This window comes from Vitis vinifera, chromosome 5 (genome assembly GCF_030704535.1).
Source record: "Vitis vinifera cultivar Pinot Noir 40024 chromosome 5, ASM3070453v1".
Lineage (NCBI taxonomy): Eukaryota > Viridiplantae > Streptophyta > Magnoliopsida > Vitales > Vitaceae > Vitis > Vitis vinifera.
In genome coordinates, this window is record NC_081809.1 from 1,899,947 (window position 1) to 2,044,125 (window position 144,179).

General features: G+C 34.7%; 8 protein-coding genes, 2 non-coding genes and 3 pseudogenes across 24 annotated transcripts; 9 read left to right on the forward strand and 4 right to left on the reverse strand.

Annotated features, from left to right (window-relative positions):
* The first annotated feature begins 1,749 nt into the window (after positions 1 to 1,749).
* LOC100853206 (uncharacterized) lies at positions 1,750 to 24,022 on the forward strand. Its single transcript, XR_009465621.1, has 20 exons — positions 1,750 to 1,990; positions 2,751 to 2,923; positions 3,019 to 3,189; positions 3,798 to 3,908; positions 4,013 to 4,090; positions 10,110 to 10,306; positions 10,389 to 10,449; positions 10,764 to 10,838; positions 11,010 to 11,087; positions 11,479 to 11,541; positions 11,621 to 11,703; positions 11,775 to 11,950; positions 12,276 to 12,315; positions 12,403 to 12,546; positions 12,774 to 12,893; positions 19,903 to 20,118; positions 20,783 to 20,959; positions 21,778 to 22,463; positions 23,018 to 23,226; positions 23,496 to 24,022. It is a non-coding gene; the product is annotated as an uncharacterized LOC100853206 (transcript).
* A 3,329-nt stretch (positions 24,023 to 27,351) lies between these two features.
* On the reverse strand, positions 27,352 to 35,462 carry LOC100854647 (signal recognition particle 19 kDa protein). 3 transcript variants are annotated; one of them, XR_009465622.1, is made up of 4 exons: positions 35,228 to 35,462; positions 32,907 to 33,099; positions 28,329 to 32,777; positions 27,352 to 27,810 (listed from the first exon to the last, which is right to left on the reverse strand). XR_009465622.1 is itself a non-coding variant. In XM_010651310.3 (4 exons), the coding sequence occupies exons 2-4, from the start codon at positions 33,081 to 33,083 to the stop codon at positions 27,680 to 27,682; spliced, it is 408 nt and encodes a 135-aa protein (XP_010649612.1). In that variant the 5' UTR covers positions 33,084 to 33,099; positions 35,228 to 35,438; the 3' UTR covers positions 27,352 to 27,679. The 3 variants fall into 3 exon arrangements, 1 of the variants encoding a protein (XP_010649612.1); XM_010651310.3 differs by having other exon boundaries at positions 32,678 to 32,777; positions 35,228 to 35,438; XR_009465623.1 differs by lacking the exon at positions 28,329 to 32,777 and having other exon boundaries at positions 35,228 to 35,442.
* An 877-nt stretch (positions 35,463 to 36,339) lies between these two features.
* Positions 36,340 to 48,165, reverse strand: LOC100853627 (protein GFS12). Of its 5 annotated transcripts, XM_010651311.3 has the most exons (16): positions 47,917 to 48,161; positions 47,736 to 47,824; positions 45,139 to 47,313; positions 44,619 to 44,946; positions 44,325 to 44,540; positions 44,082 to 44,154; positions 43,785 to 43,990; positions 43,634 to 43,696; positions 40,668 to 40,876; positions 40,438 to 40,549; positions 39,821 to 40,342; positions 38,193 to 38,503; positions 37,859 to 38,102; positions 37,712 to 37,785; positions 37,282 to 37,417; positions 36,340 to 36,670 (listed from the first exon to the last, which is right to left on the reverse strand). In XM_010651311.3, the coding sequence occupies exons 1-16, from the start codon at positions 48,040 to 48,042 to the stop codon at positions 36,521 to 36,523; spliced, it is 5,034 nt and encodes a 1,677-aa protein (XP_010649613.1). In that variant the 5' UTR covers positions 48,043 to 48,161; the 3' UTR covers positions 36,340 to 36,520. The 5 variants fall into 5 exon arrangements, with proteins under 5 accessions (XP_010649613.1, XP_019075597.1, XP_019075598.1 ...); XM_019220052.2 differs by lacking the exon at positions 43,634 to 43,696 and having other exon boundaries at positions 47,917 to 48,162; XM_019220053.2 differs by lacking the exons at positions 47,736 to 47,824; positions 47,917 to 48,161 and having other exon boundaries at positions 45,139 to 47,082; positions 47,223 to 47,313.
* A 184-nt stretch (positions 48,166 to 48,349) lies between these two features.
* LOC100853705 (uncharacterized) lies at positions 48,350 to 51,425 on the forward strand. 4 transcript variants are annotated; one of them, XM_003631956.4, is made up of 6 exons: positions 48,350 to 48,521; positions 48,849 to 48,985; positions 50,485 to 50,553; positions 50,819 to 50,894; positions 50,986 to 51,050; positions 51,143 to 51,425. In XM_003631956.4, exons 2-6 carry the CDS (start codon positions 48,860 to 48,862, stop codon positions 51,221 to 51,223), a joined length of 417 nt encoding a protein of 138 aa, XP_003632004.1. In that variant the 5' UTR covers positions 48,350 to 48,521; positions 48,849 to 48,859; the 3' UTR covers positions 51,224 to 51,425. The 4 variants fall into 4 exon arrangements, with proteins under 4 accessions (XP_003632004.1, XP_059592713.1, XP_059592714.1 ...); XM_059736730.1 differs by having other exon boundaries at positions 48,355 to 48,521; positions 48,842 to 48,985; XM_059736731.1 differs by lacking the exon at positions 50,986 to 51,050 and having other exon boundaries at positions 48,357 to 48,521; positions 48,842 to 48,985.
* Positions 51,426 to 54,669: 3,244 nt separating this feature from the next.
* On the forward strand, positions 54,670 to 59,919 carry LOC100242064 (uncharacterized protein At4g28440-like; annotated as a pseudogene).
* A 6,547-nt stretch (positions 59,920 to 66,466) lies between these two features.
* On the forward strand, positions 66,467 to 72,826 carry LOC104879223 (uncharacterized). Its single transcript, XM_010651315.3, has 5 exons — positions 66,467 to 66,709; positions 66,897 to 67,019; positions 67,159 to 67,294; positions 69,496 to 70,914; positions 71,136 to 72,826. Exons 4-5 carry the CDS (start codon positions 69,525 to 69,527, stop codon positions 71,795 to 71,797), a joined length of 2,052 nt encoding a protein of 683 aa, XP_010649617.1. The 5' UTR covers positions 66,467 to 66,709; positions 66,897 to 67,019; positions 67,159 to 67,294; positions 69,496 to 69,524; the 3' UTR covers positions 71,798 to 72,826.
* Positions 72,827 to 73,330: 504 nt separating this feature from the next.
* Positions 73,331 to 88,239, reverse strand: LOC100854284 (uncharacterized). Of its 5 annotated transcripts, none has more exons than XR_009465625.1 (11): positions 87,605 to 88,239; positions 87,384 to 87,454; positions 84,107 to 84,238; positions 83,642 to 83,726; positions 82,098 to 82,707; positions 81,252 to 81,373; positions 79,980 to 80,106; positions 74,951 to 75,040; positions 74,723 to 74,821; positions 74,462 to 74,643; positions 73,331 to 74,015 (listed from the first exon to the last, which is right to left on the reverse strand). It is a non-coding gene; the product is annotated as an uncharacterized LOC100854284 (transcript). The 5 variants fall into 5 exon arrangements; XR_009465624.1 differs by having other exon boundaries at positions 74,723 to 74,831; positions 74,943 to 75,040; XR_009465626.1 differs by lacking the exon at positions 84,107 to 84,238 and having other exon boundaries at positions 74,943 to 75,040; positions 79,980 to 80,047; positions 87,384 to 87,457.
* A 9,125-nt stretch (positions 88,240 to 97,364) lies between these two features.
* Positions 97,365 to 97,814, forward strand: LOC104879271 (pectinesterase inhibitor-like). Its single transcript, XM_010651724.1, has one exon. It carries the CDS (start codon positions 97,365 to 97,367, stop codon positions 97,812 to 97,814), a length of 450 nt encoding a protein of 149 aa, XP_010650026.1.
* A 9,314-nt stretch (positions 97,815 to 107,128) lies between these two features.
* Positions 107,129 to 115,995, forward strand: LOC104879267 (uncharacterized; annotated as a pseudogene).
* Positions 115,996 to 116,820: 825 nt separating this feature from the next.
* Positions 116,821 to 118,562, reverse strand: LOC100257958 (uncharacterized). 2 transcript variants are annotated; one of them, XM_002264329.5, is made up of 3 exons: positions 118,389 to 118,562; positions 117,524 to 117,562; positions 116,821 to 117,446 (listed from the first exon to the last, which is right to left on the reverse strand). In XM_002264329.5, the coding sequence occupies exons 2-3, from the start codon at positions 117,535 to 117,537 to the stop codon at positions 116,909 to 116,911; spliced, it is 552 nt and encodes a 183-aa protein (XP_002264365.1). In that variant the 5' UTR covers positions 117,538 to 117,562; positions 118,389 to 118,562; the 3' UTR covers positions 116,821 to 116,908. The 2 variants fall into 2 exon arrangements, with proteins under 2 accessions (XP_002264365.1, XP_010649620.1); XM_010651318.3 differs by having other exon boundaries at positions 117,524 to 117,576; positions 118,389 to 118,536.
* Positions 118,563 to 133,002: 14,440 nt separating this feature from the next.
* LOC109122584 (L10-interacting MYB domain-containing protein-like) lies at positions 133,003 to 134,266 on the forward strand. Its single transcript, XM_019219813.2, has 3 exons — positions 133,003 to 133,424; positions 133,527 to 133,974; positions 134,169 to 134,266. Exons 1-3 carry the CDS (start codon positions 133,101 to 133,103, stop codon positions 134,264 to 134,266), a joined length of 870 nt encoding a protein of 289 aa, XP_019075358.2. The 5' UTR covers positions 133,003 to 133,100.
* Positions 134,172 to 135,581, forward strand: LOC132253730 (uncharacterized). The gene is made up of 3 exons (XM_059736652.1): positions 134,172 to 134,709; positions 134,805 to 135,039; positions 135,121 to 135,581. The coding sequence occupies exons 1-3, from the start codon at positions 134,407 to 134,409 to the stop codon at positions 135,579 to 135,581; spliced, it is 999 nt and encodes a 332-aa protein (XP_059592635.1). The 5' UTR covers positions 134,172 to 134,406.
* Positions 135,582 to 136,905: 1,324 nt separating this feature from the next.
* LOC100853907 (uncharacterized) overlaps positions 136,906 to 144,179 on the forward strand; it is a 14,527-nt pseudogene continuing 7,253 nt past the window's right edge.

A 144,179-nucleotide genomic window follows, 5' to 3' on the forward strand; every position in this document is an offset into this window, starting at 1 on the left:
TTTGAAGTTCATTAAAAAGGTTTTAGATCTAAATGCACCAATAAATATCATCTTAGAGATTTTCCTATAACACTTTAAGTCTTCATGGTTTAAACTTTCTTCCATGGTTGCTTGGACTTTCTTTAGTTTTTTTTTTTTCATTTAAATTTCAAAAATTCACTTGATTTAAAATTATAAGTTAACTTAAACTTGTTTTGTAATTTTCAAATTTTGATTAAGAGAACCCTTAGGTTAACAAATATTATTGGATATACTAAATTTTCCTTTGGATAGGTTAACAAATACGTGAGTAATTGGGGAGAGAAATATCATTATTTGAATATGCCTCCTTATTAAAAAATATGTCATGAAATATACAAGAGACGACTTAGGTTCTGTTGGGATGGGAGGACTTCAATGGTGGAAGATTTACACTTCTCTTTGGTTGGAATGAGGTATTTATAGAGTTTTATTCACGAGTTTCTTGCGAAATCTCTTACATTTACAAGTCTTTTTATAGTTTATAGAGTTGACAACTTTATATGCTTTGGAAATACAATTTTTTTGCCATTCTTATACTTGCAACAACCTTTTTATGTTTTGTGCAAACCTTTTCAAGTTTGAGGTTTTCCTCGACTACTTAATGTTATGTTTGATTTTCGGAAAATTTAATGGAAAATGCAAAGGAAACAAAATAGAGAGGAAAAGTATAATAAAATAAAAAGTGAAGGAAAATAAAAAATAAAGTTAAAGCCGATAAATTATTTTTATTTGCTAACTTCAAATTCATTTTATTTATTTTAATTCATCAATATAAAAATTAAATATTTTAAAATTGCATAAATTTATAACTATTTTTAATTATATTTATTTTTATTTGAAAGTTTTTATAGGACAATCAAATATGAGAAAATCATTTTTCTTAACATTTTTGTTTTATTTTCTTTGTACTTTATGGGAGTGGGAGCCAAACATAACCTAAAGGTTGTTCAATTTGGAGGTACTTATTTTTTGCCAAGGTGAATTAAAACATTCAAAGAATGATCCTTTTCCTTATTTTGCTCACATTCTATTCTCTAAATAGCTGAGAAAAAGGATTTACCATAGTCAATTATGCTTTAAATAAAATGCATCTAAATATAAGTTCAATTATTAATAAAGAATTGCAATGAAATTTGACTAATGAAGTACTAATAAAAAGGTTGTTAGGAAGGAAAATGAAAAATATATGATCATGGAATAGGATAAAAGAGAAACATATGACAATTTTTTTTTTTTTTATCATAAAGCATGATGAAAGAAGTACAATGAAAATATATGTTATGGAATATGGTGAAAACTTAATACTTTTAGAGAAAAAACAAAATATCTGTAATTTTGGAGATAATAATAATTTGTTGCGTAAGAAAAAATGAAAATAATAAAGAATGCAAACGAAATTGAATAAATTCTAAAAATATTGCTAAATAAATACATAATATTTTATTTTAATTTTCCAAAATATTAAACCTTTTAATCTCTTTAATAATAAATATTGTTTTTTCAAGAAATTTACTTTGTAGGATTAGTGTAATTTTTCACTTAATAAAAAGTGAAACCAAGGGAATCTAGCTCACATGGTAGAGCGCTCGCTTTGCATGCGAGAGGTACGGGGTTCGATACCCCGCATCTCCAAGCTTGTTTAATCCGCGTGGATTTCGTTTTGATTTAATTTTTATGCCACGTGGATTGACAGCTAAGCATACATGCGGACACGACATGATGAAAGCGATTTTCTTTCCCGCCTGAGCAATTTTCCCTCTTTTTTTCCCATTTCCTCCTTCCTCTCCATCGTTCACATTTGGCTGAAACTAGGGTTTCAGTGTCAAGCCCATGGAGCTCCCTCAAATCCCCCAGCTGCTCAACGAAACTCTCAGCCCCGATGGAAGCGTTGTTCGTGCAGCCACGGAGTCTCTCGATCGTCTCTCTCTTCATCCAGATTTCCCTTTCTATCTACTCTCTATCACCACTGGTAGACAACTCATCTCTTCTCATTTGTCTGGGGTTTTATTGCTTTCTGCTCTTGATTTCGTAATTCCCAATCTGCTTATTGGGTAAAGGAAGGAAGAACGGGGAAATTGAGTAAATGAATGGAGATGAAAGAACGGAGAAGAAAATGAAACGAAATTGAGTTGTTTGATGGATTTCATTTAGTATCTCATGTGTGAGAAAGTGCATTTGATTGGGTCACGTTATGCCTGGGACTTGTTAACGAATTATTATGATTCTTCAGACATTTATATTGATGTGATCCCTGAAGAAATTGGAGCCTGCCCTTTTTACAAGGTTCTACTGAATGGTTTGTTTTTATCAGGGTTAAACTTATACTAGTCCATGATTTCGGAAGATCGTTTGTTTGTTTGTTTTTGTTTTTATTTATTTATTTATAAATCTCTAGTTAAAACATTTTTTTTGTCATTCTAAGTGGTCAGACAGAGTTGTTTCAGTTGAATTGTTGTTTTCACCGCATTATTTATTGTTTGGTTGCAATCAGATTCTTGGTGGTAAACTTTGATAACATTTTTAGGGCCTGAGAAGTCCAATGCCAAGAATTAATTAAATGGGGCAAAAATTTTAAGGGCAAAGATCTTCAATTTGATTGGCGGCGTTATTCGTATCTTTGTTTGATCATATTTTATGTAATGTCAAATGAAAGCTTACCTCATTTATATGGCTCAAAAATCAAGGCTGAAAATTTTTATTGATCATAATTAGATTAACCCCACTTGTAGGAGGACAAAACCCTGGTCAAAGAGTGGCTGCTGCCACATATCTCAAGAACTTCACTAGGCGAAATGTGGATGGGAGCAGTCCATTTTCAAAAATTAGTAAGGAATTCAAGAACCAGCTCATGCGTGCCTTGCTTCAAGTGGAACCAGCAGTCCTAAAAATTTTTGTTGAAGCGGTAAAACTATGCTATTTATTTTCCTGAACTCTTTCTGTACAAGTGTAAACTTCCACTGTCTTTGTTCACAGATTAGCCTTTTGATTTGTTGGCAGTTCTGGGTCATTGTTGCTTCTGTGTTTGTTAAGGAGAATTCATGGCCTGAACTCGTGCCTGAACTGGCTTCTGTCATTCAAAATAGTAGTCTTATTAGTGGTGCTGCAAATTGTGAATGGAACACAATCAATGCTCTGACAGTTCTTCATTCACTTATTAGACCCTTTCAGGTACTTCTTATATACAAATGCATTATTCAACATGCTAATTGATTAAGGACATTGGCCTTAATTATTAGAAAACTTCTATTTGAGTTTAGAAGATGGTGATTGTGTTTTTGGAAACTTATTTCTGACTAAGGGTAAAAGTTGGGATTTGACATTTGAACTTTCAGTAAACATGATGAACAATCAAAATGCTCATGGTATCATATATTGGTAAAAAATCGCTTCCCCATTGGTTCTTGCTTTCTCTTGGATCTGGGAATCATGCTAGCTTGAGATTCCCATGTTGAGACAAAATTTTAGAACGCCCTTCTCGTGTCAGTTTTTCTTATTGTTTCTCATATTGCTTCCCCTTTTGGTAATTATGTATAATTTCCCTTTTTGCCTTTCTTTTTCTCTCTGTGTCATTGCATAACTTAATCCTAAATTACCTGTCAAGACTCCTGAGGACAATGCCATCTTGGTCTTGGAAAAGAGTAAAGCTATAGTATTTTCTGAAGTTGTATGATTAAAAGTCTTTGCACTTGGTGGTTCTGATTAATATTCTGGAATTTTAAGATTCATCAGTCTCTCCATTGGTGGTTCTAAATTATTATTATTGTTAATTTTTGCAGTATTTCTTAAATCCAAAAGTTCCAAAGGAGCCTGTTCCACCACAACTAGAGCTAATCACAAAAGAAATTCTTGTGCCTTTACTGGCTGTATTTCATCATTTTGTTGAAAAGGTTGTTTCTTCTTTCTACATTCTTTCGCTACCACTTTCCCAACTCTTATTTGAACTGGATCTGAAGGGCCTCCATGGCACTGTATTTCATGGTCTATGAAATAGGCTTTAACTGTCCATGGGAGAACAGAAGCAGAAACTGAGAGGACCCTTCTCATTGTATGCAAGTGTACATATTTGGCTGTAAGTAATACTTCTGTATCCAATTCTCATGATGAATGGGTTTTAAAATTCATTCATAATTATTGTTTGACCAGATGCTTGATTATATAACCACTAGGAATTTGGTATATCACATATAAGAAAGGGCAAGCAATTTTGTTCTAGACTGAACATGGCTTTGAGATTGTAAACTTATGTTATGATCCTTGCATTAAATATTGTAATGACAAGTATTGACCATTGGGCTATTTTATCTTGATTTTTTTTTAATGTTTATTAAAATGGTGAAATAAATAATGTGTGATCTGGGACAATATTCTTAAGAAAGAATGGGCCTAATGGGAAAAAGGGAGGAGAATGCAGAGAATAGAGCAAGGTAACAGAGAGAAGTATGGTAAAATAATTGAAAAAAGGTAACTGCTGATACAAACAAAAATAACCGAAGAATGGTTATTGCTGTAGCCAGAGACACAATTGGCTTGATGTAATTTGTTTAGATGGAGTTGTTTTTTGATTTCTAGAATGATAAAAAGTGGTGGTTTATGGAACACTTGGTAATTGGGAATACTTACTGCGACTTATTTTCCTTGGAAGAGAAATAAAATGTACAAGCAATTGTCAATTTTATAGCAGTTCTGAAGCCATCACTTTAGGATGTTGAGTCTTCCATAAACCAATGAGAAACATTTATGAAGAAAATATTCTTCTTTTTTCTGTGTCAAAACTGAATACAAAGTGACCTCTATATATACAAGTGGGATTCCTAATCTAAGCCATATAATATGCACAATCATTATCTCTAAGGAAACAATAACTAATTAGGAGAGATTCTCTCATCCATAAAAATAGAAAATATCCTAACACAATCCCTTTAATCTTGGCACTTAATTACAAATCATAATCCCATATTTCCACACTCCCCCTCAAGTTGGGTAGTAGATGTCTAGCATTCCCAACTTGCTTTTCATGTTTTCGTTGGTGGCCTTTGGAAGTGCCTTTGTCAGAATGTCTGCTGTTTGACGACTTGAAGGAATATACACAAGTCTGATTGTTCCCCCTTCAAGTTTCTCCTTGATGAAGTGACGGTCTATCTCCACGTGCTTGGTTCTGTCATGTTGAACTGGATTCTTTGCAATACTTATGGTAGCCTTGTTATCACACAAAACTGTCATAGTGGAGTTTGATATAATTCCAAGCTCCTTGAGTATTCTTTGGAGCCACATTCCTTCACATATCCCATGAGCCATTGCACTGAATTCTGCCTCTGCACTGCTTCTCGCCACTACGGACTGCTTCTTGCTTCTCCAAGTCACCAAGTTTCCCCACACATAGGAACAATACCCAGTAGTCGACCTCCGATCTGTCAAGGATCCTGCCCAATCAGCATCTGTGAATACCTCAACTTCCCTACTTGAGGTTTTCTTGAAGTAGAGTCCTCTACCTGGGCTCTTTTTAAGGTACTGTAAAATTCTGTATACGGCTTTCATGTGTCTTTCAGTGGGATTGTTCATGTAGCGGCTTACCATGCTCACAGCGAAACCAATATCGGGCCTTGTGTGAGTTAAGTAGATCAACTTTCCTACTAACCTCTGGTACCTGTCTTTGTCAGTTGGATGACTGTCATTATCTTTATCAATCTTACCAATAGGATCCATAGGCGTGTCCACTGGCTTACAACCTAGCATCCTAGTCTCCTGAAGTAGATCAAGGACATACTTCCTTTGCGTGATCACAATTCCCTCTTTAGTTCTGCCAACTTCCATGCCAAGAAAGTATCTGAGTTGTCCAAGATCTTTGATTTCAAATTCTCTTGTTAGCAGCTTCTTGAGATTCTCTATCCCTTCTTCATCGTCTCCGGTAATTATAATATCATCAACATAGACAATGAACAGAGTCATTTCACCTTCCTTAGAGTGCTTCATAAACAGTGTGTGATCTGCTTGACATTGGATGAACCCATGTTTTTTCACAACTCTAGTCAGTCGATCAAACCAGGCCCTAGGTGACTGTTTTAGATAGTATAGGGACTTTCTCAGTTTACACACTTTTCCTGAATTTTCTGGAGTTTCCATACTAGGTGGAATCTTCATGTAGACTTCCTCTTCTAGTTCTCTGTTGAGAAATGCATTTTTGACATCAAGTTGGTGTAGATTCCAGTCCAAATTTACTGTAACTGACAATAACACTCTGATGGAGTTGAGCTTTGCTACTGGTGCAAATGTTTCTTCATAATCAATGCCATAGAATTGAGTAAATCCTTTAGCTACTAGTTGAGCCTTGAACCTGTTTATACTTCCATCCAGATTGTGCTTCATGGTAAATATCCACTTGCATCCAACAGGCCTTTTACCCTCTGGTAATTCTGAGATTTCCCATGTCCCATTTTTCTCCAAGGCTTGTATTTCTTCCTGAATAGTAGTCTTCCATTCAGGTTGTTGAAGTGCTTCTTGGATGTTGGATGGGATACGATCATCTTCAAGAGAAGTGATGAACGCTTGGAAATTCTGTGAAAGCTTTCCATAGGACACATGATTACTGATTGAATGCCGAGTGCAGAACCTTACACCTTTCCTTAAAGCAATGGGTTGATCAAGATCAAGGCCATTACTGGAATCTAGATCATAAATTGTGTTACTTGGTTGTGAGTTTGGGTTGCTTGGATCCTGGTTCAATTCTTGGTTCTGCTCAGGTGGAGTGCTGTCCTCGGGCTCCTTTTGAGGAGGTTTCTCGGGCTTTTCCTTTAAATTTTTTCTAGAATAAACTATTACCTCTTTACTGCCTTGTGTAGTTGACTCAGGTGTGACAGAAGGGACATCCAAGGAATTGTTTTCGGGGACAAAAAGAGTACTATCTGTTTGAGGAGGCAGTGATGAACTCAAAGGAGTAGTGCTGATTTCGGTTTCCCAAAATTGGAATTCATTTGTGGACCAATTCTCCCCCTGAATTGCAGTTTTGGGGTAGAAGGGTTGATTTTCGAAGAAAGTGACATCCATGGAAGTGTAGAATTGCTTGGTTGTTGGAGAGTAGCACTTGTATCCTTTTTGGTTTGGTGAGTACCCGAGAAAGATGCATTTAGTGGTTGTCGGATCAAGTTTACTACGTTGGGACTTATGGATGTGAACGAAAGCAGTACAACCAAATACTTTGACTGGGATAGACGAGATTATTCGAGCGGATGGATATGCAGCGAGGAGGATTTGACATGGGGTTTTAAATTGAAGAATCCTAGAAGGCATTCGGTTGATCAAGTAGGTTGCTGTGAGTATAGCTTCACCCCATAATTGTTTAGGCACGTTTGAAGCTATCATGAGGGATCATGCAACCTCCATCAAATGTCTATTTGTCCTTTCTGCAACTCCATTTTGCTGTGGAGTATCAATGCATGAGCTTTGATGTACGATGCCATTCTCCAGAAGATATGACCCAAGAATGTTGTGATAGTATTCTCGAGCATTATCTGTCCGAAGGACTTGAAATTGCGTCTGAACCATGTTGTTGAAGTTTTCAAATATTTCCCTCACTTCTGATTTCTTCTTCATAAGGAATACCCAAGTCACTCGAGTGTGGTCATCAACAAAGGTGACAAATCATCTAGAACCTGTAATGTTGTTGATTCTAGAGGCCCCCCAAACATCATTGTGAATCAAGGAAAAAGGATGAGATGGTTTGTATGGTTGAATGGAATAGGAGTTGCGAGTATGTTTGGACAATTGACATATTTCGCATTGAAAATTTTTGGAATTTTTATTGAATAATGATGGATATAGTTTTTCAAGATAGGAAAAATTTGGGTGACCTAATCGGTAGTGCCATAACACTATCCGTCTTGGTACTACGGTTGGAAACTACACAAGCAGTCTTCATTGGTAGCCTTCAAATTTCCTCAGCTCTCAGAAGGTAAAGTCCAGCACGCACCTCAGCATTGCCAATCCTCTTCCCAGAGTTCAAGGCCTGAAATTCACACATGTGAGGAAGGAATTTAGTAACACAATTAAGATCCTGTGTTAGTTTACTTATAGACAATAGGTTGCAATCCAATTTTGGAACATAGAGCATGGAGTGAAGAGTAATATCCTTGGAAATAATAACTGAACCTGTGCCGAATACCCTAGAAAGGGTTCCATCGGCAATTTGAACAGAGGAATTGTTATGGCAAGGAGTATATTCATGAAAAACCATGAGATTCCCAGTCATGTGGTCTGAAGCTCCTGAGTCCACTATCCATGTAGTGTGATTTTCCTGTCTAACATTTAGGGCATGGGAAAAAATACCTTTCTGGGCTACAGATGCGGTACCAATAGTTGTTCCAGTTGATTGAAGAGTCTGTTGGAACATTTTCTGTAGTGCCTCCAATTGCTCTTTGCTAAACGGACCAGGATTTGAGATAGTGCCAGATGTGTCTTCTTCGGCTGCAGCGATGTAACCCCGACCTTCTCTGTTTTGCTGTGGCCGAGAAGGTTTCCAATCAGCAGGTTTACCGTGTAGATGCCAACAAGTCTCTTTCGTGTGTCCAGGTTTTCTATAATGGTCGCACCATGGACGATTCTTCTTCGTTTGGTGGTTGTTGTTGTTGGATTGGGTTCCTTGTGCAACTAGGGCTGAGTTCTCAAGATTTTTGGAGGAATTTTGGGTTCCCAACATCACTTTTTGTCCGCTTTCCTCTCTGCGAATTTCAGAAAAAACTTCCCTAACACTAGGTAATGGCTTAATACTTAGAACTCTTCCACGTACCTCATCTAAATTCTTATTAAGGCCAAGTAAAAATTTGTAGATGCGTTCCTTTTCAATGACCTTCTTGTATAGGAGTCCATCTTCAAGACACTTCCAAACCAATTCTTCTTAAATATCGAGTTGTTGCCAATACCGTGTAAGGATATTAAAATATTCGGTAACAGTTGAATCTCCTCGTCGAAGATCTTGGAGAATACTCTTGATTTCGAAAATCGCTGAGGTATTATCGATGTTGGAGTAGGTCTCTCTAGCTGCATCCCATATCTCCTTTGCTGTGCCATAATACATGAAGTTTTCTCCTATGTCATTGGTCATAGAGTTAATTAACCAAGACATCACCATACTATTTTCCAACTTCTAGGTTCGGTATCCTGGATCATCTTCCTTTGGCTGAACAATGGCTCCCGTAAGGTATTCTTCCTTACCTTTCCCGCAGATGAAGATCCGAACAGACTGAGCCCATTGAATAAAATTCTGCCCATTGAGTTTATGACCTATTATGGGAAGAATGATGCCGTCTGTGGTGCTGGCACTGCCGGAGTGAACTGCTTCAAGTCTGGACGTCACTTCCGAGTTTGATCCTTCCGTTCTGCTCTCCATTGAAAAAGATGATTTTTTTTTTTTTTTTATATGTGGTTCAGATTTGAATGCTCTGATACCATGAATAAAATATTCTTCTTTTTTCCGTGTCAAAACTGAATACAAAGTGACCTATATATATACAAGTGGGATTCCTAATCTAAGCCATATAATATGCACAATCACTATCTCTAAGGAAACAATAACTAATTAGGAGAGATTCTCTCATCCATAAAAATAGAAAATATCCTAACACAATCCCTCTAATCTTGGCACTTAATTACAAATCATAATCCCATATTTCCACAATTTAAAAATATAATTTCAAGTGTCCATGCTGTTTCTTTGCTTTATCTAAATTTTACTTGAAGAGTGGTTCATGTACTTGCAGGCCCAGTCTCACAACTTTTAATCTTTTCCAGAAATTAGACCGACAATTGCAAACAAGGGAAAAGTACTGAACACTTTTTATTACCTTGTTTGTTACAAATGCTTCTCCTTACAGTAGAGATGGCATTCTTTCCGTGTAGACAGTTCTAATGACTTAGGTAACAGGGACCATTATGTATAACAATCCAAAAGCAGTTTTGACGTATCCAGGATGCATTATAGATATTGAGAATTGGTAGCTGGTAGATGTCCCAAATCTCTCTTGCACATTCATGTCTTGTTTCCTATGCTTTTGGTGTTGCTTTTCAGTACTCACAACATTAAGTTTTATGTTTTATAGGTGAGGTCTCATATGCCATCTGCTTTGGCTCCTCTTCTTCCTTCTTTCTGTTGCGATCTACTCAGGATTCTGGGTTCTTTGAGTTTTGATCATATGGACCCGCTGGGAGAAGGGTACTTGCTGAGGCTGAAAACTGGGAAGAGGAGTTTGCTCATTTTTTGTGCTCTGGTCACTCGGCATCGGAAGTTTTCGGATAAGTACTACTCTGAAATTTATAGCTAAGTTTGATTTATTTGCATGTTCAGTACCTTTCATGTTGTCTACCCCTTGCTTCTTCAGGTTGATGCCGGACATCATAAATTGTGTTTTAAAGATTGCTGCACATAGCATAAAAATCAGTGTAAGTTTCATAAAATATCCGCATCACTTTGGGTAGAGGAAGACACCATATATCCCAATAATGTTCTTAATTTCAGAACCTTTGTCATGTTACAGTTGGCCTGCACAGAGGTCAGGCTATGATGCATAATGTTGATGTTTGTATACCTTTTAGACCACATATAGGTGCTGCACTCTTTTCTGTTCAGGAGCCTGCTGATATATTCTTTGTTTCCATTTCCCCTTGCTTGAAGTTTAGTCATCCCTGTAATTTTTTCATTCTTCTGCCTCTTGGTTACATCATAATTTATACTGTATTTCTTTTTTCTCATGCAGAAGCTTGATTTCCTATCAGAGAGGGTTGTTTCATTAGCTTTTAATGTCATTTCACATGTTCTGGAGACCGGCCCAGTAAATCATCTAACCTTATTGGTTTACAATTCATTTTTTCTTTTCTAGTGATTTTAATTTCTCATTTTACCGACTTTTTTCAAATTATTCTCCTAGTAATTCAAAATTTTACTGATCCTAGTCTTTGACTTTCTGGTTAGGATATTGACCATCATTTTCATTTGGAAGCAGGGATGGAGGCTAGTTTCCCCCAATTTTTCCTCATTGTTGGAGTCTGCAATTTTTCCGGCATTAGTGATGAATGAAAAGGTGAGGTTTCTCATATCAATTGGTGTTACTTGGAAACTATTTGGCCTGATATTTTTCATTACCCAAATGTGGTCCAAGTATAAGTTCAACAAGATTTCATTTGATCAATGCTCAGATGTTTATGTCTCAATTAACACTATGGTGTCTATAGCTGCGTGATTTACATTCTTTCTTAACACCTTTGGCTGGTCTCAAGTCACTATTGTATGCTTAAGAACCATTCTCTGTTCTTATTTTACAAGATATAAGATCCATCAATTGATAGCCATCCCATGCATGTAAAGTTGTTTTTAGATTGAGGTTGAAGGTAGTATGCCTTGATTCCCATGTGAACTGTTTGCTATTGAGTTAACGAATTCCTAATTGGATTTTTGTGAATATTTGCAAGTAGGATATTTCAGAGTGGGAAGAAGACAAAGACGAGTACATACAGAAGAATCTTCCATCCGATCTTGTATGAAGATAAATTATTATATTTTTAAGTTGCTTCATTAGAAGCTCTTTTGGATTTTATTGTACCAATTTCAATGCAGGAAGAGATTTCTGGGTGGAGAGAGGACTTGTTCACAGCCAGAAAGGTGCAATAAATTTACTTGGTGTTATTTCAATGTCAAAGGTCAGTTTTCCGAACTTCTGTCTGCAGCCATATTTTATTTTCTAAATGTAGGTTGCTTTTAATGCTTGCAGGGACCTCCGGTGGCGGCAAGTAACTGTTCTTCAGCTTTATCTAAGCGTAAAAAAAGTGAAAAGAACAGGGGAAAAGATCAACGCTGCTTTATGGGGGAGTTGCTTGTGATTCCATTTCTGTCAAAGTTTCCCATTCCCTCAGAGGCTAATGTATCTGAAACAAAGATTATAAATGAGTGAGTTCACAAAAGCAATTTCTCAGAGAGATGAATTTTCTAGCTTGGATGGTGTATATCATGTAAAATGAAAGTTTTTTCTTTTCGGTTTTTTTTTTCCTTTTTTATGTTGGTGAACTTTCTTTTTATTTCTTTTTAAAGATAATTCTTTTTAATCTACAATATACATGTTACAACTATAAGGTGTACCTTTTCTTTTTCAAAAAAAATTAACTAGGTCAAATGTGGCAGTTATCATTCATTTTGGATCTATAATATGTGTTGTGATTACATGCTGCAAACCTTCCTTTTTAAAACGATAAACTTACAATCTCAACTGTGGCAGTTACTATGGTGTTTTAATGGCATATGGAGGTCTTCAAGATGTAAGGAGATTTCACCTCATTAATAGTGTGAATGTGATTTATCCATAACTTTGAACTGAGGTTATGATTCCTCTATTGCATATACAGTTTCTAAGGGAGCAGAAACCTGGATATATCTCAACTCTAATTTGTAATCGGGTGCTACCACTGTATAGAGTATCAGTTTCCCTACCTTACTTGGTTGCCACTGCAAATTGGGTTCTTGGAGAGCTTGTATCTTGTCTCCCTGAAGTGAGATTGTTTCTTTCCATGGAATCTCTTTTATAATGCATCTTTTATTTACAGAATATAGTCCATTTAGCATGTTGTGTGACTAAGTTTACTTTTTAAATTTTCTTTTGATATTTGCCTATATTAGCCTTTAAATTTTCTTGTAATATTCCACTATATATCCTTAGTGCTGGAGTATTTAACTTGAAAGATGCTTGCAATTACAAGGTCTAATTTTCTTTTTCCAGGAGATGAGTGCAGATGTATATTCTTCGCTTCTGAAGGCATTGGCCATGCCAGATATGGGGGACGTTTCTTGTTATCCTGTGTGAGTTTCTGCTGCTGGTGCAATTGCTGGACTACTTGAGGTATGGCCTCAATTAACATTTTGATTTACATAATTGTGGCATTTACAATATAACATTAGTTTATTATTTGGTTTTATGGTCATTTGATACCAATTGGTTTCATTGATTGGTTAGGCTCTCGTTGAGGGTGGGGAAGTGATGTAGAACAACCCTAGGATGGTTGCCTACACTCAAAGGTAGGTGTGTTAGGGTTTTTATTTTTCGGGTGTAAGGAGTGGAACAAGGAATAAAATTTATGGTAGAGAAAAATAAAATAAAAAATAGAGAGAAAAGAAACGATGAAGAAAAGATGGAAACTTTAGAGTCTCATTAAGGCCCTTTAGGAATCTTACCTAGAAGAAAATCAATGGAGTCTCACCATTGAATATTGCAATACTTGCAATGAAAAAAAATTAATATTATTAATATCAATCAATTTATTTCTTTGATTTACATCGATTAGCCTTATTTATAGGCTTCTATAAGAAATCCAAAGTTTACTAGATTTTTTTTTTTTTTGATGGATAAACACAGTAGAGAGTATATTAATTAGAAAAAGGAAGTTCGGAAAGCAACCCAAGGCATACAGGAAGTATACAATAGGTGCCAAGAGGCAAAAAAGAGCAAAATAGGAGGAAACATCTATATACAACCTTGTCCAAGACCATAAACTACACACAAAAGAATACTTCAATCTATGTACTGAAAACTCTTCATTATCAAACACTATCCTATTTCTTTCTTTCCACATTGCCCAAAAAAGACATAAAGAAGCTAGCTTTCAAGCTTTTTTGCACTTTTTGCCCACCAAACCAACCAAGGAGAGTCTCCCTTACCGAACAAGGGAGAACCTAAGTCACCCCAAAGAGAGCGAATAATAACTCCCACAAAACTCTAGTCTTCGTGCAATGAATTAAGATGTGATTAGTAGACTTTTCTTCGGCTAGACAAAAGAAACATCTATTGGCAAGGGACCAACCCCTTCTTTTGAGTTGATTCAAAGTTAAAACTTTCTCCCATGAGGCTTCCCAAGCAAAAAAACCCACTCTTGGAGGAACATAAGGGCTCTAAATTAATTTTCTTGGAAATCGGACTATACTTCCCGACTCCTCAGTACTATAAAGAGACTTAATTGTGAAAAACCCACTTTTAATCTTTCTAAATCACCCTATCCTCCATTTCTGTACTAACTCTAATTCCTTGAACTGTCAAGAGCAACCGTTCCACCAAGACTACCTCCTAATCATTGAAAGCGCTCAAAAAACGAGGACTCCAACTCCCCCCCTTAATCAAAGAGTCCCACACTTCTGACCCTCGTTCCTCTTTAAAAACCGCCAAAGTAAACAAAGAGGGGAAAGAGTTGCACAAAGCCTCACCACCACACCAAGAATCCAACCAAAATCTGGTTCTTCTTCTATTACCCACGGAAAACCCTATGTAGTTGTTCAACTGAGAACCTTCCTTTCTAATCTCTTTCCACAACCCCACACTAAAACCCTTTCTACCTTCCCAGGTATACCACCCCCTTTCTTCTACCCCATACTTCCTACTAATAACTCGATACCAAAGAACCTCATTTTCTATCATAAAGCGCCAACTCCATTTACCCAAAAGAGCTCTATTAAAAGTAGAGACACTTTTTACCCCCAAACCCCCTTTACTTTTATCCGAGCAAACAACCGGCCATTTAACAAGATGAATCTTCCTCTCCAAAGCTCTCTCACTCCAAAGGAAATCCCTTTGGATTTGCTCAAGTCTCAATCTAATTGATATAGGCATACACAAAATTGACATATAATAAATAGACATGTTAGACAAAGCGCTTCGAATGTGAGTGAGTCTCCCTCCTTTAGATATATATTGCCTCTTCCAAAATGCTAATCTCCTACGTAACCTCTCCTCCATTCCATCCCATACCGCTACTGATTTATGAGGTGCACCCAAAGGTAGCCCTAAATATATAGGTGGGAGCTTCCCCACCTTACGCTCAAGCTCAAGTGCCAGCACCTTCAAATTCTCCACCTTCCCCATTGGAATGATCTCACTTTTATCCAGATTAATTCTTAAACCAGAAATGACTTCAAACCACATTAACATGCAGCTTAGGTAAGCCAATTGGTCCTTGGAAGCGTCACAGAAAATCAGCGTGTCATCAGCGTACATCAGATGGGTGAGTTGAACTCCCTCACCACCCCTCCCTTTAACCCTATAGCTTGTCAAAAAGCCCCCACTAACTGCTCTCTTGATCAAACAGCTCAAGGCCTCCATACCTAATACAAAAAGATAAGGTGAAAGGGGGTCCCCTTGTCTCAAACCCTTGGAATTGTTAAAGAAGCCTGCCGGTGTGCCATTCACCAACACTGAGAAAGAAGTTGTAAAGATACACCACTTAGCCCACCCTACCCATTTTGCACAAAACCCCATTTTTCTCAACACCTAGAGCAAGAAATCCCATTTTAAATGATCGTAAGCCTTCTCTATATCAAGTTTACACATCACCCCACATTCATTACTTTTCAATAGAGAATCTACAGCCTCGTTAGCTATTAACACTGCATCCAAAATCTGCCTTCCCTCAACAAAAGCATTTTGAGACGAGGATACCACTTTGCCCACCACTTGCTTTAACCTATTGGCTAACACCTTTGCTAACAGTTTGTACAACCTTCCCACCAAATTGATAGGTTTGTAATCTCTCAGGTCCTCAACATCTCCTTTTTTTGGGACCAACACCAAAAAGGTAGAGTTCAGGCTTCTTACAAACCTCTCATGCTCGTGAAAATCTCGAAAAAAACCCATCACCTCTTCCTTCACCAAATCCCAACTGGACTACCAAAAAGCTAAGGAGTAACCATCTAGCCTCGGAGCTTTGTCCCCACTTAGCTCAAAAAGAGTTGATACAACCTCTTTAACAGAGAAAGGCTCCTCCAGCCTAGCTGCTTCTTCCCCTTCTAATCTGTTAAAGACTAGCCCATCCAAACTTGGACTCTAACCATCAGGGTTCGACAACAGGTGTTGAAAAGTTCTAACCACAGCTTCCTGGATCTCCCTCTCCTCAACTATCCAAGAACCATTAATTTTAATCTTGGTCAGATTACTCATTTTCTGACTATTCGCCATCCTGTGGAAAAAACCTGTATTTCTGTTACTTTCTTTTAGTCACACTTCTCTAAATTTTTGCTTCCAGGAGATTTCCTCCAAGAGAACCCATTTCTTATATTCATCCTTGGCCTCCTTTCTTGCCTCCCTCTCCTCCATCGATAAGGCTCTAGACCTCTCCTGAGTATCCCAGAAATTGATTTGTTGTAAAGCCAATCTCTTATTCACCTCCACCTTCCCAAACACTTCCTTGTTCCAAGTTTTCAAAATACCCTTAAGAGCCTTTAACTTTGTTGCCAAAATGCAATTGCTAGAACCCCTAAAATTGAGCCCTTGCCACCAATTTTTTAAAAGGTCCTTAAACCCCTCCTTCTTCAACCACATATTCTCAAAGCAAAAAGGCACAAGACCTCTCCTCACCCCTCTCTCGTCTAACAGAATAGGATAGTGATCAGACACTGGTCTGGGGAGAGTGCTTTGCACCACCCCACTGAACCGACTTTCCCAATCCTCAGACACCAAGAAACGATCCAATCTTGACATAGTTTGCCTATTAAGACCACCATTCCAAGTAAACGGACCCTCTTGCAATGGAAGGTCCCTTAGTGCCAAATCATTAATCACCTCTGAAAATCTTCTTATTGCAGCCGCCAACCTCCCTCATTTGCTGCGCTCGCTAGGAACCTTGACACATTAAAATCCCTTCCAATGCACCAGGGGTCATCCCACAGTCCACGGATAGCCCCAGCTTCTCCCAAAAAGATTCTCTATATTTTTTCGAAATGGGACCATAGACCCCCGTAGATTCCCACACAAAACCATTCTCACAATTTCTACAACGACAAGAGATCGAAAACTATTCCACCTCCATGTCAATCAACTCTAACACTATGTTATCCTAAAAAACCACCACCCCTACGACTGTCCTCCTCGCATTTATTGCACCCCACTCCAGAAACCTCCCCACTCCAAGACTACACACCACTCCAATGGATATTTCCTGAATCTTAGTCTCCTGGAGACAAACCAGGTCTACCTTCTGATCCCTTATTAAAGCTTTAATAACCTTCATCTTATTGCTGTCATTCCCCCTTCTGACATTCCAGGACAACAACTTTAACTTCATTTACAACCCAACACTCTACCCCCTCCTTCTTTGACCACCCCGTTCTCTTTGTCCCCTCCTTTATAATTGACTGACCATTTTAGCTTCTTCAGTTCTTGGTCGAACCTAGTGGTCGAACCGACACCCTTCTTCTTAGCCTGTTCCCTTATTTTTTTTTTTTATCATCTGAAGCAAACTTAAAAATTCTCCTTCAAATTCTTTTAAGGAGAAGCTAAAAAAATTGCCAAACTTAACCAAGCTGCTCTCATTCCACTGATCTCCAAAATCCCTGCTTCTTGAGTCAGTCCTGCATCCAACGTTGTAACTGCAGCATCCCTTCCTCTTCCTTCGTCCAAAACATTTTCCCTTTCCTCTACCTACTCCCACTCACTTCCGTCTGCCAGGACTATGGACAAAGGGTCCAGGGAGCTCTCATCTTCTACCGCCACCAGCCCACCCTGGCCAAAGGACCCCCTCACCACCAAGGCCCGACCAAAAATAAAAGGAGTAGAAGAGAGAAATGGGGTCTCTGCCCTACCGCGAGAAAGAGTGTCGTACTTGGAGGCCTCTTCCATCAATGCCTCATTTATAAACTTTGCCCTAGCAACCTCCGAAGGAGACAAAGGAGCCACCGCGAGCAACGGGTCCCCCTTAAAGATGCTAGAGGTTGACCTTCTACCACCATCGGCTTCTATTTGGGACTCATCTTGAGCCTTAGCTTTGATGTCAACAACGGGAAGAGCTGAGGCTTTAACAAGTCCATCGAACCCCAATCCACCTTTACTGGGCCTAGCCCTCATCTCCCAATCCTCTTCATGGCCCACTCAAGAGCTTTTTAAAGAAGTGGGCCTTAAACCCATTGCCTTTACACCCTCCTTCTGCCAAAGCTAAGGCCCAAAAACAGATTGGGCCTCCATTGAGCCCAATCTCGCTTTCCCTTTTCTTCCTCTTTCCAACCCACCATTGCACCCACCCAGCGACTTCAAAAAAATGTTGTCCTCCCTTACTCTTCCACCCTTACACTTAGGTATCAAATCAGAATCCCACTTTTCAGTCTTGCCTATAGACCCCAATGCAGAGAAAGCAGCAGTAGTAGGATTAGCACCAACTCCTTATTGCCTTATCTCCTACAACGACATGTTTTGTACTCCCCTTTGAATCTCAGTCAACACTACCCTTTCTCTAACAACACCATAGAAGTTAGTGTGTGACCTCACCTCACCTGCTTCCTTAGAGCTTCCAGCCAAACAGATCGTACTCGCCAACACCACCTGGACAAAACAGGGATGGGTTTCCCACCATAACTAAACAGAAAAACAACCTGATCCTACCACTATCTCCAACGAACTGGGAAGCTCCTTGCCTTCCAACTTCATTAAAATCCTCGCCCATTGTAACTTCGTGAAGAAAGCTATATCCTTATCCACTACAATAAAACCTCCACAACCATCACCAATCTTTTTGAACACCTCTCTACTCCACATGTGAAGAGGAAGACCCACCACCCTCACCTAAGCCTCCTTAAAGCCAGCGCCTTGTCGGAAACACCCCATCTCCGGATTCCATCTTGTAAGATGCAAAACATTCTCCTTAAGTCTTCTTTTCCCTCTAGCCAAAACCCTTTCAGCTTCACTCAAAGACTCAAACTCAAACAGCAAAAGCCTTCTACCTAAATAAGCCACTCTCAATCTTCCTTTTAACAACTAGAGGTGGCTCACCCAACTCCTCACCAAATTCAAATCAGGGACATGGACAGAATCCGCTCCCCACCAGCCCACTGAACATCGGTCCAACTGATCCTTCCTACCTAGCAACTCTCTTTCTTCCAACTCCAACCACACTGAATCACCTATCCTCTCTGGTCTCGGTTTTGCCATTTCCGCATATGTCTTTGACAATAAACCTTTCTCCCCAAGAGGAGCTGTTGAACCTCTTGAGTCCAGAAACCTAACCAGAGAAACAACTCCAAGATCACGCAACTTCTCCGCCAGAGTGTTTCAGCCTCCTAACAAACCCCTTCCTTCTAGGAAGATCACACAGTACCCCTTGGACTCAATATCGCGAACTAAACAGAGAAGAAACCTTCTCGCCTCGTTCGAACAACACTCCAACCTATATTTCCTCCCCTCTTTCTCCCAATCAAGAACCCACCTTCTATTTCCATTATCCTTACAGCAAGCTTCAACACTATCTAGCAAACGACTTAAACTAACTTCCCCAAACCTAATCCAAGAAGTGGTTCCTCTACATCTCTCCCATATACACTCCTTCAACTTTCCACCTATCACCTCAACCTGCAACTCAAAAGACTTGAACTCCATAGCAAACCAACTCTTTCCACCCCTCGAATCTTCGCTCATCTCTCTTCATTGTCTGAGCATACTTCCCTATTAGCCTCAATAATCCTAACCTTAACATGATCAAAGTTTACTAGGATTCTAATAACCTACTATGACTCTAATTCTAATTATCGTGTAACCTAATTAGCTAATCCTAATTTAACTCTAACAAATACTAATCCTACTTTAATTTTGACTAATATTAATTCTAATTTAATTCTAATTTATATTAATTTTAATTTAATTCCAATTAATACTAATCTGACTCTAATTGCAGCTAATATAAATTCTCTTTCTTGATGTATATTTTAGAGATTCATCCTTTGTCAGAATGTTTTTTGTACCTCCATTTTGGCAGCTATTTTTTGTTTGAGCTGTGTGGGGGTGGGTGTATTTATCTTGTATATCATGGGTCACTATTTTGGTGCCTTTTTATATATATATACTCTTTGCTTATCAAAAAAAATTATCCGGTTTTATGGTGCAGAATGACTACCTTCCACCTGAGTGGTTACCCCTTCTTCAAGTTGTAGTTGGTGGGATAGGTGATGAAGATGAAGAGAACTCTGTTTTATTTCAGCTTCTCAGCACTGTGGTGGAGGCTGGAAATGAGAATGTTGCAGTTCATTTGCCACATATTATATCATTATTGGTTGGTCAGATCTCAAAATCCATACCTCCTAACCCAGAGCCATGGCCTCAGGTATGTGTGGACCTCGTCATATAGCTGTATGGTTGTTTGCTTTATTTGTTATATAAATTTTATTAGTTTTTTTTATTGTACTTACCACTTAAAAGGGAATATTAGCAACAGATCATAGAACATAGTTTTCTGAGCTTACCATTTCATTTGATTTGTTTCTAATATTATGAAAGAAAAGTTAAACCTGAGAAATATCTTCAGAATCTCTTACTTCTTTCAAATTATAATGACGACTGCAGTATATTTCAAACCTTCCCATGGCTTGATGGTTTATTATTGAAGTGGTTGAATTTTCTATTCATCCTTTTTGTTGAACCTATCACATGGTAATTTGCTGCCAGCAATATGGTTCATTTGCTGCTTTGATTATGTAATACTAGCAGTGCACATATGTCTGCCATATAAGTGGGTATAGTTTTATCCCCACTATTTTGGGTTGTGACACTTGGGGACTTTGGAACACTTCAGTACATGGGTCCCTGAATCTGTGTTGGAAAAGGGTGTTTAAGAATGCCATAAAATTGTGCCCGTTTCTGGATTATGTGTCAATGATTAATCTAGTTCTTTTCCTTTTCCCTTTTCTTACATAGGTTGGACATTTGGATTTTTTAACTCTGGATTTTCCATAAACGAGATCTTAACCATGAGATTGCATTCACTATAGATGGTTGAACGGGGGTTTGCAGCATTAGCAGTGATGGGTCAATCTTGGGGAGAATCTATGCCTGAAGAAGTTGAACTGAGTGAATCACGTGAAACATGGCTATCTGTTCAGGCTACTCTTGCTAAAGCTTTCTCATCTCTCTTGCAGCAGGCTTGGATTACAGCTGTTCAGCCAATGGTTAGTGTCAAATTTTGTATGCTTGAGTTCTTTGTTTTCACTTTGATTTTACTACTAGATCATGCTTCATTAAATATCAATTAGATTAGATCTTTTACCTATCTTTACCCCATACCAATCATTGAGTCAGATAGTTCTCTCATTCTTTTTGCTGTTGAAGTCATATCTGTGACCCGCAGTTTGGATCTTTTAGATTTCTACTATCTTGAAAGTTAGTTTGACCTTTTATATCCTCCAATGCTTCAGAAAACTATAATTTGCCAAAAATTTGCTACCATTTGGTTTTGATCTAACATTCTCAGTTTACACTGCAACCTTAATGTTTTGAAACATCAACAATGCAATGCTGTTTAATTGGAGTAGTTAGACTTGGTCTTGTAAGGTGGTATTTCAAGTTTGTAAGTGGACTACTAGGAAATGTCAAGTAAATGGTGTCTGGAACAAGGTTATCCAATCCTAGTTGGAGTGCATTTCAGTATGCTTTTTTTTTTTCCTTCCTTTTTAAATTTTAAAAATGCCCTGATGTTCTCAATGTTGTATACTCAATCCTTTGTGGAAGTGTCATTGAGGCTTGATTAATATAGAACCTCATCTACTAACATTTTCTTTTGGCCCTTTTTCATTTTCAGTGTGTGTTATCAAATGTTCATCCTTGGAGAAAATGCCATGTAGACTTCATTATTATGAAAACTCAAAACTGCTGACCATGCTCCTCTGGCCTTCCTCCAGTCCTACTTATTTTGTGGCAGTAATTTGATGTGTAATTGGTTTTTATATTTATTGCATTTTACCTTTTTCCTATTTGTGAAAATTGTCAGGAAGGGGCTATTTCAGATTTAGAGGCCTCTCCATCATGCATTGATGATTCATCAGCATTGCTCCGGTCCATCATGCGATCTATTACTACATACAATGAACTTCTAGAGCTAAAAGTAGCAGAGTTATTAGTAGCTTGGGCTGACTCGATTGCCAACTGGCATGCTTGGGAGGAAATGGAGGATTTATCAATTTTTGAATGCATTAAGGAAGTTGTTAATCTGCATGGAAAATTTGGGCTGAAGGACTTCATTGTGAGAGGGTTACCATCCCCTCCAGTGCCACCTGTGCCACAACGCTCCATTATCAAAGGAATTGGTGCCTTTGTGAGCACAGCCATCGCAGAATATCCATCTGCAACATGGAGGGCTTCCTCATGTGTCCATGTTCTACTTCATGTTCCCAGTTTACTCATCTGAAGTAGAGAGTGTCAAGCAGTCACTTGTGATTGCTTTCAGTGAGGCAGCATCTTCACGTTTCAAGGCCATTTGTAGTAAGCCTTGTTCAATGTGGAAACCTTTATTGCTAACTATATCATCAGGCTACTTGTGTTATCCTGATATTGTGGAGAGGGTTTTGGAGAAGAAAGAACATACAGGCTTTACCAATTGGGCATCTGCACTGGGTTTCATTGCCACCAGCACTTTTGAACATGGCCCATCAGCAGAATCTGAGATTAAGTTGACTGGTCAGTACCTTACTTTCCAAGTCTCATAAAACTTGGAGAAATACCTTAGTCTCTTCCCTGACCCATAATATTTGTTGGTACTAGCTGTTTGTTGTGTTGCCAACTTACCCTGCTGAGATTTGGACTCATTGGATTCCTTCTCATGAATAGCTTATGAGCCATAAATTTTGTGCTTCCAATGGGGTTTATCCATCTGATCCTCAAATTTGGTTGCTGGTACATCATTTGGAAACCGGGTTTCTTTGTGTAAAATTATATTCAGGACACCCAACTTATTGAATTGAGGCCGTTGGTTTGAAATTCCAAGGCATGGGCGTTTTACCCATATGATTGATGGTATTAGCTAATGGCCTTGGATTCTAACCTATTTTTCTGCAAATTTGATTTTGAATGGAATCAAGGGTTTTTAATCATTCAACATGCATCAATTTCTGGTGTCAAAGCTGAACATGTGGTTTTCTGTTTGGCACTTTCCAGTGTTTTGTTTTTTTAGGAAATTCTTTGTCCTCTGTAATTAGCTTAGGCATCACTTACGGTTGTATAATGATTTTCAGTAATGGCATTGGCCAAGGTGATTGAGCGGCTTCTTGGACAAGGAAATCAAGATAGTGATTTGTTACGGGACTGCTTTACATCACTAATGGAGGCATCAATGCAACTGAAAGAACTGCAGGAAGAAGATGACAATGAAGAGGCTGAAGATGATGAGGATGCTGGTGATGATGACACAGATGATGATGATGACGATAACGATGATGATGAGGTTTGACCACCAATATTTCTTATTTAGGTCTAGTTTTTTTCTTGACCTGAACAGCCTGCCAGTGGCATAATGGCACATTTCCATTCTGACCCCCCTCCTTTAATAGGTCCAGCTTTATGATCAGAAATAAAATGGCAAACATGGCTTGTCATTTGAATATTTGGTGGTTATGCATTCTTTGACTAAATGTTGTCTTATTCTTGAATCATACATCATTCATTAAGTGAACAATCACAACTTTCTTTTTCTATTTCTTGCTTTGAATTTAGGATTCTGAGGATGGTGAATATGAAGAGACTGAAGAACAATTTCTGGATAGGTAGGCCAAAGCAGCTGTTGCTTTGGAGAATGGGACTCTAGTTGAAGAAGGGGATGAGGAAGACCTGGACCAGGAGGTTGATTTGGGTAAGTTAGTTGATACTTCACCTACTTGAAATCTATTGAATTCATTAATGTAAAATTCAATTTCTTTTGACTAGAAATTGGGAATGCTTAACAGATCATTCAAAATGGAACAAGTGCTATTCATTTTGAAGTCCTTTAAATTTGTTCAATTATCGGGTGCCATTGCTGTAGATGGTATACATGCATGTACACCATCTTAAGCTAGTAGGAGGATAATTGATAAGGTCACAGCTCAATGGGGGCAATTTATTTGTTCAGGATTTTCCAGTAAATGTTGTATTTAGATTTGTGCTAGGCTGTAAAACCATCTCTGAACCTAGCTTAGCAAAATATCAAATTTTGATCATAGTTCTACAAGCTCACGTCAGTCATTTATATCCTGTGATATTTCATACCATTTTCACCCTAATTTATTTCTTGTCTACAGTTTTCCTGATTTTTACATTTAACCGATCCAACAATATGATTGGAAACTTTTGCCTTTGCTTGGTTTCTTTACAAGGGTGATTTGCCATATATTGTATTATATCCTAGTGGACATTATAGGATGCATTTGATGCAAGGGAATAGGGATGGAAATAGACATGTGTAAGAGTAGAATAACAATTGTTGCAAGTGTGGGTTTCAGTTTCCATGAGAACGAATTTTTATTTTTATTCTCATTTCTATCATAATCCAAATACAGTAATAATGGAAAATGAAATGGTTTAATGTTCCAAATGTGCCCCAAAGACTATTATTTACCAACTCATATTCTTCTACTATTACCATGGTGGGTTTACAGGTGGCTTAGAAGAGATTGATCAGAAAAGCATTGTGCTATCACTAATTCAGAGATACCACCAGGTTCTAATACGAGTTCAGTCATTGCCGCCGCCAATTGTTTCAACTTTCCTCAACTCCTTCCCAGAATATAGTTCCTTCTTCCAGCAACATGGGTGAGGATTCTCAGTCTGGAGTCTCTCTAGACCTGTGAATATAGATTGTTGTAAACTTGTAGGTTAATTGTTTCTTAATTTTATTGGTTGGGTATATTTTTGGTTTCAATTGTTTTTGTTAATTAAAACCTTGTTGGGAGAGGTTTTTGTTTTTCAACTACATTCTTGATTTATGAGTGAGCAAGTGCCTGTGCTGAATGTGATTTTCGGCTTATTTATTTTCCCAATCTCCAGAGTACTTCATATTTTGGAATGCAAAGGGGCCAAAACAATGTATTGTAATTGAATAGAAGCTATGTTTAGGGATGGTTGAAAAGGCAGCTGCATTTTGACTTGCAATTCTTGTGCCTGTTGGTGGTTCTCTTTTGTGTTATGATTTGTTTTTCTACGAATTGGAAGTGGGATCTCACTTATTTGGAATTATTATGTATAAAAAATGTCTGATTAGGCTCAATGATCAAGCTTGAACTTGTTAGTATAAATTCTACAGAAACTAATCTGAAGTTGACTAGGGCAATATGTAGTGAATCTTGTAATTTTTGGATTTGTGGTAATTTATAATGAACATTGGTAAAGGTGAAACTGGGATCATCCCATGTATGTGCATGATCAAATGTGAACAAATTAAGGATTATGAACTTGGCTGAGCACAAGCAAACTAACCTTGTGGTAGAATAAGTGAACTTGGCCAAGCTTGTGATTCATTCGGGCTGATCTGATTTCAACCAGACAGCTTCTAGATTTGTGTTTGGGCTGGCTTTTTTTGCACCCTTGTTGGACTCAATGGACAACTAAACTAGCTTAACCTGAGTGCCTGACATAATGCCTCAGTGGAATGGGATACAACATTGTGATGTTGATATTGTGAGTTATTCTCTGCAAAGTGTTGTTTTTCTTTTAGAAATAAAAATTTGTCTAATGAGGTTTTAGGTATGCAAATAAGCTTGTTGCATTAGATTTTACTATGAAGTCTGTATGTGCTCATTTATTTATATTTCTATCTTAAATCTTCTGATGAATTGTATATATTGGTTGCTTATACCAAAATTTTATAGTGGTGGCTAAGGACGAAGTTTTGTTTTGGGTATGTTTTTTTCAAATTTATCCCACATTCTTTATGTTTTTTTTTTGTTTTTACTACTGGGTTGTTGGTCTGGGCAGCTAGGAAGATATTATGCTCTTCATGGTGTTCAATCAGGCTATTCTTTCTGCTTTTTTCCTCCAATGTGAGTATAGTATATCATTGATTTAAAAAATTCACAGAACTTGCCGTCATGCTCCTCAGTGTACCTTTCTGCTCCTGGCCAAAATCTTCTAGTGACAGTCTTCTTACCAAAGGAAATTAGTGTCTTTATGCAAAGTTCGATTCGTTTCAACCTTTGATGGTTTTTCATCTTCATGTTTGTGCGTCCATGAACATTTCTTTACCTTGTTTGGACAGGCAAACTCATCCCACAAATGTATTACCATCTAGCATTTGCTTCTAAGGAAATATTCAGTAATAAATAAATGTGTCTGCTTATGAATATTAAACCAAGATGCAGACCAAAGCAATCACGGGCGCAAGCCGTGGAACAAGTTTGCTCATCTATATGCCTGTCTGATGGAACAAGTTTGCTTTGGACATTCTCTTTTTAAGGCAAAATAGATTTGCTAGTTGCCATGTATTTACTGAAATTGCTTCAATATTGGTTCTCTTGCAATTGACTTCATCTTCAGCTCTTATCGGGAGGTATAGTCCAATGATGAGGCCATATTTGCCTCCCATGGTGTTAATACTTCAAAACACTGGCCATAGCCATAGGAGTTTATTTGTGAATATCTTGAGGCATTTGACAGACTTATGAATCAGGGTGAACTATAGATGGAGATGATAATAATCATTTAAAAAATCAGTAAATTTCAATAATCTCCTACATTTCGTATTTCATGACTCCTTTTGCTCTATTGAAAAAATTGAATGAACTTATGAATATAGATATATAATACGTACATTGTGTGCTATCAGCTCCATTTTCTTTTATCAGCTGGTAATACGGCATTGGCCATAACCTATCGTAAAGAAATCATGGTAATGTGGCTGTACAAGCAGGCTTACAGAATCCGGGTCTAGAGTATACTTTTCACTTACTGACCATGCAGCTCCCTCGTCCTCAGTAGAGGCAAAATGCCCCATATCGTGAACACATCTCTGGCTTGAAACGCCTGCTTATACCATTCCATATAAACTTTCCATCATTAGTACTTATCTGATATGCCCAAGATTCTCGTTCTTCCCACCATTTCCTTCACCATTCCATGAATGGATATGTCTGAATCATGTTTCCTGTTGGTGAAATTCAGTGCTGGGAAGGGGGCACCTGTAAACATGGATCCACTACCTGGTAGAAATACAGGCCCCCATTGAGAAGTGTAAAGAGGAGAGGTAGTGCGAGTGGGCAAAGGATGAAGAATGGGGGTATAACCAGAGCGCTATGGTTGAAGGTTTTTTGTTTGGGCAATTTGAATTGTAATACAGAAATCGATCCTTCCTCACACACACAGGATAAAGATAAGGTTAAAAAAATATAAGAAATGCTTCTTTTAATTGTTCAATCTCCTATTTTAATTCCTAATAAGCAAATCTGTAAAGAGTTTGGCAAAAGGGTTTTAAGAACAATTATCATTAGGGGTCACCAAATGAGATCCTACCTAAATATACTGCAGTGTAGAAGTAACATATCATTGAAAGAAGCTAGCACTAGAACATTTTTATGATAATGAAAACCAATTGAAGTTTCAGTGGTCATGAATCCTTGAATATGTGATTAAGATGTTGGAAGTCACAAGTCACTGCATGAAAACCAGTGAATGTATTGTGGATTATAAGTTACATTCATGTTTGTATATTTGAAACTCAATGCAAGCCAAATGATACTTCTAAAAAGCACTGAGGATGATCTATTTTAAACCAACACTATGGGATGAAAAAAGAAACTACTTTTTCAAGAGAATTTCAACTCATGAGAAGTTAAAAGAGAGCCTAGGTTTGACAAAAGGATTAATGACCAAAAGGAGAATGTAACCATGCTTCCACCGAAAATATAGAACAAGACCTTTAGATTCTGCATCTACCGCTTCTTTTTTCCACCCTTCCCAGATTTGGAAGATCCAGTGTTTGAGGTTGATGCAGGCTCCTGTTTCTTGACCCTCCCAGGATGTCTGGGTACCAACTCAGCAACATGACGCATCAGCTCTTTTCCTGGATTATAAGCAGGTCAAAAGCAAGAGGACTAACATGAGAGGAAAGCCATGATACAAACAGCCCAAGTACAGAGTCGTATGCATTTAAATCACAGTTAGATTACTTTAAATTGTTGATACAGGTTGTATATGGCACATATTCACATTTAAAAAAAAATCATTTTCCTTTCTTCTTATATATATATATATTTTCTGATATGGGTTACTCAAACCTATCAACTTTCTGCATCCTTCAAAAATTATTACATCAGGTAACATTATAAGCGTGTTATCTAGGTAAGGATTATTTGCAAATTTGTCCAAGGAGAATAAGGAAGAAAAACAATGGAATTTTAATGGAAGAAAGATTTTTGGAAGTGGTGCAATTGTTGATGCATGGAGAAACAACTTGAAGATTATATCTGTCAATCAAAAACATAATTAATGTTTTCAAACATTTGCAAGCCTGTGTCCTCACGACCATCTGAAGGATATTTTGGATGAGTAATCAGGAAATAGAACAAAAAACACACTGACCTCTAATTGCACTGGTGAAGAAAATCATCACTGATCCCATCTAGATGCAGTTTCCTTATCTCTAGAACTGGTTTATGATGCTGGGACAATCAAGTATAACACTGGTGGCTCCTCACACCAGCCAGCCAATAACTGGAAAATTTCCCACATTGAATGCTTAGGAGGAGATTTCACAAATTTGAAACTCAATGATAGTGGAAAGTTTAGGGGGAGTTTATACAGATTTGGACTCATTGGTAGCGCTAAATAGGACATTGACTACACCTGGACTTCATAATTGGAGTTTGTAAACTCCCTGTATGCTTTGTGGCGTTTAGCCTTTTCTAATGCATATCTTGTTTACTTATCAAAAAAAATAATAATAATAATTGGAGTTTGTAAAGGATGGTCCTCCGATGCTAATTAGTTTCTTTGATTGGTTGGGCCCTCGTTGAGGGTGGGGATGTTTTTGCACCTCCTTTTGGGCCACTTCGTTTTTGTTTGAGTTGTGTGGGGGTGTGGGTGTATTTATCTTGCATACCTTGGGTTGCTCTTTTGGTGCCCTTTTTTAATGATTAATATATAATCTTCTTTATTTATATATATAAAAAATGAACTTCATAATTGGAGCATAGAAAATAGCGAATGCCATTCCATTGCACCTCATCATCATCAAAAGCAACTCAAATGTATATAACAAAGCAAGCAATTAAGCTATCTTTCATGAATTCTTTTTTTGGATTGGGTCAGACTGATATAGATGACCATTCTTTAACCATGATAGGCTTTGTAGATTGCATTAGTTCTAACTAAGGAGAGGGATTTGTTTTTTTTAATAGGTAAATGAGCAAGGTATGTTAAAAACACTTGCCAAAAGGCACAACAAAGTATACACAGGGTATACAAATAAGGCCAATGGGCAGGCAAGAGAAAAGAGAAGGGATTTGTTTTTGAGTGGGCTAAAAAAAAAACAGGGTTTTGCTCCAAACAATATTTTCTACAAGTCTCCAACATCAATCGGGCTTGAAAACCTAGAATCAACACAAAATGAAAAAAAAAAAGCCCAAAAAAATGGCTTCCAAACCAGAAAACTGAAAACCCAAATGTCATCCATGCATGCTCTGATACCAATTGATGAAATTTTAAACGACATAGGATCACATGTATTAAAACATTTCATTTATTGCCATTTAATGCATGCTTTAATGTCTACATGTGATCCTATGTCGTTTAAAATTTCATCAATTGGTATTAGAGCATGCAGGGATGACATTTGAGCTGCATATTTGGGTTTTCCCGTTTTTTGGTTTGGAAGCCATTTTTAGGGCATTTTTTTTTTCGTTTGCTATTGATTCTCGGTTTTCAAGCCTGATTGATGTTGGAGACTTGTAGAAAATATCGTTTGGAGCAAAACCCTTTTTTTTTTCTTTTTTTTTTTAATGGTTTTTGGAGCTCATTTGATGGGATTTAGAAAATTAGGGCTTATCTTGATTCTTCCTTTTATGTGTAATTTTTTGGGTTTAGATTGAAGGATTGATGTTTGAGGATGGAAACCTAGGTGTTTTCATCGGAAAATGCACAAAATTTTGGCCGAAAATTTTTTTTCTCCAGAAAAACCAGGTCGTGTTCAGCCCGGTGGAGAAGATGAACAGTGTATCATGACGTTATATAAAAAAAAAAAAAAAACTTTTTTTTTTGGGTTGTCTTGGTATTATTATGCATTTGTCAAATTTGGTTTTATTGAGACAATTATTATTTTATGATATAATTTTTTATCTTATACCAATAATGTTGTCCTAGGCATTTTTTTGTTAAATATTTAAATTTATTATGATAATAAAGACACTTGTGTGATTGTCTATCGCAATTCCAAGTGTGTCAAGTTGTGCAAATTAAATATTTGAGTTTATCATGACAATAATGAACATATATGTGGTTACCTATCGTGATCCTATATGTGTCAAATTGTCTTTGTTGAGATATTTTATCTCCCACTTTTGGTTGCTTTATTATTGTGATTACTAAGGTCCATATGGGTATTGTAATTGTCCTATCAATGATTATAATACTAGGTAGGATACTTAGATTGGTGAAGGAAATTAATTGTATATTATGAACAGTACTAATTTTCTATTGCCCTTTCAGTAATAAAATTAGTGCATCTTGGTTGTAATATTTAATTAGTTGTCCTTACCGCTGTGGAATTTCAAAATTCCAAGCTATTGCTAAATTCTAGAAACTAGCAAATAGCATGATATTGTAGTAACATGCATATTGTTTAATTTTGCTATTTTCCAACTACTAACAATCCTGAAATTACTTTGCAATTATCTGTCATCAAGCCTCTTATTGGAAATAACTTTGAGGAATGGTATGAGTCTTTCAATGTGCATATGACTCTACACAATTTGGACTTAGCTTTGAGAGTTGATGAGCCAAGTAAGCCCACTGATGTGAGCTCTGCTGATGAAAAATCCTTTTATGAGAGATGAGAGCACACAAATAGGAGTTGTTTGATAGGATTATCACCTAAAATGGTTTTAAAGAGAATACAGTTGACAGATGCATGTTTTCCATGACACTAATCAAGGTAAACATTTCATTTATTGTCATTCAACTGTATTCTCTTTAAAATCATTTTGGGTGATAATCCTATCAAACAACTCCTATTTGAGTGTTCCCATCTCTCATAAAAGGATCTTTCATTAGCAGAGCTCACATCAGTGGGCTTACTTGGCTCATCAACTCTCAAAGCCAAGTCTAAATAGTGCATAGTCATATGCACATTGAAAGACTCATACCATTCCTCAAAGTTATTTCCAGTAAGAGGCTTGATGGCAGATAAATGCAAAGTAATTCCAGGACTGCTAGTAGTTGGAAGATAGCAAAATTAAACAATATGCATGTTACTACAATATCAAATTATTTGCTAGTTTCTAGAATTTTTCAATTTAGCAATAGCTTGGAATTTTGAAATTCCACAACGGTAAGGATAACTAATTAAATATCGCAACCAAGATGCACTAATTTTATTACCGAAAAGGCAATAGAAAATTCGTACGGTTCATAATATATAATTAATTTCCTTCACCAATCTAAGCATCCAACCAAGTATTATAATCATCGATAGGACAATTACAATACCCGTATGGACCCTAGTAATCACAATAATAAAACAACCAAAAGTGGGAGATAAAATATCTCAACAAAGACAATTTGACACATATAGGATCACGATAGACAACCATATATATGTTCACTATTGTCATGATAAACTCAAATATTTAATTTGCACAACTTGACATACTTGGAATTGCGATAGGCAATCACACAAATGTTCTTTATTGCCATAATAAATTTAAATATTTAACAAAAAAGGCCTAAAACAACATTATTGGTATAAGATAAAAAATTATACCATAAAGAGCACTAATAATAATAATTGTCCCGATAAAACCAAATTTAACAAATGCATAATAATTCCAAGAATATTGAGACAAAAAAAAAAAGTTTTTATTTTTTTTATTTTTATATATGACGTCATGATGTTCATCTTCTCCACCAGGCTGAACACGACCTGGTTCTTCTGGAGAATTTTTTTTTTTTCAGCCAAAATTTTGTGCATTTTCCGACGAAAATACTTAGGTTTCCATCCTCAAACATCAATTCATCAATCTAAACCCAAATATTACACAAAAAACGCATAAAAGGAAGAACCAAAATAAGCCCTAATTTTCGAAATTCCATCAAATGAGCTCCAAAAACCATAAAAAAAATGGGTTTTGCTCCAAACAATATTTTCTACAAGTCTCCAACATCAATCAGGTTTGAAAACCAAGAATCAACACCAAACAAAAAAAAAAAAAAGCTCCAAAAAATGGCTTCCAAACCAAAAAAGGGGAAACCCAAAATAACCCAAATATACAGCTCAAATGTCATCCATGTATGAGCTCTGATACCAATTGATGAAATTTTAAACGACATAGGATCACATGTAGACATTAAAGCATTTTGGTGACAAATGTATACATTATGTTAAGACTTTGTTGCATCTTTTACTTTGGTACTTTCTATATATAATCCTTTTGCCTATCAAGAAAAAAATACCAAATTCATCAACAAGGCCCATCTATTTTTAGTTACTCTAGGAAAGATATTGATAAATATATGAATGATGAAATTATGATGGTGGGGACACAAATACAAGGCACTGTATTTTCTGGGAAGTAATTGCATGCTAAGAAGACTTGAGATAAACTTGGACATCACTTAACCTAAAAACACAATCACAGTTCTATAATCATGCAACAAAGAAAAAGGTTAAAAAATTTAAAAATAAAATAAGATAAAATAACAAAGAGCATCCTTATGGGAAGAAATGGCAGGATTATATAAAGTTCCATCTTCCTTTTTCAGCAACACTCTCACTCTCCCTCGTTGCATGAAATCACGTGGATATGCCTTATCAATCTTCAATGGCCAAACAATAGCAATTACTATATAAATAAATAAATTCACAACTCCTATTATAAAATTTAAGCATACCAGCATAAAAGCAGATAATTTAACAAATATTTTGCAAATTTAGTAATGACAAACCTCAATTGCAAATGGGAGTTTGAGATGGCTGCAGCAGTCACCAATCTCGGCGCAAGTTGGATTTTCACATGCTTTACTGGTGCTTAGCCGCCGCCCCTCAGCTATGGTCTTTTTTGAATTAATATAAACAGGATAGAAGACTATCCACTTCTTTATATTTGGGACTTCTCCATCCATGTCTCCAATCAGTATCCTATGTATAGAGAACACATGTAATTCAGTCAGAGCAAGGCAAGTCCATCAAATTTGATCATGATAATGCTTGTAGGTCCATCAATTAAGCTTAGAAGTATACCAGAACATTCAGGTATGTGGATCATGATTATGATAGAACACTCAATTAAGACTTCTATCTATCATACAATATAATGGAGTGGGTTTAAGAAGATTGACATCCTTTCTGAAGAAATCTTGGTAGGATAGATGGTGAATCAATGTGATTGTTGCTATAGATATATCCAAATCCCAAGGAAGTAGGTTGAACCTAGAATAAGCAGGGTCTAAATTCAACATGGTTTCTATGGAAAAATGTGTACATAAGGGGAGGAATCTGGAAAAACAAAAATACACCTCCAAATACTCTTGGATCTCAAGCACACACATACGGTACCATGTACTAAGTCTAATCCCCATACTTCATTTTTTGAAATTGCGATTACAATAACTATTGGAACTTGTGTACATTTTCTATTGGGTGCAGTAAGGGCACCAAAAATGTCACTTTATTTGAACCACAAAAAGTGAGGGGAAAAAAAGACACGTTCAGCAATCACATAAGATTAAGTCCTTAAAAAGATTATACATGACCATCCTGATTAGTCTTCAAAACTTTTCTGATACACCTCAGAAGAGTGCTTTCTCCACTTATTCATTCCCAACTTTCCTGAATCGTTAATGACGCTTACCTACTCCATTCCCCAATAACAATCCACTCAGGTGCCATATATAAAAAAAACAAATGCATCATGGAAAGCATACAGAAAGCCATCAAAAATAAAAAATAAACACTACATAAACAACTAATTTCCAAAATTACAGATCAATAAACAACACATACAGTGTGCTTCTCTCTCTATCTCTCTTTGATCAGAAACAAAATTTTCATCGATATGGATTTACAAGTACAGATGAAGTATGAGGAATCTTTTCAAAATTAAAAAATCTGATCAAAAGAAGAGACAGATAGGCTCTATCCATTATACTAATGAGACCTATACATCAATATATGGTACCACATGAGACTATACAAGAAAAAGCCACTCAACATGCCATAGGGGTCAATACATCGCCCACAAAAAGAAACCAAAGCATCACTCTTAGGTTACTAATTTTGATCTTTGCTTATCTGCGCATAAGCTCATAATATGCTTAAAAGATTCAAATTCCTCACTGAACATTAAAACAAACAGGCCACATTAGAGTTACAAGTAGACACGAGATAATGTCTCACATATTCAATATTCCAAGGTTGAGATTTAATGTGAATTTCATTCAAAAATCCTTTCCTTTCTTAGACTCAAATTTGGCAAATCTCATTTTGTAATGAACATTGATAATAAAACACATTAATCATATGAAGCATGGATTTCAAATCAGGAGTAAGAATGTGAAGAATAATGGAGGATAGGATTATCCAAAGCTTGCAGTTGTTAGATACCTAAGAAACTAAAAATCTTCACTCAATTTAGTCAAGCACATCCATTTTCCAGAAAATTGACTTTCATTTAAACTTAAATGACATTAACCATAAGGTTCAAAATTTTCTATTACTTTCTCTTCCTAAATTTTTCTCAAAAAGCTAACATTGGGTAAAACAACAGAAAACTGCCCATCCATAGGATAAGTTCAGAAACCTCTAACAATTCCAACTTGATAAAAAGAAGCATAGGAATAGAAAGAGAAAGAAAATTGGGGGCTTGAATCTGTCATAATATGGAATAAGTTGAAGAAGATAACCCTTTCACAGAATTTCCTCAACTTTCTCAGCAAACAACACAAAAACATGAATTTTGAAGAAAAAAAACACCATTTTCTCATCCTTCCCTCCATGTTCCCAGCAGCCAAATGGAAATCGCCACTGCCTCAGCAACCAAAACAACACAAGAGACATGAAAAATAAAAGAAACAAAATCATTTTCTCATCCTCCCTCCTTTTTCTCAGCAACCAAACACCCAAGAAGAAAATATAACAAAACAGTAGCCCAATCAAAACTCCACTTTCTCGGCACCCAAATCAGAGATTGAAACCGAAATAACTCAAGAAAGCCTCCACCCACTTTGAACCGAATTCCAAAAACCTAACACCCAGTGAGATTACTGACCTGAGGCGATAATAGAGATCGGCGCCGGCGAGATATGGAGAGAGATCGCGATTCGCAGTGGAATGTAAAAGGGCCTTTTTTTTTTTTTATAAAAAATGAAAAATAAAAAAATGGAGAGAGAAAGAAAGTGTTTGGGCGCTGTGTTAAGGCTATCCCAACGAAGAGCGATTCATTCCCATCCGGGTTGCTTTGATCTATCCAAACGCCCTTGTGCATGAAGAAAGAGTTTTGGGCCTTTTGATACACTTAAATAATTATTTTTATATTTATATAAAAAAATTATTAAGGAAACTCATTTTTTGCTCTTTGATTGTATTATAAAAAATAAAATAAAATATAATTAAAATTTTAAGTATTTTTAAATTATTTTATATTGATATATAAATGAATGAGTTTGAAGCAAGAAATATAAATAATTTATTGATTTGGATGTTTTTGAATGCCGTGTTTGGAATGTCATCCAGATTGGCTTTAGATTTTTGTCCTTTTTTGTCTTTTTACCTCCAATTTCCAAATTAGTGATTTATTAGAGAGATTTGAAACCTCTTTCCAAAAAATCTGTTTTAAGGCTACAATAATTTTTCAACTTAAAAACTTGATGGAAACTTTTTTCATTGCCCATAAGTTCAGTGTCTTCGCCAATGATAAATTAGGAAAACTATTTTTCATATTTAAGTTTCAAATGAAATTGTGTTAAGAAAGGTTTTGAATACTTTCTTGAATTTAGTATTGAAAACAAATTGCATGTTCGGAGTAACGAATGTACATATTGCAAATCAAACGATCATTATAAGAATTAAAGAGTAGGCGAAAAGGAGTCTGGACTCTGGACATGTAAATGGCTGGGTTGGACTGGGCCTGTCTTGGTTTGGGCTCAAGAGAGTGTGAACCGAACTGATTTTACTTTCCCCACTGGAGCCCATACTTAGGCCCAATTGAGCTGGGGCTCGGACGAGGCTTCTTAAAATTATAATCAATATCTTGAAATTTGTTAAGTGGTAAAATGGATCGTTATCTCATAAACTTCATATACAATGATTTTAGCTTTTCAATTTCGGGCCCTGTTTGTTTGATTATAATGAAAAATGATAATATATAATATTAACAAAAACTAAAAAAATATTCCTGCCATATTTTCTCAGGAAAAAGAAAAGGTTAAAAAAATCACCCACCAAGAAAACCCAAATGAAAAGATAAAAGGGTTCAGGATTTACAGTGAAAGTGGGAAGGCCCAGTTGAGGGAATACCACCAGAGCATGATCAAACTTGCACAAATAAAACATGGCTTCATTTCTAACAGCAGATTCTCAGGTAACCATCTTCAGTTCCAACAAGAAATAAACGTGAGAAGGGCAGAATGCTTATGCTTGATAGCACTGACAAGTGTCTTGTTCCGCGATCTGGCATGTAAAGTTTCTGAGGTGTTACCCAATGCTGCCCTTCCTGCCACATCACATTCACACAGTCAACTGAGATCAATGTGATGAGTAGAATGATGAACCCGACGAATCAACAGGATTTATGATTATAAAATCATCCACAAGAGAGAAAAAATAATTTGTGTAAATGGGGGAATTAACCAAAACAGTAGAAATGTCCATTTGTTCATTATAAGCCTAAAATAGAGCTTCTACTCAGTGTTCCCAAAAAAAAAAAAAAGAGCTTCAACTGAGTTAGGATCCTGTTCTTAGACATTTCCATGTAAATCTTATCTCTCCAGTAGGCTACTTGTAGAATAAAATGCTTTAACCTGAAACTCTTACTTGTGGAATTTATTACTTTCAACACACTCTTAGCGGTGTGATTGACTATTCCTTGAAAATAGGCCTACTACAACTAGACGATTCAATTGATTGCAACAATGTTCTTGTTCAAATTCTTATGAAGGTGGTAGGTGGGGAGATGGGTGCTGCCAATAATATGTATTTTGCCTTTGTTTTTTGTTATTACCGAGCTTTTGCGTGCACATGCAAAGAATATTTATATTTATTATGATGCAATTAATATGCTTAAAGCAAAAAGAAAAAGGTGAAAGAAAAACCCTAATTGCGTACCTCATCTGCAGATCTGGATAAAGAAGAGAGTCCAATCTTGTTTTTGGAAATTGAAATTATATCTTGGCCCCATACAGAAAATCCAGATACACCATCTGTATGACCTCTGAAAATGATAGGTTCTGCTGACCAACCCCTGCAAGAAAAGTTCATGATAGGCAGTTAGATGGGAGGCAATCTCCATGTTAAAAATATGATTTTACAAGAAGTTTAATATTAAAATTGTTATATGGGTCAGCCTTGTAAAATAGCTGTCCTCATTCAAGCTTACCCAATATATTCTATGTTTTTCACTATATTCTTCAGAGTCCTCAATGAAGTTTCACTCACTCTAGAAGACAACAGTATCCGTATCCTAGAAGGAATCTTACTCTGTCTTTAAAGAGCTCCAATCGAATAGGGTTATAAAACAAAGTAATTTTGTTATTACCTTCTGAGGTCCCAAATTCGTAAAGTCCTATCAAGAGAGCTGGACACGAGCAGATGATCCTCCCGTGCAGCCAACTGTGTGCATCAATGAATAAGTGAATCATTCAATTGTTAAGGGTGTTGTTTCTTTGTCAATTCTTAGACATACCTTTGTGATATATCCATCATGAGCACGCCAAGAGGCAATCAGATTGCCACTCCTCACATCAAGCAACCTGCAACTACCAGAACTAAATCCAGCTGCAATCCAAGATGGTAAAGCAGAAGCTCCATCTACTTGCATTCTGTCAGATCCACATGAACAAACAGCAGAGACAAAAGAAGGGAACCCAGAATCGATAGATTCACTTCTCCACAAATGAAGTTTTTGACCTTGCACAACATCAATGAATCTGCATAGTATAATGAAAATTTAGAAAATTCAAGTGCATCTAAATAGATATTTTCTATCTACATCAGCTGGGAATGAAAAATCAATTTACCTGAGAGAACCATTTCCTGTTCCAACTACAAGCTTTTCAACAGATTCCAAGAGATGCATACAAGTGTACAAGCTTCCATCAAATGCACTAGTCAGTATCCCACTTGTCAATGAATTGGGATTCAGCATATTGGCTTGGTCATTGTTAATCTTTGATGCAGAAGATAAAGGACTTGCAAGATGCAGAGAGTCTGCTGATGGTTCAGAAAATACTTTTATTAGCTTTCCTGTTTGGCTATTCCAAATATGTATTGTTCCATCACAAGAAGCTACCCTTCCGCTTGATGACAAGATGCAAATATCATTCACAACCTGAACGTTGCAGCAAGCAAATAGAAACAAACACAGTAGCATTCCATTTGCAAACAAAGGAGTGTTCAGCATTTACTAGAACAAGAAATTATTAATTTATTGATGGGGAAAAAAAAGAGGAAGGAAGAGAGATATGAGAAATGCTGCAGATTAGCATTCTCTGAGACTGACATTAGGTCACCAAGCACAGTAGCATTTAGCACCAATGCCACTGTTCTATACTTTTTACTAAATATTTTCCCAGACCTGATCTATGAATCTTGATCAATATCTACACAAGAACTCAACAATTTAACTATATTTTGAAGTTAAACCACTCCACAATTCCGTTTTCACAATTAAACTGAACAAGGAAGAACATGTTACTACAATAGGCCAACGACAATTGACACTGCAGAAAAGATTTCACACACACACATAGATATGGATATGGATATATATGTGTGTTTGAATGTATGTATGTATAAGAGCACAAAGAGCTCTACTAGCAGACAAGGAAAAATACAAAAGACCAAAAATGGAAACAACTCTTGATTGTTGCTTTTCCCAAAACAGGAACTAATTTTGGAAGGCTACACCTCTGTTCCATGAGTTTAAGCTGCAGAACCACTAGGGAAAATTTACCAACCCATCAATTGCATTTGGCACACATTCATGTGTCAAAATATTGTGTGAATGACCGAATGCCTTGGCTTGAGTTTTGTATATTATATATAGACTTTACAAGGATGCTTTACATGGAAAGCAAATAAAAGCAAATAAATTCCAACATGATTCTAGCCCTATACATGTAAACTATAATCTGTCAAATAATATATGCTAACTGTACAGAATAATAAATGGAGAAATAAGGAAACAATTGTGGGCTAAAATAAGGAAAGAAGGGTGGGCTAAATTAAGGAAAGAAGTGTGGACAGCTTGTGGGCTAAAATAAGGAGAGAAGGGTGGACAGCTTGTGGGCTAAAATAAGGAAAGAAGGGACAGCAAAGCTGTCCTTTGACATCATGGCATGCCCCCGAGTGCCACTAGGCACCAACTGGCTTCTTGGAATTTGGCATCAATGCATAAAGGGTTGATATCAAGATGAAAGCCAGTCAAAAAATTATCTCACATCTATGATGGATCATGCTTGCATACTTCGATACATAAACCCTGATGCAGATAGTTGGAACAAAGGTTGCTGTACTACTTGTTCTGAATCTTGTTGTTTCCTCAAGTGAATTTTTTTATAAAAAAAAGATAAGTTGCCTAAAATCAAACACAACTCAATTGCAAAATCTAATACAGAATGTTCCAATTAGGATAGAGGAAACAGACCTCCTCATGGCCATAATAGCCAGAGACGCAGTCAATTCCGGTCAATTCCCACCTCTGAATAGTTCCCTTGAATCCTGGGCCAACTCCAGCAGTGAAAACTGTACACTCATCTTGGCAAACAGCTAAAGATCTCAGAGCTCCATGATGGGCACGTGCAGAGTGTATAACAGAGGCTCTGATCTTCCATGGAAGTTCATCTTTTAGACCCCCTACACGACCAAGAAAATCAGGACCATCCCAGCTAGCAGCGGGACTAGGGAACCAGAACCAGGGTTCACGCTTCCCAATGCTTGAAGATGCTGCATGCCTTTGAACTGGGTCCTGATGAAGACTATAAAACCTTTTTTGAGCAATCAAGTTTTTAGCACCTCTAATTCCTTGTGACTGTGGTATTGACCACCCAACTCCATTAAGCAACAGTTTAGCAGGATTGTACTCAGACACAGAGCCTTTGCTGAAAATGGGCCTATTAGCACTTATATTTTCTGCACCAGTTCGAGATGATTCACCTGTATGTTCCCACTGAATTGTGACAAGTTCAGAAATCTGAAATGCAAAAACTAACAATGTGCATGAGTAGGCGTGGCAATGATCTGGGAAGAACAAAGCAAGCACACCTTCCAATTATGACAGCGTAGAAGGTATTGTTCAAGAAGCAACCATGTAGCACAACACTGGCGAAGTTTCTCTATTCCAAGAAGAGATGCAAAAGAAGGATATAAAAGCAACCTGCAAATGCCTTACCAACCTCAATACATGATGAAGACAACAAGGATGCATGAAAAGCATTAATCCCATGCTAAACAGAATTCTTAAGCAGATGATAAAGAAAATGCCTAGCACCCACACAAGGTCCATACGGCTTCCCATTTGAGCATCCTCATCTACTTTTGATTTGGAAAACTTCAAGGCTCTTCCTAGAGAGCCAGATCCATTGGCAGTTTCCTGAGAAAAAGCAAGCTCATCAAACAGCTCTTTGAGTTTTGGCAGAACATGAAAAGCTGTTAAATCTGGTCCAATCCGCTGACAGAGTGCAATAAGATAGTTAGCAGCAACCTGGAAAACAAAGAACACATTGCATAATAAAAAATTATATAACTAAACAGCTCAGATGAGATGTATATATTAAAGGAAAAACAAAACACGGAAGTTATGGCGCACTAGGCAAAAACTCAATATGGTAACAACTGATTGAATCAAATTATAAGTGAAGGTCGGTATGGAGCTATTGAGTCTTCAAGTCATGACTCAATTAAAAAAGATTACTGATTCAAAGTTGTCCTCTAGAAGCACTTGGAGGACTAGACGGGGTAAGGCAATGAAAGAAGCATTACGACACATCAAGGAACATCGCAGAAATGAGAGCTTTCCACATTTATTCATATATTCCTTAGCAAATGCATTTTTGATGCCACATGGAAGAAGCACAAGCAACACTTGCACCCTGTAGCATTACATTAGTGACTCAAAGTTTGCTTTTAATTTTGTAAAGAAAAAATAAAGCCAAATAAAATATTTGTTATTTGAATTGCTAGTTCTGACCAAAGAAGGATTAGGATACAAATGAAAACTTGTCCAACAAATGGTCTCTGGAATCATATTCACCAAGTTGATGAGTAATCAGTATATAAACTCAAGCCCATCAAAAGAAGTGGGGAAATTTTTATAATTTTATTTTATTTTACTACAAATTTAAAAAAAAAATCTAAAAAAGAAGCTCATACATGGCCCTATTTCCAAGGTACTCCTTAATGGACTCCATTTAAGTACTTAAAGTTTGGGATTCGATACAGGCGTGGTTTAATAGAAGATTGGCCCCTTGGAAGAAGCAATACTTGTCTAAGGGAGGAAAATCGACTCCCACTGAGAGCACTCTCTTGAGTCATCTCGTACTCTTCATGTCCCTTTTAGAAGGACCAAAGAAAGTGAGAATCAGATTGGAAAAAAAAAAAAAAAAAAAGAGGTATCCTGTAGGGGATCAGTTGGAGAGAGGAAAATGCAACTAGTTAGTTGGAAAACAGAGTGGATGTATAAGAAGTTTGGAGGCTTGGGTATAAGAAAATTGGATGTCCTAAACAGTGCTTTGTTAGGCAATTCACTGTGGAGATATGCTAATGAGCAAGATAGCCTGTTGAGGAAGATTATCCAAGGTAAGTTTGGGGAGGTGGTGGGAGGGTGATGCACATTAGAGTTGAGAAGGGCTTTCAAAGTGGGTTAGTGGGAAGACATTACAAGAGGGTGGGAAGAATTCAGCCTTAAATCTTCTATTTTGGTGAGAAATGATCAAAGAACCAAATTCTGGTTTGACAAATGGATAGGAAAGTGCTCCTTGAAAGAAACTTCCAGTTACATTTTGAGCTAGAGTTTTCCAGGAATGAAAGAGTGGAAATTTTGTGGGAGGCAGGAGAGGTTGAGGGCCAATGGGCCCAATGGTTCAGAAGACATTTTCAGGATTAGGAGATGGGAGAGGTTGTGAATCTACAAGAAAGGGAAGACAACTTAAGAGAGGGGAAAAAAAGAAGTTTCAAGTAAAATCTTTTTGCAACTCATACGTGCTGAGAATGTAGAGTTATTCCCTGAGAAAGAAATTTGGGGCATTTGCGACCCTCCAGGAAATTGTTTTTTAAGCATGGGAACCAGAAAATTGTGAGGCAATTTACTAGCTACTTTTGGGATGCAGTGGGTGTTTCCAGGCAGAGTCAGAGATCTCCTATTGGGATGGAAGTTTTGGTGGTTGGATAGGAGGAAGCATAAGGTTTAGCAAATAGTTCCCCTTTGCTTGTTTTGGTGCATCTGGGAAAAAGCATAATAGTTGGATTTTCAACGAGGAGTTTCACAATCAAGAATTGAAGGAGAACCTCATTTCATCCCTTGTGGAGTAATCTAGAACCCTGTAGGGGCCGGGAAACTGTACATTAATTAACTTTTTAGATAGCCCTAAACTGTGATTAATTAGGCGTTATTTATATATTTGCTATTGGCTTATAAAAATAACTTTAAGGTGCTAAATTTTTTTTCTCTGCTTTGTAGACACTGTCTTTCCTCCATCCCTCCTCTTGTTGGACAGCTTTTTCGATTGTTAGTTCTTCACTATATGGTTGTAACCTGTGACATGAAATGTTTTTATAAAGAGGTCTTTTCTTTATACAAAAGGGATTTTTGACTTGTTTGTTCTAACCTGCTGATCATGGCTTGTAAGACCTTTTAGGCTTTTACTAGGGAAATTCTTAATTTTTTCCACAAGCAACAGTTCATTTTATTAAGTCCTTGATTCTTAACTTATTAATTACTAGTTCTGCTTTTAATTTATTCTTTTCAATTTTAATAATCCTGATAGTGTCCTCTGCTTGCCTTGGTAATTAGTTCAACAGTTTAGCCTTAGCCAAACAATTTCATTTATTTTTTATAACACCTTCTATAATGTAGCTCATAAATCACAGCTATCCACTTCAAGTTATACAGGACTCCATGGCTTCTCAGGATGTTTAAGAGCTTGTTTGACAGTGATTCTAGAAAGCGGTTTTAGCTTAAAAAGTGTTTCTAAAGAAAAAAAAATAGGTGTTTGGCAAAAAGGTAGGAAACACTTCTAAAATTTTGAAAAATCACTTGTGGTGCTTCCTGGAGAAACACTTCATAAGTGATTCTTCTAAAAACACTTATAAAGAAAACACTTTCACTAAAAATACTTCAAGTAAAAACACTACCAAATGCACACTAAATCAAACAGGATCACTTCAGGCAAAGTTGACTTCTAAATGGGGTCATCACTAAACCATGTGTAAGTGCACTACAAATAGACCAAATTTGAAATACCTGGAGCACTGGAATTTCCAAATTCGCCTGCATAAGGACCATAACATGCACAAAACTTTGATCCTATGTAATTATGAAGATAAACTATTAATTTTCAAAACATTATACCAATGCTCAATGTTAAATTAAAAAGTGAGAATCAAATGGATACTTCAGTAAGCTCCTTTACAACTGCCTCCTTTGGCAAGACTGTAACAAGACCTTCGAATGCCATTAGACAATCAATAAGGGCTAAAGCACTCCAGCTCTGCATAGGCTCAGGCTTATTCATAGATGAAACATCAATACAATAACGGACAACGTTTTTCAGCAATGGTAGAATATGTCTGGCAATGAAGTTCTCCCCAAAAAGTCCACCTGAAAAGTCAAAGCAGAAAATTACCTTTAAAAGCTGAACATTTCTTTTCCAGAAAAGACACCAGTCCCACACCCAAAGAACTGAAAATACCTATTCTAACCAGCACATCAATTCCATCAGTGCAGAGTCCTTTCCCAAAACAGTGAATCAGAGGCAAGACTGTCTGTGACAACACTAAAGGTTAGTATCTTTTATAAGAAGGAAGCAAAATTGTCAATGAAAACATATCCTTGTTGATAGACACATATCCCTGTTCTTTCCATTATTCCTTTATATAATTAAATGTCTTAACCTATTAGAAAGCAAAATCGGTAGCTCTAAAATTAATTTAACCTGATGAACTGTTATCGGTACTCCAAGCTCTTCACTAAAGCCAATCAGCAGAACAGAAGCAGCAGAAGCTGAACTCTTATGAGGAGCAACAAACAAATTTGATATCACCAAAGGATGCACCATCTCCAGATATGTTTGTTTACCAACCCGGTTCCATACCTCCCGCACAAATGAGTCTTGGAGAAGAGAAACTTTCAAATGTGAATAACCTGTAGCCTGAAATGACTGTCTAAATAAGAATTCAAGAAAAAAGTTTATTCGTGCAAGTCAATAAGATTAAACTTCATAACTAGCCTGTAGAATCTTCTGGATGGCAGGCAAGACCAATGACTTTACTGCTTTTGACTTCAAACATTTTAAGAACTCTTTTAGAAGTATATAAGCCCACTCGGCCTCAGTATCTGATAATGGAGCCACCACAAGTGGCAAGCAATAGGGAGCACACATTTCAGCTCCAAATGCTCTCATTGCTTTCAAGGCTCCTTGTTTTGCAAAATTTGCAGCATATCGAAGATGCGATCCATCTTTTGCTAAAAGCTGAAGTGGGGCAACAAACAAGTAGGATGACCTGACTGTTGTGAGAAAGTATGGAGATTCGAAAAGGCTTTTGGCAGAGGGCCTCCTAAATATTTTATCGAAGGAAACAAGATTTTAGTTTGAGAACAGAAAAATAAATGCATAATTTCATAAATTTGCAGATAAAATAAATAGCATAACACAATGCTCTGGAAGCCTTCAAAACTTGATATATATGTGTGATCAAAATCTTCATCCAGATTTCATAATGATAAAATATAAAAACTGAAATCGATACCTTCTCCAATCCTTCAGAATGCATGCTTCAACAAGTGCTTTAGTGTGAGGAGGAAGTTCCTGTATTAATCCAGGTAAGATGCCATTCTCTAAGTACATGGCTAGTGATGTTGAATCAAAAAGTGGCCTCCTCAAGTGAAGTTCTGCTAAAATGCAACCAACAGAAAATATGTCCTTGGCAACATCTTCAGAAAGAGCCTTTGAACAATATGACTTCTGCCTCCAAAGTAATAACTCTTGATATCCCACAGAACCTTCATCATCCACTTCAATATAATCAAGAAGATAATTTAAATCAATCTCAGATGGGACCCCATTCTTGTTGCCAAGTTCAGGTGTCTTAGATATGCCTTTTTTAGAACTCTCACTTGGTGGCTCTTCTACAGATGAGACATCATCAGCAAGATTTTTGGGATGATAGCAATAGAGAGGACTCAAATGCCAAGCATGTTCAGAAAATGCAGCTGCTTCTTCTAAGTCTTGTAAATACACAGTTTGAGGAAGGAGAGGTTTCTCACCCACTAATTCACTCCCTTGGCATTGATGAACAGCTAATTTATTGGTGCTGTTACCTGTTTTCCAGGTAGCACATTGACGAGTAGGGTGAGGTTGAGTGAAGAGCTGGCGGCGTCCCACCGACCTTGGCATCATGGGCTCTGTTGAAGGCAGCATAACATTCTTGGCAGCCAAAGCTGCCTGGCCGGACATTTTGTATCCAAAGGTGATATCAATCCAATGATGGATTTGGCATGAGACTCGGTCACTTTCTAACGCATCTCGATGCACTTTAATGAATTCCTCAGGACTTCTTGCCCATGAGGGTACTGCTAAATCAGCCATACCAGAGTGCAGAGAACGAAAAATTTGAGGATCACAGTAGAACTCTGGGATGCATTCATCTGGGGTCCATTGATAAAGTCTTTGCATATTGGAAGGATACTCATTAGGCTCATAGACTGAACGGACAGCCAGACGCAGAACACTCAAAGGTAACCTCCTTGCTTTATAACTACATACAGCAAGTTCAGAAAGGCACTCCTCTGATACATGATGTGGGATTTCAGAAGTTGAATACGTGAAGTCCAATTGCTCATCACCTTTTGCCAACCGCCATTTGCTCTTGCTTAAATCCCGCCACCCTTCATCAACATTCTCATCAGGTTTTATGCTGAAATCTATTACCCATGGCATTACCGTGTGGAATGTGTGATCTCCCCACCTTCTCCCAGCTAACCTGTTTAAGATGAGTAGGTACTCAAAATTACTTAGATCTCCCCTCCACCACCGATCAAAATTCAAATGCCAATCTATAGATGGGGAAAGCTTCAAATCAGCATAAAGATCTTGAGAAGGACAGCCTGCAATGAAACAACCCAACCTTGAGGAGGAAATAATGGCACATTCTTCATTTCCTGAACTTAGATTGGACCTTAACCATGGGTTATCACAAATGCGCAGCCAAGACCAGCATGAATCAGTCAACATTACATTAGATGGGCATATATTGCCATGGGTAACCCCTAAACCATGGATATAAGCTAGAGCAGAGAGTAGCTGATAAATCAAAAACTTCATATGCCACTCGGAATTTAAGGCATTGGGGCTATAATGAAGAATGTTTTCCAAGGTATAAGGAGCTTTTGGAAGCACTAAATTAACATAATCAGATGTTTTTAGCATTCCAAGAATGGGGGCTATGTTTGGATGCATCAGACAACCAGGGAAGATATCCTCATTGAATGATGGTATGCCAACTAAATTAAGAAAGTTTATGCTATCTCGACCGGTTGCTTTTCCTTCAATCAGAAGGCTAAGTGAGCACAATACATGATCTTCCACAGACCCAGATGAGAAGTCGGAAGCAAGCTCTTCAAATATGAAGTCAGAACAAATGCCAATCCGAGCAACTGGGGCCAATGCGCTAATCATCCTTGAACAAGAAAACCTACTGGAATGGTTACATTTAGAACTTCTGGACCTTAATCCAGCCAGGATTATTTTTCTATCACCATTCAACAAAGACTCAGATCTGTTCAATAAAGAATCTGAAGAAGCAGTTTCATCAGTGAGATTTGGAACACCAACCTCTGCTTGATGTTGATTTATTTCTGATACAATGATGTCACCAATCCCCTCCTTGTAACTGCCTTCAGGATTTTCCATAAAATACTCATCACTGACAGAGAAGAAAGTAAGGTCAAATCATTTTGGATCCATATTCATATAAAATAACAAAGCCACGAAGATGTAACATCTTCAGTTTATATCAAATTTACTCGGTATACGATCATAACAAGTTTAGAGAACATGTTACAAGTTTCTGACACATTCCCAAAATCACTGAGCAGGTTGATCCCGATGGAATAAATCCAAAAGCTAATGTTATAAAGACACCATACCATTCACCAGTCACACTTGGAATTAAAAACCACTGAATTAGGGTTCAAGACAATCAAAATGAGAGAAATACAGCTCTCTACAAACTATACTTCTACAAAATAGTAAAATCCCATTAATTTATCATTTTCTGAAGCAATTGAAGAAAAAAACAAACAAAAAGAACGCAAGCAGAAAATTACAGAAGAAATTGAAACATACACGTATTTGGCGAGGCAATCGTTAGCATGAGTGGGCATACACACCAATATGAACTCAGCTGACGCCGCCTCTCCATTAGGATTGGCCATCTGCATCATCAAAAAGTAAAAATCTAATCACACGCGGATCAGAATTGAATTGAAGAGACTAGTTTAGCGTATGTAGAAGGCAGAAACTTCACCTGAACAACGGCACCAGAGCCGAAGGGGAGGCCAGAATCGGAGACGCCATAGGAGAATATCAGTTTGTTGGAGAAATCGGATTGAAATCGACGCTGAAGGCACTCGAAGCACGGTTCATCCTCCATTTCTGGTCCCAGTTTGCCTCCATTTTCAACTGCAAACTAATTGGGTGAGCTCTCAAACACAAATTTGGATGGGTGGAGAGGAAGAAGACACTTTGCCTGGTTTACACGTTAGACGACGTCGTTTTTCTGGAGGCAGCGTTCTGGACTGTGAATGCTGGGTAAAAAGGCCTATTGGGCCTCAGAGAAAACACGAAGTTGGGCCTTTGAAAGCAGGGCAGCTTTGTAGGTAAGTAAAAGAGGCTCCCTTCTATGGGCTTTACATAGGTTGCAAGCAACTTCATAGCTTGGTTGCATTTGGGAGCATCTCGAGCGCAAGCCAATTTGAGTCAAATATAAACAAAAAAAATAAAAGTCCGAAACTACCCCTGTTCTTTCAGTAAAACGACACTTAGCAACCCTACTACGGAGCCAAGGGTGTTCTGTCAATTCATTTGTCTCGGCTCTCAAATCTTCTACCGTGCTTTTTGATCAAGGCTTCGGTGAGTTATTCTTCAAATCTTAAACCCTATTTCTTTTCCCTTTCAATTTCTGTAATCTACACCTGTTGGATTCTGAGAAAAGATGCGATGCGAAAATTAACGATATTAATTGTTATCATTTAGAAAAAAATGGAAAAATTTTGCCTCTTCATTTTGTTTCGTCTGAAAATGGAATCATTTATTGGAAAAGAATTAGTAGAAGCTTTAACCAATTGTTGAAAATGGTTGCTTTGTAATATGGATATGGTTTCTTTTTTGATTTTGTGATTGTGTTCTCAATTTATCTGTGAACAATCCACATTGAACTCATTGATCTCAAGATCCCAGTATTGTGTACCATGGAAAACTCTGTGATTGACAACAAGGATGGTGGTGTTAATGACGATGGTGTTCAAGTCACATGCTTTACAGAGGTTTCTGATGATGTTACTCTCCATTTTCAGATCATACGACTTCACAAACAGGTGAGGATGTTGCTTTCTTTAGCCAAACGCTCCAGTAATTTAGCTTTAGACTATTCTGTTAATTCATTGTTTCATGATTTGGTTCATCATTATGCAAGCAAATAAGCTTGCTTTAGTCACTGAATTTTAGGTATCATTACATAAAAAATAGTGATGAAAAGTACTTCAGTTCTTTTAAACAGTTTTTAAAAACCCTTACCTTTTAACAGAAGCCTTGAGTTTTTGTATTTTATTATATATAGAAGTTATTACTATTTTCTGTTCTTAAAAACAAAAAAAACATGGTGTACCCAACCGGAACTTACAGTTTTTTAGTTTCAGATTGCATTGATTGTTAGTGAATTGTGATTTTGAGAGTATTATCAAGCATTTCTCTTTGATTGGGTTGGTTTTATTGTAGATCAGAAGTGCGAAAATTAGACAAGTTATCCTTTGAAGGTGGAATATGAAACAACACAATAAACACAAGTTACACAACCTGATGGAACCAAAAACCAAAAAGACCTTGAAGAGTTTTGCAAGATAGAACACATAGAAAAATAGGATAAAGGGAACAAAAGGCCTGAACATATAACAAATGACCCATGAGGGAGGCAGGTACTCCTGTAGCATAGAAGCACCTTGCTTAGGTGAAATATCTGCTAAATGGTTAGAGGAATAAGATATACACAAAAAAGGAGTAGCCCAATTGTAATCCTGCGCCCCAAGAAGTCCTATTTCTGAGGCCCTGTTTTCTTCGGAGAGGCCTAGATAAAACTACAGTGGGATCCTCCATCAGTAGGTTATCATTAGGTTTCAACGAACTTGTCTCGATTAGGTCCTCCAACAGAGCCAGTACTTCTGCTGCTATAGCATGGCGCACATTTGCCTGCTTGGAGAAAGCTTTTGCTGCAGCTTGGCTATGATCTTGAAACATGCTACTGATATGTATCTGTCCCTGATTATCCAACGAGCAGCCATCAAAATTTGACTTCATGCCACCAACTGGGGGGGAACAACTGGGTTCGCCCTGCCATGAGAATCCTACTGAGCAACATAAGGAGGAAATGAAGCAGATTGTATCCCACAAAGCCTCCAAAGCTGCTCCTAGCATAGCCACCAAATCAGTGGCATAAATCACCAACATTTTTGCTATCTTTCTAAGGGGGAGAACCCAAGACAACCCTGCTATTCTGAACAGTTTATGCTCTAAGGTCCAATGTCAATGTATTTTAAGCCTTATTTTACAGTTTATTTTTTAGAGTGTTTGTTGAAGTAATCAAGACAATGATGAATGGATTATTGGAGAACTCAATTATATTGGACACTATGAGTATGCGATTCCATTTCTACTGTAGAATAGTCTACTCTTTTGTCATGACAGCAGCTGTTATTTGTCATCTATTCCTTCTCTTCATTTTGTTATTGTCTGGATTTTTGGTTGCAGTTTGACTCAAAAGTTAAGTTGTTTGGTGAGATTTAAGTTTCCAGTTTCAATATTGGTGGTCTTGGTCTTGTAGATATATGCTTGGATTGGTTCCAACTCTGCCAAGTTAGGACACATGTATGCAGCAGCGTCCACAAGACCTGTAAGTTTTGGGTTAAATTTTTAAATTCCCTTGTCTGCAACTTTTGTAAATTGTTTGTTGCTTACATGGCCTAATTTTGGGACCAAACTTCACTATTAGTCCCGAGGAATGGTTCAACACAACTAGCTACAATCAAAAAAAGATATTAACTAAAGGATGGCATAGAATGAATTATGAATGGTATGATTATTATTATCATTGACAGTAGCAAACCATTGTCATCATTCACAGTTTCATCATCTTGCTATTTTATGATTGTATACAGAATAATACAGTGAGTGTGACTTCTATACTAGGAGGAGCTTCTGATAATACAGGATCTGGCATTGCTCGCCGGTTAGGTAAATTGTATTGTGAATTACCATGTGTAATAATTTTGAAACCATGTTGTTACAATCCATGGCTGGCTGACATTCTAATTGAATTTATTAGCGTTGAGGACTGGTGTCAATATAATTCTGGCTTGCAATATTCCTAAAAATAACCCGATGCTGGAGGCATGATCTCTTTCTCAAAACATTGTCATACCATCGACATCTTCATGGGTTTTCTTAGCAGTTGATGTATTTTTGTTTAATTCTCTTTGTAGGCAGAGGCTGAGAAAAAGCTGGTACAGAAGCTAATCAATTTGGGGTACACTAGGCCAAAATCTGAAGGTTCAACCTCATAAGAGATGCCCGAGGACTAACATACTGTACAATTTTCAAATGCCTCTCCATTTAGAGTAGATTTGTTGGGATTGTGATGAACATGACATTTCTCTCTCATTTTCGATGGTAATATTTGCTTGGTAAAAGTTCTATTGAACTGGACGAAAATAGATAAACATGTTCTATTGAAATGGACAAAAATAGATAAACCTTCGGATAGAAGTATGCTTTTTTTCTTTTTGTGCTTTTATATTAAAGTATTTTATTTTTTATTTTTAAAATAATAGGTTCTTTTAAGAAAATTGTGGGAACAAACACAAAAGCTCTAATTAAGCTTAAATAAGTACTTCTGGGTTTTGAAACCTATCCAAACAAGGTCTAAACCTTTACATGCAGACTAATCTGTCTGTACAGGCTGTTGGTTAATCTAATGTTCTTCCCTCGGCTAAAACTGCTGTTGCTGGCTAAACCCATAAATGAAGATAAATTTAGTCATGATGATAATAATGATGTATGAAGTATAACTGACTCTTTCTTTCTTTTCAGTTCTAAATAAGATCAACAAGAAATAAACACTAGTGGACTTGTGAGCTGTGGCACAATGCCATTATTTGGTTGATTGGATATAGAAATAGATAAGATAAAAGGGGAGATAGCATATCTTATCTCATATCCGGTTGATAATAAGATAAAATAAAATATCTCATAATTTATCATTTAACCAAACATGGAATGAAATAAGTGATGATTGATAATAAGATAAAATAAAATATCTCATAATTTATCATTTAAACAAACATAGAATGAAATAAGTGATGAGATATATCCCTTCTATGGGACATATTGGTCATAAGCTAAGTGAAGGGTATGCATCCCATATATATCATAAATTTATTTATTTTTATACTGTTTATTTTACAAAATAAAAAAAATAATTTATGGCTAAAAAATAAGAACTAAAAAAATACTTATAAAATATAATGCAAGATAATATATATATATATATATATATATATATATATATATATATATATCATTTTTTTGTATTAAATAACATAATATAAAACTTTTAGTTATAAAGTTTAAATATTTTAATCATGAATATTATTAAATGTAAGAAAATTTTCATATTTTTTAAATTAAAAATAACGAAATGTAATATAATTCTTATTTTAAACATTAAAAATAATATATGTTTCATTTTTTATTAATTTTATAAACTAAATATAAACATAATATATGGATATATAATATATTACTATCACGAGGATAGGATAAGATATCCTATGATATACATATCCTATCATATTATGCCAATTAAAAATAGCCTAAATGTATATATTAGATAAATATCAATTTGAGTGGTGGAATTTTTTTATAAGCTGAATAATAGGCTTTAGAAGTTAAAAGTTTAATTAGAGATTTGTACATATTTAATATTTTTTTTTTTCAAAAAATATTTATGATTTAAAATAAAATTTAATATGTAAGTAAGAAAAATATTATTTTCCTTCCAAACTTTAATTTATGCTATGAAATGACTCATTAAATATCTAAAATAATTTTTATTATACCAATACTATCATCTATAAACTATGATTTGATTTGCTTCACCATCTAACTTGAAAAAAAAAAGCAAAATAAATAAATAAATAAATAACTTCTTGTTCAAATTGTTCTTTGACTCTAAAATCCTAACAGTTGCATGTCCTTTGCATGAGTGTAAATTTCATTTGCTAGATATGCATCTCTTCTTCCATTACTTCTGGTATTCTTAAATGATGCACTTAGATACCATCATATCTATATTATTAAATACCTGATGTTAATTCATCAAATTTAATAAGCTTTCATAAAAATAACATCATGAAATAAAGTATGTAATTGTTTATTATGACCTCTATTATTATAAGAAATGCACTATAATCATAATAAACTGATAATATCTTATATCATTAAAAAAAAGGGTATTTATTATGATAAGATATGTTAAAGAGTATGACACGATAACCTACAACTATTAGTTCATTAAAAAAAAAGTGAAAAAGTTTCCAAAATTAAGTTATGTCATGATGTTAGTGACGTAAAACAATTTAAAAATTTTAATATCCGGTTGATAATAAGATAAAATAAAATATCTCATAATTTATCATTTAACCAAACATAAAATGAAATAAGTGATGAGATATATCCCTTCTATACGGGACATATTGATCATAAGCTAAGTGTAGAATATGCATATCTCATATATATCATAAATTTATTTATTTTTATATTTCTTATTTTACAAAATAAAAAATAATAATTTATGACTAAAAAAAATACTTATAAAATATAATGCAAGATAATGTATATATGTATTATTTTTCTGTATTAAATAATATAATATAAAACTTTTATTTATAAAGTTTAAATATTTTAATCATGAATATTAATTATTAAATGTAAGAAAATTTTCATATTTTTTAAATAAAAATAACAAAATGTAATATAATTTTTATTTTAAACATTAAAAATAACATATGTTCCATTTTTATTAATTTTATAAACTAAATATAAATATAACATAATATATGAATATATAATATATTACTATCATGAGGATAATGACATACATATCCTATCATATTATGCCAATTAAAAATAGTCTAAATGTATATATTAGATAAATATCCATTTGGGTGGTGGGATTTTTTTATAAGTTGAATAATAGGCTTTAGAAGTTAAAAGTTTAATTAGAGATTTGTACATATTTAAAATATTTTTTTTAAATATATTTATGATTTAAAACAAAATTTAATATGAAAGTAAGAAAAATGTTATTTTCCTTTCAAACTTTAGTTTACAGGTGAAATGAGTTTGGAACTGCATGTAAAAATAATTTATTGATTTTAAATCTATTTTTATTTTTTGTTGTTTTTTCTTTCCTTCCATTTTTTCTTTTTATTTTATTTTCCTTACATTTTATAGGAACCAAACATAGTCTAAATGACTCCATTTATCAGTTAATTAATTGCCAAAAGTTGCATCCACTTACCTAGCAAAAACTGATACGTTTCAGATTTAGTGTTACCTAATATGCTTCATTTTCAGTTTATAATTTTATTTTATTTTTTTTTTAAATCATTTTATTTCTTATTTTATTTTTTAAAAAAATAAGTAGTGATTCCAAATTAATTTTTCAAATAAATAGAAATCAAAATTTAAACATTATTTTAAATCAAAATTAAATCGACTAAAATCAAAGTAGGTTCAAAGCCATATTGTGTGACCAAATCCATATATTTCAAAATTTGGATTGAAATAACGACTTTTAGAAATTATTGATTTTTGCCAAAAAAAAAAATCAAAATTTTAAATGATGATTATTTAAAAAAAAATTGATTTTGATATTCAAAATTTGGAATGAAATAAAAATTTCTAGAAAGTAGGATTTTATTTTTATTTTTTTTTCAAATTTCTATTTTGATTGTAAAATATTCATTTTCAATTTCATGTCCCAGTTATTCATTCTTTTGGCACTAACATTTATTTTTATTAGGATAGGTTTGATTTAATTATAATCTCTATCCATTTTTCACAATCTGATCCTCTTTCCCTCCCCTTTTGAAAAACCGCCATTTTTGCCCCCAACCCTCTTTTCATATCATCCCGATAACTAAACCTCTTTCACACATAGTAGTGGGAGAAAGATAAGAGGAAAATAGATATAAAAGGTCTTCACTTCACAAAGGAAATTTTTTATGTCGAATGAGATTTTACCAACATAAACAACTCTACACTTTAAAGATGCTCTCTTATCTCATACCTCAATTTGTAACTCTAGTTCTCTGTCACGTTTCCAGTAGCATTTCTAATCGAAGGGTTTTTTTGTACCTATTCGTATTTGTGAAGTTATGGTAAATCTGGATATGGGTTTTTCTTCATCTTAATATGTTTTTTATTGTTTATTTCGTGAAGACCTTGGGAATTTAGGGATTTGAATTTTGAATTGGTATTTCTATGTAGTTTAGTTTCTTTATTTAGCAACTGATTTACAATAGGAATCCATGTTGAATAAAGCTAGATTTTTCTATTCCAAATTTGTGCATTTAGATGCGATTTTAGGGTTCTTTTCTATAGCCTTAATTGTGATAAGAGGTGGAAGGAAGAACTAGTTTTAATTGGTTATTATTAAGGTAGTTATAAATCTCAGCTTTATATTGCATTTGGTGGAATTATGAGTTCATAACTCACCAAATTTCCAACCACATTTATTTTCCTTTTTCATGATTAGGTTTATTTGCACTTCCTATTAACCTTTTGAGTTATTCTATTCAGATGGAATATAAATATGTTTTGAGGGAGATTATTGTTTAAAAATGCCTAGAGAGTGGAGAACTAGTTGAAAGCTACTAAACAGGTAAGTTTTGTGTTTTTTTCTCAAATGACTATAGTACATTTATTATTATTATTATGTGCCAAAAATCCTTTTTGATTATTATTGCCAAATATCATTTTTAATGGAATTATCTCTTAGTTTAGTTATCAAATGTGATTTGAGAAATACAAACACAGATATGCATATGAATTTTAAGGTTTATGATCCAGAAAATTCTTATTGTTTTTTGGGTTTAAAATATTAAGAAAAGTTGATTTCTAATCCATTTTTTTTAATAATTCATTATTAACAGGATGTCATTAGAACAAGGCTTCCTTCCCCTTTCTATCAAATTAGCAAACCTCTTTTCTTTACAGCCTTATCCTTTAGTAGGACTTTTATATATATCTCCATTTGCAGTCTACTCCAGTCATGCAAACTTGCTTGTTGTCCTTGGAGAAGATAGTTCAGTTTTGTACGCTCCAAGGAGTCATTTGAAAAGAAACCAGAGGTAAGTAAAAGCAAAGAGTTTTAGAGTCGAGTGATTGTAGAAGAGGTAATTGATTTGATCGTTTAGTTTTATCTAAAAAGAGGAAAAATAAAGGCTTTCAATTTTCCTTTTAATTTACTCTAATTCCTTAGCAACCAAACAGAGCATTTTTTTTCCCTTTTGGATTTTTTTCATGTTAGGTGTTAACAGTTGAGATTTTTTATTTGTTCTTGGCTCCCCGAAAGTGAGATTTTAAATTTATCATTTTGTCTTTCAATTAAGATGGGATATCATATTTAGATTTGATGGGGCGTCAATATTTTTCCACTTTAGGGATGTTTTAAACATACTCTTAGATACAGTGTTTAAATGTTTATTCCTTAATGGGTAACCCAATTTCATGTACATTTTCCCAATTTGTATGTATTTTATGATAGTTAACCTTGGAGCTTTTGACTAAAAGCATAAATTAGAAAGATTTTTTTTTCAATTCTCAATAATTTTTGTTATAACACTACTACAAAAAGGAAAATTCTAGAGTGCCCCTGGAGGTATCATGCCTCCGTTTTTTTTTTTCAGCCGTTGGATGAAACTGATTAAATCTCAGCCATCCAAATGAAAAGGGCAAAAAAAAATTTTGAAACCGGGTACCTCCCCTTCCCGTTCTCTCCCCCCTCTCTGCCCTTTTTCCCGTTTTCCCCCCTAATTTGCTCTCTTCCCCTCCATAGCTGGCTGTGTAGCTCTTCCCCTCCTATTCTCTCACCCTTATCCCGTGCTCTCATCTTCACTCATCTTCCATAGCCGGCCGTGTAGCTGTTCAAGACCCTATTCAAGCCTTTTCAATTTCCATTTACACAAAAGTAGGTCTAAAAGGGTCCAAGTCCAAGTCCAAGTCCAACAATACCCTAAAAGCAAAACCCTAGCACGTTTGTTTTTATTCTAGGGCTTCTTCACGTCCCCAACCGATTTGGATCCTGGAACTAGGGTTTTTGAGCGATGGCAACGACGGCTACAGAGACGGGGATGGAAATGGCAATGACAACGGCGACTACGGAGACGGCGAAGGCAGCTGTGACGGAGAAGAGGAAGCCGGTGTTCACGAAGGTGGACCAGTTGAAGCCGGGGACGGGTGGCCACACTTTGACAGTGAAGGTGGTGAGCTCTAAGACCGTGTTGCAAAAGGGTCGATCGGTGTCGCAGCATCTTCGCCACACTTGTATTGCTGAGTGTCTTGTTGGGATGAGACTGGGGCGATCATCTTCACTGCTCGTAATGATGAAGGTATTTGTTTATATCTTGAGTATGTGTCCTTTTTATTTTTGTGAGTTTCTAGTTTAGGGTGTGTTTGTGGTTTTTTTGGTTGCTGAGGAAATGTGGGAAACAAAGAGAATTGTGCATCTTACGTTGTAACGTTCTTGGAATTGTGTTAAAAGGATGTTAAAAAGGGGTGTTAGCTTTCAATTTTTTTTTCTTCATGTTCGGTTCATGAGGAAAAGTGAGATAAACGAAGTGAAATATTTTATCTTTAGGTATGCTTAGGCCGCCGTAAACATAAAATAAAATTTGAATTTTTGAGCTGCAGAATTTTCATTGTTGGTAATACAAGGAAATTGAAAATAGCATGAAAGTTCAAAAATTTATTATATTTTTTGTTTCATTTTTCTCAACATCTACTGAAGATGAACTTTCTTTGTCATGGTTTAGTGCTTGTGAAGGATCAGTTGCATTAGATTACTTAAATTTGAAATATATGATGTTGTGCTTCTATGTCAATTTCTAAGATTTAACTTTGGAAAATTTTTTGTTGGCTCTTTGTTGATTAATTGCACCTTAAAATCGAACTCCTTCATGATTCTCAAGCAAGCAACAACTCAATGTTCAGTAATTTAACATATGCTAGAAGCCATTTCAACCACTTATTTTTGTGAATGAAGAAGTTAACATCAATGTTGTTTACTACCTTTCAGGCTTGACTCAAGTGGCAAGAGTTTGGATTGGGGAGTGTGGAGGTCTTGGGTTCAACTCCTTGTCATAAAATAAATATATATGAAAAAACCAAAAAAAAAAACAATGTTATTACCATCAATCAATCTATGACAAGGATCAAAAGTTTTCCACCTCGAGCCCATTCCATATTTCCTTTCTTCATTGACCTGCCACCTTTGCTTACCAGTTAAGCCATCAACATTGGACGTAAAAATCCAGGTCATTGTTGCAAGCTTGCCAAACCAAAAGAAAAAGTTTTGACAAAAGCAAACACTATGGGCATTTTTTTTTGTTTTCCCTAACCAAGCAGGGCTGAACCTAAATTTTGGTACTCCTTTTTTCTTCCAATTTTTTAGTGTTGGACCTAGATCTTCAAAGACGTATTTTCTAAAAACTTTTTATTTTTTTGAGTTACTTCAGCCATTAAAATAAGTTCCTGACATGGCTTTAGTGTAATCTAGCTTATTAAATATTGAAGCGTGATGCTCTTAAAAACTGCAGTAGGATAAGATAGGAATTTTGAATTTGAGATGAGCTCAACTTGGCATCCACTTGTACAGTTGAGGATTCTATATTACGTTCTTGTTTGGATAAATTAACCATGTTGCTTTTGGAAGTTTATTCAACTCTCTCTCTCTCTCACACAACAGATGCATTATGCCCAATTTTGAACAATTGCCATAGAAGACATTTGTATGTGGGGTGGATTGTATTTATATTCTTTTGTTGGCAATACAAGACGTATGTATATAGCAACAAAAAAGTACATTAGAGGACACAGGACGGACACAATGGGCACAAAAAGGCAAAGACGAACAAGAGAGAACACAAAAAGCAACTCTCTTTGTCTCATTAAGATCCTAACCAATCAATTTACTCAAACGAAGGCATTGAGCCTTCCTTTAGGTACATCCATCCCCAAGCTAAGTAACAACCATAACATAGATGCCTACAGAAGCCTAAACGAATTCAGTTGGTCATTACATTTTCATTCTGTTGCCCCTGCAAGCTTTTTTCCCTTCCATTGTTCCCTCATCATTGACCTATAGATACTTGACTGTGCTTACTACTGCCTAATTGAGATGGAAACATTTTTCAGGACTTGAACCTGTGAATATTCTACCTATCATTAATCATACATTTAGAAGTATGGAATCCTTCTTTCTGTTTAGCTTTATTGTAAATAATGCTTGTGGCGAAACTGAGAATGATACATTTTTTAACTGGTACTTTAAAGTCAGTGATCTATTGATTCACTATCACAATTTTATTTCATCTGCTTGATCTCACATTGCTTGGGCTTCACACAAATGTAGTTTGGTCCCAGCTTCCTTATCCCAGTAGCACTTAGGTGAGTTTGTGTGTATGAAAGATGTCAAAGCATTGCTGTTTTATATTAATAGTATTGAGGTACCTATGTCACCATGCAGTTGATATGATGAAGCCAGGCGCCACCGTGATTCTGCGCAATGCAAAGATTGACATGTTTAAGGGATCAATGAGGCTAGCAGTTGACAAATGGGGATGTGTTGAAGTGACCGAGGATGCTAACTTTGTAGTTAAAGAGCAGAATAATCTTTCGCTAGTTGAGTACGAATTGGTTAATGTGCTGGAAGAGTGATAGGTAAATATATTACCTTAAGAAGTGAATATATTATGAGGTTACAAAAGGTTTGATTATTGTTGGGTGGTCCTTAATCAGATGCAACTTTTACGTTTGCTACACGAGTCTTGCCAGATATGTTTTCAGTTTTGAAGCAGTGAACTGTTTCAGCTTTTAGCTACTTGGAAAGGTCGATTATTGTTGTGCTTTATGTTCTTATATGGCAGAACCCTGCACTGTAAATAGATAATATATTGGCAAGATGTCTCTTCAGTTTTCTTTTGCTTTTATTTTTGTTAATTATGGCTTGCATTTAGGGAGGACGGTAGAGTGGGTTTGGGATGGATCACCCTAATCCCAACTTCTTCCCATTTATTTCTTTTGTTTCTATCTATTCCTATCCCATCCAAAAAATAAAATAAATGGGATGGAGTGGATACGAGAAATTTTGCTTGTCCTATTCTTTTTTATTTTTTATTTTATCAATTTTTTATTTTTAGAAATTTATACTTTATTAAAAATAAATATTAATATAAATATTTACAATTTAATTTTATGAAAATTAATGTTTTATTTATGTTAAAAAGGTTGAAAAAAAATCGGAGTTGCAACCCTGCTTTACTTTTAGTTGCTTGTATATTGGATTACAAAAACGAAGTTGGTCTAATCATTTTGGGGTATTTGTTGCAGGTGTAGCTGTGGGAATGAAGAACTGGCTTGTGGTAACTTTTGCCATTGATCCACCTTCTCTCGAAGATGGACTTGGAAGGATCAAAGCCTTCTACCAGAGGCATGCTAAGAAGGAATAAAGACTTCATCTCAGATCAATTCAATGCTTGTTGAATCTCATGATCTGTAAGGTGCCAATAAACATTAAGCTGTCTGTTATTGTATCCTCAAAAGTTGAGGGAACAATTCTATTAAATGTGTCGACTTCTAGGAACTTAAGATCTGTGCTACTAGCTTGGTGGCAAATATGGATCAGCAGTGTAATAACTATTGGGAAGAATCTCAAAGAACAGGAAGAATGGAAAATTATGTTGGATGGAAGAAAGAAAAATGGATGACTAGAAAACTTTGGACACAAGGATCAATCAATTGACAGTATCTTTCAAGATAAAATTTGTCAGCCTTTCAATAATCTTCCAAGTGGAAGTAAGGTATGAGAACAAACAGTTTTTGATTGTATGGTTTGTAGAAGCAGAGTAGAATGCCAAATGATAAGAAAGGCTTTTATGATATATATTTGAACTTTTGGTTATGTTTGGTTCTCGAAAATTCGAGGGAAAATGGGAATCAAATAAAATAGAAAGGAAAAGTAGAATGGAAAGAAAAAATAAAGAAAAATAAAAAATAAATTTAAATTTAATAAATTATTTTTATATATTTAAGCTCATTGTATTTATTTTTTCTATTATAGTAAGATTAAATAATTTAAAAATATTTAAAAATTTAATTAATTTTAATTATATTTGATTTTCTTTTATATTTTTAATAGTGAAATTAAATATGAGAAAACTATTTTTTAATTTTTTTTTTCTAGTATTTTTGGAGAATCAAATATAGCCTTTAAGATTGTGTATGGTTTTTGAAAAATTTGAGAAAAATGTGAGAAAAAGAAAGTAAAAATAATTCTTGAAAGATTTGAGAGATTGAGATTCAAAGTTTTTTTCAATAAGTATGTTGTTTTAAGGTTTATGACAGTTGTATTTCTTTCTTAAAATAAAATAAATAAAAAAACAAAAATGGTCTATTATACTTGAAAATCCTAACTTGGTAATATTAGAGAGATTGCCAAAGTTTCGCAAAATAAACAACCTTCATCTAACTTCTATCGTTCTTTTAAAACTTCTTCTCACTAGCATTAACATTGTTTTGGTGCATCTTGGATCATCTAATTGTAATATGGAGAATTGCAATTGTATCATCTAATTGCATCATGATCGGATCACAAAGTTAAATGACAGCAAAAGGAAAATCCTATTTCGGTCAACCAGCAAAGTAACTGACTGCATTTTTTTTTGCTACTGGTAGCTACTGCCCATATTTTGTGCTTTAGGGAAAAAAAAGGCAGTGGCTACCGGTTGAGAATATGGCCAACTGGTAGCATTAAACCGGTCGACCGGTTTATGTAAACTTTTTGAAAGGAGTCAAATGGTAGGTTTCTTGCATCGATTGTTCTATTGTTATTAGAAAGTTGTTTTTTTGGCCTTATGATTAGGTAAACCCTGTTATGTTCATATGGAATCCCAGTCTTAGGTGAATGATAAGATGATATCAATTATGGTGGATTGGTTAAATGTAATTCAACATAAATTTGTACTTATTCCATAGACCTTCTACCTTACAATGAACATAATCGACTGGTCCCTTTCACTGAAGACTATGCCAAGGAGGGAACTATAGTTGCTAGGCATCAATGCCATGCTTATAGCCTCCAAAAACGTTGAAATTTGTCACCCAAAGGTTTGTTCTCTTAAGCTCAATTCCTTAATTTTTAATATGTATTTTTGCTTAATTGTTTGTTGCGTCAACATTTGATTTATCAAATTGTATGATGAACCCAAAATTTTCATTCAATGACTTTGTCTGCATCTCAAACAAAGCTTATAATGATTAGTAGATAAGGTACATGGATAAAGCTATACTGGGCGGGCTAGATTGGGCCTTCACATTTCCTAGTTGTTCCATGGTTTCCTTGTTCATTTCATTAAGGCCTCCATTACTGATCAAGAGGTTAGATTGTTGTATTGATACTTAATTGGGTATTTTTTCATAAGATTTTATGAAAGTGTTTAAAATTAGTATTGCCAGGATACTAGTAAGACCCAATTAATGGTCTGAGAGGTTTTACTTCTTAAGGATACTAAACTTCTAGTTGTACGCAATATGATTATCAACTTGGAAGCAAACATGACAATTTTTTTGAATGACACACTTGTTTCTTTTGAGCTAAAAATGTTTTTTTGATCCAATTGCCTCAAAAAATTGGTAGTGTGTATCGGTTGATTGCATGAACTCAACCACTTCATTACCGATCGACCTGTATGAAATGAATCCTACATTTTTGCAAACTTGCAGTGCGTAGCGGTTGAGAAATTCCTCTACCGGTTGAGGAAATTCCTCTACCAGCAAACACTGGTGGTTCTACACTTACATAGATAGGAAATCAAGGGAATGAAGGGAAAGCATGAGTCCAAATTAAAATTTTCCTACTAAGAACTATAGTTCAACATTCACATAATTGAATAAATTTTACAGCATCTTCCATTAATTATATCCACATGTGCAACTATAGTTTGAAATTAATATAAATCAATCAATTAATCATTTTATATTAATTAAATAGAAAATGGGGAATATTGAATAACAGTTAGATTCCCCATTAACTAGTTATAACTAATTATTTATATTCAAATATGAGACTATAGTTTGAAATTCATATAAATCAATCAATTTGTCACTTTTAATCCATTAAATCAAACTAAAGGATGTTGAATTACATTTCAATTTCCCATTTACCACCTATAGATTTTTAATTATATTCAAATGTGTTACTATGGTTCTGAATTCATACTAACCAATCAATTCACCACTTTTAATCCATTAAGGGATATTAAGGCTTGTTTTAGTCTAGTTGGGGCATCCCATGTGGTGCAAAAATGTGGGATCAGTCTTATGAGAAGCGGTTTAGGATGAAGAACCAAATGGAACTTAGTGGTTGTTGCTGCACTAATGAACTCATTGGCCTTCAAATTGGAATGAACATGCAATTTTGTTAAATTAAACTTTCTTCTAATTTATCAAAACAAAACAATACAAATGGTCGCTCAATGTAGCTTCTTGATAATCACTACATGCCAATTGTTGTTTCTTTGAGAGTGCTAACTTTTCACAAATTGAAGTGGTATTTTTGTTGGACTGGTGATTATTTATAAGGAGACCCAAGAAAAAAAAGTATTTCTATAATTTTTTTGCTCTTTGACAAAAAACTAGGGGTTTTGCTCTTTTACAAAAAACTAGGGGTTTGGATCCCTACCATTTCTCCACTTCTTTGATACTGTTAAAATTTTTTGGGACTTTATACGACTTGGTTATTATTTAAATAGGTTCATTACACTTCGAAGATGTTCAAATGATGCCCGAAAAAATCAAAATCCAAAAATACTAAAAAATTAGGAAGAGTACAAAGAATGTGAGGAATCCACATATTCTTCGTACCCTCCCATTTCTCCACTTCTTTGATACTTTAAAATTTTTTGGAACTTCATATGGTTTGGATATTGTTTAAATAGGTTCATTACACTTAGGAGGTGGTCAAATGATTTCCGAAAAAATCCAAATCCAAAAATACTAAAAAATTCAAAAGGGTACGAAGAATGTGAGGATTCCTCACATTCTTCGTACCCTTCCAATTCTCCACTTGTTTGAAGTTTTTAAAATTTTTTGGGACTTCATATTACTTGGATATTGTTTAAATAAGTTCATTACACTTATGAGGTGGTCAAATGCTTTTCGGAAAAATCCAAATCCAAAAATACTCAATAATTAGTAAGGGTACGAAGAATGTGAGGAATCCTCACATTCTTCGTACCTTTCCAATTCTCCACTTGTTTGAAGTTTTTAAAATTTTTTTGGGACTTCATATGGTTTGGATATTGTTTAAATAGGTTCATTACACTTAGGAGGTGGTCAAATGATTTCCGGAAAAATCCAAATCCAAAAATACTAAAATATTCATAAGGGTACGAAGAATGTGAGGAATCCTCACATTGTTCGTACCCTCCCAATTCTCCACTTGTTTGAAGTTTTAAAAATATTTTGGGACTTCATATTACTTAGATATTATTTAAATAGGTTCATTACACTTAGGAGGTGGTCAAATACTTTTTGGAAAAATCCAAATCCAAAAATACTCAATAATTAGTAAGGGTACGAAGAATGTGAGGAATCCTCACATTCTTCGTACCTTCCCAATTCTCCACTTGTTTGAAGTTTTTAAAATTTTTTAGGACTTCATATGGTTTGGATATTGTTTAAATAGGTTTATTACACTTAGGAGGTGGTGAAATGATTTCCGAAAAAATCCAAATCCAAAAATACTCAATAATTAGTAAGGGTACGAAGAATGTGAGGAATCCTCACATTGTTCGTACCCTCCCAATTCTCCACTTGTTTGAAGTTTTTAAAATTTTTTAGGACTTCGTATGGCTTGAATATTGTTTAAATAGGTTCATTACACTTAAGAGGTGGTCAAATGATTTCTAAAAAAATCCAAATCCAAAAATACTACAAAATTCATAAGGGTACGAAGAATGTGAGGAATCCTCACATTCTTCGTACCCTCCTAATTCTCTACTTGTTTGAAATTTTTAAAATTTGTTGGGACTTCATATGAGTTGGATGTTGTTTAAATAGGTTCATTACACTTAGGAGGTGGTCAAATGATTTCCGGAAAAATCCAAATTCAAAAATACTAAAAAATTCTCAAGGGTACTAAGAATGTGAGGAATCCTCACATTCTTCGTACCCTCCCAATTCTCCACTTGTTTGAAGTTTTAAAATTTTTTTGGGACTTCATATGAATTGGATATTGTTTAAATAGGTTCATTACACTTAGGAGGTGGTGAAATAATTTCCGAAAAAATTCAAATCGAAAAATACTAAAAAAATTCATAAGGGTACGAAGAATCCTCACATTCTTTGTACCCTCCTAATTCTCCACTTGTTTAAAGTTTTTAAAATTTGTTGGGACTTCATATGAGTTGGATGTTATTTAAATAGGTTCATTACACTTAGGAGGTGGTAAAATGATTTCCGAAAAAATCCAAATCCAAAAACACTAAAAAATTTGTAAGGGTACGAAGAATGTGAGGAATTCTCTCCATTCTTCGCTTATATGATGTTTTAAAAATGTTTAGGGACTTCATATGACATTCATTACACTAAGTGAGTGTTTAAATGATGCCCGAAAAAATCAAAATCTAAAAATACTAACAAATTAGTAAGAGAATGTCACTCGTGCCCTTCCTACTATCCACTTTTTTTAAAAATTTGGGATTTCTTATGACGTACATATTTTTTAGATAAGTTCAATACATTTTGAGGGTGTGAAATGGATCAAAAAATTCAAAATAGAAATTTATCGAAAAAATGGGTTTGGATTTAGTCATATATTTTCAATTAATAATTAGTACACAACTAATTTATTTTTAATTTAATATATATTTTATAAAATTTATTTCTAGTTTTCCCATTTTTTTAACTTCATAAACCAATTATATTACTTTTAACACTTCAAATATTCGTCAAATTTTGTCAACAAATTATTTGATGTTAAAATAAATTAAATTTACTTTTCCTTAATTTATAAATTATATCACCAAATTATTTATAACTTTTTTAATTTTAAATTTAATTTTTATCTAGGGTTTAATCACTTTATAGTACAAAAATAAATAAACTGAAATTTATTTTTTCAAAATTTTCTTTATTTTTCTGTTTCATAAAAAAAAATTTCCAAACAAAATAATTACATTAAACAAATTTATAATTGGTTAATGTAATAAATGTAACAATGTGTGATGCATGAGATTAATTCCCATGGCAACCGTTTGGGTAACATGAAGAAAGAAGTGGTTTTATTTAATGTTTTTTAAATTTTGCATGCCATGTGTCTCTACCCTATTAACCTAAAAAAGTGGGTATTGTAAATAATTACGTTTAATTCCTTGGGCTTCTAGAAAGTGACGAGGAATAAAAGAATAACGGCGTTTAAGCGTCATTGTTGCACTTCATCACTTCATCACTTCATCACTCTTGGCAGTTGTAAGCTGTAACAAGTGTCATTGTCTCTTTCATATTTCCCCATTTCTCAAACATCCCGCCTCGTCTCGACAAACATCCCGCCGCATCTCAACCAACCTAGAAAACTAAACCCAAAATCATCCCTGATTTCTTGCCTTCAGCAAACTCGTCGGAGACGCCAACTATCGAACCATCAACTACTGACCGGTGATAATGAGAGTACCTCACCGAAGACACCCAAAAACACTTCATTGTGTCAGGTAATTTCTAATAGTGGGTAAAAAAACAATAATAATAAAAGAAATAGAATTGGAATCATGCATTTTCAAAGCTTGAACGCAGTCAATCTGTTAGAGTTTTCAAGATCTGGTATTTCTGTTGGAAAGGTTAAATTTTTTGGTTTGTTTGAGTGCATTTTGATTTGGGTTGTACTTGGTTGGTATTCAGAGTGGTGCAGAGAAAGTCAATGGCTGGAAATGGAGAAGAGGGGAAAGGCTTGGCTGGGAGCATTGGTGGTGGTGTCTTTGTTGTTTCAAAATCTTAGGATTTCGTTGGTCTCTCAAGATTGAAGTAAGTGGTTTTTCATTTCGAGTGTTTGGTTGTAGGGAAAGTGGATAAATTGGCTACAAATATGCAGAAAATTTGTTTCAAAATTGAGTTTGGGGCTTTGAATTTTAATTTAGTTTAATGTTTATTTGGGTATGTACAGGTTTGGCTTTGTTCCAATTTCAAAGAGAAAGAGAGTGGTGAGAGATATGTTTGGGCTTTGGTGAATTGGAATAATGGGAGCTTCATCTCTGTTCGTGGTTTGAAGTGGAGTGCTCCAATTGGAAAGCAGCGATTTTGTGAGTGATTCTTCCCTAAAAAAACAATTATAGAATAATTTTCTATTGTGCTTTGGAATGAAATGATTCTTGTTGCTTATTCTCGGTTGAGGAGCTTTGCAGCATCCCCCGCTGATAGCTCCTTATGAATGTGTTTGAGGATGATTTTGAAACAGCATCCCCCGCTATAGTTTGTTCTTTAAGTTTAACAAGATCACATTTCATCGTGAGGTGGTCAAACTCTGCTTTATATTCTTCTACAAACAACTTTTTCTGTTCGAAGTTGTGAAGGTTAAGAAAAATATTTTCCTTGAGTTGTTTGGCAAATATTTTCTTTTAAGTTCCCTCCTCATCTTTTCCCAAGTCATAATGCTTCCCCTTCCTTCATGAGCCCTCTGTTTTTTAAGATTTTCCCACCATAAAAAAAAAAAAAAAACATACTTTCTCAACCTAATAGCAACAAGTTTCACCCTACAAACCTCTAAAACTTCTTTGTAGTCAAACACCTATCCACAGTGTGAAACTAGTCAATAAACTCGTCTGGTTGCATTCTACTTTCAAACTCTGGGATATCAACTTTAACATCAAAGTCTTTTAGAACACTATGATTTCTTTGTACACAAGGAGGAGGAGAGACTTCTCTTAAATGTTGGCTTGGATCTCTATGAAAAGGATTGATGTCTTCATTTTCATTGCTAGGAGCCTCATGCTCTGTATCATGATGGAATTCATTGTGCCCAAGAGCCTCATAACATTTTAAATGATGTTGTGGTTGTTGTACTTGTCTCCTTAATTATTTCACCTCAATGTCACAAACGTCTCTTTCATGAGCAGGACGTTCTTCTTCAACATTTTAAATGCGACGATGACCAACCATGAGAACTTAGGACCTATGCTTTGATACTGATTGACCCCAACATAAATGAAAAAAGAAAAGAACTAAATAGATAGGAAGGAAAAATACAAGCTCACCATCCAAGAAGAAAACACTAAGAAATACCCTTTCTCTCTTTGACTTCCAATTACCATAACTTGGAACAACCCTCCAAGCATGAACAATTTCCAAAACTATATTTTCTAGGTAAATTACAAAGCCTTACTAAGATCTCAAATTCCACTGTAATATGCCTAAGTAGAACTTCTCCAATTCTCGACTAGCACTGAACAGCTGGACCTTTCTATGGAAAACTAAATATAACTCTCTCTAGAACTCCTAATGAAGTCCTGTAAAATGCGTTGGATTCTTAACTCAAAGACCTTTAATGTGGCATATAGTATGCATAGGAATTTTCAATATCCCAGTACTTGATTTACCATGAATATACCCTTACAAAAGTAGTTTCTACCTCCCCTGCATCTCACATGATTAAGTAAGGAGCTGCAACCTTTTTTTTAATTAGGTGTTAGATCATACAATGGGACATTCCTATGTCACGCTTGGTTTGGTGTTTATTAAATATTAATTTTTCTTGATGGTCTCTTGCTGCTTTTTGCTTGCAAAATTAAAGTTACCCCACCTTTTATTGTTCTATTTTTGCAGTACTAAATCAAATCACATGCATTCCTTGTGTTTTTTTTCCATTTTTTGACTCGAAACACCCTTTCTCAACTTCACTTATGATCACTAGTGATCCATTCTCGCTTGGAGCAAATAATTTGCTTTTTTCATTTCCTAGTTTTATTTCATTTTATTCCACTCTCTTCTTTGTTTTCTGTTTTTTCTGCTTTCATTTGTTCATTTTTTTCTCAGTAGTTACTGTCTGTTTTCTGAAGCAAAACTAGAAAAATAAAATAAAAAATCCTAATAAACTGAAATGGTGCTTGCTTAAATAACATGTTTAGGGGAATCATTGTAAGATCCATTTCATATGTTGTTTTTCATATTACCACACATTTGTGCATTCCATATCATATCATTGTAGATGTTAAGAGTTATTTCAACCATGAGTTTTGGTCTTTTTAGTTGCCACATATCTGTCAGTCCCCCCTTCATATCTTGTTGGCAATCTTACAATCTTTTAGTTAGTTTTTGTCCTCATTTTATCGTAATTTGAACTGATATTTCTATTAATATTCTTAGAGTTTTTCCTTCCAATTATTGTAAGTTTTTATTTTGGTTGAAATTTTCATGTTACCGAATGGTAAAATTTTGATTAATTAATTCTTAAATCTTGGTTTTCATACATACTTTCCAACCCCATTTTATTTTTGCATTTCTACAGTGCATCTAGCATCCCCATTTCTGTCAGAGATGACTCATCCATCCTCTCCAGAGTCTACGGTGCAGCCATTTCCACGAGAGGATCCAGCTTCCCCATTTGAGTCAGAGACGAGTCATTCGTCGTCTCCACAGACCATAGTGCAGCAGTTGCCTGTGCTGGAGCATCCGGGATCCTCATCTCAGTCGGAGTTGAGTCATATATCATCTCCGCATGCCACATTGCAGCAGCCATTTCTGTCAGAGATGACTCATCCATCCTCTCCAGAGTCTACGGTGCAGCCACTTCCACGAGAGGATCCAGCATCCCCATTTGAGTCGGAGACGAGTCATTCGTCATCTCCACAGGCCACAGTGCAGCAGCTGCCTGTGCTAGAGCATCCAGGATCCCCATCTCAGTCGGAGTTGAGTCATGTATCCTCTCCGCAGGCCACATTGCAGCAGCCATTTCTGTCAGAGATGACTCATCCATCCTCTCCAGAGTCTACGGTGCAGCCACTTCCAGGAGAGGATCCAGCATCCCCATTTGAGTCGGAGACGAGTCATTCGTCGTCTCCACAGGCCACAGTGCAGCAGCTGCCTGTGCTGGAGCATCCGGGATCATCATCGCAGTCGGAGTCGAGTGATATATCATCTCCGCAGGCCACATTGCAGCAGCCAGCTCCACATCCATCCTCTCCAGAGTCTACGGTGCAGCCACTTCCACGAGAGGATCCAGTATCCCCATTTGAGTCGGAGACGAGTCATTCGTCGTCTCCACAGGCCACAGTGCAGCAGCTGCCTGTGCTGGAGCATCCGGGATCATCATCGCAGTCGGAGTCGAGTGATATGTCATCTCCGCAGGCCACATTGCAGCAGCCAGCTCCACATCCATCCTCTCCAGAGTCTACGGTGCAGCCACTTCCACGAGAGGATCCAGTATCCCCATTCCATTCGGAGACGAGTCTTCTGTCGTCTCCACAGGCCACATTGCAGCAGCCAGCTCCACCACCACTGTTCATGCACCTTACGTTGTTGAAGTTATGGCTTCGGAGATGGTGGATTATATGCATGATAGCAGCTATTGGGTTCTTATTTTTGATTAGTTGGAGCATTCACACATCACAGAAGAATGATGCGAACATCTGGTGCACCACTCCCAATGCGACAGTTACCAAGGAAAGTAATGCACCTAGCTCCACCGAGATTCAGGGTGCCCCCATCCTCTTTAGGACTATCATGGCAGCGGTTGATGCAGCACCGGGTGATAATGAATGGCCTTTCTGTATACTGATACAGAAAGGAGTTTATAAAGAAAGAATTGTGATAGAAAGAAATAAAAGAAATTTGGTTTTGGTGGGGGTAGGAATTAACAAAACCATCATATCATCAAATGGAGCTGTCATGTCCACTGATCGCTATATTTCAGAACTCGCAACTATTTGTAAGTTTTTCAACTTTAATTTTATTTATTTTTTCAGTTTTAGGTTTATATTATGTAAGCTATTTCATGTTAAAGTAGTTTTATGGCTGAAAAAAAATATTATTGCAAAAGACTTTTATTAGTTATTTATTTTTTGTATTTTAATCCCTTAGTTTTTTTAAGTATTTTAAATGTTATGATTCCGCTTTATTTAATATTTTATTTTTGTGACACTTTTATAGGGGTTCTAGGAAAAAGATTCAAGGCAATGGATATTTCATTTGAAAACATAGGAGCTGATCAACTAGAGAGTGTTGCATTGAAAAATTCAGGAGATGAGTCTATCTTCCATAGATGCAGCTTCATGTCACAAGTAGTCTCGATTCATAGTGATCATGTGGGGCAACAACTCTACCATGATTGCTATATTAGTGGCTCACAACACTTGATCTATGGAGATGGACATGCCATGTTTCAAAGAAGTACCATCCATGTAAATAATTTGAAGCCAGAAGTGGGGGCTGTGATTGCACTGCAAGAAAGAAGAAGTAAGTTCTTAGTTGGTGGGGGATTTGTATTTCATTTATGTACCTTTTCTGCTAGTACCCAAAAAGCAATTAATTACTTAGGTGCTTCTTCTGGACCTTCATCTTTGATTGTAATTATGCAATCATACTTAGATAGATCTATTAGTCCTTTGGGATGGTTAGTGAAGAATAGAACAAGGTCTATCTATTTTGGTGAATACCAAAATACAGGTCCAGGAGCTAGACTAGAGCGAACATCTCCCAATTTCCACCATATCAGCCTTAAGGATGCTTCTTCTTTTACTATTAGAAATTTTTTAAGTAGTACAGTTTGGATTTTATGTAAAGACATACATTGTAAATTGGATTTGGCATGAACATTAGTTACTACTTCTTGTAATACACTTTTATCATTCTATGTATTGTGAGTTAGCATTCTAATCTACTTGTTGTAATACACTAGATTTCTTATGCTATCTATATAAAGTCAGCATACTGGTCTTCACAGAATCCCTTTGAACCATCTCTTGTTGGCTGTAAGTTAATATTGGAGCTTATGTAAGTTTATATTGTAGTATTGAGAGAATCTTTGAAGAAGGTTAATAGATAGCTTGTGGGAGGGGGATATCAGCTATGATACATGTATCACCAGCAAATGAAGCCCAGGTGTGGTGGTGGTGTATAAAGAACATAATTATTGCAACTCCCTCTGATGTGAAGTCACTTTTGACGAGGAGATAACTAAGAAATTTGCTCTTGATGAGAAGATTCTTACGTTGACCAAGATGTTTGTTGCCACTGAATACATCTGCAGTGTAGAGATGGAGAAGGGCAGGGTGTGGGAAGGAGTATGATCACAATTCAGAAGCATAAGATGGAGATGATGCTGCATACATGCTCAGGGAAGTAGGTGTTGAGCCTAATGGGGATGACGTTAAATTGAGCCTTCCAATTCCCAGTCAGGCATAGTAGTGAAGGAAACATTCGCAGCAAGACAAGGCTTTGGCCACAAGGCAGCAGAAGAGGGTATGGGCCTTTACTATTTGTTATCAGTCCCTCATGGAAGTATAGGCGAGCATTATGCTGTCATACCACAGGCATGCCTTCGGACTCGGCGAGCATTACAATTCTGTGATCCCTGGCCTGGTGAGATAGGTACCGTCATTCATATGTGAATACATTAGGTGTGCAAATTATTTTTATTTTATCTGTGTGAGAATCTCATCAGTCAACATTTTTATCTTCAATTATTAGCCAGTGCGATCACTGCATCCAGGTTCTATCCATTTTATTTAAACCTGTTTCAGGTCTCCCCTTTAGTATGTAAAAGTACTGAATTGCACTGAAAAGCAGCTAGGATTGGCTTTTTACCAAGGTGTTTTCCTTGTTAATAATCTACATCATTTTCCTTGTTCCAGTAAAGAGGGCAAATATTCTTAAAAAGCTTGGTTGTTTAATATGCGGATTTTGTGATATGATGTTTGAGAAAATAAAGCAGCTGCACTTGTATGCAACCAAAAAGAAAAGGGTCAGCACACCTGGTTTCTGGCTTTTTTTGTTCTGTGGGAAGTAGTTTTCTGCTCATTTAGACGAATAATGCTTCATAGCATGGACAAGAGGTGAGAAAGGCTTGAAGAATGGTTCCTCTTTGCTTTTTTTTGAACCAACTTGGAAAGGAAGAAATTGAAGAACCTTCAAAAGGGATTTAACACACAAACCCGTCTTTTTAAAGAATTTGCAGCAGAAGCAACAAAAGCCTTTCCCATTTCTTATCAATCCTTCATGGAAGTATAGGCAAATGTTAGATCAAGTGTTCGAGTGAAGTTTTGCTTTCCATGTGTGAAAAGGCTTACATAAATACTGGGCCTAAAAATTATTGATTCCATGATCAACTAAGATGACAATGACAGTAGCAAAGGAAAAATATTGATGGTAGCATATAGATTATAGAATTAGACATTGGAATTCATTAAATAAAAGAGGGGAAGATACCAGAACACTGCACAAGACTCCATCCCTCGGTTTCACAATTTGGGGAATCAAAGGGACCTGTGACCACCTAAGAAAAGAGGACATATTTTCTTGTATACAAATAGTAACAAAACCTTGCAGCTGCGGGGCAAATATCTCATCCTACACACTATACAAAAACAATTAGCCTCGTTCAATTTGCAACTCTTCCATATCTTCTCCCTTTAATTTACAAACAACAACAATAATAATAATAATAATAAAAAAAAACTAGCCAACCAAGGCATGGTACTTTCATGGATCCTCTCTCATATCTGGCCTTTCTCCTGGCCTGCAAAGCCAGCTGAGCATCCCTCTCCCACTCAAATTCCCTGCAATCTGCTCCTTGCAATAAAGAAACCTTCTCCAGGTACTGGTCTGAGATCTTATATGCATCCAACTCCTCTTGCAGACCCTTATTGTCTTCCTTGAAGTCACCCCCGTCCTTTCTTGTCTTGTCGAGCATGATCAACTGCAGATGCTGTACCAGCTGGACCTTTGGCCCTTTCAGATGCCTCCTCTGGAGCAGCATCAACAAGCTTCTTTAATTCTATCTCCACCCGCAAAGTCCCATACCTCTGCAATCTGTGACATGGGGAGGAAAAAAAAAAAAAACAAATACAACTGTCATATGGTTCACAGAACCAGTGAAAGGTTATACCATTAAGGCGTTCAAATGAATTTCAAATTTATCATTTTTGAAGCTATGCCAAACAAATTTTAGTTCACCTCAATGCTTGGGTATTAAAGCATATGCAGTTTTTGAACTAGGAGTAAATCCCACTGAGTTCATACTGATAAGATGTCAAGATAGGAAATTAAATAAATTAGCTTAACTATTACTGTTTGTCTTCATTATTTAAGTTGAATCCTTAACCCACCAGGAACAAGCACCAACCAAGCCTGAGTTTTTTCTTTTTCTTTCTTTCTTTTTTTTTCCTTTTTTGGGTCAATTAAATTGATTGTAACCAGGAAGCCAATTCACCAAGCTAGGGAAGCATGTAGCAGTACAAGTGATACAATAAGCTTACTTCAACTTTTCCTCTGCCTGAAGCAGCTGCTGCAGCATCCTAACTGCGGAAAGAGCAGCAGCAGCAAGGCTCTTCACCTCATCATTGGTGCTATTCTCTGTAACACTAGATCCCTTCTGTTGTACATCTTGCTGAAGATAAACTCTCTTCTTTGGCCCCAGGCCCATATAAATGTCATACACCTGTATCATAAAATTAAGGTAAAAGACAGAAGTCTGGCCAACCATTCCCAAATGAACAGGATAATCAGAAAATCCTCACAGTCGAAGTTCTGTTCACAGTTGAACTGGGTTTGTTTGTAAAAGATTTGAGCACCTTAACAGATACTCCTTTATTCATTTGCTCCCACACAGCATCTACCTGAGATTCTCTTTTTAGCAGAATGAAGTGGCTTGTCAGCTATCTTATGTGGCATTACTAATCCTTAGCTTTGATAATGAAAATATCAATAAAAAGAATTAAGTCTCAAGAAACAGCTTACACTCTTACCACTTTCTTCAGGTTGTGCCTCTGAGTTTGAAATAGCTGCAACTTCTTTGACAGTCTCCATTGATAACTTATTCTTCTTTTCCAAAGCACCTGAAACACATAGTTCAACCAGTAAAGAAGAGACACAGAAACCACAATGAATACATAAGGCACCACAGTCAATGGGCCTACCTTGAAAATCAAAATTGTGAAAAGTTTGGGATGAACGGATTATTTTACCATATATTGCTTAAGAAGAAAAAAATATATTTTAGTGATTTATTTCAAAATATATATAAATTTACTTTTACAAATGGATGCTCTACACCCACATGCAAAATGGTCTACATTCTAAAATCATCTAATCATTTTGATTCTTAGGCTCTTACAGCCCAGGCAACTTGCAAGTTGAGGAGCACTGCACCATAGGCCAGCCTAATAAGGAATCAAGGATCATCAAACTGTACACCACACCATGTCAGATATGTCGCATGTACACTAGAATTTTTGAGTAGCATTTTGGCAGACATATCTTTATGACCACCTAGAGCCTATTGCTTAACTAACTAGGCATCACCACACTACCACTACTTGGCTCACACCTAACATAGCAGAGTTGGAGGTCCACATTGGCAAAGCATTCTCTTTGCCAAATCTGGACACTTAAATTCTTATCCTTCAAAAGCTCAATTATCACAAGGATGTTGTCAATCATCCTTTCTCTTTCTCCAAAACAACACCACTGATTACAAGTTATAAGCTCCGTATCATACCCATCCTCATCCATCATCTTGCCCAAGACACCCTCCTTATCCTAATAAGCTTGTGACACAATAGACAATGCCCACATCAGCTATTGCAGAAAGTCTGTATCAGCTTATTGAAAAAAGAAGGAAGTCATAGTCTTTATAAGAAAATCAATAGAGGCACAGAAGGGGTAAGGTAAACGATATCAAGGATCCACAAATTGTTGTAAACTAGTATATCTATAATGTAAATCCTCTGTGGGATTGAACAGTAAAAAAGTGAAGGCTTAATATATGAATTTGAAGCAAACAGCATGCCAATTCAGATAACTGATTTATAGGCAAACAGAAGATATGGTAAACAGTTCCAATTCTTTGGTCATAGCCATTGAAGTCAACATTCGTCGATTGATATGCACACTTATGTGTGCTGCTTGCAACTCACAAGGGCAGAAAGGACCAAACTCCAGGGCTTGTGCAAAAGCTTTAATGGGTGTCTTCCGGGTCGGATCTTAAATGGGTCTATGAGGGCAATATTGTCCATCTACTATTCACTTCCTCATAAAGTAATTTTATAAAGGGGAAATGTTAAAGAGAATTTGTTAAATGGGCCTCCCAATCTCTCTCCACCCTGCATATATATTTTTTTAAATGACATATAAATATAAAAGGGCAAAAATATCCGCTTCTTCATTTCTTCTTTCCCTTCTTCCATTTCATTTTTTAAGAAAAAGAAAAAGAAAAAGAAAAAAAAAGTAGAGGTGGTGGTGGCGACCAAGGAGGACCACCATTGCCACTTTTTGTTTTCTTTTTTTACTTCATGAAGAGAGAAAGTGGAGGTAGGATTAGTTTCAGTGGAGCAAAGAACATAAGGATATTTTTATCCTTTTTTTTTTTTTTTTTGATAGGTGAAAGCAATTATATTAAAAAGAGAAGAGTATACACAATGTATACAAGCAACCAAAAAAACAAAAAAGCGTGGAAACACAAAAATAAGCACCCACACCCTACAGAGTTCCTAACCAATCCACAAAATCAAGCATCGACATGGAGCCATCCCCAATATATAGTCTTACCCAATCCTAAAATAGATACAAAAACGAACTTTTAAAAAAATGAATAGAACATTCACAAGTCTCAAAAGCTCTCCTATTTTTCTCCCTCTAAATAATCCAAAAAAGACATAAAGGAACAACCTTTCAAGCCTTTTTCCTTTTTCTACCAACAAAAAAGCCTCCCCAACTCAAGAGCAAACCTCACACCGAGGAGTGCATCACCCACCATACACCAAATAAAGCAAAAATCAGCAGTCACGACTTATGAGCTTTCGGACATTGAAGAAGATATGTTAGGGAAGGAAGCAAATAAAATGGGTATATTTAGCATTGTCATATGAAAATTTATTTATCGATAATCCATAGATATTGTAGATTTCTTATATATATATATATGTGTGTGTGTGTGTGTGTGTGTAGAAGAGAAGAGGGATTGAAGAATAAAAGGTAAAAATTCTTCTTCTTGATTATTCTGCACAGAGAAATGTACATATATATATATATATATATACAAAAATCCAAAAACCTAAATTTAAGGACCTTCTCAACTCAATTACAACAAAATCTCATTGATTACAAGATTGCCTAATTCTCTATTTAGAATCACATCTTTATTAATTTCAATATTCCACAGTCCTCCTCAAGCTGCTAAATAGATGTTTTCCATTCCCAACTTGAATATACTTACTTGAAACTTTGTACTGCTTAAACATTTTGTGAGTATATCTACAAGTTGGCGGTCAGTGGATACATAAGGGGTACAAATCAATCCACTATCTAGTTTCTCTTTGATAAAATGCCTATCAATTTCTATGTGTTTCATTCCATCGTGTAGCATTGTATTATGTGCAATACTGATTGTAGATTTATTGTTGCATTAAAGTCTCATTGGCCTATCCCATTTCATCTTTAAATCTTCCAAAATAATTTTCAACCATAGTAGTTCACAGACTCCTTGGGCTAAATTATGTTTATGCACTAGATCTTGCTACCAAACTCTGTTTCTTATTTCTCTATGTCACCAAATTCCCACAATACCCAATAGTTGATCTTCTATCAAACACAAATCAAGCATAATCTGCATTTTTGTATGCTTCAAGTACTAGTCCCGAACTTCATTTAAACAGCATGTCATTTCCTAGAGGCCCCTTAAGGTACTGTAGTACACGATTAGCAGCTTGCAGATGAACCTCTTTTGGATTGTGCATAAATTGGCTAATCACACTCACAGTAGATGCTATATCCGGGCTCATTTTTGTATGCTTCAAGTACTAGTCCCGAACTTCATTTAAACAGCATGTCATTTCCTAGAGGCCCCTTAAGGTACTGTAGTACACGATTAGCAGCTTGCAGATGAACCTCTTTTGGATTGTGCATAAATTGGCTAATCACACTCACAGTAGATGCTATATCCGGGCTCGCGTGAGAGATATAAATGAGTCTTCCTACCAAACGTTGATGCATCTCTCTATCTACCACAATATCTTCCTCAGTCTCTCCAAGCTTATGATTAAGATCTATTGGTGTGCTTGTTGGTTTACACGTCAACTTCCCTGTTTCCCTGAGAAGGTCTATTACATATTCCTTGCTTTTAGTGCAAATAACAAGTCTGGATGTATCAACCAATCCATAACCAAGCCTCTTGCCACAAGTCCAACCTGTGGTTGGTGGAAACAATGTGATGACTTGGTTTGCCTCATGGATTGTGAATGTCGTTAACGAAGAACATGCAAGAGATGTCATTTATGTAGACACAACAAGAGACCTATGGATTGATTCACAATAAATTAAAGCATTAGAGGGTCAAAACATAGACTCTTACATCTTTGCCTCAAAATAAAAAAGCAATGGGATGCAAGTAGGCTTATAAAATTAAGCATAATCCAAATGGTGCCATTGAATGTTACAAGGTTCACTTAGTAGCTAAGGGTTATAATCAACAAGAAGAAATTGATTACCAAGAGACTTCCGCCCTAGTTGCTAAGCTCACAACCATGCATTGCTCACTTGCTATTGTTGCAATTCAAAATTGGCATCTTCACCAACTTGACATCAACAATGTTTTTCTTTAGGAAGACTTAGATGAAAAGATATACATGTAACTCCCACTAGAACTGAAAATATGGTTTACAAACTTCAAAATCCCTTTAGAACCTTAAGCAAGCTTCGTAACAATGGTTTGCCAAACTATCAACCACATCGATGTCTACAAGTTACAAGTAATCCAAGGCAAATTACTCCCTATTCACTTAAGCTTCAAATAACTCCTTCACAATCATTCTTGTCTCTGTTGATGATATAATTATTGCAAGTAATTATATTGAAGGAATTAAGGTGATCAAGGAAAATCTACATGGAAATTTCACACTAAAAAATCTTGGAATCTTCAAGTACTTCCTCCACATTGAAGGGGCATGTTCCAACTTCTAAAAACGAGATTTATTTAAGTCAACAAAAATATACTCAAGAATTATTCAAAGGGTTTCGTCTCCTTGGAACATGTTCTTCATAAACTCCTATGGAGCCAACTCTGAAATTAAGTAAATAAAATGGAGAACCTTTGTTAGATGCTTCTTGTTATAGGCGTTTGATAGAAAGGTTGCTTTATCTCATAGATGCAATCAATGATATCACGCTCATCAGTAGAAGCAAAATATTGTGCAATGACTACCACTTGCTATTAGATTAATTGGTTACATTATTTACTTGCAGATTTTAGAGTTCAATACCCTCACCCAATGCATCTATATTGTGACAACAAGGCAGCTTTACAGATTGTTGCTAATCTAACTTTCCATGAACGAACTAAGCACATTGAAATTGATTGAAACATGGTTTGTGAAACGATTCAAAACAAAATTGTCTGTACTCAATTTGTTCGATCACAACGACAATCAGCTAATATTTTCATGAAATCTCTTGGTATAGATCTTCTCCATTGCTTGCTTTCTAAAATGGGTGTTCATGATCTCCAGATGCCATCTTGAAGGGTAGATATGGAAGATATGGAGTTGATTCTTTCCCTTGATTCTCCTTGAGCTTCTCCTTGATATCAACCCAGTATTTTATACTAATTTGTTTCTTTATTTCATTTATTTAGTTTCCTCCGTTTCCTTATTTCTTTCATTTAGTTTCCATGTATATACCTTTGTACGAATAGTATATAAACCAATGTAATCGTTTAGAAATTGATTTAGCAATTGAATATAATTGAAAGAGATCAACATGCTGTGAAGTTGAATGCGTTACCTGTACAATCTCTAACATCAAGCTCTTGGCAATTTGCAGGTCTCGTTTCTCCAATGGAATCAAGGATTCTTCCAGTGCCAAATAAGTGAAATCAATATTTGCAATGTAAGAAGACATCTCCACTGCACTAGTTACAAGAAGCAAATATATATATACTATGCCATCACTAGAATTGAGAATCAATAATTATTTATCTTTTCACTAGCAATGTGATAAAAAGACATTGTACTTTCAAAAACTCTTCCATCTAAATCCCCTGTAGACATGATTCAGCATAAACAATGCTTGTTTTAATGCAACAGGCATTTCCACTACAAGATTCAGAAACAAAAATAAAGTTCCAAACTACATCTATAAACAACATGACGGATCCAGGACCCAAGAAAATGGCATAGCAATTGATCAACTTTAGCATTTTGTGTTTGTTAGGAATCTTTTTTTTTTTTTGTGTCTTTTTGATAGGAAAACAAAAGCATATTATAGCTATAGGAGAAGATACAAGAAAGATGAGGTAAGGCACACTAAAGTATATAGGGAGTATACAAAAGGCGATGAGCAAAAAGAGAGATGAAAGAAGAGTACAACACCCACCCCCAATTAATTATCCCCTAAAAAATCAACCAAATTCATCATAGACATAGAAGACCCATCTAAATGAAGTATAATACCTTCCAGGAAATTATGCATTAAAGAGGATTTAGGCAATTTTTCCGAAAATTCCACATAAAGCATAATTGTTCTGAAATTATGCTAAAGATGAATATTGTGTTTAAAGATGTTGTATTTTCTTTATTTTGGAAGTTGTTTGAGGTTTTTAGGAATAAAATGTGAGTCTCTATGCATCTAGGACCCAAGAAAACGGCATAACAATTGATCAACTTTAGTAGTTTTAAGTCTATTAGAAATCTTGTGTTTAATGATGTTGTATTTTTGAGATTTTGGAAGTTCTTTGTGCTTTTTAGAAATAAAATTTGAGGTTGTATGGTTCACTTTGTTCAATCTCAAGCTTAACAGTTGATCAACAGAAGTCATAACTGGTCTAGCGTCCAACAAACCAATTGCTTCCAGCAGATAAGCACCATATTCCTTTAGACAATATGAATTCCATTATTTAGTACAACAATATGATCACCTTGGAAAGTACTGGATTTAACAAAGATCTTTCGCATCAAAAGAGCTTGTCCAGATGAGTCTCCACATGAGTCCAGCCAGTTCGGTTGCTCTTTTGATAACAATATCATAAACATGCATAAGCAAAATAAACCACTCTACCTCTCAAATAGAAAAGTACAATGATCTGAGGAGGTCATGGAGAAAAAACATTTCAGATGTCCAGCAAGTGAAAGGCCAACAAGGTATTCTCTGCATTTGCAAGAGCTAATGCCAAGAGCAACCTATGCAACAAAAATATCAGTTTTGAACTAACTATTACTAGCAAGGTAAAATGAATAGAACTCATTGAATTCATAGCCTTTAATTTTTATTTTATTTTTTTTGATAAGTGAATTCATCGCCTTTAATATATTTTACAAAATTATTATTCTTAGTTTTGATTAACTATGAATGGTATCTAAAAAAGTAGAATTGCTGATGCTCAATTTTGAGTTCTTACTGAATTCAATAGCAAACCAAGTGCACCTTCTCAAACACCACCATCATATGCTTTAACTGCAGAGTCATCCTCTTGAGTAAAATGAGGGAAAGAAAATCTTGGATTTTATTTTCATGCTGATCAAGTGTCCCGGGGACTCCACGTCACAACAGTAATAACATATGACTTTTTTTCTTTTTTTCTTTTTTTAAATTTTATTTTATTGCCTATCGTTTAAAAAAACATGATCCAGAACTCTCATAATCCTCCACTGTTTGCTGAGAAAAATAAGGAAATGATTAAAAACACACAGAAGCAAAGTTTGAACCTAGCATGTAACTATTTTCTTCCCCTATTAGCCAAAAGATCCAGTAAAAAAAAAATTAAAGATTTTTCCCATTACCCAAATCCCAAACTATGTCAAAAATCCTTTATTAAAAAGTGTAATTTTCCAACACTTTCTGGGCAAGAAAACAGAAAATAACATTTCTGGAAAATCCAGACTTCTGGAGAAAACAGAAATCTACCTGTTCCATCGTCACTGATGACAAGCAGCTTGAAAGCTCAGGTAATCAACAACTCATTGATTGGGAAGCTCCAAAACCAAAATGAACAATCAAAAATAGAAGCTGATCAGATCTTAAAAAAATCAGAGACAAAAAAAAAAAAAAAAAAAATCATAACCCTAGATTGAAAATGAAAGATGAGAGGGAAAGGGAGGCCACCATTTGAAGGACAAGAGAGAGAGTGAGAATTTGAACCCAACCCCATCAAACCACCTTCTCTTGGGTAGGTTTCCAAAACCAAGGGTTGTGGAGCTTCTCGAGGGTGACCTTATGAAGACGATACAAGTAAGAGCTAGATGTAGCTGTTGGTGAAGTTCCTGGCAACAGCTCTTGGTTTGCTTGCCAGCAGCAGCCCTTTGCAATTGGAGTGGCGAGTGCAGTTTCAGGTGGAAGATCTGCGACAGCTGAGTATGGACATAGGGTAGGAAACGTTGGGTATTTTTTTACTTGGGAAAATAAGGGTAATTTATATACCAAACAGAAGATGGCGCTTTTAAAGAGCACCAATGTTAAGCTCATCTTGAAATGACGTTCCAGAAGCGCCATTATCTCAAAATGTTATTGGTTCTTCCTATAAAGCACCAATATACAAGCATCAGCAATAATCATTTTTTAGTAATCAATTATCATGCTTTTTACAAGCACTAGGAAATCAAGTGTCATTAATTTAATTTTTTGTAGTAGCCTGCATAATACTTTTCTTGTGCAACACAAAATTCATATATTCGAGATTCATATCTAGATCCAAAACTACCACATATCAAAATTCAAACTCATCTCAAAGTGACAATCTGAAGATTATACTGGATGATTTCAAGCATGGTGACCAAATATTCATTTTAAACGACTGGTGTTGTACAAGTAGAAAGTCTGATGAATCAAGTAGCTATTTCCTATTTCACTTTCAGGTTGCCCAAGACATATGAGAAATGTGATTTGCTTCACTTGAGGTCTCCTAGGTACTTTCAGTGAGGGATATTCTACGGAGTTGGCATGTAATTAAATTCATAAGAAGGAATGAAGAAAGGCTCATATGAGATTATTGTGGTGCCTTGGAAAACAGTGTCAGTCAATTTTTGAAAAGAATAAAAACATATGACAGCAAGCTTGCTGAATCTAATTTGTGATCTGGGCATGTGGATTGAAACGCATTTGAAGAGTAGGAGACAGTTTTAAGCTTCATTGATAGTTTGGGTAGGTTATGGCGTTAAGGGGTTCTTTGCCCTGTGTTGAGGATGCTTCCCTTTTTTTGCCTTTGATTTTGTGTGCGCTTTGGTTTGGGTAATCCTTGTCTGCGCTCAATATACTCGTGCAACCTTATGGCATTCTTTAGCAAATTTACTAATAAGAGCTGCTACCCTTGATAAGGGTAGGATTTCCATATAACCGGGGAATCCTTGTTTCTCTACCTCTCATGCAATACTTGATTGTTCAAGCCAGTTTATTAGATCTTATGTTAATGACAAATGAAAAACCAATTGATCATAACAACAGGTTATCTTTACCTTCCCAAATGTATCATGCAATCCATCCTCAACAACAAAGTAAAAAGTTTTGAGTCCAAACGGGATTCAAGCTATCATTCACAACCTGAAAGCATAAAAAAAAAAAAAACCAAAAATTAAGTAAACCCATAATCTGCATAGTGAGATAAAGTTACTTCCAATATAAGAATTTCAGGACACAACATTTATGCAAGAGCTCAGGTGACCTTCCCATTCAACACCTATGGGTGTCATCTCCTTTTAAGTGTTTGTGCATTATGATGCCCCACAGGTCCAAGGAAAAAAAAAAGAAGCAAAGCTTTTTCAAAATAGAAAGTAGAAGCACCTTTAGAATACTCCCAACATAAAAGAAAAACCAAAAGAATCTCAGCTAGGACAGTCAAACCCTTACCCTAGTTTTGCTCCTAGTAACTAATTTTTTCAAGATAAGTAAAGCATAGAGATCTCTTTTCCCATTAGACATACCACAGGTAACACTTCTGCAGATATCACCTTAAGAATCTCCACTTGTAAGAATCTCCAAGGATGTCATTGAAAATTAAGGGGCAAAAGGGTTGGCAAACCCATTCTCCATGCTAAAAGGAACATAGAAAAGCTCTGGTGCACAAAAATGAAAACCAAATGAATAAAAAAGCTGAGACAATTTTTTTTTTGATAAGTAAGCAAAGATATTGTATTAAAAAGAGACGCTAAAATAGCAGCTCAAGATATATAAGAACAAGATACAGTCACCCCCTTACAATTGTAACCAAAAAGAAAACTGTCCAAACAAGATGTACAAAAAAAAAAAAAACAGCACCCCCCCACCCCCAACAAGAACTCATCCAATCAATGAAATCTATTAACGTCGAAAGACCATCTTCTATAGACAGTTTGGTCTCCGACCAAAGTGAAAAAACAAAAGAAGTTTTCAGTTTTTGCACCCCATCTTTAAAGGCAATTCTGTTTCTAGTCTTTCAAACAGACCAAAACAAGCACAGAGGGCCTGCTTTTCACACTGTTCTGCGCTTTTTGCCCACCCAAGCTTCATCCTAACCCAAAAAGGGTCTCCCTTACTAAAGAAGGGAACACCCAACACACACCGAATAGGGTAAAAAACAGTTTCCACACCTCCCTCGTTGTTTTGCAATGGAGGAGAAGATGGTCAATAGACTCCTCATAAACTTGGCACAAAAAGCATCTATTTACTAAAGCCCATCCTCTCTTTTGAATTTGGTCTAAAATTAGAATTTTTCCAATGAGGCTTCTCAAGCAAAGAAACTAATTTTTTCCTACACCCAAGAGTTCCAGATTATCTTCATTGGGAAGCACACTGATGAATTAGGCTCTAAGACTTTGTAAAGGGACTTTATTGAAAAGTTGTCATCTTTGGACTCCAACCACCTCACCCCATCCTCCTCATCCAACATCACTTTTTCCCCACACAATTGCCCCAGCAGGTTCTCCACCTCATCCAGCTCCCAATCATTGAAAAGCTTAGTAAAACCAGGGTTCCAACTCTCCACCCCCCACCCTTTTCCCCACTTGCTAAAACAGTCCATAAATCACTTACCTCAGCCTGGCTGCAGCTAACGCAGATAAGAAGGGGAAAGAATCCCACAACAGTGAGGTTCCACACCACTTGTCCTTCTAAAAGCTCACCCTTGGGCCATTACCCACCACAAAAGATATTCTAGAGCTAACAAGGTAGCTAAGTTTCCTAATTTATTTCCACAACCCTACTTCATGCCCCTCCCTAACCTCATGGGGGCACCACCCACCTTGATCCTCCACATATTTCCCCCTTATAACCTGGTTCCAAAAAGTCTCCATTTCATTTGCAAAACGTCACGTCCATTTACCAAGGAAAGTCTTGTTGAGCGTAGCAACACTCTTAACCCTCAACCCCCCTTTACTTTTATGTGAACAAACTGTTGACCACCTCACTAAATGAGGTTTTCGCTCAAGAGCTGCACCTCCCCAAATAAAATCCCTCTAAATCTTCTCCAATCTCATTTTAACCACTTTTGGCAAATGGAGGATGGACATAAAATAAATAGGCAGGTTGGACAAGGCACTACAAATCAATGTAATTCTCCCACCCTTAGAGATATATTGTCGCTTCCACATGGCCAACCTTTTGCGGAATATTTCCTCAATACCATCCCAAGCTGCCACGGAGTTAAAAGAAGCCCCCAAAGGCATCCCAAACTAATTAGAAGGTAAACTACCCACCTTGCAGCCCAGCTCACAAACCAAATCATCCACGTTCTCCATCCTTCCCACAAGGATCAGCTCACTTTTATCCAAATTAACCTTCAAACAAGAGATTGCCTCAAATTAACCTTCAAAAAAAGTGAGTCAATTGAAACAAATAAGAAATAAATGTTTTGGATATCATCACCAACTATCTTGCCTAAAAGAGCTTCATGCCACATAAAGGATCACATCGAAATTGTTGATGCAAAGTTCTAAGGTTCATAACAGAGCCATCTAGATCATGACACTTAAGTCATTGGTAGATGAACTGCAATAATTTCAACTTGTACCAATTAGCACAAAAAAAAAAACATAGGAACCCTCATTTCAACAAAAAACAAATATTTAGAAAATAGACACATAGTAGACCCACAGGATGCATGAAGTAAAATCTAAAAACAGGAGAATTGATGGATGAGAAAGTTGGTTGACATTATAAACCATAAATAAAGCCTCAAATGCATACTGTCTATGATTATAATAGCAAAAAAAAATACAAAAGGTAGATAATTATGTTCAATGAAAGCGATAATCTACCATAGTTATAGGAAATACTTCAACCCAATGTCCACATTAGTCTCAATCACCATGAAATTTTTTCCAATACTCATCATCAAGTTGTATCTATAATCTTCCTCGAGAGAGATAAAAAGAAAGCGATTTGCATTGAGAGAGATAAAAAGAAACAATATGATTGAAGGGTGTGTGTAGGCCTAAGTATGCACACTCATCCTCTCTCCTTAACCAATATGATTGTAAAACTAGTCATATACTTTTTTTCCTTTCTTTTTTCTTTTTTGAAAAGTACCTCATCTACTATGAAACATTATTATTAATATAAATACTCCCCAAATGATATGAGGCAAAAGTACATCCATATCCAATTTGGGAAACAAATGATAGCTCTAACAATTCAAATTCCAAACCAATATTATTGGTTCCAACCTCATCTCAAATCCATGAAAGTAGGGGCATGGCTCTTACCTTTTTTTCAATAATTGAGAAATTTAAAACCATTTATCACTAATACTACTGTGATGTTGGTAAAATAACTAAAAAAATATAAAAATATAAATTCCCAAAGTCGCCTCAATTTTTTCTTAACCTGAATTTGCATGTTCGTATCATATAATTCTTCAACCTATCTATAAGGATTAGACAAAAACTGACAAAAGGTTAGAAACCCTATAAAATCAGGGTAAAAAACTAACTAGGAAATTGCTTCAGATGAGTAGGAATAATTAATAAATAGTATGAAACTTGAGATAGCTGAAGACCAAAAATATTGCACCAACATGGAGTCTTATGTCTTAGGTGGAATCTTCCATTTCATTTGTAGGAACCATAATAAATTTAAAAGAAAGTTAACTACAAACAAAAATAGGAATCAGAATCCCTAGAAATAAAAATTGAGACCCCAAGAGAAGTACCCTTGAGAATCCTAGCAAATAGCTTCCCAACCAATAGAATCAAACTAACAGAACATTGCTCTTGTTAAACGTACCTAGTCCAAAGCGTCGATCCCACAAAAATCTCTCTATTGTCCAGAGTGTCCTCTTCCTTCCACCGACTCAACTTCTTGCCAGAAACCTTTAGTTTCAGTTATCTTATTCCGGGTTATATCCAAAACTATAATTTAATATAACACAATAAAGAAAATTAAAGTGCAATAACCTAAATCTAAAGGCTTTGGAACTTTATGAAATTGTTTCGACTGTCTCTTACCTCTGCAAATTGCAATTCAGGAAAGCCCAGTGTCGGATTTTACATGAATCTCCCATTGAAGCCCAAAACGTACCCAATTTCGACATCTTCGATTAAACCCTATAAATGATTAATTAAAAACCCTGTAGACCCCCATTTTGGGGGCTCATTTTTCTCACTTTTCTGCAGACTTTTCTTACCAGGTGGAGGGCTCTCAAGGAGCCACGTGTTGATTCATGGTTGGCTGGTGAGGAATCAGGCTAGTGGTTTGGAGAACCAAAGAGGGTTGGACACGTATGAGAGTATATTCTGGGGTGGTTTGAAAGAAATGAAAAAAAAAAAAAAGTTGCAGGCGGTTGCAAAGGAAGGAGGAGCGTATTTTGTTTGTTAAGAGAGAGATGCGATATTTTTTCTGGGCTGGTTACAGGGAGGTGAGGAGGATTTGGTTGCTGTTATATAGAGATATTGAGATACTTGGGGGAAGAAAAGCCTGAGCTGAGAGGAGAAAGACAGAACTGTGAGAGGAAAGAACAAAGTAGAGAATTACAAGAGGAGCAAAAGCACAGCTGGAAGCTAACCCACTCTTGGCTTGAAAGAAGCATTCCAGGTATGATCATTCGTGAGTTCCTTATTTCTCATTTCCACCTTGATTAACTCTCACTTTCAGTATTTCTTATGAGTATTTGGTTTATTGATTGGTGTGGATATTATAGGCCACTCGTTAGTTTTGTGGGGCTCTAGGTATGCATGCTCTGTTTTTAGATTTATTTTTGGTGTTTTTGACTTCTCTTGAAAATATCTGATGTTGTATTCCTTCCCATAACTTGATCAAAACTATGCTTTCATTTCCTCCGGATTCCACTACTCAAAGCTCTTTGACGATCCATGGCATAGAGCTAAGCTTATACTCTGTTTTTATTATGTTTTCTTTCTTCCCTGGTTATTGCACTGTTTCTTGTTGAGGGTGGAGTGTTGTCTGCAATAACCAAGCTGCTGGGATTCAATGAGTGTGGTCATGAGGGGAAATGAACTCAATAGGGGATTTCTGTGATTATATCTGTGCTTCAATCTATTGGTTCAAAATGGTGGCCACGGAATTGCATTGGAGTTTTGTGTTCGTGTTTGCTTTGCCATCTGGGTCTGATAAGATATATGCTGGTAGTGAAGATGAGAATAAGGATTTGAGACATCTCATTTTTTTCCTAGAATTCTTAGTGACTGCAGCCAGTTCAGTTAGGCATGGGGAAGGAAAAGCAAGTTCTGTAGGTTTCGATACACGGACAGTCAGAAAGGTCATGGCATGTACTCCATTCGGTGAAGGCTTGGGTGTTGATACCTTGCGCTCCTGGTGTTCCACGTAGTTGTTGAATAGATGGACACGCGATCTCAACCCACAAAGGTTCTTGATTCAGTCGTTATATCTGCAAAAGGCATCCAGACAGGGTGTCCGGACGTACCCTCCGATGGTTTTGTTAGCCATGGTTAGAGAGAGATATAAATCAGTTGGCCTTTTTCTAGGTATCAGGAGGTTACCTTCCTCTTCGTGTGAAGGTTTCTATATAGTGTCAGGAGTACTGTTCCTCTCATTAATGGTGAGGAGATATTTTATGTTTGTCATGATGACATTCGGAGGCAGCATGGTCATCGCCACCCTACTGGCGACTGTCAAAAACCGTGGTAGGTGATGCTATTGTCAGAGATCATGGGAAGTGATCATGTAGAATGATCGTGAGAAGTGACTTGTTGTCACCTCAATTCGTCCTTTCACTCTACAGGTGATAGGACGTGGGTCATGGCTGGTTTGTTGCGATAGCGTGTAAGACTCGCTTTACTTTAGTCAATGATCCGGACAATTATATCTGGATAGCCATGCTGGTTATCCGGATGTATTGTGGAACGGACGCATTTATGGAAGTCGTCCGGATGTCTATGCTTTGTAAGCGTCGTTTGCTCTTCCTTGAGGCAGTCCGGATATAAAAAGTGCGTCATGTGTGCTTTATAGGAAGGTCCGGATGAGGGTGACCCGGATGACAATGCGTGTCATGCGTCACTGTAAGAAACGTGTCACTGCAAGATGCGTGCCACGTGTCCTCAGAGGTGGGGTCCCTACATTGGGGTCATCCATTTAGATGAAGGACGGGGGCTTTTTTCATTCTTTTCACTCTTCAGTTTTCAGAAATGCAAAGAATGATGAGAGCTTGATTATGCAAGGTTTCTATTCCGGTTTTATTACCTACAGAATTGGGTGTTTATATTATGACAGTATCACAACATTTGTCATCAATTGGAATCCAAGAGTTCTCAATGCAGGCCGATAAGTTGTTGCCTTTGGGGGATCTCACTGGGATGACGATGCGGATGCTCATGCGCTGTAAATGCAAGAAGTCCAAGAGGGGCAAAGGCTGCCATCCATGCTCTTGATAATGAGAATTTCCGGACTTTTCTCAATAGTACGGTAATTTAAAAAAGTTATGCTTAAATTATTGTAGTAGAAGAAGTTATTATAAATATATGGTAGTTTTTGCCACATAGGAGAGAGGAGAGAGGAGATAGGAGATAGGAGATAGGAGAGAGGAGAACGGAAATTTTTTTTTAAAAAAAGGAACTCGTCTCTTCAAGAGACGAGTTCCATGAAAAAAATATATATTTTTTTAAAAAAATTCCCCATTTACTCAAGGGAACTCGTCTCTTCAAGAGACGAGTTCCATGAAAATATATATATATATTTTAAAAAAAATTCCTCAATTCCTCAAGGAAACTCGTCTCTTTAAGAGACGAGTTCCCATTAAAAAATATATATATATTTTTAAAAAATTCACAAATTAAAAAAAAAAAAAAATTGGAACTAAAGGGAACTCGTCTCTTGAAGAGATGAGTTCCCATGGAAAAAAAATATATCTTTTTTTTAAAAATATATATATATATTTAAAAAAAATTCCCAAATTAAAAGAAAAAAAAAAAAGAATTTCCTCAAGGAACTCGTCTCTTCAAGAGACGGGTTCCCATGAAAAAAAAATTATTTTTTTTAAAAAAATATATATATTTTTTAAAAAAAATTCCCAAATTAAAAAAAAAAATTTTTTTTTCAAGGGAACTCGTCTCTTCATATATATATATATATATATATATATTTTTCATGGAAATTCCCAGGATTTTTTTTTTTTAATTTGGGAATTTTTTTTTCCATGGCGAATTGTTTTTTTTTTTTTTTTTTCATTTGGGAATTTAAAAAAAAAATATTTTTTTTTCATGGAACTCGTCTCTTGAAGAGACGAGTTCCCTTGTGGATTTTTTTTTTTAATTTATGATTTTTTTTAAATATTTTCCTTTTTTTTATTTGGGAATTTTTTTAAAAAATATATATTTTTTTAAGAAACGAGTTCCCTTGAGGAAATTCTTTTTTTTTTTTTTTGGGAATTTTTTAAATATATATATATTTTCCATGGGAACTCGTCTCTTCAAGAGACGAGTTCCCTTGAGTAAATGGGGAATTTTTTAAAAAATATATATATATTTTTTCATGGAACTCGTCTATTAAAGAGACGAGTTTCCTTGAGGAATTGAGGAATTTTTTTTTTTTTTTTTTTTAATTTGGGAATTTTTTTTAAATATATATATATATATATATATATATATTCATGGAACTCGTCTCTTTAAGAGACGAGAAGAGACGAGTTCCCTTGAGTAAATGAGGAATTTTTTTTTAAAAATATATATTTTTTTTCATGGAACTCGTCTCTTGAAGAGACGAGTTCCTTTTTTTAAAAAAAATTTTCCGTTCTCCTCTCTCCTATCTCCTCTCTCCTCTCTCCTCTCTCCTATGTGGCAAAAACTACCATATATTTATAATAACTTCTTCTACTACAATAATTTAAGCATAACTTTTTTAAATTACCGTACTATTGAGAAAAGTCCGGAAATTCTCATTATCAAGAGCATGGATGGCAGCCTTTGCCCCTCTTGGACTTCTTGAGGCAGTCCGGAATTTCCAAGACCCCGTATAGTCGTTTCCAAGACCCCAAAGAAGAATGACACTGATGTGGAAATGGTAGATGCCGGAGCACCCAAAAAAAAAAACCAATGCTAAGCAGACTGATTAAAAAATCTGGGAAGAAAGCTCCCAAAACCCCTGCCACTCCTCAAGTGCAGAGCACTGGAAGCAAGACACTGTTTGTTAGCAATCTATCTTTTAGTATTCAAAAAGAGGATGTTGAGCATTTCTTTAAAGATGCCGGTGAAGTTGTTGATGTCCGTTTCTCTTCAGATGCAGACGGGAGGTTCAAGGGCTTTGGTCATGTTGAGTTTGCTACTCCCGAAGCAGCACAGAAGGCTCTCAAAGTGAATGGTAAAGACTTATTGGGTCGTGCTGTCAGACTTGATTTGGCCCGTAAAAGGGGCGCATATACTCCATATAACGGAAAAGAAAGCAATTCATTCCAAAAGGGAGGGAGTCAGGCACAGACAATATTTGTTCGGGGCTAAAATAAAAGTTGCGATGAGACCAGGTTAGGAGCACCCTGGAAGAGTATTTTGGGTCTTGTGGGGAGGTTTCAAGGATTTCGATCCCTAAAGATTATGAATCCGATTCTGTTAAGGGGATTGCTGACATGGATTTCACAGATGGTAGATAATACTCAGTTGGATCTTCAAAAATGTGCTCGTGACCCTGATATATTTGACACATACTGTTCACCATATAATAGAGACTAATCCAATGCAGACCAGCCAACAAGCCTTGTGCATTCACCAACTACCAAGTTATGCCATTTCGGGACAAAATGCCTAGGGATTTGTGATGATAATGATCTCCTATATGAAGACTTCAATGTGACTCCTGTGGCAGTAGCTCAGTTTCTTCTACGTCTGAGTATTCTCGTATTAATCCCCAGAAGGCACCTTCCTGGTTTGATCAGCATAGTACCTTTAAAAATGGACAGATTTTATTGGTGGTAAGTCTCTGATAGTTTGCATGCACAGAATTCAATGGACTTAATAAATGGTGCTTCTGGTACCAGCCATGTCGCTAACGTCCAGCATGGTTCTTCCCTCCATTTTAATGGCAAGCAATCATCTCTTTGCCCCTCTTTCACTGTCTCCGAATGGCACTGATCAAAGTTTGAGGGTGTCAGGTTTGACTTAGAAGATGTGGGTCCGTTGTTGCGATTAAAAGCATTGCCAAGACAAGCTGCAGGTCTGATGATGTTGAGTTCTTGAGGGGACTAAAGACACTTTCCTCAATCGAATGCATCTGGTAGGATAATTCATCCAAATCAGTGTCAAAAGCTAAGCTCGGGTAGAAACTGTTTGCGGGACCTTGATTCTAGTGACTAGCCTAGGTAGTGAAACAGTTGCTAATATGGTAAGTGGGGGGTCAGTTTGGTTTCGATGAGGCAATCAGATGCTATCATGATTGCTTATCTGTGCTTTCCACTCTGGTGCAGCCTCACTCCCTGTGATTACACTGAATGAAGGTCATGATGTAATCATGGGTGGAATCATTATGTAATCATAGATGCAACCTCACATTTTGTCCGCCAAACATTTGCTTTGGTTAGGAAGGACCATAAATGTCGTTATTGAGTGGAGGTTGACTACATGCTGGCGGAGGGCGAAATTGTCACTGGAAATCACTGGGGACAGGTATCACCAGAAGAAGAAGAGTAACCAAAGGACTTTGGTGCGGGGTATGATGTTCCATCATAACAGCAATGATTTTGACAATGGTCTTTTTGAGGCTGATTTAATTGAGAAGGATTTTGGGAACCAAATTGCTGGAATGGATAGCTTCGGGTGCTGACTTCTGCTAGAAAGAAATGCAGGTATAAAGAAAGGGACATTTGTACCATCTGGACCCACAGTAGTCACTTGGGCCTTCTCCGCTGTTGGTATTCCGTATTGGACTACTGGTGCTAACGATCCCTTGCAGCCACCCTCATTTGCTCCTTTTCAAAACTCATACGTGTCTTCATCCATCTTCATGCATGTTTTTTTTTATAAAAAAGTTGGTTTTCAAACAAATCTTGCTTTCACTCCACATTTTTTAGGCTCCAAAAATCTTTTTTTTTTCAATAAAATTTGCCGCCATTTTATTCCGAACGAGCCTCATTTTCACATCTTGCATGATTTTTTAAAATATTTTAAAATAAGCATAAATTTAATTTTGTAATTCCAAGTGATGGAATTTATGAAATTAATTTACACAAAAATAAATTAGGTTTTAGTAAGAGCCCAACATCAGAGATTTAAAAATAAATTTGAGTGAAATGCAGTGTGATATCTGATGATCTTTTGATCTATTTAGTGACATGTATAGCATATTCTATGATCATTATTATGCACTAATCACATTTCATGCTAGCGCTTTATCGATTACTGCTAAGGTATGCATCATCTCTCACTCTGATCATTCACCATGTATGCTTTGGCTTTCAGTGTGTGATCATGTTAATATCCATTAATTTTCTTACCAATTGTCATGATTGTTTCATTTTATTAGTAGAAATTTATTTTTAGGGACTTAGAGAAGTGTTATGGTTTTTACCAGTCCTTCCCGATAAGTAACCCGACTCCCGAGCTCTGATTTGGTTTTTCACAGACCACTTTTTTCAAAATAAGAAGTCACACTTAGGGTTTTTTTTCTTATTTTATTTATCCTTTAAAAATAAAACAAAAATAAGTGACAACTCTAAGTCATTTTTTTAAAAATAAATTATTTTTAAATTAAAAGCGAGTTCGCCTTCGAGTAGAAGTGTACGAGCATAAATGCGAAGTCCACAAACCCACCCCATAAAAGATTAATCAAAAGGTAAAAACCCTCGGCATCAAAATTTCAATCAATCATGACACGAGACTTGTTGAGAGAACTGCAGCAAAAGAACCTGTGTCACAAATACACCTTTATCCCCAACCTTAAACCTTTTAACCCTAAACCCTAAACCCTAACCCTAATCCTAAACCTAGCCCTAACTCTAATGCAAAACATTAACCTAAAAGATTATAAGAAATGAAAATGACTTTTCTTCCCAAATAGTTGTTTTTAAAACGGTGAATGATTAAAAATAATACTTTTAAAACATTAAAAAATATCAAAAACAAATTAAAAACCATTTAGATTCTAAATTTTCTGTTATATAAAATATTAAAAAAATTGTTTATAAAAACTATTTTCCTAATAGTTATTTTCAAACACATTTTCTAAACGGAATTTATATATGTTACATTTATTTTTAGAAAAATTTAAAGATTTAAAAACAAGAAATCAATCCTTAAAAAAATAAATCTCAACTTTATTTCAAAGTGAATCCAAATTAATATGATATATAATTGAGATTTAAATAAATATAATTTCATAAATCTTAAACAATGATATAAAAAACAAGTAAAATATTTTATAAATCTATTTAATATACTTACTTATCATTGTATTTTTCATTCTTTCAATTTATTAACTTTAACTTTTTCAACTTTTATATTTGTTTATATAAAATTTTTGGTTTTATATACTTTTCTAATAGATTAAAGGTTTTTAAAATTTTTTTATTTATTAAAAGTTTTGTAATTTTATATTTAATATTTTAAAAGTAGATTCTCATATGATTTTAAACAATTTGGATTTTAATGCTTGATTAAATAATGGTACATTTACAATAATACTTAATTATTAAATTATGTATATTTTTTCAATAAAAAGTTTCATCACTTTGGCTTAATTTTTAAATTATTTTTAGTATATTTTATTTTAGTTTCACATGGCATGATAAAACAAATAATTTTACATCTTTTTCTTTCTATCATCAATACAAATTAGCTTGTTATAAAATTTATAAAAAATGTTAACTTCACTAATTTCCTCCTAAATTAATCTTTTAAAAAATGCTAATAAAAATATTCTTGCATTTTACAAGTGACAAGAACAAAGAAAATAAAGAAAATATGAGATATGGTTTTTTCAAACATTCAAGTTTATGATTTTGTTTACAAATTTAAGTGTGTAAAACCTATAAAAGCTATAATTTTATATTAGATACAAGATTTAAGTTCCTAATTTAAGTGTGTAAAACCTATAAAAGCTATAATTTTATATTAGATATAAGATTTAAGTTCCTAACAAGAGAATTTTTCCTTGGACACTCAGGTTTTATTTAAAAATTAAAGTGTGTAACGGGAAATTTTCTCATTCGTATACAATGAAAGGAAAGAAAGGAGGAGAAAAAAATCATTTGGAATTAATATTTTTTTTTTTAATTGGAAACCTAAGATCAGGTACTACAAATTTTGTTGTGTATTTCTTTTTTTACCTAGATTTTTTAAACTATCTCTTATAAACCATTTTTTTTTCCTTTTATGTTTTAATATATTCATATTACAAGAAAAGGAAATGACACGTACAGAAGATTTGGAGATATTATTTTTTTGAAAAAAAATTAAATTGAAAATCTAAGATCGTGTACAAATTTGGTTTTGTTTAATTTTTTTTTACAAAGATTTTTTGCACTATCATTTAGCAATTTTGAAAAAAAAACCATTTTTTTTCTTTTTATGTTTTAATATATTGTTTTTCATATTTAGAAAAAGAATGAGGCTATGTTCCTATTTGAGAACTATTTTTTATAATAGTTTTTGGTTTTTGAGAATAGTTTTTTATTTTTCAAAATAAAAAATGCATAAAACACGTTTGACAACCAAAAACTATTTTATATTTTTTTGTTCTTACAAATATAAAATATGGTATTTTTAGAGAATATATTTTAATTATTTTTTTTATTATTTTTTGTTTTTTTTTAATAAATAATTATATAAATATGTAGAATAATTTAAAATAAAACATTTGATATAAAAATTATGTTTAAAACATATTTAAAAATATTAAAAACATGTGAAAAATATTTTAGGTTTTTAAATAGACTTTTGTTCTACAAAAATCATAAAACAGTTTTTTTATATTGTTCTCAAAAATTATTTTTTAGAATTTTTTTTAAATAGTTATAAAAAAAACCTATTTTTTCATTTTCCTTAATTTCTTTTATCTTTTCAAATTTAGAAAATATATATTATAATTAAAAAAATTCATCCTGGCCATTAATTCGTTAACTTCCTCCTACATTAATCTTTTGAAAAATGATAATAAAGATATTCTTACATTTTACAAGTGGCAAGAGAAAAGAAAAGAAAAGAAAAGTTGATACTTGGCTTTTCGAAACATTCAAGTTTATGATTTTATTTAAAAATTGAAGTGTCTAAAACTTATAGAATCTCAATGTATAATTTTATATTAATATAAGATTTAAGTTCCTAACATGGGAATTTTTCCTTAGACATTCAAGTTCTATTTTAAAATTAAAGTGTGTAAAGGGAATTTTTCTCATTTGTATATAATAAAAGGAAAGAAAAGAGGGAGAAAAGATTCATTTGAAGATGGTCTCTCTTTTTTCTTTTTTTTTAATTGGAAACCTAAGATCATATACTAAAAATTTTGTTTTGGGTAGTTTTTTTTACGTAGATTTTCTAAACTATTCCTTATCAATTTTTGAAAGAATCCATATTTTTTCCTTTTTATGTTTTAATATATTCATCTTTCCCTTTTTCCAAAAACTCATTAACTTTCTTCCAGATTAATCCTTTAGAAAAGTGCTAATAAAAAGTCCTTGCATCCTACAAGTGACAAGACAAGAGTGAAAGAATGAAAAGAGATATGGTTTCTTATGTCCATGTTTGTTCCTCGATAGTTTTCATTGCATTTGTGTCCTCATGTATTAGATTATCTTTTGCAAGGTCAAGCATCATGAATGATGCGTTGGTAGAAAAACTTTGTGCTAAAAGCACGGATCCTTCATTTTGTGCAAATGCTCTAAAATCTGATCCTCGTAGTGCCATCGCAGACATCACAACTTTTGAGCAAATTGCGATCAACTTGACAAAGGCCAATGCCACGGATACCTGGAATTTTGTGAACTTAAATGCAGGACAAAATAATGATCCTAAGATCAAAGCCGCATATCAACGATGTTCTCCTCTTTACGAAGATATAATAGCCGCCACTGATGATGCAACAACATCTTTGGAAGCTCTAGACTATCGTGATCTGGACACTGAAGGAGAAAGTATCATGGATAGTGCAGACGAATGTGATCAACTTTTCACAAAACCTTCCCAAATGTCAGATAGAAACAGATTTGCTAGACTTTTGGGTGAGATGATTGCCTTAATCGGTGATGTTTTGATTTCTGGATGATTATGTATTTGTTCAAGTCCTTTGAACTTGTTTCACCTTATCCATTGATATGTTAGAAGTTATTATTATATTAGAATTATATATTTATTTAATTAATTAATTATTATATCTATTATTTATTTAATTATTATATTAAAATTAAGTAGTAAGATAATTATTTCTTTATTTTTTATTAGGTCTATTTAATTTTTAATGATATTATACCACTTTTCAAGGGAATTCCTAATGAGAAATCTTAAATTTTCTTTTCTCTTTCTTTTTGAATATTTTTTAGATTTTAACATGGTATTAGAGCTTAATTTAGAAGGAGGTTGTAAATTCGAGTCACATCTACCTTAAACATAAGAAAAGTTTATAGCCATCAATAAAAAGTTGAGTTATTTCAACCGAATTCGTTTGATTCCCCTAAATATAAGAACCAATGAATTTAAAACTATTACCCAATTCTTAAAATTTTTTGTCTATTCTACCGAAACATAAGAGCATAAATTGGATTTGGTTCTTAAGCTTGTTTTGCAATGTCATACCTAAGTCTTTTTTCTTTATACTTACCTCCCATGTTACACTTGTTAGGATAGAGCTCTTTAAATTTATTATTTATTTAATATGATTTTAATTTCATTTTTATCCATCTTTGTCTCATGCATTATATTTGTACGAAGCATTTTTGTTTTCATCTATTGCAAGACTTTGGTGCATGAAGAGTTGATGATTTGTTCACGGCCATAGTTTTAAAAAAATTGATGATATGCAATATTACATATCTGTTCACCTAGTCTAGTAAATAATTTCTACTATATCTAATAAACAAATATTTTATTGACCAACTAGGGGATACATTAAATAAAAGAACATATAATGATGTACATGATGGGCAAAAAGTAACGGGGAAATTGATTTGCAAAAATGAAAATAAAGATGATTGTGAGTTATATTTTTATTTTTTAAAAAATTATATACGAAAATACAACATAATTTGTAAAAGTGAAAATAAAGATGATTATAGGATTGATTTGTATTTTATAAAATTATATATAGAATATAACATATTTATTCTTTTATTTATATAAAAATGGTCTAAATTTAATTTTATTTTTAAATAAAAAAGTGATTTTATTTGCCTGAATTTGAAAATTTAAATGAAACTAAAAAAATATATTTATACTTTCATTCTTTTTCTATCAATGGACAATAATATATTAAAGCATAAAATAAAATAAAAATTGTTTTCTTTTTCAAAATTGGTGAGGGATAGAGCAGAAAATCTTTGTAAAAAACAACTACAAAATCTGTACAGCATCTTAGATTTGCAATTTAATTTTTTTTCAAAAAGATATTATCTCCAAATTAATCTTTCATTCTCCTTCATTTCCTTTTTTCTAATATCAATATATTAAAACATTAAAAAAAAAATGGTTTCTTTCAAAATTTGATAACGGATGTGGAGACCCCTAATTTTGGATCTTAGGAGAGAGATTTTTTGGAGCACTTTTTGAGTACCTTCTAGACACTTCTAAAGACCTTAGCTGGGGAGGACACGTGGTCTATCAGGATGTCATGATAGTTTGTTGAGAGCAGCAGAGATTCTTTGCAGGTGAGGACACGTTTCAGGGTGATTGCTTATTCTATTAGGTTGGTTAGTGAGCCGTGAGAGAGAAGCGAAGGAGAGAGCGTTTTAGGAGAGCTGCAGGGAGGCTGGATGGAAAAGAAAAAAAAAAGTTTTACAGAGAGAGTGGGTTAGAGTGAGCGGGGCAGGGTGAGGTTCCAGGCTGTGAGAGTGAGCTGGAGAGAGGGCAGATTCCAGGCTAGCATGAGAGTGAGCTGAAAGAGAGAGAGAGCAGAGAGGAGTATTCCGGGTTTTTGGTGGAGGTCTTGGGCAGCAAAGAACCAGAGAGAGGGTGGTGAGCTGAGTGAGACGCGTTTCAGAGAAGAAAACTTAGAGAAAGGGAGATTAGCAGGAGAGGAGGGAGCTTTGCTGATTCTGTGAGCAAGAGAGGGTGCTCAACTTGTAATTCACGTATGTTTCTAATTCCATCTTTATTTATACATTCATTACGTTTATCATACATTTTTGCTTTATATTAACTTTTTTAACAAGTAACTTGACTTTTTTTCAAAGACTTACTAGGAATCACATTTAAGATTTTACTATTTTTTTTCTTTACAAAATAAAACTTTTTTTAAAAATCAGTTTTCATATCTTGATTTTTGTTATGGATTGACTAATCAATTGTCATAATTCTCTTTATTTATTTAATAGAAACCTAACTTTTAGAACTTAAAAGGTATTATAGTTTTTCATATTACTTTTTAATAGGTAACTTGACTTTTTCAAAGACTTACTAGGAATCACATTTAAATTTTTTATTTTTATTTTTTTTTTCTTTAAAAAATAAAACTTTTTTTAAAAATCAGTTTTTTAGACACAAAAAGTAAGACTCGCAATTGAGTAGGAACACATGCGAAAAATTCGGATTCATTAGAAAGTTTAAAAAATCTATATAAAAAGGAAACTACACAAAATAAAAAGGGAAAAATCCTTTATCACACTTTATTTTTTAAACAAAACCCAAAGGTTCAAGGAAAAATGCCCTTGTTAGGAAATTAATTCTTATATTTAATATAAAATTATACATTAAGTTTCTATAGGTTTTACATACTTCAATCTTTAAATAAAATAATATATTTGAATGTCTCAAATAGCCATATCTCCTCTTCTCTTTCTTTTCTTCTCTTTTGTAACTTGTATAAGTTAAGGATATTTTTATTAACATTTAAAATGATGCGTTGGTAGAAAAACTTTGTGGTAAAAGCACGAATCCTTCATTTTGTGCAAATGCTCTAAATCTGACCCTCGTAGTGCCATCGCAGACATCACAACTTTTGAGCAAATTGCGATCAACTTGACAAAGGCCAATGCCACTGATACCTGAAATTTTGTGAACTTAAATGCACGACAAAATAATGATCCTAAGATCAAAGCCGCATATCAACAATGTTCTTATCTTTACGAAGATATAATAGCCACCACTGATGATGCAAAAACATCTTTGCAAGCTCTAGACTATCATGATCTGGACACTGAAGGAGGAAATATCATGGATGGTGCAGACGAATGTGATCAACTTTTCACAAACCCTTCCCCAATGTTAGATAGAAATAGATTTGCTAGACTTTTGGGTGAGATGATTATCATAATCGCCGATGTTTTGATTTCTAGATGATTATGGATTTGTTCTAGTCCTTTGAACTTGTTTCACCTTATCCATTGATATGTTAGAAGTTATTAATAAATTTAATTATTATATTAGAATTATATATTTAGTTATTATATATTTATTTATTTAATTATTATATCTATTATTTATTTAATTGTTATATTTCTTTTTAATAGTAAGATAATTATATCTTTATTTTTTTTATTAGGCCTATTTAAATTATAATGATATTATACCATTTTTCAAGAGAATTCATAATAAGAAATCTTAAATTTTCTTTTCTCTTTTTCTTTTCTAATCCTTTTTAGATTTTAACATGGTAATAGAACTTAATTTGGGAGGAGGCTGTAAATTTGAGTCACATCTACCTTAGACATAAGAAAAGCTTCTAGCCATCAATAAAAAGTTGAGTTGCTTCAACTGAATTCATTTTACTCCGCCCCAAACAAGAACCAATGAATTTGAAACTATTACCCAATTTTAAGAAATTTTGTGTCCGTTCTATCTAAACATAAGAACATAAATTGGATTTGGTTCTTAAGCTTGTTTTGCAATGTTTTACCTAAATCTTTTTTTTTTTATACTTAAATCTCATGTTACACTTGTTAGGATAAAGTTCTTTAAATTTATTATTTATTTAATATGATTCTAATTTCATTTTTATTTATCTTTGTCTCATGCATTATATTTGTACGATCATTTTTGTCTTCATCTATTGCAAGACTTTGGTACATGAAGAGTTGATGATTTATTTATGACCATAGTTTTAAGAAGTTGGTGATATGCAAGATTACATATTTGTTCACCTAATCAAGTCAACAATTTCTACTATATCTAATAAACAAACATTTTATTGATCAGCTAATGGATACATTAAATAAAAGAAAATAAAGACGATTATAAGTTTGATTTTTATTTTTTTTAAAATTATATAGGAAATACAACATAATTTGTAAAAGTGAAAATAAAGATGATTATAGGATTGATCTATTTTTTAGAAATTTACATATAGAATATAACATATTTATTCTTTTATTTCTATAAAAATGATCTGAATTTAATTTTATTTTTAAATAAAAAAAAAAGTGATTTTATTTGTCTAATTTTGAAAAATTAAATGAAATTAAAAAAAGAAAAAAAATATACCTTCATTCTCTCGATGGACAATAATATATTAAAACATAAAAAAAAATGTTTTCTTTTTCAAAATTGGTGAGGGATAGAACAGAAAATCTTTGTAAAAAAGAACTACAAAATCTGTATAGCATCTTAGATTTGCAATTTAATTTTTTTTCAAAAAGATATTATCTCCAAATTAATCTTCTTCTCTTTCATTCCTTTTTTTCTAATATCAATGTATTAAAACATTAAAAAAAAATGGTTTCTTTCAAAAATTGATAAGGAATAGTTTAGAAAATCAAAAAATGGTTTCTTTAGAAGTGTCTAGAGACCTTAGCTGGGGAGGACACGTGGTATAGCAGGATGTCATGATAGTTTGTTGAGAGCAGCAGAAGACACGTTTTTCAGGGTGATTGCCTATTCTATTAGGTTGGGTAGTGAGCTATGCGCAACGAAGAAAATATCGTGATATTTTAAAAATATCATTATACTTCTAATTATATTTTTATGAAATTTTTTTTATATTTTTTTATAAATTTTGATTTAGGTTTATCAATATTTTTTTTCAAAATATTCGTCGATATATCTAATATATCCGTAAAATTAAAGTATCGATATATCCGTGATTACCGATATTTTCATCCTTGACTATGAGAGAGAAGAGAAGAAAATAGGGTTTTAGAGGAGTGCACGGAGGCTGGATGGAAAAAAAAAAGGTTTTGCAGAGAGAGTGGGTTAGAGTGAGTGGGACAGGGTGAGGTTCCAGGCTTTGAGAGTGAGCTGGAGTGAGGGCAGATTCCAGGCTAGCATGAGAGTAACTTGAAAGAGAGGGAGAGAACAGAGATGAGTATTCCGGGTTTTGGTGGAGATCTTGGGCAGCAAAGAACCAGAAGGAGGGTGGTGAGCTGAGTGAGACGCATTTCAAAGAAGAAAACTTAGAGAAAGGGAGCTTAGCAGGAGAGGAGGGAGCTTTGTTGATTCTGTGAGGAAGAGAGGGTGCTCAACTTGCAATTCACTTATGTTTCTAATTCCATCTTCTTTATTTATTCATTCATTACGTTGATCATACATGTTTTGCTTTATTTTATATCCTGATATTTTTTATTCATCTATTGACCAATCAATTGTCATAATTCTCTTAATTTATTTAGTAGAAACCTAACTTTTAGGACTTAAAAAAAGGGTTATAGTTTTTCATATTACCTTTCTAATAGGTAACTTAACTTTCATACCATACTCGATTTTTCAAAGACTTGTCAAAAATCACATTTAAGGTTTTTCTTTTTTACTTTATTTTTTCTTTTAAAAATAAAACTTTTTCTAAAATCAGTTTTTCAGATATAAAAAGTAAGTCTCACCATTGAGTATGAACACATGCGAAAAATACGGGATCCACTAGATAGTTTAAAAAATCTAATAGAAAAATACGGGATCCACTAGCTAGTTTAAAAAATCTATGTAAAAAGGGAACTACACAAAATAAAATTTGTAGTATATGATCTTAGTTTCTAATTAATTTTTTCTTCTTCCTTTCTTTCCTTTTATTGTATACAAAAAGGAAAAATCCCTTTATGACACTTTAATTTTTAAACAAAACCCAAATGTTCAAAGGAAAAATGTCCTTGTTAGGAAATTAATTCTTATATTTAATATAAAATTATATATTAAGTTTTTATAGGTTTTACATACTTCAATTTTTAAATAAAATAATATATTTGAATGTCTCAAATAGCCATATCTCCTCTTTTCTTTCTTTTCTTCTCTCTTGTGTTAGGAATTTGGGACACTTCCTAACAATCTCCACCTTAGAACAAATTCCATGAAGTTAATCTTCAATCTCTCCATGACACAAACCTTTTTGTATCATATCACCACGAAAGAGCAATCGACTCCAACTTCAGTGAAAATTCCTTTTGTTTTCATCTTATGTGCTTTGTGATCTTTTACTTTTCCAGAAATCTTCAACCCAAGCTCTGATACCAATTGTTATGCCAGCCAAAGCTATGATGCCAACAATGTTAGTTCAAAAATACAAAGATAAAACAATCACACATACGGTACATGAGGTTTTAACGTGGTTCGACCAACCATGCCTACGTCCACGGATGAGAGAGAATGATTCCACTATACAATAGAGAATATTACAGAGGACAGAACCAAATACAACTATTGGGTTCCCGAAACATCACATGTTTCCCCACTCCTTGTATCCATACCCTACTATGAGTCATCTCGCTCCACAGAGTACCTCTCGTTCTTCTTCACATCTCTATCCACCTCGTATAGTCTCTACAAGTCCATCTCCATCTTATAACTTTTTCCCCTCATGACCTAGAATATTTTTAGAGATATTTCCAACAATCTTCCTTATTCTATAAGAAAGTCTAATATTACAATAATATATCAACCTAGAAATATTCTATATAATATTCTTTACAAAAAATGAATCTATACTAATTAGGTCGAATTCTCAACCTATGAGAAACAAAAAATAGAGAAAACATATGCCAAAGAAAAACAATCACACGCATAAGACAGTATTTACGTGATTCAGCAATTTGCCTACGTCCACGGAGTTGCAGGAATATCACTATTATCAGGAAAGAATACAGAGTACTTCAATCGGCTACAATATTTTCTCTCTATATATAACACGACAACCACACCACACTAAAAACCCCTAATTACAAAAGGTGGTTCCACAATGGGCTAAACGGTCCTAAAAGCCTAAGCCTTCACTCCATGGACTAAGACTCAGTAAATTTCCCATTAGAAAACCACACAATATTATTCGGGTTGGGTCGCCAAACCGGATCAAACAAAACTAGGCTCCACAAAGCCCGACAAATCTCCCACTTGAAGACTAGTTCAATCACCAACATCAAACCGTTATCCTCCAAGAAACAATCCCTCATCCCTGCAACTCATCCTCTTGTCCTCATGCTAGAAGACCAATTGAAGTTGCGCACAGCTTCAACTTCTCAATAGTGACACCCTTAGTCAACATGTCTGTCGGGTTCTTAGATCCACAAATCTTCTCAAGTATTACCAGTTTATCTTTAACAAGGTAACGGATAAAGTTGTATTTTGTTTGTATAAACTTCGACTTTGAATGAAAAGCCAAATTTTTGGCAAGGAAAATTGCACTCCGACTATCACTATGTAGAATGTCTATCTTCTGCTTCTTACCCAATTCATCTAAGAAACCATGTAGCCAAATCATCTCCTTTCTAGCTTCAGTTGCTGCAACATACTCAGCTTCTGTAGTAGACAAAGTAACAATCTTTTGTAGATTTGAAGCCCATGATATAGTTATACCACCTAGAGTAAAAACAAACCCAGTAGTACTCTTTCTACTATCAATATCGCCATCAAAATCAACATCTACATAACCCTACAGTTTCAAAATTGCACCTATGAAGCAAAGACATGTATCTAATGAACCCTTCAAATATCTTAGAATCCACTTGACTGCCTCCCAATGCTGTTTTCCAAGCATACTCATGAATCTACTCACAATTCTCATTGCATGTGCAATGTCTGGCCTTGTATACACCATAGCATATATCAAGCTGCCAATAGTTGAGGCATAGGGCACCTTACTCATATGGTCTCTTTCTTCTCCTATCTTCGGTGACTGTTCTTTACTTAATTTGAAATGACTACCCAAGGGTGTGCTCACTAGTTTAGCTTCATTCATGTTGAACCTGCTGAGACCTTTCTTCACATACTCTGACTGTGAAAGCTACAATGTACCATTAGCCTTGTCTCTAATGATTCTCATACCAAGGATCTGCTTTGCAGCTCCTAAATCCTTCATTGCAAACTGTTTGGACAATTGCTTCTTCAAATCATTAATTTTCTCAATGCCAAACCCTACAATAAGCATATCATCCACATATAACAGTAATATGATGTAAGAATTGTCAAAAGACTTAACATAACAACAGTGATCAGCTTCACATCTCTTGAACCCAATTTTATGCATAAAACTGTCAAACTTCTTGTACCACTGTCTAGGAGCTTGTTTAAGGCCATACAAGCTCTTTCTCAGTTTGCAGACTAGATTCTCTTGTCCCTGAACAATGAACACTTTTGGCTGAATCATGTAAAGGTCTTCCTCCAAGTCACCTTGAAGGAATGCTATCTTCACATCTAACTGCTCAAGATGGAAGTTTTCTACAACCACCATTCCCAGTACAAGTCTGATTGTTGACATCTTCACAATTGGAGAAAATATCTCTGTGTAGTCAATGCCCTCCTTCTGCTAGAACCCTTTAACAACTAATCTGACCTTGTAACGTTTGCTACCATCATGCTCATTCTTTATTCTGCATATCCACTTGTTGTGCAAAGCCTTCTTTCCTACTAGCAATTCAGTCAGTTCCCATGTCTAATTCCCCAACAAGGAATCCATCTCATTCTTCATGGCTAACTCCCACTTACTTGAATTCTCATCTTGCAAGGCTTCATCATAACACTCTGGCTCACCTCCATTAGTCAACAGGAGATAATTTAAAACAAGTGAATAACGCTATGGAGGTCTAATGTTCCTGGAATATCTGCGAACTTCAACTACAGGTGTACTCAGATCTACTTGTGAATTTACATTCTCCTTATCTTCTTCACCCCCTTTTTGGACAGTAATTTCAGTCAATTCATCTAAGTTGACAAACTCAGATTTCTTTTAATCTATCTTTGTAACATTTGACACTACAGTTAACCTGTCCTTGTACATAACCTGTTAATTAAATATCACATTTCTATTTCTGATAATTTTCCTGTTTTGTTCATCTCAAATCCTATAGCCAAATTTCTCATCACCATAGCTAATGAAAAAAACATATTTTAGACTTTGCATCAAGTTTACTACGAGCATTAAAATCAATATGAACATAAAAAACACAACAAAAAACTTTTAAATGTGAAAACTTTGCCTCTTTACCGCTCCAAACCTTCTCAGGAAGTCTAAACTTCATGGGAACTGATGGTCCTCGATTTATCAGGTAAGCTGCAGTGCTAATAGCATCGGCCCAAAAAATTTTTGGTAGTCCAACATGCAACCTCATACTTCTAGCACGCTCATTGAGAGTTCTGCTCATGCGCTCAACCACACCATTCTGCTGTGGTGTCCCAGGAATGGTTTTCTCCATCCTAATTCTCTATGCCGCACAATACTCTCTGAACCCTCCATCTATGTACTCTCCTCCATTATCTAACCTCAAACATTTTACTTTCAAACCTATTTCTGTCTCAACCATGACTTTCCACTTCTTAAAAGTTTCAAATACATCAGATTTATTTTTCAGAAAATAAACTCATACATTTCTGCTTGAGTCATCAATAAAAGTGATGTAGTACCTTGAACTTCCAAGGGATGCAACCGGAGAAGGCCCCCACAAATCAGTGTGTATTAGTTCCAATTTTTCAGCCTTCGGTGTCCTGCCAGTTTTCAAGAAGCTTACTTTTTTTTGCTTTCCTAAGATGCAACTTTCATACATGTCAAAATCAATAGACTTCAATTTTGGTAGTTTTCCTTTTGATAACAACATCTTCATCCCTTTCTCACTCATGTGACCAAGTTTGTGGTCATAGGCTTGTATCAGTACTTGCATCAGCAACTGCAATTGTGTCTCTTAGACATGAGGTCATATACAGAATACCAGTCTTCTTTCCACGAGCCAATACCCTAGCTCCTTTTGTAACCTTCCAAGTACCACTAACAAATAGTAGTGCATGTTCTTCATCATCAAGTTGTCCAACAAAAATCAGATTCCTCATCAGGTCAGGAATATGTTGAACCTTCTCCAGTAACCAAACAGACCCATTGGGCAATAATATCCGGACGTCTCCCAGACCCACAACATCCAAGGCTGAACCATAAGCCAAATACACCTTACCAAAGTCACCTGCATCATAATTCTGTATGATTTCTCGGTGTAGAGTGGTATGAAATGAAGCTCCTGAACCCAAAACCCAATCATCAAGTGGACTGTCTACTGTATGAAGTAATGCATCTTGTACCTCTTCTGTTATAGCATTAGTAGAATCATCTTCATTTTTCTTCTTAGGACTTTTGCATTGCCTTCTAAAGTGACCTATTTTCCTATAGTTCCAGGATTGTACTTGTTGGCCTAATCTAGATTTGCTTCTGTTCCGATTAGAATTTCTGGATTTTGATCTACCCCGATTTGAATTTATGTCATTACCTCTACCTCTTGTCTCAAGGTTTAGGGTAGAACCAAATCCTAAGGTTTCGCCTGCATCTTTTCGGTGAATCTCCTCAACCAGAATTAAATCTCGTATATCATTGTATTTGAGCTTTTCCTTTCCCATAGAATTGCTTACTGCCATCCTCATTGCCTCCCAACTATTTGGCAAAGAAGCCAAGACGATCAGAGCACGAATCTCATCATCAAAATCAATTTCTACAGACGAAAATTGATTTGTGATTGTATTAAATTCATTCAGATGTTGTGTTATTGATGCATTCTCTGCCATCTTCAAATTGAACAATTTCTTCATCAGATGCACCTTATTGTTTGCGGACGACTTTTCATACATACTGGACAAAGCCTTCAACAGATCTGCTGTGGTCTTCTCCTTTACAACATTGTGTGCAACAAACTTAGATAGAGTTAACTTAATAACTCCTAAAACCTGTTTGTCAAGAAGCACCTATTCCTCAGCCTTCATACTCTCAGGTTTTGTCCCCAAAAGGGGCAGATGCAATTTCATCCCATAGAGATAATCTTCAATCTGCATCCTCCAATATGCAAAGTCTATGCCATCAAACTTTTCTATTCCAGACGTCTTTCCTGCTTCCTCTGTCATTGCTCCCACTCAAACCTAACCCTAGGCTTTGATACCAGTTGAAGGGAATAGGCCGAATTCCCAACCTGTGAGAAACAAAAAAAATAGAGAAAATACACGCCAAAGAAAAACAATCACACGCACAAAACAGTATTTACGTGGTTCAGCAATTTGCCTACGTCCACGGAGTTGCAAGGATATCACTATTATCAGGGAAGAATATAGAGTACTTCAGTCAGCTACAATATTTTCTCTCTATATATAACACAGTAACCACACCACACTAAAAAAACCCTAATTACAAAATGCGGTTCCACAATGGGATAAACGGGCCCAAAAGCCCAAGCCTTCGCTCTATGGACTAAGACTCAGTAAATCTCCCATTAAAAAACCACGCAATATTATTCGGGTCGGGTCGTCAAATCGGATCAAACAAAACTAGGCTCCACAAAGCCTGACATCTTGTAATTTGTATAAGGCAAGGATATTTCTATTAACATTTTAAAAAAAATTAGAAGGAAGTTAATGAAGTTGACATTTTTTATAAATCCTATAAGTTATAACGAGCTAATTTGCATTGGTGATGTAAAATTATTTGTTTTCTCCAGTGTTAAATTAAAATAAAATATAATACATTTTCTAGTTCTTTATATTTAATATATATATATATATATATATATATAAGAATTAACAAAAAAAAAAAAAAAAGCAAAGGATTTCATTAGAAAATTTACAATAATTTTACCAAAATTTGCATAAAAAATTTAATTTTTTTAAAACAATTGAATAATTTCTCTAATAAACTCTAGGATTTCTCTAATAATTTCACTGCAAATGAGCCAAAGTAATGAAACTTTTTATTTAAAAATTATATATAATTTTTACAGTGAAGTATCATTGTAAATGTGCCATTGTTTAATCAATCATTAAAATCCAAATTGTTTAAAATTTTCAAAATCATAAGAGAAACTACTTTTAAAATATTATTTAATAAAATATTAAATATAAAATTACAAAAATTTTAATAAATAAAAAAATTTAAAAACCTTTCATTTATTAGAAAAGTACATAAAACCAAAATTTTTATATAAACAAATAAAAGTTGAAAAAGTTAAAAGTTAATAGATTGAAACAATGAAAAATGGATTAGAATGAAAAATGCAATGATAAGTAAGTATATTAAATAGATTTATAAAAGATTTTCCTTGTTTTTTATATCATTGTTTAAAATTTATGAAATTAGATTCATTTAATCCCAATTATATATCATATTAATTTGGATTCATTTTGAACTGAAATTGAGATTTATTTTTTTAAGTAGTGATTTTTTGTTTTTTACTTTTTAAATTTTTCGAAAAAATCATTGTTGATATATATGGCTTTGTTTGGTAATTATTTTTTAAAATAATTATGAAAAAATAGTTTTTAAGAACAATTTTTAAAAATTGTTCTATGATGTTTTATAAAATAAAAGTTTATTTGGGAATCTAAAATTGTTTTTAACCTATTTTTAATATTTTTAAATATACTTTAGAAATAATTTTATGTTCATAACTTTATTTTTAATTGTATAATTATTCTTTAAGACAACTCTAAAAAAACAACTTGAAACAACTGAAAACACTGGGTTATGGGCCTGCACTTTCTGAGCACATTATTTTGGATGCTGGTCTGATTCCAAACACAAAAGTTTCTAAGGATAGCAAATTTGACATTGATACAATTCAGCGTTTAGCCCAATCTGTCACTAAGTTTGAGAACTGGCTAGAAGATGTTATCTAAGGTGATCAAGTTCCAGAAGGTTATATTTTAATGCAGAATAAAAATTTTCTAATATGAGTCAAAGCGTAGATGCAAAGGAAGTTGCCCAAGAACAACCACTGCTTGGATTGGCTTGTGTTTAACCCTTCCAAGTTGAGACCATGTTTGCTAGCTCCTAATGGCCTTGAAGATTTCCTTCCTTAACAGGGTAAGTTTTTTTGCTTAAATGTCCATAGAATTGAATTTTAGCTACATGATAACAAGTTATTTACAACAGAGATGATGATAAAGCAGTTTCAATCATGTCACGCCATCGGTATCCAGTTGAAATTTGTCGAGTTTTTGAGCGTACTGCCACTACTAAGTTGCAAGCAGCCCTCACATCTCCCAAGGAATCGGAGAGCAATGAAGCAGTCAAGGCCAGTGAGGGTGGAAATAAAGTGTCTGATGCGCCTAGAGAGAAGCAGGGTAACCGCAAAGGTGTGAAGTCATCTGAGCCAAGCAAAAATACTAATGATGGTGCTCGTGCCAAGCAAGCGACCTTGAAGGCTGTTCTTGGAGAGGCACTGGGTTATGGGCCTGCACTTTCTGAGCACATTATTTTGGATGCTGGTCTGATTCCAAACACAAAAGTTACTAAGGATAGCAAATTTGACATTGATACAATTCAGCGTTTAGCCCAATCTGTCACTAAGTTTGAGAACTGGCTAAAAGATGTTATCTAAGGTGATCAAGTTCCAGAAGGTTATATTTTAATGCAGAATAAGATTTTTGGAAAGGACTGCCCCCCATCTCAACCAGATCGTGGTAGCCAGGTTGTGGATGTGTTTTTTTTTTTTCTTTATGTGTGCTAATCCAGAGTAGACTGTCATTTCCTTCCATTTTTGCTTTGATATGATATAATCAAGTTCCACATATGTGTGAATGTAAACATGTTTGTTTGGTTTACGATTAGAATAGTGTTATTCATTACGTGTTTTAATACCCTTTGCAGATCTATGATGAATTCTGCCCAATTTTATTGAACCAGTTCAAATCAAGGGAGTTTGTAAAATTTGAGACTTTTGATGCTGCATTGGATGAGTTCTACAGTAAAATTGAGGGTCAACGACCAGAACAACAACAAAAGGCAAAAGAGGTCTCTGCCATGCAGAAACTCAATAAAATACACGTGGATCAGGTCTTTAAATTATTGTCTGATATTTGAAGCCAATAGAATCATTTCCTTCTTTTAAGAAGAGTGGTTTCACATGCTTTCTAGCCTTTCAGCTAGTTGCTTGCTTGCAACTATGTTATAGTGACTTGGGCAGCAAGCAATGAGAATCTAGCCAATGCATCAGTGGTTGTATGGGCATGCTATGGTCATTCTCTCTTTACATGTCCAAAGGTTCTCTGCTAGAAATATTATTCAGTATTTTATGATCATTGCCATGTGTTATAGTCTCTTTCAACTTGATGCTGTAGGAAAATCGTGTGCATACACTGAAGAAAGAGGCTGACCGCTGCATTAAAATGGCAGAATTGATAGAATATAACCTAGAAGATGTTGATGCTGCCATATTAGCTGTCCGTGTTGCTTTGGCAAATGGTATGAATTGGGAGGATCTTGCCCGAATGGTGAAAGAAGAGAAAAAATCTGGAAATTCTGTAGCTGGCCTCATTGACAAGCTTTATCTTGAGAGAAATTGCATGACACTGCTGTTGAGTAACAACCTTGATGAAATGGATGATGATGAAAAGACACTTTCATGTGGATAAGGTGTGGTGGCATGATGCAATTTTTTTTTTTTTTTTTTTTTGCATCTTAATGCGTCATAATAACAAAACTGCTTATGTTTACTTCCATTTGAAGGCATTCATGCAGATTCTAAATTACCATTAAGCTTATCTTGTTGGATGTGACATATGCTAATTTCCACTCTGGTTCACAGCTGTCTGATCAAACAAATTACAGATCATGTAAAGCCCATATCTTTATTCTTCAAACTTGTCATCTCTTTTCTTTTCACTTTCTAGGTAGAAGTTGATTTGGCACTTTCAGCACACGCGAATGCTCGGCGGTGGTATGAACAAAAGAAAAGGCAGGAAAACAAGCAGGAAAAGACTATTATAGCTCATGAAAAAGCTTTTAAAGCTGCTGAAAAGAAGTCTTGCGTCCAGCTTTCACAGGTAGGAGAACATTACAGTTGTTTTTCCCCTTTGATTTATTTTGTACTGATGCTATTTTCAAAATTTTGAATCATTAAATGCAGCTGGTCCTGAGTTATTGGCCCTTGGTATTATGTTACATGTGTGCTGTGAGGAAAGTTAGTACTTAACCGTATCTTCGCTGAAGATTCACAGGAATGAATGATTAGGACCTAAGTTGAATGTTTATTAGCATCTAGTTTGATTTAAATGATCTGAACAACACGGTACCCTTTGTATACTTCCTGTGTACCTTGTTGCGCTCTTTCTTTGGCACGTGTTTATAATATCTCACCATTACTTATAAAAAAACTAACAACACACCTGCCTCTCAGCACCAGAAGAATTACTAAGCATGATTTTAGTTTTGTTTTTAATTATTGGTTGAGCTTAAATGAACCATTAAGTTGTCTTTTCTCAATGGTCAAGTGTCTGAATCTTCTCATCTATAATTGTGCTGGAAAAAACCGTTGCCACAATTTCACATATGCGAAAAGTTCACTGGTTTGAGAAATTTAATTGATTCATCAGCAGTGAGAATTATTTGGTTATCAGTGGACGTGATGCTCAACAGAACAAGATGATTGTCAAGCGTTATATGTCAAAAGGGGACCTGTAAGTAGATTTTCTCCATTAATAAACAAATTTAACTCTAAGAAGAGAAAATGGGCAAAAACCTTTATCTGTATGGGGAATATATCAAGGGGAAAAAAAGAGACGAAAAGGAAAGTGGTACTGGAAGTTAAGAGAGTTAAGGAGGAAAAAAATGAGGCCCAATTCCACCCATTACTATGCCACAAAAAAGAAGTTTCAGATTCATACATTTCAAATCAACCAACAACAACTCCTCATCAACATTTTTGTTTTTCCAAAGGCACCTAAACACCTGTTGCAGAATACCACTCAACTACTCTTCCTTGTGACTCCTATGACATGTTAATCCAACATCGACTCTCTATAAGTAGATATTATTTTATAAAATCTCTTTCAAATCTTTCTGACAGAAGGATCCTTTAATGATTTACACAGAAGTTTAACATGTCTTAGGCCAAATATTCAACCAATAAAAAGATTTATTGTGCATATTCATTAAATATTGTTAAATGCTAGTCTATTATTTGGTTTTGTTTTTTGTCTGTTGTTGTAGTACTTATTTTATTTTAGTTTGGTATTTTTTTATTATTATTTTATTTTAGTTTGGTATTTTTTTTTTTTTTTTTTTATTGAACACTTTCTTTGAATGAGAAGACTCAGAAGAGTTGTGTAAAGACTTAGAATTTCCAACTTATTGTAATACAGTCGTCAGCATTTTAGTGAAAGTATTTCTGAAGCTTACAGGCTTTAGTTATCTTTCTAATGCCAGGTAATTTCTTCTTCATCTATTTACTTTGTGGAAACCACCTCAGTCACACTTACGTATCTTATTCCCCTACCTCTGCAATTTGAGATTTAATAGACCTGTTTCTCCTATTAACATCAGGGGAGGCCTTTTCTGCTTTATGAATTAATCTTCACAAATATTTATTGTAAGTTATACTTTCTTGTCTCTTTTCATGTCAATCATGTACATTGGTAGACGTTATTAATTCTCTGAGTTATGAAATGGGATTTAGGAATTTAGGATTAAAGGGAAATACGATTTTATGAAATGTGTCTTATCTAATTCATAGACCTCCATGATTTCAGCTTTTATCAGCTTGCTGTTATCCCTCTCAGCTGATTATTGTTATTATGGAATATGTATTGATCCAATAATGTGGAGTCTTAATATCCCTCTTTTTAAAAAAAAAAAAAAAATCTGAAATCTTAATATCCCTGTTGTTTCTTCTGATATTGCTCATTTGATTATGAATTAGGTATATCCATGCAGATCTACATGGAGCTTCAAGTACTGTGATCGAGAACCACAAGCCTGAACATCCAGTACCCCCTCTTACTTAGAGCCAAGCAGGATGTTTCACTGTAAGTTGGTCATCTTTCAATATTCTTTTGGTATTATTTCATTTTATTGTGTCTTAAGGTAGGAGTGAACAGCATATCTGCACTCTGAATTATTTAGCTTGCAATTTTTTTGTAAAATAGGTTTGTCACAGCCAGGCGTGGGATTCAAAGATTGTCACAAGTGCTTGGTGGGTTTATCCTCACCAGGTCAGTAAAACTGCTTCTACTGGGGAATATCTTACAGTTGGGAGTTTCATGATCCGTGGGAAGAACTTTCTTCCTCCACACCCTCTTATGATGGGCTTTGGCTTGTTATTTTGCTTAGATGAGAGCTCCTTGGGATCACATTTAAATGATAGGCGGGTGAGAGGTGAGGAGGAAGGGGCACAAGATTTTGAGGAGAATGAATCTCTTAAAGGAAATTCTGATTCTGAGTCAGAGAAGGAAGAAACAGATGAAAAACGTACTGCAGAGTCAAAAAGCATAATGGATCCATCAACACATCAACCAATATTAGAAGGCTTTTCTGAAATTAGTTCTGCTCATAATGAATTGACCACCTCCAATGTTGGATCCATCAATTTGCCTGAAGTTCCTCTTGAAGAAAGGAATATGTTGAATGGAAATGATAGTGAGCATATAGATGATATTTCTGGAATACATGTTTCTTCTGTCAATCCACAACTTGAGGATTTCATTGATAGGGCTCTTGAACTTGGATCTAATACTGCATCTGGTAAGAAGTATGCTCTTGAAACTTCTCAAGTTGATTTGGAAGAACACAATCATGAAGACAGAAAGGCTAAAGTCAGAGAGAAACCTTATACTAGCTACCAAAGTCAGAGAAAAAAATGAACACAAATTTTGCGCCTGTAACAAAAGAAAACACTTCATTCCATTTGTTTAGCAGTTTAGATGTACACTTGTAGGTTCTGGCTTGCTTCATATGCTAGTGTATTTGATAAGTAGGACCAACAGGCATAGGCGCAAAAACTGGGGTGTGAGAGTTTGGCAGTGCAATACTTTTGTTTCAGTGCCACTAAACAAGACAAGAACAACCAATCCTTCACTAAATGAAAGATGAAGTGCATGAAATCATGTAGCCTGGTCTATTTCTCAATACTAGCTACCAAAGCATTTTTTTTTTACATCAGATCTACTTCCTTTCACCTCAATTATAACACCCAAAATCGAATACCACAATAAAAAAGTTGACCCCTCAGTTTGGAGCATTTGAAGAACAAGTATTAAGTCAAACCATCCAATTTTCATACTTTTGGGCCTATAGCGTCCCAAGATTTTTCTTCACTATCAAAAACAACTACAAAGAATTCCTTAAAGCACTTCGAATTGAAATTACCAAGGTTTCAAAATTAAAAAACATCCTGCCCAAAAAAGGCATCCACCTGGAACCTTTTAGAACAAAATGAAATTATTAGAATCATTCCATTTTCCTAGTTTTTATACTACTGCAGCAATGAAACAAACATCTCAGGTGACAAAGAAGCCCTCTAACTACAAACACTATGTTTTACTTACCAAACCAAAACAATTGAAGTATGCAAATTCTACCAAAGAAAAAGAAAAAGTTATAGCATGATAAAATCATTGTATTTGTCAAATAATTCAAACTGAAAAGTAATAGCAACTTCAAGATCCAACAACAAAGCACAACATAAATTTGAAATTGTTTGTTATTAATCAAAAACTCTTAAAAATTAAATACCCTTTTGGGTTGATTTACCATTGGCAGTCAAAGAATTATTCCATTAATACTTCTCTCATGAGAAGCAACAACCCCTAAAGTTAGCTGCAAAGCAACTCAATCAACCATTATGTTCAATCAATTATTGAAAATTTTAACTTAAAAGAAACTAAGCTTAGAACAGAAAAGGGATGGGATATTAGTGACCAAATAGTCACATTATAATTGAACACATTTATAATATGTCATACATACCAGTAGATGAATACAAACAAAACCAAATACTCATGTTATAATTAAACACATTAATAATGTTTCATACATACCAGTAGGTGAATATAAACCAAAAGTCATACATATAAAAACGCCAAGACAGTAATACCAACATGGAAAACAACACCACATGAAACAATAACAACAAGAGCAACCGCTCCTTGGACTGTGGATAGACTCCTACAACTCAAAATTCCTAGTCGAATCTGAAGGATGTTCACTATTGAGAGAATTAGAAAAATACATCCCAAGATTGAGCTAAAGATGGCACAAAGCATCACCTTTCGAATAGACTTTCTATTGAAGTGGCTTCTAAACTCTTTATTTGATTCAGCAGCATTGACAAGTTTGATCATTATCTTCAAGCCATGAGCCACCAATGATGATGTGAGAAAAAATGCAAAGGAAATGACCTCAAAGAACATCAGGGTCCTGATCGTGCTGATATTGGCATCGCAGCCAAGACGACCATCAATGCTATGTAGTCCTATGGTGGTGAGGGAGAATCCCAGAAATGAGGAGACAACGTATAAGGAGTTGAGACTCACAACGGTATCAAGGGCAGCGAATTGAACGTCATCTCTTATCTCCTCTCTTGATTTTACTTGAATAACCCTGAAAATAAAAGTAATAGGTTAATTTATATTGATTTATAAAAGGAAGTAAAAAAATGTTGAAATTAAGATAGATACTGTTGGGCCTTCATTTCTGAGACAGTCTTGTAGCAGGTGCTGTAAATAAAAAACTGGTGAGAATTAGTTAAGAAAAAGAGTGGATAAAAGGCAAGAAAAAATATTTGCTATTATCAACTATGTAAAACAATAAATTTTCAATTAAAAAAAATGAAAAAATGAACATAAATTATCAACGAGCATCATAGTTCAAGCCAGATAATCCCCGGACTGTAAAGTAAATAGTGATGATCGAAATTAATAATTAATAATTATTTACATCGAGGAAAATTGTTCGCCGAAATATCGGATATCGGTCGGGCCCGATATTCGAACCCGATTATCGATTTCCAGGAATATCGTTAAAAAATCGGCAAAATGGCCTATATTTCGACCGATAAATAGGCGATAAATCGCGAGTGGAGCTGACGGGCGGAGAACCCGGAAGAGAATTTAAAAAAATCGCCGATATTTCGGTATTTTTACCGATTTTTCGGGAAATTTCCCGATATCTTACCAGTCCAGCCCGCACAGGATACAAAATCTGTCCAATTTTTTTTTTAAAAAAAACATAAAATGCTATTTGGGGTAATCTGATCATGATTTGCGGGCAAAGGTTGTGTTTTTCAGCCTGGCTCAAAAATCGTGGATTTAGGGTTCGTGAAATTTAAATCCAATGGCACAACAGCAAAGAGACCCCTAAAACAGATCCAGAAAACACAGGGAGCAAAAGAAAAGCAATTTTTCTTGGTTTTCTTTGGGGGTTTTGCATGGATTTTCTCGGAAATCAAACGACGATGAATTTTCCCGGAAATCGAATGGGGGTTGGATTTTCTTGGGAATCAAACGGGGGTTGCAAAAAAAATAATAATAACATGATTAGTACCTGCGAGGATTGAGAGTGGCAGAGGAAAATAGGGCTTTTTTAGGGATGCTCTCGCCTGGAGGACAACTTCAGGAAAGGCCTTCTTGATGCGCGAGTGAGAGAAGTGTGTGCCTTTTGATTTTTATGTAGAGATAAAAAGAAAATAAACAAATCATGAGGACAATTTTCCTCTCTGTATAAATAATTATTGATTATCGACCTTTATTTTGATTATTAAATAAATTAATATTAATAAAAAGGTTGTTACTAGTATTTTAAATAAAATTTAAAAAATTAAATTTTAAATAAAATATTTTATATAAATTAATTTAATTTTTCATTTAAAAAATATTTTAATAAAAATATTTTTACCTAAATGACAACTTCTTCTTAAAAAATTAATAATATTTCTTTCAAATATATTATATATAATTCTAAATTTTTATTTAATTTTACCACCAAATCTTATTATTATTTAAATATTATTAAATTTGGGATTTGAATGCATTAAATATTCCAATAAACAAGATTTGAAATTTATGATATGAAAGAAGCATAAATCATCATAGTAATTATGAAATTTGAAATTAATGAAAATATTCTAACAAACAAGATTTAAAATTTGTGGTATGAAAGAAACATTTTTTTTCCTTGAAGATTTAAAATTAATGAAAATATTTCATTAATATATATATATATATATATATATATTCATTGTACTTGTTAATGGAAAATATTCTAACAAAAAGAATAAGAAATTTGTGATATGAAAGAATAATTTTTTTTTCTTGAAATAATAAAATATTTTACTAAAACAATATTTGAAATTTGTGGTTGAGAATAAATGTTTTTTTTCCCTGAAATTTGTAATTAATGGAAATGTACGCATAAAACACTCCATAAGTGAAAATATTAGCAAAGGTTAGGTTAGAAAAAATAAATAATTACTATAAAATTATTGATTCCTTAAAGTGAAAATAATCGCATACTTTAGAAAACATAAACAATTACCATAAAATTATTGCAATGGTGATTGTCGGGTATGACCACTGCGCCACTCACCAACTTATATTAAAAAATAGATAAATATTTAAATGCATTAAATATAATCATTTTTAAAATTATAAATAATAAGAACCCCATTAATATTTAGATATAATTTAGGTTGATTTTCCCTTTAAAAAAATTAGAGCTAAATATAGATACACTTAAAATGTTAATGGAAAATATTTATTGTACTTATTAATGGAACAGGCCCAACTGCCCCCATTTTCTCCCATTTTAGTTGTAACCCTCGTCACACATGGTTCAAAGTCGCGGTATCGGTCACTAATTTGGAGGGCCCCGAGGCGTATCGGTTTGGTATCGGGCGATACGTAAAATAAGTTAATTAGAAAATTCAAAAAATTATAAAAATATTATAAAAATATTATGTAAATTATAAGAAAAATATATACAATTAAATAAGCTCAAAAAATTAATAAAATAAAATTGTCTCACATTTAACATTATTTAAATAGTTATAAAAGTACCTGCTCAGAGTTATTTATGATAATGCTAATAAAAGAAAATTATTTTATTTCAAATATAATAATATTTTTACTAACAAACATACAATACAATAATCAATTCCATGTTGAATGACGAGGGAGTTCAAAATCATTATCATTAGTCCTACGACGAGTATATGATTACTCCTCAAAAAGTGTTATTTGATAGCTTGTAATTAACTCTTTTAAACACTTTTGAGTAGTAGTTATTACCTTTTAACCCAATTAACATATTAAGGATCCTTGCAATCAATTTTAATCAAATTGTGTTAAGTTTTGGTGTTTTGATAGCTTTTTGATCATCAAAGCAATCAGAGATTGAGGAGAGTCCTTAGGAATCCATGGCAAAGATGTCCGGACAGGGCGTCCGGACACACCATTGGAGAGCGATGGAAAGTGGGTTGTAGCAAGGCTTGCTCACTATAGCCAATGTTTTCCATCCGGACAACATATCCGGATAGGATATGCTATTGTTCGGATGGAGTTGCTCCGGATAACATGGCGGTGCGTGTCCTCTTGGGAAATCCGGATGGAGTTGATTCGGATATAGCCTTGCGCACTCCGTGTCATCTGGGAGAGGGGTCCCTACACCTTGCACACGCAAACGGTCCCCCTTGCGCAACATAGCTCAGTCCACCCGGGGAGGAATTCCGTGCGCCGACATTTTACATCCGGATATCTCATAACCGGATGGGAGAGGAAGACGCTTCAACTTCTCCGGATAGATATATCCGGATCTTCTGATAGCGCTCATCCGGAGAGCATCTGCACCCGACATTTCAAATTACCCAGATTTTGCACAGTGACGCGGTGTTCTCCTGAAGCTTCATGATATTTTCGACCGACATTTTAAGATATTTTGGGATATTTTGCTTTAGATATTTGATGTCTAAATCCCCAAACTCTCCTTGTAATCCACCTATCATAGGATTCCTTAGTCTTTAAGCAAGTACAAAAGGTGAATAACCTCTTATATATAGTGTGTAATCTTCTTTACAAAGATATCTATTATGTAATCAAAGGAAGAAAGAAATATATTTCACAGAGCACTTGCTCTGTTTTTCCTTCATATAATTGTTTTCTCGTTAGTTTTCTTACTAGCCAAACAAGCTTTGAGGAAGTTTCCTCAGAGAATGAGTGGCTAGACTTTTAGTTCCTTGGAGTTAAGGTTGCCGGGAAAGGTTCCAAGTGCATGAATTAGTAGCTTTGTGGTTTCAGTCTTTAATGAAGAGAAAGTGTGATCCTTTAATGATTTCTATGTTTTTAATTAACTTAAAACACCTTCAAGTCACTTGAGCCAACACTTGGTAAGGCACGTGATCTCCGTCCATGGAGATGCACTTGTTTATCTCTTGCAAGCTTTTGGGAAGTGACTTAGAGGTAGGATTTTCTAGAATTACCAACACTTGGTAAGCTTTTGGACTCTAAGGAGACATCCATTAGTTATCTCTTGCGAGCTTGAGAAGGGAAGTCCAAAGTTAAAGATCACCTTGAATGGCAAATGTTAGGTGAAAGGCACGAGTCATTGCAAGTTGCATCAGTGAGAGGGATTTAGTGTTTGAACTCATAAAAGGGAAGCATTTGTACAACACCGATTAAAGAATTGACTATATGTTAATTCTCTAATGCGAGGAAATGAACCAAATGACCAGAGCTTTGTTTTTGCATAAGGAACCTCCCCTGTGAATCTAAACCTCCAAGGAATGTTTTTCTTCATAAGTAATTTCCATTACTTTCTTTTTAGTTAACTTTAAACAAAACCTCATTTAAACAAAGTTTGTGTTTTATTTCTTAAGCTAACCTTGAAATGAAAAAGCACCAATTTACTTTGAATTGGTATCAGTTGAGAGTTGAAAACCCTTCCCAGTGAACGATCCTAGAGCCATTATGCTATATTAGCTAAGCTATCCTAATGCATGGTGATATAGATTATAAATTTTGTTGATTACTCTCTCAATCAAAGAGCACCAGCTGGACATGAATCAGCTAAGACACCAATTGGGAATGAATCAGTATACAAATTAGGGTGGCAATTCCCGTAATGAGGATATGGTTGAAAGAGTTGTTCATAACTCGAATATGTTGATTGAGATGATTGACTTGATGATCCATAATCAGGAAAATATGGTTTTGAAGGTTGTTCGGGATCAACACTATATTGATAGTATCCAAAACCTCGACAAGCAATGCTACTGCTATCAGAAGATTGATCATATCCATATGAATCACTAGCTTGTGTTCTAGTATTTGAATATCCCTCTGGATGCATAATTGGAAATCGATCAAAATCATTTCTACTAAAAGTACTAGAAGAGCTATTACAGTCTCTAAAGGTGTGATATGATCTACCATCTACCCCTCTGAAATACGGTCTTAATCTCATACCCAAATTTTGCAAGTGCCCATCGATACAGTGATAATTTGATTTCTGATAATCATGCCCACTAGAATAATCATCATCACTAGGAAATGTAGTTAGTCTTTCCAAATACTTTCGTTGTTCCCATATCCCTAGTCGATATCCATGATCTGTATCTTGCGTGGTATAGTAATTTTCACCTCCTTGTGCCCATGACATGCTAGGATCTACTTGACTAACATAACTGCCCCCAATGCTACCATCTCCTCTAGTACCCTCACCAATGCCACCAACTCCTCTACTACCCCCACTAGTGCCACCACCCCGCCTATTGCCCTCATTGTCACCATTATCACTACTAGAATTTAAAGAAATTTTTCTAGAAGCCTTACCTTTACGGCGGGAATCAACATTTCTTTCTTGTGTAGCATTACTTGTACGCGTACTAACTCTACAATTTGTGGCACCATTTTCTTCATGAACTGTTTCTCTACCTTCTTCATTAGAAGGAAGACCTTTATCCAACCAATCCAAATTATCAGATGATAAAATAGGTTCCTCTCCTTCTCGTATCCACTCATCTAATATATCATCATCATTAAAGATATTATTAAGATCAATTGGATTGTATAAATCTTCATTGTTTCATTCTTGCATCAAATTCTTAACTCGAAGTCACATATTGTAGTGCACATAAACTAACTTATGCAACTTTTTTATTGCCAAACGGTTGCGCAACTTTGTGTGAATCAATGATCATGTGCTCCAATTTCTTTCACAACCTGATGAAGAATAAGTTTGGCTTAAAATTTTAATAGCAATCTTTTGTAGATGTGGACCTTCGTCGCCATAGTTGTTCCACCATTCAACTATAATAAAGAAAATGCATACTTATTAATCACTATGATATATTTAACAAAAAATGATGATAATTTCTTATTTGTAATAGATGTAAATGTATTAAGTACTTGGAAGAGATTGATTTATTGCTTTCTTTGTAAGTGCACTTCCAAATTCTCATCCACTGTCAACAAATAATTTCACCTACATCATTAACATTTTTTTTTGTTAATGCACATTACATATACAAAATGTATTATATAAAGGTCACAAACTATTATTATACCTTGTTAATAGCTTTTGCTTGTCTATTCAAATCTAGCTTTAAACTCTTGATAACCTCCTTTAATCCAACTTTAATTTCCAGATGGTTGGAGAAGTGCTTTGAATATTGAAACATTGGATTTTAAAAATATGCCGGCATAAGTTAAATAATAATCGGTTTATAATAATTTGTACTTGAAAAAAATAATAAAAAATATATAAATAATTTTTTTATTACCTGCAGCATGCAAATGGTTGTGCAATTGACCTTCCCACTTTCTATCAATGACTTCTCAATACTTTTCCCATTGCTTGACCGATGCCTTGATAGTCAATTTATCTCTATCCATTGCTTCATAAATGATTGATACTGTGGACTTTTTATCTTGATCAACCAATTTCAATACTTTGACGAGAGGTTCCATAATGGTTTGAACTTCCCCTATCTTCTTCAAAAATCGATCAGTTAAGATAAGGTTGGATACCTTATCTCTTAGACCTTTTCTGTTCCTATCTTTATTGAATTCACGCCACTTATTTGTTGTGCACATTCTCTTCAAATCAGCCTCATAACATATAAGACTCTCAAATGAAATGAATTAAGTGGCAAAACGGGTTATTCCCGACCTTAACATATTTATATCCTTGGTAAACACTTTCATTAAATTCACTACTTTCAAGTTATTATAAATAAATCTTGTGATCATCTTAGCTTGATCTAATGTCTCTTTAATCTGTTTCATGCTTGCAATATCTTCAAGCATGAAATCAATACAGTGGGCTGCACAAAGAGACCAAAACAAATGTTTCCACTTCTCCATCAACAACATACTGACTACTTTAAAACTTGTCTCATTATCAGTGACTACCTGAACAACATTTTCCTTCCCAACCTCCTTTACAACTTATCCATAAGGGAAAAGATGTAGTCTACTGTCTTAGGTATATTGGTAGTGTCAACTGAAGAATGATATATTATACTTCTATCACAATAAATCATGAAATTGATGATAGACTTTCAAGTCCTAGAACTCTAACCATCACACATGATTGTGCACCCATATATAAGTCATTTAGCCTTCAATGTTATTATATATACCTTAAGCTCTTGCAGCTCATCATCTAAATATGTATTTCCAATTTGGTATCCAGTGGGACCCTTGATGCTTGGACTTGTTTCTGCTATGGTATCAATCATTGATTGATAGTAAAGCCCACTGTCAGTTGCATTAAAGAGTATTGCATTAAAGAAAAATAATTTAGAAATAACTTTACATACTTTCTTCACACCTTCATTAGAAAACAAGTTTTTTATTGATTTCTGCTTTGATGGGAACATGTAGGGGTCAATTCCTTTTGGAGGTATGCTAGCTCATTCTCTTACACTGAAGCTACATGTCAATCTGCGTTTAATCCTAGCATTAGAAGGTTGTGAAGAACTACCACCCTTCTGATGTTTTTGTCTACCTTCTTCAAAAATTCGACGAATTTCTTTCATTGCTTGTTTCATTTGTCTTCTTTCAAAATCAGACATAGCAACTTCCTCAATTTCATCATCAGAATCACCCTCATCATTTTCATAGAAATTTTCTTTATTTAAGGAACTCAAAAGTCGTTCATTTTCTTTTTTTTCTTTATTTGTGTTTTTTCTTTTAAAGTATCAGACATATGTTGTCTAACACTATATGACACTTCTACCGATACACGTGGACATCCTTCCACTTGTCCGGATATATGTGCGATGTGTTGCTTTAATCTTGTTATACCGCTATGTATGACTTTCCCACAATATTTACACTTTGTGGTTCTTCTACTACCACCAACAAGTTCTACATGCTCCCAATTAATATAATGTTTGAAAGTCATTTTGAAATATTAATCTAACCATGTATAAAAGGAAAACAACTTACTTTTCAAATTAAATATATATAAACACATTTATATAAGAATTATAATATTCAATTTTCCACTCACTTATATGTTTCATATTGTTACCATATAAAAATAAATTCTACTAAAAAAACAATAAACACGATCTCACCTAAGTACATCATTTTTTGTCTTCCACTTATTTATATGTTTTTTAATTAAAATAAATAATAGTTAAATAAATGAATATTTTTTTAAAAAAAATCTTTTAAAAAAGTTTGTTTTGATAATTATTGATTTCCTATTGTAATTTAATTGTAGAATATTATAAAATAAAAAATCTACATGATCTAATGAAGTAAAATTGATTCAAATATAAATGTAATTAACCATGTAAATGCATATCCTTCATTCCGTATTATTAAATCATTTATGATTATTTGAAAAAAAAATTATTAATTTTATAATGTAATTTAATTTTGCAATACTATAAGATAAAAACATAAATTAAAAATACAATATCTATACCATATAAACTTTACCATATAAATGTACTTTATATTTCTATACCATACAAAAATAATTTAGTGAACCAATTTATTGTTTTGATAATTATTGATTTCCTATTATAATTTAATTGTATAATATTATAAAATAAAAAATCTACATGATATAATGAAGTAAAATTGATTCAAATATAAATGTAATTTACCATCTAAATGCATACCCTTCATTCTATATTATTAAATCATTTATGATTATTTGAAAAAAAATTAAATAATTATTAATTTTCTAATGTAATTTAATATTGCAATATTATAAGATAAAAATATAAATTAAAAATACAATATATATATATATATACCATATAAATTTTACCATATAAATGTACTTTATATTTCTATACCATACAAAAATAATTTAGTGAACCAATTTATTTTTTGATAATTATTGATTTCCTATTGTAATTTAATTGTAGAATATTATAAAATAAAAAATCTACACGATATAATGAAGTAAAATTGATTCAAATATAAATGTAATTTTTCTATATCATGTAAATACATACCCTTGATTCCGTATTATTAAATCATTTATGATTATTTGAAAAAAAATTGTTTTAAATAATTATTAATTTCCTAATGTAATTTAATTTTGTAATATTATAAGATAAAAACATAAATTAAAAATACAATATTTGTACCATATAAATGTATTTTATATTTTTGTACCATACAAAAAGAATTTAGTGAACCAATTTAATATTATAAGATAAAAAAAATCACATAATTTAATAAATTAAAAATATAATCTCTATATAAAATAAAAACATTACATATAAATATATTTAATATCATCATAATATTATCATTATGAATTCTCCAATTTTATATAAATATTATTTTCCAATTCTTCATTTTCGTAAATGGTTTTTAAAAATCATTATTGCGAGTCTCAAAGAATTATTACATTTTGTATAGGATTTATCATTTTATGCTTTTAAAAACAAAAAATAACAAGTATATCCAAACCATACCTTACTTCATTTGGATACATTTTCTGTTTTTTTTTTTTAAATAAAAACTTATATGTAAAAAGTAAGAACTTTCTTACTATATACTAATCTTATGTTGTTAAAAATTATTTTCAAAAATTTTAAAGTGAGTTATTAAAAACTATTGGATTGTCAATAAAAGTTACCACCATTTTCTATTTTACAAAAGAAAAAAAAACGAAAAGGAAAGATAGATTATAGCAACAACAAAGTGTGCTAAACCATATACACAGGGGTATATATATACTCATATGGTTCATTAAGCACAACACGATAGCAAAAAGGGGAAAAAGAGATATAAATGTGCATTTTGTAATAAAATAATGATTTCACAGCCAAACTGAGGCAAAAGAAAGGAAACAAAATAAAAATCGATATTCTTCCCTTTATTACCTCTATTAGTTATTACCTGTTGGTTTGAAACCCTTGTCTTCTATCTTCTTCCCCAACACCACGAAGACCGATCTGCAATGACTATCTTTTTCCCCAACACACCACGAAGACCATGATCTGCAACCTCTCAGACTATTGGACCTTTCCACTACTATCATACAACCACGATCTGCTACTTTCTCACCGACAGCGCACCAAAGACGAAGATTCTACACTCTGGCAATGGTGGATTTAAGGTTAAGTGAGTTATTCTTCAATCGAGGCTCTTTTTAAAGGCTTTTGAAAGGGTCACAGCATTTACAGTGAGACCTGTAACAAAATTTACGGTGAGAGCTTCTCTCTCTAAAAATGTAGAGAGAGAAAATAGATGTTGGGGCTTTCTGAGGAGAAAGAATGCTACGAAGATGAATCTTTATAGCAAAATGAGGAAAAAGAATACTAATATGAAAACAAATCCGATTAGGATGGCGAACACCATCCACTATCCGATTAGGATGAATCCTTATAGCAAAATGAGGAGGAAGAAAATAGACATTATCTCCCATTTTTTCACACTCTTGTGTGATTAATTAGCCTCCTTACACTCATTGTCTAGCTTGCCCTATTTAAATATAATTATATTTAAATTAATCAATCATTAAAATGGTGAAAGGATTTAACTAACACCAACCAACCAAAAATCACTTAATTGGTTAATTAAGAATGCGTTTAGTAGTGATGTTTGTAGCTAACATTATTAAAAAAGAAGCAAAACTTGTGAGAATTAGTAAAGAAAATAAAATATAATTAAAAAACTTGTGAGACACCTAAAATATAATTATAAATAAAAAATAATACTTAAATATAAAATAAACCTTTGCTATGTAAGACATGCATTATTTCACTTATATTTTACTTTTTTTTTTTATTTAATTCACGTTTTTGTGGTTCTTTTACTCTCTTTTTTTCTTTATTTATCTTAAATATTGTCATTTTGGCACTGATCAATCTACTAAATATTAAAAAAAAATCATTAATGTTGAGGCCTCACGTCCCTGGTGATCCACGTAGTTGCCAAATGGATGGACACACGATCTCAACTAATATAGGTTCTTGATTCAGTCGTTCCACCTGCAAAAGGCGTCCGAACGGGGTGTCCGGACGTACCCTCCGAAGGTTTTGTCAGTCATGGTTAGAGAGATGAAGATAAATCAGTTGACCTTTTACTAGGTATAGCAAGCTTACCTTCCTTTTTGTGTGAAGGTTCGTATATATAACATCAGAAGTTTTGTTCCCCTCTTTAATGGTGGGGAGATATTTTGTGTTGTCATGATGACACTAGGTGGTGGCAGAGCCATCATCACCCTACGGGCGGCTGACAGAGATTGTGGTATGTGATCATGTGAAGTGATCGTGGGAAGTGACTTCTTGTCACTTCATCTTGTCCTTTCACTCTGCAGGTGGCGGAACGTGGGCCATGACAGGCTGTTGTGATAACGTGCAAGACTTGCTTACTTTAGTTAATGATCTGGGCAATGTATCCGGGTGGCCTATGTTTAGTCGTCCGGATGCATTTGTGGAAGTCGTCCGGATGCATTGCTTATGAGTGTCGTGTGCTTCTCCTTGAGGTAGTCCGGATAGGAGAAGCGCGCCACGTGTACTCTTGGGGAAATCCGGATGGGGTTAACCCGGATGAGAATGTGTGCCACGTGTCATCAAGAGATGTGTGCCACGTGTTATCAGAGGGAGGAGTCCCTACAATTAATATAGCAAATGATTAATAATATTTTTTTTCCATACCTTACATAAAAAAATTTATCTTTATTTAACTATTATAAATTATTATTTTTGATTGAAAGTTATTTTTTTTTTAAATATTCTAAATGGTTTTTTAATTAAAATAAGGAATATGACCTGAGGGTGTTTTAGGAAGAAAGATAGTGGGGTTCACCGATTGGGACCCACATCGCGGGACCCCTCCAATGAGAAGCGAACTCACGTTGACTCCAAGGGATTAATTTTATATATATATATATATATATATGGAAAGTCATAAATTTAGTGGAGTAGTAGGTTTCATCAGACCTGTAAAAGTAAAGCTCCTCTCTAAAAATGTAGAAAGGCCTGGGAAGTACGGCATTTACAGTGAGAGCTGAGAAAACGAGCTTAGGATATATGTGAGTTAAGTCATGCAGGTGGAAATTGCTGTTGATTAACAGGATACGGGTACACAATGTGGGCTCTATATGGAATTTTGTTGATTAACCATCAAGTTCATTGGTTAAGTGCAATGAGCTTTAGGATATTTAAACAAATTCAGATTGTTGCAGTCGTGATATGTTTTATTTTGAATGGAAATATCCCACAAGAAACCACTTAAAGAGAAGGAAAAAGCAGCTCACTTGACAAAATTATTTTTGTTATACTAGCATCATAGAACATGCCAAATTATGTTACTGGGTAAATTTTACAGGATGACTCTTCTCTATTCACCTCTAGAGCTTGGTTTATTCACCAGTATTCAAACACAACATCCCACATCTAGCCAAAAAACAGGCTAGATGTGGGTACACTTTCCTGAGAAACCTTAAGGCAGCTCAAATCACCAAGTAGCCAACTTTTATAGGAACAGAGTTCTGAAATACTAGTTAGACAAAATTAATCAGTTACTTTCTTTTTCTCTCTAATAATTGTCATCGTCTTGAATTAACACCACGATCACTGACCTTGATAACGCTTGTTTCTGATACAGCAAATAACAAATGGCAACAAAATTGTTGTATGTGATAAATGCGGATGCGGGTTTTGATTTAAGCTGATAGATGCCAGGCCCATGCACCAAATCCTCCATGTCATGGTCCCATCTTAATTTGAGAGGAGCGTCCTCAATAGATGTCATCACTCCATGAGATGGGTTTCATCAAAATTTATTATCGTTCAGAAAGAGTAGAGGGATCAAAACAGCTGATTAGCAGGCGACAACAGATGATCGTTGAAGCATCGACAGAGTGGAGGCTGAATACAAAAAACACGTAAATATAAGGTGGCGTTTGTTTTTTTGGCTTTTTGCTGAAAACAATTTGCTTTCAGAATTTAGGTTGTTTGTTTTTTTAATTTTTGATGACTTATTACTGAATTTTTAAAATTTTTGACTAAATAAAAAAAGCTAAAATATTTGGCTTTTTCTATTTAGAAAAAGCCAATTTTTTAAACCTTTACCAAATGCGATTGAACCCGAACCCGACGCCCAAACCTACCCACCCATCCCTTGTAGCTCTCTACAACCCCGATCCTCAACCCTCACCTCATCCCCAAAGCAATAATTTCTTCATTCTCCTCCTCCATCGCTTTCCTTCCGAGACTACAGAGTTGGAAAGAAGCTCTTCTTTCATTCAGCATCGTTGATCTAATCGAAGGTAACTGACCCAAATTTATTTTGGTTTTAGGATTTCAATAGAGCATTTGAGTCTCATTTTCCAGTACTTCTCTTTCTAAAACTCTCATTTTCAATAGAGCATTCTGGTTCACGTGTTGCAGGTCCATTTATTTTTTAAGGAAGAAAAACTTTGTTTGGTGATATCTTATTATTTAGAGCCTATTTGATATGGTCGTTGTCTCATTGTTAATTTGGGTTTGTTTGATTGTTGTGATTTTTGTGGTTTGTTGGGTTATTTTTTAAGGAAGAAAAATTTTGGGTTTAATCTTATTGATTTCATATTATAATTTGTTGGGTAGAGCATTTGTGCTCAAACTGTTTGTTAGAACGCCCATGAGAGTTCTTAAATAACGTGGAATACCCCCTCCAAATGATTGAACGCCATTGAAAGTTGTTGTAGAGATGAAAGGTTTCCCTGATTGTTGGGGGGTTTATAGGATTTTTTGAGTCCTTTTTGTAAGGTTGTAGGGGTTTGGATCATCCAAAAATGGCTCCTACACTTGCCTACTGCATTGGACTTATGCATCATCTTGTCCTGATGTGAAATAGTTTAGAAGGATCAGCCCATCCCGAGCAGCATGGGCTTTTCTCTACAGTGAATTTATGATTTTGTCTTTCTCCATCATTTTTTAATCTCTTAAACAAGGCTTACATAGTCACCCTTGTAACCTATTCAATTAGAATCCATCTTTAGAGGCAATTTTGACTGCTAAATGTGAGGGTCATTCTCCATAGGAATCATCATCTCCTTTTCATAAGGAGAAGTTATATATATTTCACATGGACAAGGATTTAGATGCAAGGTACATGGCAGCCATAGCAATATCCCATTTCTCCCCCAGTTTAAACAGAGGCTCATGCTCTTTGGCAATCCCATTCACTCTTATATCATAATTTGTTCCCCACTCCAATGCCAAGCTCTTGTTATCCTGTTTTACCCTTCCTTAAGTCATTAGCAGCTTTTTTAAGAATGGTATGCCCCCCATTGCCAAAGAAATTGGTAATTCAAATCATTCCTTTCTTTTTCCACAAAGATCAAGATGGCTTTACAGTTCCTGTGAGCCCAGAAACCAATTACAGAGGAACCTAATTCTAAAATGATTTGGCATATGAAATGTTTAGTTTTACATGAGCAGTGATTTTTTTATACGATATCCACTCAATCTGCTGAGAACCCAATTTGTTACCAAGAAGCAATGAGGTTCCAGAATCTTAAAGATGGATCAAAGGCATGAGGCTCAAACAGAGCATCTCCTCCTATCATTTTCTTCTTAAACCCCAATGCTGATTTTGGAATTTTTAACATAATGCCATTATCAATATCAGATAGATTATTAGGCTTTCAAAGTAATCTTCTGTCATAAGCTGCCCCTTCCCTTTCCATATCCCAAATTATATTCTTTTGTTTTGATTATAAAAAACTAATATATCAATATTTTATAACCCACAAGATTAAAATAGCTTTGGAAGATAATTTGTCCTATTACAAAGCAATGGCAGAACCCGACAGAGAATTCCTTATGGTGATTGAAGAAAGCAATTATACAAACTTGAGCAAATGATTAAATCACCCCAAGGTTGCTGGGTCTTTATCTTTTAGAATTTGTATGGGCTTTAACTTATCATATAAAAAGTAAAAAAAGAAAAAAGAAAAAAGAAAAGTCATGTAGAGGTTGAAACAATGACACAAACAATGGACATTAGATCAAATGGTTTAGATGGCAAGAAACATTGGCCTATCAGAGTATAACTTATGTGACTGGGGGTTTCTATTGAAAATGAGAAATCATAATTAGGGGCATTGAAATTGTTTGCTGGATATATACTTGTAAAAATTATGGTATTTCTTATGTCCCTTTCAATCATTTGCTCAAGTTTGTACAATCTTTACCATGTATCTAATAATACATATAAATGCAAGGATGCTGCATACTCCACAAATCTTCTCTACATCTGAACCACCTCCATGTTTTTGCCTTTGCCTGTGCCTCCTCTCTACATTCTACACACACAACTCTACCTTGTTAGCTATGACCCTATAAAGCTTTGAAATTTTGAGAGTGCAGATCTTGTGTAATTATTACACAATCAAATGATATAAATGCTCAGAAACTTGAAAATGATATGATGAATTTAATGTGCAGTAGCAAAATCCAAAGTTTTCTTACTTTTGGGTACAGTCTACTATGAATACATAGTAGACCCTTTTCTCACCTCTTTGTGTTTGTGCTATCCTTTCCTACAGAATCACAGCCCCCACCATTTACTCTCTCTTTCCACCATTTATGAGCTGCTACTTTCCTCAAAAGCACCCCTTCACTTTCTCCCACTTTACATATAATCCTTTTTAATATTTTTGTTAGAAAAAATTATTTTCCTTTTCTTTTTAGACATACCAAACCAACTGAAGTTTATTTTATTTTATTTTATTGTCTTTAATTGAAAATTGAAAATTAGTCATTAATGTTGGTTGGTTTTTTGTACAGTAATGAGTCAAAATATTGAGATTAGTAGGGCAAATTGGACTGACCCCATCCAAAGAAAGCACTTTATTGATCTTTGTCTTCAAGAGGCAAACAAAGGCTTTAGATCAGGTGGAGGTTTAAAGTCTAGTGCTTGGCCTCGAATTGCTGAAGAGTTGGAGAAGTTACTTGGAAAACGTTATACTTCAAAACAACTTAAGAATGGGTGGGATTACATGAAAAGACAATATCTCATTTGGAGTAAAATGATGACTATGACAGGACATGGTTACAACTCTGTAACCAAAACTTTTGATTGGCCAGCTGAAAAATGGGAAGAATATCTACAGGTAGTTTTTTTTTTATGGATTTGAGTGAATTTTAAAAATAATTGTCTTATATATATATATATATGTATATATGACTAATTTGTTGTTTATCTTGTAAAATAGAAATATCCAGAAGCTAAACAATTCCGTTTTAAACCATTAGCAAATGTGGAAGAATTAGAGGCATTGTTTGGAGGAGTGTTAGCTACTAGGTCTAAAAATTGGAGCTCTGGGGGAGTGATAGCTTCTGGGGCTGAGGAATCATCAACACATTCTACATCTATGCCTAGTGAAACTTCAGTTAGTTTAGAAGAAGATGAGGATTTGCCAAGAAATACTAATGATGAAACAGAAGGTTCTAAGAAAAAACAGAAGAAAGGAAAGAAAGAGCAAACTCAAGAAGAAATGTATAGAATAGTGAATGTGTTGGAGAATTTTGAAGGATCCACAGTCAAAGAATGCATGAAGATTTTGAAGAGGCTTTTGACTTATGAGGATCCATTATACTATGTAGCAATTAATGCATTTTGCAAGAAGAAAGAGTACAGAGAGGTGTGGATGGAGATGGAAAGTGACGAAGAGCGAATGAGATGGATTCAAGCTTGCGAAAATAACTTTTTAAATATTTGTTTTAGATTTGTGGAATGCCTAGGGTATATGACTTATATGATGATTTTAATTTGGTACTTTTGGTTTGTTTGTTTTGGATATTTGATACATTTAAACTTATGTTTTTATTTCATAACTATTTTTTTTTTATAATAGATATTCTTATGGAGAATCCTTCACATCACTCAAATAGTTCAAGTTCATCATCATCAAGTGAAGATGAAGATACAAAGTTAGAAGTGACAAGAGTTTAAAAAGAAGATTGGTTGTGTTGTTGCTTAAATTATTGAGTGACTCATCCATTAATAAGGAACGAGTCTCTACTTCATCATTTACAGGTTCACTTTTCATTCAAGAGCTTTTAAATGGTTCATCTAGCACATGTTATGAACTAATGCGGATGGAAAAACATGGATTTATTTCTCTATGTCACATGTTTCGAGAAAAAGGATGGCTTGTTGACAGTAAACATTTGAATGTTGAAGAGAAAATGACCATGTTTCTTATGACTATTAGTCATAATCTTCGGAATCGATTGATTAAGAATAGATTCCAACACTCAAGTCAAACAATTCATAAATACTTCCATGAGGTTTTAGTGGCCATGGTGAATTTCTCAAAAGAGATGATTACTCCTCCATCATTCAATGATAGTTCAAATGGTATCTCCAATCGTCGGCTAAGACAAATTTTTAAGGTACATTATTTTTTATTTTTAATTATTCATATCATATTTGTATTATTCTCATATAAAAATAATTATTTATATTTTAAAGAATTATTACCATGTAGGATGTTGTTGGTGCAATTGATGGAACTCTTATCCATGCATGTATTCCCACTAATCAACAAGTACCTTATCGAGGTCGTGGGAGAAGAGAGTGTTTTCAAAATGTTATGGCACTTTGTGATTTTGACATGATATTTAGGTTTGTTGTTGTTGGATGGGAAGGAACAACTCATGATTCAAGAGTCTTGACAGAAACTATTCGTAACCCGCAACATAATTTTCCAATGCCCCCATCAGGTAAATATTTTATTTTCATTTTAGTTAATATAATTTGTATTTATTCATTATAATAATCAACTTAATCCTTTTTTTTTTCAGAAAAATATTATTTAGTAGATGCAGCATACACATACAGTCGAGGTTTTATGGCACCATATCGTAATGTGCGCTATTGGTTGAGTGATTTTCGTAGTGGTGGTAAAGCTGTAGGAAAAGAGGAGATATTCAACCAATGTCATGCAAGATTAAGAAATGTCATTGAACGTGCTTTTGGTGTTGTTAAGGCGCGTTTTCCAATCTTGAAGAGAATGGCACCTTATTCGTTTACTACTCAAACAAAAATTGTCATGACATGCTTCTCCATTCACAATTTTCTTCGACAAATCTCAGTTGCGGATAGATTATTTTCTGAATATGACAATGAAGTGGAATTGGAAAGTGACAATGCCAATCAAAATCAAAACTCAACTACAAGCAGTTTTTTTGCAGCATCTGATCAAGAATTCATGCAACAATTCCGAAACCAAATCACAAATGAACTCTTTCAAGTGTTTAGTTAACTTGTCATTTTTAGCTTTTTACCATTGTAAGAAATGCAATGTTTAGATATTAGCATAAAATGTGATGTCTTCGGATATTTGAAAATATGTACTTGAATTGTTATGTTTTTTCTTTAATTTGATTTAGGTTTTTATCAATCCATTGTTTTTCATATTATTAAGTTTAAATATTTTATTTTAATTATATAAAAAATAAATATATTAATTATTTTTTGTAAGAATGATAATGATAAATTATTTATTATAAAAAATTTATTATTTGGAACTTTTTAGAAATAAGTTAAATTATGTTTTTTTTAATACATTAAAATATTAAGATATTGGTTTTCAGCATAAAAAAAAAAAAAAAACTTAATACTTAATAGAAATAAAATTTTAAAAAAACAAACAACTTAATGTTTAATGCTATTAAGCATTATTTAGTATTAAGTTAAAAAAAAGTTCTATTTAGAATTAAGCCAAAAAAACAAATGCCACCTAAGTGCCGGCCTTTTGATTGGATGTACATGTACATATATGATATATATATATATTTATATCTATATATATACACATGTAGGGTCATCTACAAAATATGGACTTTGAACTGCAACTTCTTACATAAAATTACCTCCCAGCAGGTTTAGCAGATTGTCATTGTGTTTTAACTTTCTTCCTTAAAACAATCTTTTGCATCTTATATGAATGTAGATCTGTACATCATGATATAAAATAACCTCTGTTTGTAAGCCAGTAAGTGACTGCATTCTGTTTTGGTCTTCTCCTCTATGAAAAGTGAACAATGTTCGGAAAAAATTAAGGTTATATTTTGTTTTAGTAGAAAAAAAAAATATTAAGAAAAATAGTTTTTCTATGTCCGATTTATATAAAATAAAATTAAATATAATTAAAATAAATTTAAAATTTATATATTTTTAAATTATTTAATTTTACTATTCAAAGAAAATGTATGAACTAATTTATTAAATTAAATTTTTTTTTCTTTTTTTCTATTTTCTTTTTTTCATATTTTCTCTCAAATTTTTTGATAATCAACTATAGCTTAAAAATATTGAGTTTTTTTTTTCTTTGAATGAAATATTAAAGCAAGATGTTATGATAGTATAATATTCATTCAAGATTTTTTTTAGATGGTTTATTAAAAATGAATCACTTTTTAAGGATTATTAAAATAATATGTTTTTAAAAATCATTTCCATTTTTCAAACTAACTTCGCCAATACTCCAACTCAACAAAACGACATCGTCTTGCTGGGACATGGAAAACGACGTCGCTGCATGCCGGAACTCAAAATGGATTGTGTTCTACTCGTTGCCAAACACCCTGGAAATCAGACATAAGTATTCCGATACCATCTTGTCCAACCTCAAATCATTTCGCTGAAAACATCGTCCCTCCGAACACGCACAAACTCTGATACTGCGAATAAGAAAGTTGAAAATGGTGAAGGGCGGCCGAATGAACACGGCTGACGTGGCCGCGGAGATCAAGTGCTTGCGACGATTAATCGGCATGCGTTGTGCCAACGTCTACGATCTCTCTCCCAAAGTACTTCTCAATCCACTCTGCCAAACCCTAATTTAATTGCAATCCTCTGTTTGTTATTTTCCTTCTAAACAAACATTTAATTTTTACCTCTTCATTATTTTTCTTGTTTTTGGGATAATTGTGTGTTTGCTTGTTCATTTACATTGCTGATCACCACCTGTTTGATGAATAATCTGAGTTGAACGGGCCTTTGTAATGGTTTTTGTGAATTAATTGAGTTGGATTGTTGTGTTGATTTCGCTATTTACAATTTTTATTTTTATTTTTGCCAGACTTATATGTTTAAGTTTATGAACAGTAGTGGCGTCACTGAATCCGGAGGGAGCGAGAAGGTTTTGTTGTTAATGAAAAGTGGTGTTAGATTGCATACCACTGCATATGTTCGGTAAGATTTTCCCCAATTCGAAAAAATAAAAGTTAGGCCTAATCTTGCCCAACCTTTCCTTCAGTTTTGTTGCCTGGAAAACCTTGGAAAATAAAATGAAATAAATTTGAATTCAAGTTTTCTGTTTTATGCTTCGTGAGGGTTTTATAAGGTATACTTCACTGAGGTTTTATGTTAACTTGGGACCCAAGTAATGAAAAACTTTTAAAGTTGACAATGTTTTCTAGCCTTTGTTCAGCAACCAAACAGAGCAAAAGGATAGGAAAAGAGTAGAATGGCACTGTTTTTAATACCACAAGTTTTTGCTTACTGTTCATATTTTCTCACATCTATGGGGACAAAAGTATGACTCCATCTGGGTTTACACTTAAATTAAGAAAGCACATATGGACAAGAAGGCTAGAGGATGTGCGGCAGCTGGGATATGATCGGGTATTACTCCAGGGGATGTTTGTTTATGCTTGTCATTTTCTCTAACTTATGTAGTGTATATTGACTGTGTTGTTTCTGATCATGATTTTTTTTGTTTAACTATTTTTTTCTCTTTTTCAGGTCATCCTTTTTCAATTTGGACTTGGTGCCAATGCACGCTATGTTATATTGGAGCTGTGTGCCCAAGGAAACATTCTCCTTACAGATTCTGAGTTTATGGTCATGACTCTTCTTGGATCACACAGGTTAGCAGTCCATCTCTCATGTTGCATTTGTTTTTGCTCCTTTATGCACATATTTGTATACAAGCACAACTATTTTTTTTTAGCAAGAACTTTTGTCCTTCTCTGCCAATTCATGTGTATTAGCTGTTGAGTTTAGCACATACATCATGGTATGATGAAATTATTGATGTTCATGCTATGATCTTATTGGTATCACTGGTGAAAGAGTGAAACCCTCGATAAATTTCATTTAGAAGAATTAAACAAAACATCAAATAAAAAAGGGTTATATATACTGTATCCCCTTGACCTTGAGGCATTTCGTACTTTGCCTCCTCACATTCAAATACCAAAACTTGTCCTCAAATTTGCTAAACAGTTTGGACCATGTTTATTTTATCTAATTAAAAAACCCAAATGCACTGCAATTAAGTGACTATTATACTCTTACATTTCGAGTCTTAATCCCTTTTAGTGATTATACATCAAATTTTGGGTCAAGTGCGGTACATGGGAGTTTTTTGTTAATGAAATAAACATATCCAAGAAAACATTTGGGGCGGCAATTGTTGGATTTTGAACGGGAGAGAGTAAACTGTGAAAGCCCTAAAGCTGTAGCAGAAAAAGTGCATTAAGCGAATAAAAAAACCATTTAGAAGAACCACTTTTGAAGGAAAATTAGAGGCTGAGTGCTCTGGAAAAATAGGGGGAGAATAATTGCTCAAAATCCCTCTCTCTCTATGTGTGCGTAGTTTAAACAAGAAAGTAAAGGAGAGCAAGGAGCAGCTTGTGTCTAAAATCTCATCTGTTTGAACAGGAGGAAAGAGCTTATGAGGTGGCCAATTTTCTTTGGCTTGCCCAAGGCAGATCGCCTTTTAGCATCCTTGTGCATGTAAATATCCGTAGTCTTAACACCCTATTCCCATATTCAACTTCTTTAACTAGCTACCATCAATCACATGTATGCAATGGGTATAGGATGTGTTGATGGATTGGGGTTGCACAAAACCTCAATCCAAGCCCAACTTGAACTTTTCTAATATGAGTCAAAGCGTAGATGCAAAGGAAGTTGCCCAAGAACAACCACTGCTTGAATTGGCTTGTGTTTAACCCTTCCAAGTTGAGACCATGTTTGCTAGCTCCTAATGGCCTTGAAGATTTCCTTCCTTAACAGGGTAAGTTTTTTGCTTAAATGTCTATAGAATTGAATTTTAGCTACATGATAACAAGTTATTTACAACAGAGATGATGATAAAGGAGTTGCAATCATATCACGCCATTGGTATCCAGTTGAAATTTGTCGAGTTTTTGAGTGTACTACCACTACTAAGTTGCAAGCAGCCCTTACATCTCCCAAGGAATATGAGAGCAATGAAGCAGTCGAGGCCAGTTGAGGGTGGAAATAAAGTGTCTGATGCACCTAGAGAGAAGCAGGGTAACCGCAAAGGTGCGAAGTCATCTGAGCCAAGCAAAAATACTAATGATGGTGCTCGTGCCAAGCAAGCGACCTTGAAGACTGTTCTTGGAGAGGCACTGGGTTATGGGCCTGCACTTTCTGAGCATATTATTTTGGATGCTGGTCTGATTCCAAACACAAAAGTTACTAAGGATAGCAAATTTGACATTGATACAATTCAGCGTTTAGCCCAATCTGTTGCTAAGTTTGAGAATTGGCTAGAAGATGTTATCTTAGGTGATCAAGTTCCTGAAGGTTATATTTTAATGCAGAATAAAATTTTTGGAAAGGACTGCCCCCCATCTCAACCAGATCGTGGTAGCCAGGTTGTGGATGTGTTTTTTTTAAATTTATGTATGCTAATCTAGAGCAGAACTGTCATTTCCTTCCCTTTTTGCTTTGATATCATATAATCAAGTTCCACATATGTGTGAATGTAAACATGTTTGTTTGGTTTACCATTAGAATAGTGTTATTCATTATGTGTTTTAATACCCTTTGCAGATCTATGATGAATTCTGCCCAATTTTATTGAACCAGTTCAAATCAAGGGAGTTTGTAAAATTTGAGACTTTTGATGCTGCATCGGATGAGTTCTACAGTAAAATTGAGGGTCAACGATCAGAACAACAACAGAAGGCAAAAGAGGTCACTGCCATGCAGAAACTCAGTAAAATATGCATGGATCAGGTCTTTAAATTATTGTCTGATATTTGAAGCCAATAGAATCATTTCCTTCTTTTAAGAAGAGTGGTTTCACATACTTTCTAGCCTTTCAGCTAGTTGCTTGCTTGCAACTATGTTATAGTGACTTGGGCAGCAAGCAATGAGAATCTAGCCAATGCATCAGTGGTTGTATGGGCATGCTATGGTCATTCTCTCTTTACATGTCAAAAGGTTCTCTGCTAGAAATATTATTCAGTATTTTATGATCATTGCCATGTGTTATAGTCTTTCAACTTGATGCTGTAGGAAAATCGTGTGCATACACTGAAGAAAGAGGATGACCGCTGCATTAAAATGGCAGAATTGATAGAATATAACCTAGAAGATGTTGATGCTGCCATATTAGCTGTCCGTGTTGCTTTGGCAAATGGTATGAATTGGGAGGATCTTGCCCGAATGGTGAAAGAAAAGAAAAAATCTGGAAATCCTGTAGCTGGCCTCATTGACAAGCTTTATCTTGAGAGAAATTGCATGACACTGCTGTTGAGTAACAACCTTGATGAAATGGATGATGATGAAAAGACACTTCATGTGGATAAGGTGTGGTGGCATGATGCAATTTTTTTTTTTTTTTTTGCATCTTACTGCGTCATAATAACAAAACTGCTTATGTTTACTTCTATTTGAAGGCATTCATGCAGATTCTAAATTACCATTAAGCTTATCTTGTTGGATGTGACATATGCTAATTTCCACTCTGGTTCACACCTGTCTGATCAAACAAATTACATATCATGTAAAGCCCATATCTTTATTCTTCAAACTTGTCATCTCTTTTCTTTTCACTTTCTAGGTAGAAGTTGATTTGGCACTTTCAGCACACGCCAATGCTCGGCGGTGGTATGAACAGAAGAAAAGGCAGGAAAACAAGCGGGAAAAGACTATTATAGCTCATGAAAAGCTTTTAAAGCTGCTGAAAAGAAGACTTGCATCCAGCTTTCACAGGTAGCTGAACATTGCAGTTGTTTTTCCCCTTTGATTTATTTTGTACTGATGCTATTTTCAAATTTTTGAATCATTAAATGCAGCTGGTCCTGAGTTATTGGCCCTTGGTATTATGTTACATGTGTGCTGTGAGGAGAGTTAGTACTTTTTTTTTTTTTGATTGGAGAGGAGAGTTAGTACTTAACCATATCTTTGCTGAACATTCACAGGAATGGATGATTAGGACCTAAGTTGAATGTTTATTAGCATCTAGTTTGATTTAAATGATTTGAACAACATGGTACCCTTTGTATACTTCCTGTGTACCTTGTTGCGTTCTTTCTTTGGCACGTGTTTATAATATCTCACCATTACTTATAAAAAAACTAACAACACACTTGCCTCTCAGCACCAGAAGAATTATGAAGCATTATTTTAGTTTTGTTTTTAATTATTGGTTGAGCTTAAATGAACCATTAAGTTGTCTTTTCTCAATGGTCAAGTGTCTGAATTTTCTCATCTATAATTGTGCTGGAAAAAACCGTTGCCACAATTTCACACATGTGAAAAGTTAACTGGTTTGAGAAATTTAATTGGTTCATCAGCAGTAAGAATTATTTTGTTATCAGTGGACGTGATGCTCAACTGAACGAGATGATTGTCAAGCGTTATATGTCAAAAGGGGACCTATAAGTAGATTTTCTCCATTAATAAACAAATTAACTCTTAAGAAGAGAAAAAGGGCAAAAACCTTTATCTGTATGGGGAATATATCAAGGGGAAAAAAAGAGACGAAAAGGAAAGTGGCACTGGAAGTTAAGAGAGTTAAGGAGGAAAAAAATGAGGCCCAATTCCACCCATTACTATGCCACAAAAAAAGAAGTTTCAGATTCATACATTTCAAATCAACCAACAACAACTCCTCATCAACATTTTTGTTTTTCCAAAGGCACCTAAACACCTGTTGCAGAATACTACTCCACTACTCTTCCTCATAACTCCTATGACATGTTAATCCAACATTGACTCTCTATAAGTAGATATTATTTTATAAAATCTCTTTCAAATGTTTCTGACAGAAGGATCCTTTAATGATTTACACAAAAGTTTAACATGTCTTAGGCTAAATATTCAACCAATAAAAAGATTTATTGTGCATATTCATTAAATATTGGTAAGTGATAGTCTGTTATTTGGTTTTGTTTTTTGTGTTTGTTGTTGTAGTACTTATTTTATTTTAGTTTGGTATTTTATTTTATTTTTTATTTTTTATTGGACACTTTCTTTAGATGAGAAGACTCAGAAGAGTTGTGTAAAGACTTAGAATTTCCAACTTATTGTAATACAGTCATCAGCATTTTGGTGAAAGTATTTCTGAAGCTTATAGGCTTTAGTTATCTTTCTAATGCCAAGTAATTTCTTCTTCATCTATTTACTTTGTGGAAACCACCTCAGTCACACTTATGTATCTTATTCCCATACCTCTGCAATTTGAGATTTAATAGACCTGTTTCTCCTATTAACATCAGGGGAGGCCTTTTCTGCTTTATGAATTAATCTTCAAAAATGTTTATTGTAAGTTGTACTTTCTTGTCTCTTTTCATGTCAATCATGTACATTGGTAGATGTTATAGTTGAAGAATAGGGTTTCACGGGAATAATTTTCTTTCATTGAGATTATTCTTTTATAGAGTTTACAACATATACAAATCCTTCAAATTAGGAAACTAAATTACTGATTAAAAGGAAAGAATAACTCCTAACAATTACTTTCCTAAAAATACAAAGATTGACAACTAATAAATAACTTACAACTTTACAAAATTATTTCTTTCCATATCAGTTTCGGTTTTCCAACACTCCTCCTCAAGCTGGCTTAAAGATATCTTCCATAGCCAGCTTGCCAACTAGAAAATCAAATTGCGTTTTTTGTAGTCCTTTGGTGAAGACATCAATCACTTGTTCCTCAGTAGGGATATAGGTCATACAGACCAATCCGTTGTCTATCTTCTCTTTAATGAAATGCTTGTCCACTTCCACATGTTTGGTGCGGTCATGGAGAACCGGATTGTGAGCTACTAAAATTGTTGCCTTGTTGTCACAATACAACTTCATAGGCGATGAACCTGTCATCTTTAACTCTTCCAGTAATCTTCTTATCCACATAATCTCACAAATACCATGAGCTACAACTCTAAACTCAGCCTCAGCACTACTTTTAGCAACCATGTTTTGTTTTTTACTTCGCCACGTGACCAAGTTGTCACCTACAAATGAACAGTACCCAGAGGTGGACCTTCGATCCACTATGCTTCCAGCCCAGTCTGCATCGGTGTAGGTTTCAATTTGTAGGTGTCCTCGTGACTTGAACAAAAGACCTCTACATGGTGTCCTCTTTAGATACCTTAGAATCTTGTAAACAACTTCAAAATGCTCTGGTCTAGGCGCATGCATAAACTAGCTAACCATACTCACTGAGAATGCTATGTCAGGGCGTGTATGGGATAGGTAAATCAATCTCCCAACAAGTCTCTGATAACGATCCTGGTCCTTCACATTCTTGGTTTTTGTAGGCTGCAGTTTTACATTCGGCTCTATAGGTGTTTCAGCAGGCTTACATCCTAACATACTTGTCTCATCAAGAAGATCAAGAACATATTTCCGTTGATTTACAAAGATACCTTCTTTGGACCTAGCAAACTCCATCCCAAGAAAGTATTTTAATGCCCCCAGGTCCTTAATCTCAAATTCCTCAGCAAGTTTCCCCTTCAGCTTCTCTAGTTCATTGCAATCATCCCCAGTTAACACAATATCGTCAACATACACAATTAAGATGACTACTTTACCTTCATTTAAATGTTTGTAGAATATCGTGATCAGGTTGACTTTGAGTATATCCATA

Bases quoted from the DNA above. Each gene is read 5' to 3' on its own strand.
- LOC100853627 (XM_010651311.3), bottom strand. From the start codon at position 48,042: ATGGAGGATGAACCGTGCTTCGAGTGCCTTCAGCGTCGATTTCAATCC. The intron at 37,418-37,711 runs GTAATAACAAAA...CTTTTCTTGCAG, and splicing joins CGAATTTGGGACCTCAGAAG to GGGTTGGTCAGCAGAACCTA. The intron at 36,671-37,281 runs GTACGCAATTAG...GTGATGTGGCAG, and splicing joins TATCCAGATCTGCAGATGAG to GAAGGGCAGCATTGGGTAAC.
- LOC100854647 (XM_010651310.3), bottom strand. From the start codon at position 33,083: ATGGATGGAGAAGTCCCAAATATAAAGAAGTGGATAGTCTTCTATCCT. The intron at 32,778-32,906 runs GTTTGTCATTAC...TGGCCATTGAAG, and splicing joins AACTCCCATTTGCAATTGAG to ATTGATAAGGCATATCCACG. The intron at 27,811-32,677 runs ATAAGGATGCTC...CTTATAATCCAG, and splicing joins TAATCCTGCCATTTCTTCCC to GAAAAGAGCTGATGCGTCAT.
- LOC132253730 (XM_059736652.1), top strand. From the start codon at position 134,407: ATGCGGATGGAAAAACATGGATTTATTTCTCTATGTCACATGTTTCGA. The intron at 134,710-134,804 runs GTACATTATTTT...ATTACCATGTAG, and splicing joins GGCTAAGACAAATTTTTAAG to GATGTTGTTGGTGCAATTGA. The intron at 135,040-135,120 runs GTAAATATTTTA...TTTTTTTTTCAG, and splicing joins TTTTCCAATGCCCCCATCAG to AAAAATATTATTTAGTAGAT.
- LOC100853705 (XM_003631956.4), top strand. From the start codon at position 48,860: ATGGAAAACTCTGTGATTGACAACAAGGATGGTGGTGTTAATGACGAT. The intron at 48,986-50,484 runs GTGAGGATGTTG...TTGGTCTTGTAG, and splicing joins TCATACGACTTCACAAACAG to ATATATGCTTGGATTGGTTC. The intron at 51,051-51,142 runs GCATGATCTCTT...TTCTCTTTGTAG, and splicing joins AAAATAACCCGATGCTGGAG to GCAGAGGCTGAGAAAAAGCT.
- LOC104879223 (XM_010651315.3), top strand. From the start codon at position 69,525: ATGACTCATCCATCCTCTCCAGAGTCTACGGTGCAGCCATTTCCACGA. The intron at 70,915-71,135 runs GTAAGTTTTTCA...ACACTTTTATAG, and splicing joins TTCAGAACTCGCAACTATTT to GGGTTCTAGGAAAAAGATTC.
- LOC109122584 (XM_019219813.2), top strand. From the start codon at position 133,101: ATGAGTCAAAATATTGAGATTAGTAGGGCAAATTGGACTGACCCCATC. The intron at 133,425-133,526 runs GTAGTTTTTTTT...CTTGTAAAATAG, and splicing joins AATGGGAAGAATATCTACAG to AAATATCCAGAAGCTAAACA. The intron at 133,975-134,168 runs GTGACGAAGAGC...TTTTTATAATAG, and splicing joins GGTGTGGATGGAGATGGAAA to ATATTCTTATGGAGAATCCT.
- LOC104879271 (XM_010651724.1), top strand. From the start codon at position 97,365: ATGAATGATGCGTTGGTAGAAAAACTTTGTGCTAAAAGCACGGATCCT.